General features: G+C 36.0%; 1 protein-coding gene across 9 annotated transcripts; it reads right to left on the reverse strand.

Moving 5' to 3' along the window:
- Positions 1 to 910: 910 nt before the first annotated feature.
- ARHGAP12 (Rho GTPase activating protein 12) lies at positions 911 to 109220 on the reverse strand. Of its 9 annotated transcripts, none has more exons than XM_081057502.1 (19): positions 109031 to 109220; positions 93883 to 93921; positions 91889 to 92637; positions 58495 to 58758; positions 51997 to 52137; positions 50477 to 50557; positions 42358 to 42483; positions 38985 to 39059; positions 32052 to 32113; positions 22042 to 22123; positions 16977 to 17078; positions 14553 to 14651; positions 11166 to 11268; positions 9661 to 9777; positions 7356 to 7454; positions 5998 to 6075; positions 5771 to 5905; positions 5437 to 5539; positions 911 to 4600 (listed from the first exon to the last, which is right to left on the reverse strand). In XM_081057502.1, exons 3-19 carry the CDS (start codon positions 92564 to 92566, stop codon positions 4426 to 4428), a joined length of 2520 nt encoding a protein of 839 aa, XP_080913628.1. In that variant the 5' UTR covers positions 92567 to 92637; positions 93883 to 93921; positions 109031 to 109220; the 3' UTR covers positions 911 to 4425. The 9 variants fall into 9 exon arrangements, with proteins under 9 accessions (XP_080913628.1, XP_080913629.1, XP_080913630.1 ...); XM_081057503.1 differs by having other exon boundaries at positions 108992 to 109171; XM_081057504.1 differs by lacking the exon at positions 109031 to 109220 and adding an exon at positions 108879 to 108899.
- Positions 109221 to 144179: the final 34959 nt, after the last annotated feature.

Genomic DNA, 144179 nt, shown 5'->3' on the forward strand with positions numbered 1-144179 from the left:
AAAGACCAGCAGAAAGCAATACCTACCCACTGTCAACCTCTGTATTCCTAATAGATGCACATAATATATAAAAGAAAATGTTTCAATATGCCAAATAAATAAAAATTAACTTAGCTTGAAAACAGTGGCCCGCAAAAGGTAGACAAATTACTTGTTTCTTCCTTAAATGATATTCTTTGAACACGACAGAATAGTGATCACAAACTTTAAATAGAAATAATGGAACTAATCAAGGTATTTCTTCCCTTCAGCCTTAAGCTTATCATCTGTGCCACTAACTGGACATATGGCCTTAGGAATTCACAATCATTCTGGGCCTCCATAAAACCAAACTGTGAGTGAGGGTCCCTACTGGTCCTGTCTTGCTTTACACATCAATGAGACTAGTTATACTTGAGTGTCTAAGATTCCCATCTCTCTTACCTAAATAGAAACCATCTCTCAAAATGCTCAGGAGGAGAAAGGAGTCCTTGAGTGCTATGCTGAATCTCCAGTGGGTACTCTACCATGACCTCATAGTGGTTCTCATTTCCTCTGCAAAAGCCCCCTCTGAGAAGAGCTGCTACAGCATCAATTTGTCATTCTGATGTCACTATGGATTTCACCAACATTACAAGGTGCCTGACATTATAGGTTTCAATGCTGCTTACAGTGTGAGCCACAACTATAGAACTATGTGAAAGATATCACTACCAGCATTAATAATTAAAAATCTTAACCAAAACCTTTTCTGAAAACATCAAGAGAGGAAGTAAAATAAAAGGAGGGGACGGTTGATTAGAAAAAGTGAGGACCCAGACTTTTCTAAACCCGTATTGTAGTGGTTTGTTAAACGGTTACCTTGTTCTACAAGTGCTCTGTTTATGAGAGTGCCATGAAAGTGCTTTTTTCTTTCCTTTTTTTTCCTGTGGGAGAAGGGAAGCAATGAAGGAAATGAAAGAGTTCATTTAAGTGCCATATTCACATAAGGCTAATTTGTAAAAGCTCAACCCAGCTGAATATATTTACAGCCATCACCAGTCCACAAAACTTCAGTTGAGAAGACTAATTGAGATTCTCCAGGAGAACTGCCTTGTCTTTAGTAGTTACAGAATGTCTCATTAGGCATTCTGTACTTCCCCCTTCTCTAGAATACAAAGTCTGACTCTGCTTGGCCTGGGTTTACAGCTTTTGAATTTCCAATAGAATCTAATACACCATTATTGTAATACTGTTGATTTTGTTTTGCAGCATCCTTTGCATTTTGTTTGTTTGTTTCAAACTAAAGTTGCATTTAACAGGACTATATTAGCTATATTGGAATACTGTTTAAAAAAAACTAAAACTGTGCCCACTCCAGGATTGTAACATACAGACTCAAGTCCTTATTTAACACCTTCTCTAGCCTTGCACCAGAGAAGTGCTTTCTATAAAAGAGGATCACGAGAGCTGATGGCTGGAGTTCAGAGGCTAGTAAACTCCATAAAAATCTTATTTTCTATCCATTTTTAATTCTCTATTTAGATGCAATGTTTGAGCATTTGACTTTTATTAGACCAGTGAGAGCGTGACGGCCATTTGATTATTTTTATTTTTTCTTCACTAAAATGACATGTGGTAGGCTCCTCTGTGTGTGTTTTGAATGCCTAAAGATGTTGGAGAAATTAGTGTCATGGGAAACTACATGTTTACTTTAAATATTTAATTAGAAGTCTCTCCCATGAGCTGGAAAAAATCTCTTGGCCCAATTCTGGAATAATATTTTTTCGCTCTCACTGCTATCTAATATCTAATATTATAGGCTTACAAAAAAAGCTCGGGATGAAACTAAAATAGTACAAAAGTCTCCAGGTCTCTATCCTTACTATTATTGATGAATTTTCATTTGTACATAAGCAATGGAACGTGCACACATGCATGCACACACACACACACACACACACACATTTACATACACATGTATGTGTGTATATAAAACACATCTGCCTAAGCCTGAAGTATGGCTCCATTATTCCATTGCTCTTTTCACATAAGAAAAAAATCTATAGATTTGCCTCTAGCTGAAAGGTAACATCATTTTTTCAGAGACATTTCATATTTAACTTTTTCCAGAGTAAAAGGTTAAATTTCTTACTGCTATAAAATTTAAGATGTGTTTTTCTTCTAATTGAAATGTAATGACACATTTAAATATATTTTTTCTTTCAATTTCCAACTATTTTTTTTGAATGACATGCTGAAGTAAGTTTAGTAAATGAAATGCCACTGACAATTTATTTCAGCCTTTAATATATTTGCTACTAAAAACTCAAGCTGTTGAGACAAGAAAATATTACTGGTTCTGTTACTACAAAAAAAACAAGTGAGAAATTTTAATTCACAAAGGATGAAAAACACAAGACACTGATCTCACTGTACATACAGTATTACAATAAACTGATTAGCTGTAGACTAATAAAACATTTAAGACTTCACACACACATATGTACTTTGAAACAAGAAACACAGGACAATATTAATCTTTGATATGTCCATAACTACCGAGAGCAAACATCACTGATATGAGTTTAATTGTTTTCCTGGCACACAATCACTACAGCATATTGTAATATTAAGGATATCTTTAGGCAAATATAAACATTCTCATTTGGGGGCTTTTTCTCCCTGCCCAAAACAATCTGCTTTCCCAAAGCTATCATGTAGCTTGGTTTGTCATCAATTTAACAAGATCACAACAACAAACAATAGTTTTACCACTAAACTCAAGTGAGAGGTTTTTAGACAGATCATACAAAAAATATTTGTTCCCAAGGAAGGCAATCTGTAAATTATAAATGCAATTCTATGAAAAAAGAGTCTTGGTTACAAATCATTCACTTTCAAATACTGATGAAGAAATAAAAAGGGAAAGGTGAAGGAGGTACTGAAATGGCGGGGAGTAGAAAAGGTGTGAAATGAGAAAAATATATTTGCCACAGAAAATATTAGATTCAGTTTTTTTTAAATGAGGTATAAGAGTATGCCAGTAAATACAAAAACAAAAATATTAAAAACCCAAATGCACATTTCAAATGGAAATTCTCTAAACCTCTTAGTTTTCTTTATTCAGATTAGACATTTCATATACAGCAGTTAATCTAGAAAAATACATTTTAAAAAATCTTCAACCGACCATGCTCTCTATTAACAAAACCTTCCAAATCCTGCATTATACAAATCAATCTACATTAGTAATGTAAAAAGAAATTCTTAAATTTAGCAATGTCATTTTCCATCTGACATCCATCTAATTTACATACGGGTTTCCACTATTCATACTGCAGAGTTAGAATTCTGTTATAAATTTTTCTAATGTATTCTGTACATATTAAATAATCTAAAAGGCTCTTCTTGTAGTGCATTTACCATTTAGCAAGTCTATTCAGTATTTTTCCAGTACCATTTGCATTACAGTGATTTGCCTGTAAATGTAATTAAAATCTAAAAGTGCACACAGTTAACTTTCTCAAATAATGACCTATTTCAGGAGGAAACCTAATATTCACGGAAAAGATGACCAGTATCATGATTAGAAATGTAGGGTTAGAATGTACTCTGAGGCTATACAACACAATTATATACATAAGCTGAAAGACATTAAGTCTTCAGCCTGTATTTACATAAAATAACGTCTGTTTCCACAGGGTCATACCAAGAACTCAGTATGGCACTAGACATAATTAGGATTGTTAGCTAAATCAGTGTAGCACAGACAGCCCAAAAATACCCTGAACTGACCTATGCTAAATTAAACTCCAGTATATCACAGTGTTTTAAGTAATATTAGTGTGCTGCCCAAATAAGCAACTAAGATATCCAATAAGGATGCTGTGCGGCATGGTACAAGACAGCCTGCCTCCATCAGGAAATTGTATCTGAGTTATAATGAAATCTTAGCACTTAGACTGCACTGCATGCAGAAACCCTGACAAAGATATACACAGGTTTCAAAATGGATATACTTCATTTTGTTTAAAATGCCCAAGAGTGTTTTCAAAATAACTGATAGTGAGTATTGTTCTATCAAGTGATGAACCTAACAAATCATGAGAAGAAATTCTACATTATCCAGTTTGAGGAAAAAAAAAAGTAATTTTCTTACCAAATTATCCAGTGTATACGACTGGTTAAATTGCAAGTTTTGATTTTTACTGAAATTCAGAGTATGAAATGCAAACATTCAGGATAAAATTAATTCAAAATTACACACAGGTATATCAACTTGCAACAAAGCAGCAAACGTGAGGGCCCAACACACATCTTGACTCTCCCATTCCCTTCTGACCCCTCAAAAAAGTGCAAAATCAAAGAGTCACTGCTTGGTCCAAAAATAAAATACATCATGTATAAGGATTTGAAATCTGATGGAATTCGGCTTCTACTCCACAGGTGGTCTTCAATAAGAAATCAACGTCCAAAGATGGAATTTATTTCCAGAAGAATTAATTCTACAATCTGGTTTTGGTAGACAGTATGAACTGCGATATTACCAGTTTCTTTCTCTGGCTTTAACAGAGTGGGACCAAAAACAATTGCTACACTCTGATAGGTCATTCGGTTTTTTTCTCCGTTTTCTATAACTCTAAGGGGGAAAAATGCATTATTAAAAGAGAAAATAAAAACTAAAGGGAAAAAATTCTTCACATTGTATTATAACCATAAATAGTTTGCATTTAGGAATGAGAAATAACACTCATTTTCCTAAGGTACATATAAACCATTTAGCCAAGTAGAATTAAATACAAATGCCATGAGAAGCTTTCTTCTGGATAAACACAACACAGCTGGAAGGGATAATTACACATACTCTAATAAACTTATATGTGGGATATTTTAGCCTAGCATTTAAAATAAGACATACACTTAAATACGAGTGACAATTCAGGCAACAATGATTACTACACTAGGTTGACAGGGAAAAAGTATTTCATTAGGGCACAGATATTAAACTTTCAATTTTACTCATTCTTTGTTTTTTGTATTTTTTTAATCTCTCTCATTGAGATCATTTTAGTATTCTAGTGGTCTTTCTTTCAGAAGGGAAAAAAATCAGTTTTTAAGGTGGCTAGTTATTAACAAAACAATTAAGGCTTTATTTTAAGGTGACTTAATAGTCCTCATTTAATAACCAATCTAATGTTCACATTAATTAACTTTAGCAACAACTTTTGAACACCTACTATGTACTTGCTAGACATTATATAATTGCTTCATATATAACACCTACTTTAATGTATTCTTTATACCAAACCATTGTACCCATGAGGAACGTGGGCTCTAAGGAGCTATCGTTTTCAAGTTACAAAGACAGTAAGTAGCAAAGCCAGATCTAAACCTGGGCTGAGTGGCTTCGCCCCATGTGTCCTACACCCCACTTTTTTCTGAATTACTACTTCTCTTTTGTGGTGAGACTCTTACCTTTTGAGATGTCTAAAAAGGATCTGCATTGTATCTTGATTTGGCTTTGGCAACTGTTTGATTAGGTCCTTCACAGCAGCAACTCGCTGTCTTGGTTCTTGTTCTGAAAAAAAGATAATAATTGGAGATTTTACATGAAACTAAAAGCAGTGACTTATTTTGGAACCTGGTATTTGGTAATACACAGTGACATCTGGTGGTCACATTTATAATTTCTGGAGTAAAATAATCCTTTGAAAAGCTTAAAATAAAGATAAAACAGGATGCAGTGACTTAATCTGTAGAGAGGATTTTCAACATTTAGGAAAAAAACAGAGTAAAACTACATACTTACTAATTGCATTCACAAAATCATTAAAATGATTAAATGTAAAAAGAGGTTCTGGCAATTCTCGAAAAAACATTTTGAGTGCTCCAGTGATGACATGAATATCTTCCCATTTACTGTCATTCAAGTCTAATTTCTCATCTGAAAAACAGAAGGAATAGGAATTTTAAAAAATTAATTCTAACAGTTCTGAGTGATTATTTTGGATATACCAATAGGAAATATGATCTTACCATGATTAACTGCAAATCGTAATTTCTGGATCACTGCAAGGTTGCCACTTACTCTGTATATCCCATCGACATCCAAACCTAAGAGACAAAAATATTTTTATGTTTAAAGTACTTGTTTGCCTCTTCTAAAGATGCTCACGGTTCAGAATTCTTATTCATTCATATTAGCCTAAATCAAATGGGAAAATACTCTTTTCCTCTAAATCACTTTTTATAAATGCTTGGCAGAGACAGGGGGGTGGAGATTCAATCTGAATTCTGTTTAATAAATAGCAACAATTCTACTTTGTTTATCGTGTAGAATGTAAAACATCTCATTAAACTTGAAATGATAACAATTTAAGAAAAAAGTCTAAAAACACCAGCAGATAGTTCAAATAGTAAAGAAAGCCAGTAGATAAAATCAGCCCACCCATTTTTGACAAGACATTTTATAATATGTACATTTGTACATTTTAAAGAACTCTTAAAAATGTTTGTCACATTAAGTGCTTGTAATAAACTTAATGCAGCTAGCTACTAAAATAATGGTTATATAAAAACAATTGATAATTTGCTAGTTTATTAATTTTATGTGGACTAGAACCATTTGAAATTCACACAATTAAGCCTAAAAATTCAAATATCTATTAAATAATGCTGTACAATTTAACATAGCACATTATCGAAAGTGTTATTTCATTTCAAATAAATTCAAGTAGCATGGTGTCTGTCATATTGACAAGAGTCAAAGAAACATCTATAACTGGCAGAAATTACAAATTATGCAAATATTTTAATTATGTAAGACGTTTTGATGAAATAGAGATATGTTAATGTGATTAGTCAAGATACTGTTAATTTATATAAAACTAGTACAAATATTATAAACCTGTTAAAATTAACCAAAATAGAAATTAATTTAAGTCACATTTTACAGTAAATGACATAAAAAGTATTAAATACTTTATAGTTGATTTAAGTTTTAAAATGTTCTCATTTTTATTATAAACAGAAGAAATTTTCTCTTAGTAAGTAAACAATCTCTTCATATCTTCTACACTGTCAAATTATTTCTTAATAAACTCAGTTTCACAATCACCACCTCCTACATTTTAAGCAAATGCAAACTCCAAATAACTTCAAACAATACCATATGCTAATCAACCATAAGCACTGAACATTTAAGATGCCTGCAAAGGTCTTAATTTGAAACAGGTACAAACATGCAAGCTTTTTGCAAACAAGATGCTTTTCTTAACATCTACAACTATACAGAATTTTTGGTGGCATCATCAAAATCATAAAAATCCTAGTGATTCTGATGGCAAAACAATGGGTTGGTGTGCTTAACATTTTTGTAAAAATCATTTTCTTACCATATTCTTCAACATGTTCAATGCATAATTTCACAAATTTTGGCACTGTCCCATTCTCTCTCTGACACAGATTAGCAAGATTGGCTCCAAATACCTGATCTGAAAGAGATTTATTTTTAAACATGAGCTACCTTGCTAAACTTTAGTTCACAAAACAGCTAAACCATTCAGAGCACAACAGAAAACATGCAGTGCATCCAGAATTCTTTATCATGACCTTATGCTTTATTATGATCTGCACTCTGCCTACCTTTTCCAATTTTATTTCAAACAATTTTCCTTCTCTTATTCTTGCCTACGAGCCTTTTTACTTTCTACCCCATTTGTAGATATTTCCCCAAATTTAGCTTCTTCTCATCACTCCTGGTCTCAGTTACGTGTCATCTCCATAGAAACACCCTCTGACCATCCTATCTATGGTAACTCAATTCCAGTCACTGTATTAGGTTCTTCATAGTTGTCATCACTCTTTTAAATTATCTTTTCCATCTCTAATTTTTATAGGTAAGTTTTATGAGGGCAGAGACCTCGTAATTCTTGAACACCAATCGGTATTCATAGCACCTAGGCTCAGGCCTAGAGCTAGCACTTAGTAAATACTCCGGTATTTTTTAAACTATTAAAATAAGTATGTGCATGCCCATCAGGTGCCAACACTTGATTTCACAAAGTATATTTCAAAGGCTATTCTATCTAGTAATCTTTCAGCCCAAAAGTTTTGAAATGTCATATTCGTGCTATATATTCAGAAAAACAAACAAATTATCTGTAGTGGTGAATACCATGAAGTGGCAAGTTTGTATTTCTCAATGAAAATGGCCTGGTGAACAAATCAGCAGCAGTGCTTTCCTATTCATTTATTTGACAGTGTTCTTTAAAGACTCTGAATTCAAAAATATAAATTCTTATGCATTATCTGGGAGTACTTGTTTGTCTATAACCTTTAACAGTGCTATTCTGAGGACTGGCCCAGTGGCTCAGGCGGTTAGAGCTCCACGCTCCTAACTCCGAAGGCTGCCGGTTCGATTCCCACATGGGCCAGTGGGCTCTCAACCACAAGGTTGCCAATTCAATTCCTTGAGTTGTGGGACGGTGGGCTCTGCCCCCTGCAACTAAGATTGAACACAGCACCTTGAGCTGAGCTGCCTCCCGATTGCTCAGTTGGTTGGAGCACATCCTCTCAATCACAAGGTTGCCGGTTCTACTCCCGCAAGGGATGGTGGGCAGCGCCCCCTGCAACTGGCAACGGCAACGGCAACTGGACCTGGAGCTGAGCTGCGCCCTCCACAACTAAGACTGAAAGGACAACAACTTGAAGCTGAACGGCACCCTCCACAACTAAGATTGAAAGGACAACAACTTGACTTGGAAAAAGGCCTGGAAGTACACACTGTTCCCCAATAAAGTCCTATTCCTCCTCAAAAAAATCTTTAAAAAATTTTTTTCTTATTATTTAAAAAAATAATAATAATAAAGAGTGCTATTTTGAATCACCTAGCTGAACTCTTCCCAGAAGTTTTAAATATCGTTTTAATGAAACCCATTTAATGAAAACTACTAGATGCTTTGTAAACAGATGCAAAGCATCTGTTCCAGTGATGGTATTTGTCAGAAACTTCACAATCGAGACAGATATATATGTATCCTTTACCTATATCTTTATGTACAAATAACTATCACTGTTTTCAATCATGTATTGGAAAATTTTACCTTGGGAATTAAACATGCTCGTAAGAACTAAAGGTATATACAAGTATATGTGATTTTAAAGAATGTTTTCTTATGAAGATTCTGTTAGTGCATTATGGTGCTTTTAGTGAAATAACAAATGTACACATTAAAAAAACACCACCATACACTAATTTTTAAATTAACATGAGAACTGAAGGCAAACAATCAAGAATAAAATTATTTGTTCAATATTTTTCTTCTTTCTTTCTACTGTGTTAGTAATTGTTTATTCAAAATTTCTTCTGACCTGTGTATCTCAAAACTAAAAATCTTTATTGTCAGGTCTTCTAAAAATCTGCCACCCGTCCCATCACATCGGTGGTTCCTCTGGTACCACCTAAAATCTTAGTTTGGTAGTTATGTCTATTCGATGGCCTAGTTAAAATAAATTCTACATGTGCATTAAAAAAAACAAATTTTTATTATTCCAATGTATTTTAATCACTGAATCTGATAACTTCATGAATAATGAGTAAGAACATTCTTACTCTGGAAATTTTTCAGTCTTTAATTTAAAATGCCTTATTTCTGATTTTGGCCAAAGTTCATTATTATAAACATTACATCTACCTACCTTTAATATAACCTTTTTCACGAACAGCTTGCAAAGTGGGGCGCCGTGTAAGAAACTTCTTCAAGTTTTTCTTGGTTTTTTTCTGTTCTGAAGAATCTATGCTAGACACTTTCATGGCTTAAAACAAACAGACAGTAAACATTATGCAAAATAGAAACTTTTTTCCACCTAGCACTCAAAATATATTAATCTCATATGTAAAAATCATAATATAAACTCAGTTATTCTAACTTTACTATGGTTTAAGAGTAACATGAAGAATCAAACTAGCACAGACCCAATTTCAGTGATAAACAAACAAAACATTTCATTTTTATCACTAAATACTGACCACAAATTACCTTCTTTAGTATATGTGCCAAAACATCCCTAAATTATTCTAATTTATATTCATTATTTCATAAATAATACAACTTATCTTCTTTGATACTCCATCAGTTATAGAACGGGAAATGACCAGCAAAAAAGAAAATCATAAAACATAAACAACAACAAAAAATCCCTATCCTCTCCTATCCTTACTGAACGAGGAATTGAGAGAGACCGAGAACGAAAGAGAGATCCATATTTTACATATATATTATAATTATTTATAGTTAAGTCTTATCATAATTATCTGTACTGAGCTAAGAATACTCTGAAAAATGTTCTACATTGCCTTTAGTCCTGATTTTTCTCAATTACAACAAAAATTCAAAAAGTAAACTTCTCAAAAATAACTATATTTGAGGAAACAATATATTAATAAAGAATTGAAATAAAATTTTCATGTATTTACACTGTTATATGGTGACAATGTCAGTAATAGACCTAAACTTCATTAGAATGAGGGAAAACAAAAGCAGAACTGATTTTCTAATCATTCAGTTACTTTGGAATGAAAAAACATTCTCAGTTACAAGTGAATTTGTTAAAACAGATTTAACAAAGTTCAGAGGCATAGTTAATGGCTTATATAAACCATGTAATTCACAAGAGGCCTGCATTAGACAACGCTATTCTTAAAATTGCTAGGTTTAGCTCTGGTCCTTTCTGTATATATAATCTGGAGACATGAGTGTGTGCAGCTGCACTTGCACAGATATATCCTAGTCCAGAGACGCTACCTAGTGTTCCATACAGAACCATGGTACATATCCCATGACTTTTCACTTCTTAAGGTGTAAGATTCTATCAAGAATCTTAAACAGTAATTACATATTTTTAAATCAATGAAGTTGAGCTTCCTAGAGACCTCAATAGAAATGCAATCTAATACATTTTGTCTCTAGAAGTATCACAATATCTCAAAATTAATCTGATGACATAGGAATGCATAGGATGAGGCTGAAAAATGACAGTGGGTTAACAAGGAGGATAATGAAACACTGAGACTGCAAGATCTTACCACTTTTCTTGTAAGACTGAAGAGTGCACTCAGCTTCCATGTATTTATTTAAAATCTTTGAAAAGCTAAAATAATGAGCTCATTCAAACCACTACCAAATAGAGAAAGAATAACTTACAACGAAGTTTTTTAGTATCCTTATGGTCCTTTTCTTTATCCTGCTTTTCTATTCCTGGTGAATCTGGGATCTCCTCTTCAATTGCTTCATCAGGTTCTATTGTCTATTGGTTAGAGATTTCCCAAACACACATTACTTTAGGTATAACAGTATATTTCTCAGAATGATCAGTTATTGACTCTTCCAAATGATTTTAAGGAACCAATTAATACTATATAGTATGTTTATTTAGATAGTTGCTAACTAAGTCATTTAAAATATTCTTTTCCCTCAGGTGGCGTTAATTCTGAATTTTAAAAAAATTACTGATAATTCACAGGACAATGGGTTTACACTGATAATAAGGCAATCTTGCCTCATTTTGAGCAAGTGCTTAGGCATGACAGTGATAACAGTTAAAAGGTCAGGCTATAGTCTGTCATGATAGAACAGGATGAAGCTAATTCTGTTAAAACAGTACAAGATAAAGCTAACTAACCAATGACGCATTGATTTTTCACACCAACAATCTTTTTAAATTATACTTTGAATCGATAGCTAATTATCACTCACAGACTCATGGATCTTAGGAACTGAAGGAAATCCTAGAGCTCTACAGCCTAACCACAGTCACTTTTACAGATTAAAAAACTAGGATAAGTTCTCAAGTCAAAAACATTGCTTTCCTTTCATATTGAGGTCTTTACTCCACCGAGAATTTATTTTTGTGCATAGTGGAGGGCAACGTTCTATTTTCTTCTCGGATATCTAGTGGACCCTGCACCACTTACTGAAAAGTTTATTCTTCCTCAGTTTTCTACAGTGCTATATCTGGCATAAAGTATCCAAAGATAGAGGGGTCTGTTCCACAGGTCTTTGCATCTATGTATTCCAGTATGGATACTATATTGTATTAATTAATATAGTTTTATGAAGTCTTGATATAGAGCAAGTCCTTCCACTTTCTTCTTCATGAGTTTCTTGGATATTCTTAGCCCTTTGCATTTCTATGTGAATTTTAGAATAAGCTTCTCAAGTTCTTTCAGAAAACCTACTGGGATTTTGAATGAGATTCAAAAATTCCAATCTATGAATTTATAAACTATTTGGAAGAATACTGTATCTTTACATTATTGAATCTTTTATTCCATCAACATGATATACTTTTCATTTAATTAGGTTTAAGTTCTGTAATTTTCCCTGCAAAAGTCTTGCACATCTCTTGCTACATTTATTCCTCAGTACATTTTGCCACTTTGTAAATAGTACACATTTTTAAATTTCATAGTTAATAGTAAATTCCTCTGTTTTTACCTTGTTTATTCCCTGATCCTTTGATTTAAAACAACCACTTAATCCGCAAGGCCTTCCCTGACCCCCACACTAGGTTAGCCCCTACTTAATCAGTACTTTTATAGTATGTTGTACATCCCTTACCACCATAAAACTCATCACATTTCATTCTATGAACTGCTCAGTTGTCTGTCTTCAGTAATCTTGTCTTTGCTGGTAAGCTCCATATAGAAAGATGTAGAATCTGGCTACATGCTGCTACATCCCCAGGGCATAAGGCACTCAAACATTTGTCAAATGAATGTAGCCAAGCTTGCTTTCAAGAAATAGCGAGCAGATTACTGTAACTGGAGCTAGAGGTCCATATTGGATAGACTAGACAGTACATTTGAAAAGACAGACTGGGCTTAGGGTGTTGAATTTTAAGGTGAGTCACAGAAGGTTTCTGAGCAGGAGAGGATTATAAAATTGACATTAGGAAGCTTCATACACCAATGGCATTAAGAACAGACTGGTGAGTGTCTTTTGATAGACAACTGGATAAAGAAGATGTGGTACATACATACAATGGAATATTACTCAACCATAAAACAGATGAAATACTACCATTTGCTACAACATGGATGGATCTTGAGAATATCATGCTAAGCAAAATAAGTTAAATGGAAAAAATCAAGAACCATATGATTTCACTCATATGTAGGTATAAAACTGAAAGCAACACATAGACAAGCAAACAAAAACTCACAGACACAGACAACAGTTTAGTGGTTACCAGAGGGAAAGGGGGCTGGAGGTTAGAAAAGGGTAAAAGGAAAAAAAGAAAAAAGAAAAGGGCAAAAGGGGTCCAATATATGGTGATGGAAAGAGATCTGACTTCGAGTGGTGAACACACTACAATGTACAGATGAGGTGTTATAAAACTGTAGACTTGAAACCTACATGATTTTATTACCCCAATAAATAAAATAAAATAGAAGAACAGATTGATGGGGCATGAGATGAAATAAGGAAAACTGTTCAGGAGGTTACTCTTATCTTAGTATAAACACATAAAGGCCTGTCTGTGGTTTCAGGAATAAATGGAAAGGAAGGAACAAGATTCAGAAATAGCATACAATATTACAAACAGCAAAGGAAGAATATATATAGATTGGTGAGTAATTTGCTAGAAGAGGTAAAAGTTGGAGGCAGAAGAGTTAAAGAATACCTAGATTCCAAATCTGGATGTTTTGAACTGAGTGAATCATAAAATTTTGGAGTTTGAAAGTATACTTGGAGACAATCAATTCCAACCTCTCTATTTTAGAAAGTGAGAAAAGTGAGGCCCAGAGGTGGAATATCTCAATAAGATCACAAATCTTATTAATAATGAGGCTTTACCTGTAAAGTCTCTGAAAGATACCTTTATCTCTACTAAAGCCAGAGATTCCCAACTTTTTTTTCTGTCTCTGTTTAATTTAAAATCATAACACATTCCCTAAGTATTCACTTTCATTTTTGTCACTGACATTCAATCCTTAATCAGGAGCCATGTCCCCATACGATGAGGGGGTAAGAATATAGCCTAAGAAAGTATAGCCCCTAGTTGTTTATCACTGCTCTTACTAACAAAGTTTCAGAGGTTCTTTTTTGGTTGTTATATATATAAGAGGAGATTTACTAGGAACATGAAGGCAATGAACACTTATTTGTAGGGGGATGGGGGAAAGCTAGAACACCTGAAAATACCTCGGGGGAGAGGCTACAGAGATGTCACCAGGAAAGAAAAAGTGCTAATAAAGAGACTACAGCTTCATTCATTTCACAATTTTGCCTCGGACCTGTTTCCAACTCACTGAGTCATTGAATAAATACTATGTACTAGGCACAGTTTTATGATCCCTTCTTCTTGAACTATTTCTTTTTGGACCAATCCCTCATGTGAAAATTACTTAAAATAATTTAAATATTTAAATTATTACTAAATTGACCACTGTCTTTCCTAGCTGTCAAAATATTAAAAAGTGTTTTTTCACATATAAATTGGAAACCAGATATGAATAACCAATTAGCCAAAAAAAAAAAAAAAAACACTCTGAAGTGAAAAATAGTTGACCTAAGTTAAATACATACCTGACTATTGATAGCAGTAGTAAGAACTTTAAACCAATCATTAATAACAGTGTCATTATCAGACTGAATCAGCAGTTCTGTTCCTTGACGGGTTTTCAGCTTTCCAGAAAAGGGGCGGGGGAGAGTATGGTTAGTGCTTTAAACCAAATAAATGAACACAATTAATTCAAAGTCTAAAAAACCACCAGCAAAAGATTAGATGCCATATATTATGTGATGCAAGGTTTAAGTACTACACAATGGGATACCTTTTATTTTAGTATAAAACATTATCAGCTAAATTATTTTCGAAAACATGTTTTCCTCACAATAAATTCAGTGAAAATCTAATAATTTAGGATCCCAAATTCCATCACACAGATGGCATAAAATTTGCTGCAATGTAGTATACTTTATCATTTAAAAATGTATTGAAGTATCAAAGCAGTACATTTTAAATTAGAAACGTAATTTATTTGTAAAGAAATAAAATCTATGATATTTCTACATAAATCTGAGAAATTGTTTCTCTCTCTCTGGTTAAAAAACAAATGTAGAAAGAGTTAGACGTCCATTATTTCTTATTTATTAAGCAAATATAATGGCTTAGTAGAGAAAGAGTACAGACACTATATATTGCATCTCTTTGGGGCAGAAATACTACTAAATTTACTAACGTGTCAAATCATGAACTAACTCAGTTAATATTATGTATTATGCTATATGAAGGCAATAACCAATTTATGTATAATCACTTTGGTTCAAAGTTTCTTACACTTGACTGAGGAAGAATTTTAAGGTAGTTGGAAAAAGCATTCCTCTTATTTTCTGGTTAATAACTGCTTATTTTTTTTCCTAGAAGAACATATGACAATGTATACCAAACAATATTCTCAGACATACGCCCCAAGCAGTTCCTGAAGTAATGTTTAGAAAAGGTATTCCTCAAAATAAATAACCAGTTATGTGATATTAATTTGGGAAATATTGGACTGAAGAAAGTTAAACCAGAATCTCCGCTCAAGACTTCTCAGTGCTGATATTCCAGGGTGTGCTGTGATTTTCTTAGCAAGGAATAAAATATACACTGTTTCCTAGATTTATTTGACTATGGAATCCTTTTCATTTGGAATTAGTTATTCAGACTGCAAGGCTAATTCAGGAAACAGCGACTTCCTTTCTTGCATTTCTTTCTAGAAAGGGATCAAGCCAGTCAACCAATATTGAATATTCAGTGCACAAAAGATCCTGTTAGAGGTTCTTACTTAAAGATAAGGAAAAATACAGTTTCTGTGCTTAAAAAAACAAAAAAGCTTTAATCATCTAGTGGAGGAAATGATTTACAGATGGTGATAACGCAAGGTACACTGAAATAAATGCTACTTTAAAAGCCAGAGAAGAAGCATCAGTGTTGTGGTATCATTTCTCATGGGTCTTGGAAGATTGGTAACGTTTAACAAGCAGAGATTGGCATGGATCAGTACCCAAAAAGTGCAAATCATAGAGGCAGCAAAATAGAAACTAATCGAATCTGCCTGGACAACAGACAGGAAAGGACCGAAACATGAGGCTATAAAGGCTGGGCTCTGCAAGACTTTGCAAAGACAGCCTCAGAAATTCCTCCTCTCTGTACCCACACCTCTCAGCAATGCGACTTTGCTGCCCCTCAATCAACAGGTGGACTATAGTTCCCCAAACCCCAAATACTTGGCTGGCCTTCTGACTTGCTTTTACCAACAGAATACACTCATGTGTGGCTTCTAAATCTAGGCCTCAAGAAGTCTTGCAGCTTCCACTGACACCTTCCTGGAATCCTGATACCGCCATGTAAAGAAGCCTGTGGCGGCTGGCTTCCTTAAGAACGAGAGAGATAGGGGAGAAAGAGGCCTCGCAAACAGCTGGCACAAACATGAGACATGTGAACGAGACTGTCCGGCACCAGTTAAGCCACCAGATGACCCAAGCCTCATGAATGGTCCCAGGTGAGATCAGAAGAATCACTCAGCTTGGTATAGGCCAAACTGAGCAAATAAAATGATTCTTTTCTGAAGCTGCTAAATTTTGGGGTGGTGTGTATGCTGCAATAAATAACTGATACAGAATCATATGCTACTGCGGAGGATTTTTAATGACAAAATGAAAGTTCATTTTTTAACATTAGGTTTCATACCTAAAGTAAACCACATCCTTTTTATTGTTGCTGGGGAAAGGCAAGATTTGTGGAACAAAGGCTCATAATAAACAGTCTGAGATCCAATAACTTATGCAAATAAAGTCCAATCTTTACACCAGCTTTTTTTCTTAAATTATGATACAAACTGACTTAATGATCAACTTTGCCTTATCTAGTCATATTGATAGACCAGTTCCTAAAATAACTCAAAAAAAGAAGATCCAATGACTACAGTTAAGAATCTGAATTATGCTTAGAAAGAAATTTATTACCTCAAATACATTCTTTTTGCTGGATTTATCCTTTGAAGCCATCTCAATCGTCGCCCCCTTAAGGTCCACTGTGAACTCTGGTTTGGACTGATTGCTCCCAAACTTCATTTTGAAAAAAGGAAAAACCTTTATGTGATATTCATGTATACGTGTGCATTCAAAAAGCATTAAGATCACTTTTACATTAACAAAACCAAAGAGATGATTATCTCAAATTCTTATTCTTTCCATATTATAAAATAACAATTCTTGCTTTATAATTGAAAAATGTCTACATGAATATATATATATACATATATATGTGTGTATATATATATATAGTTCATTGAAAAGGAAATAAAATGGCTCAACTCCCATTGTAAGAAAAATACGAAAGTCACACTAAAATCTTTTTTCACCCAACAGTGTAGCAAAAAAAAAAAGAAAGAAAGAAAACCTAAAAGTTGATGAAAAAGTGTGTTGGTGAGGCTATCGACTAATAGGCCCGCATATACAAGTGGGGTATAAACTGGAACAACTCCTAGAGAGGGAAAATTGATAATTCTATATTTGCAAATTTACAAACACATGTAGTCATTGGCTTAGCAATTCCATTTCTTGGCATTTATCCTAGACTAATATGACTATATAAAATGATGTGTTTAAAAAGGAAAGGCCATAGTCTTATATATGTATAAATAATATGTGGCAGATATCAAGTGCTTTTCCACCTAATAAACATTCTCTAAACCTGATTTTGTGATTTCAAGAGTTATTTCCTTATCGACTATTTATGTTGTCAACAACTGCCAATAACTTGTAAAACTAGAAAACTCTAAGCCCCATGTTCTTTTATTCAGCCTTTGGTAGAAATTGTAACTAAAGCCAGATGCTACAAAGCCTTAGCAATGTAATGAGGAACTGTGAACAGAACAGGAAGACAGCTGACATGGGTGGTTTGAGAAGAAAAGGTACTTAACTAGCTATTATATTTTGTTAATCAGATAAAGAAAAAATTAGCAAGTAGCAGAAAATTTATGTCAAATGTAGATTTACACTGTACCTTGCCATCATTAACTTAAATTTTTGTTTAGTCTAGTCACTAAGAACAGAGAATAGCATTCCTGTGGTACTGAAAGATTTAGAGGTTTTAAAATCTTTAAGGGCTGATAAATTGTAATCATAAAGTTATAAATATTTGTGACAGGGAATTTCATTTGCTAAAATATTTTCAAGTCAAATTAAGTTTGTCATTGGAAATGGATCTTACCCACCAACCTTGTGATAACTTACTCACAGTGTCAGTGACTCTACTTAGTAGTTTCACATTTAATAAATGGTTCGACTTCATCTTTTTCCTTTTACTTCATCTTTGCAGCTAGCAATGTGGACTTAAATAATGTACTTGTTATAACAAAACAAAATTTAGGATATATGGAATTTTTATTAGTGAAATCAAAATTAAAATCACAATAAAAATTTTAACTATTCTACAAATGCTTGGCCTTCTTAAGTACCTTTGTCATTCAAAAGACGTTTATTTAATTAACTATAAAACTACCATGAGCAGATAACTTTCTGAGCAAAAATAATACAGTATCTCAAAAGTTAAAGAACTTAAATGTACACATTTAACAGAATGATAAAAATCAATTTAACTTGTCATTTCATGCTCTGTAGGTGGTTCATTATAGGGTATAAATAACTAGCCAAATAAGATACAGCAACTAAATATAAATACAATAACATGATGTGGAATGGTAGAAAAATGCCTTCAATATGGTTGGCAAAATTTTGTGTTTGTCATTCTTTTTCAAAATCTAGTCTCGCTTTTCTCTACTGTAATCATCCTTATAATACATTCATGGCAAAGAAAATAGAATTACTGTGGCAAGGAGCATGCAACAAGAACACATACAGTGACAGCTGAAACAGGATCAGATTTTACATATGCGACAGCAGACCGATGACTGACAGAATTTTTCCAAGAAGAAAGCATCGAATGCAAGAGCTCAGACACTGAGCCCTGTTGGCAGAATGACTTGATGGAAAAAAGGAAGAAAATGACGATGTCATAACGATGCACAATGGCAAAATGACATACGAGAGAAGCATAATGGAACCAGGTAAGATAAAAATGCAATTCGACAAGTAGACACAACACAAGCAAAGCTAAACTTCCAAAGACCCTAAATTTATCTCAGAATATTTTCTGACTTTGTTATTACATAAATTCATGTTTTATTTTTAAGATGAATGCTTGATAGAACATTATACATGGAACAGACTTGTCTTAGTCTATGTTCACAACAGAAGACTTGAGGGGTAATAGAGAGAAGTCACTTCTGGTCCTCTGCCATCTTGCTCAGCCCCCTGCTCAGAAATCCCTTAACTTCCTTCCTTGTGCATGCTGAGCAATATCCTCTGGTACCCCTTTGAAGCCTTCTTACCTGAATGGCCCTACTATCCAGCTTGCCTTCCCCTTCCTCTAGGACAATAGTTCTCAAATAGATATCATTTTTGTCCCCCAAGAGACATTTGGCAATGTCTGGGGACATTTTCAGTCATCACAACTAGAGAAATGGGTGCTACTATCATCTGCTAAACAATGACAGGACAGCCCCTACAACAAAGAATTATCTCACCCAAAAAAGTAACTATTTTTAGCAATTTGAAATTAGGTATAAATTAATTTGAATAGCTAACCAATATTTGTGTGGTAATTTCTTAAATGCTCAAGGAATATGAGGAATGTTATCTGAGAGGGAGCATATGGCATGTTGTATTATAACTGCGCATGTGTTGGGCTTCCACCATCACAATGTAAGCTATGAAGACAGGGACCACGTTATTTACTGCTAAACTCCCAAGCTTAACAAGCTAACAATTCCCAGAACATAACAGACTTTTACGTCTATTGAACAAATGAGGTGAAATGAGGTAAGAAAAAAGCAAGTACACTTTCTATTACTGATATAACAAACCACTGGATAACTAATATTTTCCACAAAACTAGTAGAATGTATCCTTAAGGAGAAGGAAAAACTCACTGGATTTTTGGATAACATCGCAACTACGAACTCACTGGATTTTTGGATAACATCGCAACTACGCAAAATTTATCTTACACAGTGAAGTCGCATGCCACATATGTACATTTCATTTACTCAATTTTAACTAGCCATAGAACAAAAAATAAACACAAAGCATGAATGATTTACAAAAAAACAGAACTTCAAAACAGTATGGGTGATTTTGCTCAGCAATCCGTCAATAAATATATGTTCTGGAGTCAGTATAAAATTTGAACCAACTACTTCTTCAAGTAGATCTCTGTGTAAGTTTTTGCACTAAGTGTGAATTTAATTTTTAAAGAACCATACTTCTGTAACATGACCCCTTAACATAAACCATCCAAACTCAACTGAAGGAAAAACAATCTCTTCCAATATTAAAAGAAAAAAACTAGCTCTGCTAGAGACTGACTTCTCACATAGCACCTTCCAAAGAGATATGTAGGACAATTTTTATTATAGGTGATATTTGTCTTTTTGGCTTATATGATAGCATTAGAATCCCATCGTCAGCTAAGATGTGATTTCACTATGTAAACAGGATACATTTTAACTACAACAGATTTAGTTGGTGACTGAGCAGAAAAACACAGCTAGAATTCTTTTAAATTCTTTTTGAACAATTCTTATTACAGAGTTAATTAAGAAGCATCTTAATTGGCAATGTTGGAATAGAAAAATTAGGAAACAATCTGTATGTCCATCCTTAGAAGACTGGTTGAATGAATAATGGAACATCCATGTAATGAATATTATATAACCATAAAAAAGATTGAAAAAGACTATTATGGACTGAATAAAGTGATTTCCAACATATATTCCTAAGAGAAAAAAAAGAGCAAGGTACAAAAATATATAATGTCATAGCTATTGGCTATAAAATAAAATGTAAGACATATATTGCATTTTTTTGCATAAAATAGAATTAACTAGAAATTAATAAATGGCTACAAAAAAGAATCATCCTGCATATTTCATCAATTTTTAAGATTTCTGAATGTTGTGTATGCCAAAATACATTACGCACATTCTTTTTACTTGAATAATCTTACTCCCTTTTTCTTAGGCCATTTAAATTAGTTTTCTTTCCCTTAATATGTATTACACATGGAAAGAAAAAAGCGAGGCAGTCTGAGATTTTTAAATTTGCTATAAAATAAAAATTAAGAATTAACTGTACAAACAAGCATTTTATTATATCCCACATTTGTTTAGTTTATTGAGACTATAAAACAGTGACTATAGTTTATTCATTACATTATATTATTAATACCATTAATAAAATTTCATTTCAAGGCAAAAAAAAATCAAATAGTGAAACCCTAAAGGTAAGAATTCATTGAGAATTCTACAATTTCAAAATTGAGTAGCTCAGTGAATTTTAAACTATGTTTCTGCTACTGCACTTAGAATGGTATATAATACATATTAAGCATTCGAAAAGTGTTAGCTTTTATATGTCACAAATTATAATTTTAGTATTTGTACTACAAATAACTGAGGAGTAATGATAGCGAACACTCAAATACACAAAAAGCTTCAAAATCCTACAAGTAATGGCAACATTTCTTTTTCTTTAAAAGTTGATTGACATTCATACAGACCCAGACACCTAAATCACTAAGTATCCGGGGTCAGATCACAATTCATGGTGGAGCTTGACACAGTACTGCTTATTTTCTGACTAAATGCCTAAAACAGCAAAGTCAGAAACACAGGAGATCTTTAACATCCTGAAGATGACTTGAGAAATGTATTTGTTCTGTCATGCCCAACTAGTAAGCCTACCTTTCAATTCAATGGATAAAACAGAATTTGTTGATTTTAACCAGACTTTTTAAATTAGCCTTCTTTCTCTGATGAGTCAAAATGTATCTTTTTACTAAGAACTTCATTTACTTTTATTTGTACACCAGCTGTAGCTAGGACTCTGGAATACTTCATGAAATTCAGGTACAATACCATCCGCGTAATTTAAATGTATAAAGCCTTCAGAAAGAAGCAATACTTACCCAACTTGTGCTACTTCCTTGAGTTTTGGTAAAGAGTAAAGACGAACCCTGCAACACGGCCCAAGAAGACAACCAGTTCTTTCTGTAATTACAAGGATGACCAATAAATGTTCTACTATCCAGGTTTCCCAACCAAATTTTAAAAATTAAAAACTACTTAGCTGTTATCAGTGTTGTCCACAATTTACTGTCACTATTGACATTCTAATTGCTTTTATTGGGGATATAATGCTAATGGAAACTACAATAATTTTATGGTCCCAACATGATCATAAAGGCCCCCAAACAAATAAAGTTAGAGATGTAAGTTATCAGAGTAACAATATACTTAATTATGTTTACATGGGACCAATCCAGCACATTTATGATCAAGGGCACTAAAATTTATTTTAAAGCCACATAAATTGCACACCATTAACAGGCAAGAATTCCTATTCACAATTAAAAATTAGAAAAACATGCTTACCTTACCTAATTCTTTATAGTATAGATTGTTTTATATTGGTTATCTCCCTTCTCCTAATAAGGCTACACTAGGTAAGCAGTACACACTAGGTACATAAATGTATAATAAATTACATACTGATTGACAACTGAGGTTACTAAGATGAGAGTTTTATTTTCCTAAATTACAAAATCAACATATATAAAAGCTCTGAATACAGAAATGAAGGAAAGGCCCTATTTCTTCTCCTTCAATTCATATTTCAGAAATAACTAATGTTTTACTTTATAAGGGAATTCAATTGCTGGCAGGCTAAAGTGAATGTCAAGTATGTCTACGATAGGAACTTATTACGGCTTACACCTTATAGCCAAACATGTGGCCAGTTTTATGAAAACTATATAGGCATTCAAAAGAAGGTTTATTCTTTATTTTCAGAATGTAGAATTTAGTATCTATCAATCATACCTACATTATTTTATTATTACTTTTTATGTCTACTTAACCTTCAAGAATTAAAAAAGTGGAATACAGTTTACTACTACACAATCAACTAATATTTGACAAGAATACTCAATAAATAGTGCTGGGATAATTGGATAGTCACATTTAAAAGAATAAAACTGGAAGCAATATACAGATTTAATGCAATCCCCAGTAAAATCCCAATGGCATTTTTTTATTAGTTTCAGGTGAAGAAAGCAATGTAATAGACATCTACACCTCTCAAAAAGTGATAGCCTCCCTCCCCCAATCTACTACCCCTCTGACATCGTATGTAGCTGTTACAGTTCCGCTGACTCTATTCCCTATGCTGTACTCCACATTCTGTAAATATATATATATATATACATATTGTATATGTATATCTATATATATATATATATATAAAATTATAGTTGACATTATTATTCAGCTTCAGCTTCAGTTGTACACTGCAGTGGTCACCAATGGCATTTTTAAAGAAACAGAACAAAAAAAAAAAAACATCAAGTTTGTATCAAACTACAAAAGACCCTGAATAGCCTCAGCAATCCTGAGAAAAAAGAACAAAGCTGGAGGTATCATACTCCCTGACTTCAAATTATACTACAAAGCCACAATAATCAAAACAGCATGATACTGACAGAAAAAAACAGATACACAGGCCAATGAAACAGAATTAAGAGCCCAGAAATAACCCAAATACATATGGGCAAATAATTTTTGACAAAGGAGACCAAAACACACAATGGAGAAAAGAAAGCTTTTTCAATAAATGGTGCTGAGAAAATTGGAAAGCCATGTGCAAAAAAATGAAACTAGAGTGCTACTTGTCACCACACACAAAAATTAACTCAAAATGGATCAAAGACCTAAATATAAGACCTGAAATAATGAAATACACAGAAGAAAACAGAGGCAATAAAATTATGGGCCTTAGTCTTAGAATTTTATGAATTTGACCCCAAAGGCAAGGAAAGTAAAGGCAAAAATAAATGAAACTATATTAAACTAAAAAGCTTCTGTACAGCAAAAGAAGCCATCAACAAAACAAAAAGGCAACCAACTGAATGGAAGAAAATATTTGCAAACAATACCTCTGAGAAGGGACTAATATCCAAAAATATATAAAGAACTCATACAACTTAACAACAAAAAAAAACAAATCAATCAATCCAACTAACAAATGGGCAGAGTACCTGAACAGACACTTCTCAAAAAGACATATAAATGGCCAATAGATATATGGAAAGATGCTCAACCTTACTAGATATAAGGGAAATTCAAAACAAAACCACAGTAAGATACCACCTCACACCTGTTAGAATGGCTATTATCAACAAGACAAGTGTTAAAGAGGTTGTGGAGCAAAAGGAACCCATATGTATTGCTAGTGGGAATGTATATTGGTACAGCCCCAATGGAAAACACTATGAAGATTCCTCAAAAAATTAAGAATAGAGCTACCATATGACCCAGCAATCCCTTTTCTGAGTATCTACCCGAAAAACTTAAAAACATTTATTCATAAAGATGTACATACCCCTGTGTTCATTGCAGCATTATTCACGATGGCTAAGACATGAAAACAACCTAAATGTCCTTCGCTGGATGACTGGATAAAGATGATGTGGTACATATCTATAACAGAATACTACTACTCAACCATAAGAAAAGAAGAAATACTGCCATTAGCAACAACGTGGGTGGATCTAAAGAATATCATGCTAAGCAAAATCAATTTAAAAAAAACAAGAACCATATGATTTTACTCATATGTGGGATATAAAACAGAAAACGACAAATGAACAAACAAAACTCATGTACACAGACAACAGTAGAATGTTGACCAGAGGGGAAAGGAGATGGGGGAGGTAGAAAAGGGTAAAGAGGGTCAAATATATTGTGACGGAAGGAGACTTCACTTTGGGTGGTGAACACACAATGCACTATATGATATAGTATAGAACTATATACTTGAAATTTACATAATTTTATTAACTAGTATCACCCCAATAAATTTAATAAAATTAAGAAAAAAATAAAAAAATAAAAATGAAAGAATGAAACTGGACCCGTATCTTACACCATTCAAAAAAGAAATTAACTCAAAATAGATTAAAAATTCAAAAGTAAGATCTGAAACCATAAAACTCCTAGACAAAAAAACATATGAATAAAGCTCCCTGAAATGGATCGTGGTAATAATTTCTTGGATATGACACATAAAGCATAGCAACAAAATAAAAAATAAACAAGTGGGATTACATCAAACAAAGAACTTTCTGCACAGTGAAACAAACCATCAACAAAGTGAAAAGACAACATACGGAATGGGAAAAAAATTTGCAAATCATATACCTGTTAAGGGGTTAATACCCAAAATGTATAAAGAACCCACACAACTCAACAGCAAAAAAGAACCAATAACCCAATTTTAAAAATGGGCAAAAGACCTGAATAGACATTTCTCCAAAGAAGATATATGAAAGGCCAACAGGTACATGAAAATATGTTCAACTAGTCATTAGGGTAATGCAAATTAGAACCAAAATGAGATATCACCTGACACCTGTTAGAACGACCATCATCAAAAAGATAAAACATAGGGCAGCCAGATGGCTCAGTTGGTTAGAGCGAGCTCTGAACAACAGGGTTGCCGGTTCGATTCCCACATGGGACAGAGCTGCGCCCTCCACAACTGGATTGAAGACAATGAGCTGCCGCTGAGCTTGTGGAGGGGCAGCCGGATGGCTCAGTTGGTTAGAGCCCGAGCTCTCAACAACAAGGTTACCAGTTCAATTCCCACGTGGGAATGGTGGGCTGAGCCCTCTGCAACTAAAGATTGAAAAACAGTGACTGGACTTGGAGCTGAGCTGTACCCTCTGTAACTAGATTGAAAGACGACTTGGAGCTGATGGACCCTGGAGAAACACACTGTCCCCCAATAAAATATTTTTTTAAAAAGATAAGAGATAACAAATAATGTGGAGAAAGAGAAACTTTGTGTACTGCTGGTGGGATTGTAAATGGGTATAGCCACTATGGAAAACAGTATGGAGGTTCTTCAAAAAAATAAAAACAGAACTACCATATGATCCAGCAATTCCACTTCTGGGAATATATCCAAAGAAAACAAAAACACTCACTCAAAAAGATATCTGCACCCCCATGTTCACAGCAGCATTGTTTACAATAGCTCAGATAAGGAAATAACCTAAGCATCCATTGATAGATGAATAAATAAAGAATTAGTAGTATATGTGCATACAATGGAGTATTATTCAGCTATAAAAAATGAAGAAATCTTGCCATTATGGTAAGTGAAATAAGACAGAGAAAGATAAATACTGTATGATCTCACTTATATATGAAATCTTATAAACAAAACAAAACCTCATAGAAAAAGACACCAGACTGGTGGTTACCAGAAGTGTAGGGTGGGGGGAGGAGAAACTGGAGGGAGGTGGTTGAAAGATAAAAACTTCGTTACAAGATAAATAAGTACTAGATATATGATGTACAAAAAGATAACTGTAGCTAACACTTTTACATGCTATATAAGAAAGTTATTAAGAGAGTAAATCCTATCAGTTCTCATCACAAGGAGAAAATATTTTTCCACTCTTCTTTTTATTCTATCTATATGAGAAGATAGATGTTAGCTGAACCTATTACAGAATCACTTCACAATATACGTAAATCAAACCATCATGCTGCACACCTAAACTTAAACAGTGATGTATGTCAAGTATTTCTCAATAAAACGGGAAAATTTTTTAAATTAAAAAATGTTTACTGCTACTGAGTTTCTATTTTTCCTTTTATTGCCTGTTGTTTTTGTTTGTGGTTGTTCATGCTACTTATCTGGTGAAAAGGCTATTCTTAATGACTAATAGTCATAGTGGATCTATTCTCAGTGATTTATCATTTTTAAGTACTCACCTTTGTGATGCGTAATGCTTTTATCCTGAATTGAAAGTGTCTATTAAGAAAAAAGAAATCTTACCATTTGCAGCAACATGGATGGATCTAGAGAACATTATGTTAAGTGAAATAAGTCAGAAAGAGAAAGACAAGTACCATATGATCACACTTATATGCGGAACCTAAAGAAAAGAATAAGTGAATGAACTAATCAGAAACAGTTTTGGGGACAAAGAGGAAAAACTGAGGGTTGTTAGATGGGTGGGGGGTGGGGATAAGGGGAAATGTGAGGGGATTAGAAAACAGTCGGTAACCACAAAATGGCCTCAGGGTTTTTGAAAAATAATTTGGAGAACATAATCAATAATGTTGTAAAGATTTTGTAGGGTATCTGATGGACACTTGTCCCATTTGGGAGGCCACCTCAGGGAAGATGTAGATGCTTGATCAATGTACTATACACCTGAAACTGAACAATGGTGAATGCCAACTATAATTTTATATATATAATGTGATGGCTCAGTGCGATGTCGGAGGGATAGTGGATGGGGGGATGGGAGAGGGGGGTCCACAGTGTGAGGGATATAAATGATGAACATCTAAGTATTACCTTATCTTGTGCACCTGAAACTAATAATATATATATAAAGAAAGTGTCTGTTATTAAGATCCCTATTCCCACTTTTTAAAAATATCTTTGACGTGACTTTTTGTTTTTTTCAACTTTTCTGAATAATATTTTAGATGTCTCTTTTGAATTTAGTGGGGTTTCGTTTTGTGTTTCAGTCTGAGTACCTTTTTCTTTCAACAGATGAGTAAAGTCCACTTAGATTTGTTGATATTGAGATGAAAGATATATCTGGTACTTGTTCTGTCATCATTTTGTTACATTTTAAATTTATTTTGTTTTGTGTGGATGTCTTAAAATATTTTGGATTTATTTTTAATTGTGAATTTATTTATACTCAATGTTCTATTTCTTTAGATAGTATCTAGTGACTCCCCACACTGAAAAATGCTAAAATATATTTCCACTTCAAATAAACATTTTTGGTTTAGTTTTTAAAAATAAAAAAAAACTGGAGATCCAAGATGGCAGAGTAGACACATACTGTGCCTGCTTCCTTCTGTGAACACATTAGAATTACAACTAAATTATAGAACAATCAACCTGAAGTCCAGCTGAACAGAAGTTTTATAACTAAGGATACAGTTATCCTTAGCTTTCTCTCCTGCAGCTTTAGCCTTCAAGGTCACCAGGACCTCACTTAAGCAGCCAACACAGAGCGGGCTTTGATTCAAAGAGCCTGAGTTCATATTGTAAGAAGAAGAACAACCACTAAAAATGTTTGATTTAACAAGGCAGTTTGTACCTTGTAAAATGTATGAGTTATTAATAAATTGCATTTCTTCTTTTTATAGAGAACAAAAAAATGTTCTAAACTATAGAATAAATATGTAGGAACAAATACTGAATATTTGAAGAGTGAATTAATAATTTCCTCAAGGACTGAAGCACTTGGAATGAACTGCAAGCAGAATTAAGTCACATTTTTTTCCTGAAGAAAAAAAAAGACTGATGGACATACTTTTGTTATTTAGACTTGATTATCTGGCAAGTAGACATTGTATCAAAAAATAAATAAAGATCTAAAAAATAAATCAGTCATTTCAAAGAAAATATATGATAGTACTTGTTGACTTGTGGGATGCTCAAGCTGGATTCAGGAAAGAAAGAGGCACTCGAGATCTAATTAAAAGCATTTGCTGGATACTGGAGTGCTGCAGAGAATTTCAGAAGGGTAGTCAGTCTGTTTTATAGACCACATTAAAGCCTCTGTGTAGACTATGAAAAGCTATGGGTTGTTCTGAAAGCAACGGGCGTGCCGCCTCAGCACTCGACTGCCCTGATGTGTAACCTGTGTCGTGGACAGGAAGCCACTGTCAGGACAGAATATGGAAAATGGTTTCCTATAGGCAAAGGTGCCAGATAAGGGTGCATTTGATCTCCCTCTTTGTTTAATCTGTAAGCAGAACACATTATACAAAAAACTGGGCTAGACTCAGAGAAGGGAGGAGTGAGAACTGTTGGAAGAAATATCAGTAACTTAAGATACACAGATGATACCATCTTATTGGTGGAAAGTAGCCATGATTTGAAACGACTTCTGATGTAAGTGAAAGAAGAAAAGTGCCAAAGCAGGGCTGCATTTGAACATCTAGAAGACAAAAATCATGACTACAGAAAACTCACAACTTTAACATAGACAATGAAGACACTGAAATTGTTAAAGATTTTGCTAACCTTGGTTCAGGCATCAATTAAAATGGAGACTTCAGTTAAGAAATCAAGAAAAGGCTGAGACTTGGAAGGGCAGCAATAGAAGAATTAAAACCAAAGATGTGTCATTAGACACCATTTGATCATCCACACTCTCATACTCCCAATTACTATGTACGGATATGAAAGTTACACAGTCAAGAAAGCTGACAGGAAAAAAAATGATTCATTTGAAATGTTGGAAAGAGCTCTACCGATACGCTGAACTGCCAAAAAGACCAACAAGTGGGTCTCAGAGCAAATTAAGCCTGAAATATCGCTGGAGGCAAAAAGGACAAAACTGACATGGTCCTACTTTGGACACCGCATGAGAAGGCAGGGTTCTTCGGAAAAGACAGTGATGCTGATTTAAATAGAAGACAGCAGGAAAAGAGGAAGACCAAATATAAGACGAACTGATTCCATAAATGAAGCCACAGGCATGAGTCTCCAGGAGCTGAGCAGGGCTTCTGAGAAGAGGACATTGTGGACATCACTCATTCATTGGGTGGCCAGGAATGACTGAAGGGCACATAATACACATTTGTTGACAATAACAAATTAAGGTTTTCAGATAGAGTTTTTAGAAAACTTGGCATGTCTGCCACTACGAAATTGAAATTTTCCAATACGTAATGACTTTTCCTGATATTACTGATTTGTGATTCTGTGATATTATAAAATAAAATGTGTCAACATCTGACAATCAGTTAACTTAGTAAACCAATATTTTCCAAATGACCTACAAGATACTACAAAATTACGCATGGGTAAAGATTCATTTAAAGTGCAACACACACCCATGAATTTTAATGTAACTGAGTAATGAAAGTTTACTGATGGTTTTTCAGTTTTCATTGCAACTAACAGTTGTGGAGTTTTGGTGCAGCAGAAATATATTCACAGTTATTTGAGAAGGCTATTAAAATATTCCTCCCTTTTCCAAATTTATCTATGTAAGGGAGTATTTTATTCACATACTTCAACCAAAATAATATGTTACAACAGATTGACTGCAAGCAGAGATGAGAATCCAGCTTATCTTTCATTAAGCTACATATCAAAGATTTGTGAAAATGTCAGTGCCATGCTTTTCACAGAAAAAATTTTTGTATTAGAAAATACAACGGCTTTTCTTCATAAAAATATTATCCATGTTAAAATGTACAGGGTTATTAGTTTTAAGAATTAATGAATATTCTTAAAATTTCTGTTTTAACTTCTCAGAGTAAATACCTATAAACTATATGAACAAAAGTTGTTAGCAGTAATCAATGATTTTTAAGAGTTTAAAGGGGTCCTCAGAATAAAATATTTGAGAACCACTAATATACAGGAAATTAAGACTATTTTGTTCAAATCTGTATAAATATATTTGAAAATGATGAAATGGATATTCTTAGGAAAACATAAATCACCAAGAGTATTCCAAAAGAAGCAGAAAAATCTAAAAGACTAATTATTAGTTAAAACAACAACAATGAAAACACACAAAACATCCAAAGAATTATCTGCACTTGGTCAAAAGAGAGAAAGAGAAAAACAAAGACCCAATTTACAAGTGACTTCTACCAAAGAACAGTTTAAGGAACAGATAATTGCAGTATTTGTAAAGCTATTTTAGAGCACTTAAAACTTCTAAGTACTAAAACCTGGCAGAGACAGTTCAATTAAAGCAAATCTAAAAAGCTAAACTACATGTAAATTTTAAACTCTTTCTTAAACAACAGACTGATCTCATTTTGACTACAAAATTATAGCATTTTAGAAGTTTTTAAAAACTTGGGAAATCGCAACTTAGCTTATAAAGAGTTGATTTCTTTAATTCATTAGGAGGTACTACACTTTAATCAAAAAAAGCCAACAACCCAATAGAAAAACAAAGGGTATGAACTGACAATTCAAAAACAACAAAAAAAGACAAATGGCTTATGATACTATACCCCTCACACACACACAAAAGCAAATGAAATTACCATTTTCTCGCTAATATCTATTAGCAAAAATCAACGAATTTGACAGCATATTGAACGGGCAGAAATCCACTGCTATGGGAGGTGTGGACTGATTCGGTGCCTCAGAGAACAATTTGGAACACTCAAGATGACCACTGCATATGGCCTAGAAATTCCACTTTTGTAAAATGTATTCTATAGGCATATTTGCATACTTGCAAAATGAATTATGCAAGATACTAGGTATAATATTGTTTGTAATTGCATAAAGAAACGTAAACATCCTAAATGTCTCCCAAAAGACAGGTACATTCACATACTTGCAAAAAAAATCATAGTTAAATAAACTGATAAAACCACACAATATATAACTGCAGCAGTCAGAAATGCAGCAGTCAGAAATGCATGCAATGAAATGGAACCATCTCCAAGTTAAACTATCAAAAGGTTATATTTAAAAAATTAATCTATGCACATATAAACATTCTATCTCTAGATTACAACACTATATATCTCATTAAACTGTTTGCCTAAGGGGAAGGAAATGTTGGCTGGGTGACTAACTTTTGACTAAATATTTTGTGTACTTTTGTCTCTTGCCATGTGCATTTACTTCTTATTGAAAAATATTTTTTAACAAAGCTAATGCTTGCTGAGAATCCTCTGCCTTATCATCTCTGAATTTAATATTACCTTAAGTAATACCAAAATGAAAATTTTCATGATTTCATGATAATCCTACATACATTATATTAGAAAATATATTATTTCAAATTCTTATGAACTTTATGAACATTTCTTCTAGAATATAATTATATTCAGTTTTTATTTATTTCAATCAGATGAAACAAGTCAGAATATTTGTGATTTGTGTACTTACCGAACCTTTTTTCCATTTTCAGTAATTTTTGTTACATTTAATAATCCAAATTTCTCTTGACCCTATGGAACAGAGTAATACACTATGTATATCATTCATATAGATAATGAGTCCAAATGCTTACATGACAGAAATAAAATGATCTGATACTCTAAAAATTAGCTTGAAAAAAGATTAGTTAGTATGTAACGTGTTTCATCCTAGAGCACATTAAGAATACAACTTCCTAATACTTCTGTAAAGATATTTTCAGTAATTTTATAATTAAACACTTCCTCTTCTCAAGTCATAGCAGCCATAAAGTATTTTGCTGTCAAACTGGATTTCCATATAAATGCTGCAAGTCAGAACTGGAAAAATGATTTATGACTTCCTGTTCAAAGAAACTGATACAATGCTATAATGATAAATACCACCAAAAAATGAATTAGTTGATATCAAACATAGTGACATAACTTTATCATCAAATCCTATGAAGGCAAAATCCACTGTGCTCAAGTTAAATGTTATCTTAAAGTGCTTCCAGGTAGAATTTTAAAAACACTGTCCCCGTTGCATTAGTTTCCTATATTCAAGTAAATTTAATCAAAATGAGTTAGTGCCTATAGTAATCATAAACATTAGTAAGCACTGTATGTCCATGACAGACCAATTTTCCTTCAACTGAAACACACAGACACACACACAGAAAAAATTATTACCAATTCAGAATTTATTTCTATTTAACTCACATCTCAGCTATTTTTCTCCATGTACTTTAATTACAAAAATAAACTTTCTTGTATGGAAGATAAACATAATATTACATATTCTCTCAGTAATGTCTAAAAGATAATGTTTGAAAATTTTGCCTGGTCTGATAAAAACTAACGTCTATAGACAAAACTGACAAACTGTTGTTGATTCACATTTTTGGTATATAAAGAACTAAGGAAATACATAAAGTTTTACTATAATTTTTTCATAAAGCATAGGTTAGATCACCTTAGAGATGCAAGTCTTATACATCTTATGCTCCTTGTTGCCTCTCAACAAAAACATCAATTACATAGTTATAACTATGCATAGGACGTTCGGTAAGAACATTCCCCATTTACTACCCCAATTTACTATCAAAAGCAGAGAGGAAAAAAATTGTCAATGATACAGGAATTAACTAACAACACTAATCTGAGAGGATGGACACTGGTTATGTGAGCACTGAACTGAAAGAGCCGAGAGGTGGAAATCAAGCCTATTAAAAATGCCGAAGCTGGAACTGTGTGGGGCAAGAAAGCAGAGGCAAGAAAGAAATACAGGTGTCACAACACGGAGGGATAGCAGTAGTGACAAAGAGCCTAAGGATGACAGAAACTCTCTAAATCAGGGATTCTTAACTCAATTAATGGATGGACTGAAACTGGTACAAAATTCTGCATGTACAGAGAGCGTCAAAAAAATGTATACCCATTTTAAGAAAGGAAAACTGAATACTCAATATATACCGATGACTAAAGATGACTACAAGTCACGTTTGACTTCTGCAATTACAAGAGGTGCTCAAAGTAGTTACCATCGGCGTAATTTTAAAAGTTTTTTTCCTTTCTTAAAATGTGTATACATATTTTTGTTGGCACCCTCTTCAAGAAGAGGGTCCAGAACTTTCACAAAATTCTCACAGGGATCAAGACCCAAATACTAATGCTCTAAGTATTAAGCACTCTAACTTGAACATAAAATAAGAACAAAATTTGTCATATCCAAAATGTTCAAATACAAAAACAATTACCATACAATGCGGTAAGTGCTATAAGCAAGGTGTATCTAACTCAACCTGAGAAAGAAAGGATGAGTAAGAGAAGGCTTTGGAGACTGACACTTGAGCTAAAGAACAAGAGTTAGCTAGACGGAAAGAGGAGATGAAAATAACATACAGTACAAAGGCAAAGAAGCTACAGAGGGCGTATCATACGTGAGGGCCTTTTAGTTCCACGAGTACTGGGTGAGGTGAAGTAGCAAGTAATGAACCAGTAGAAGGAGTGAACTAAGAAAGGGTGGCAGACTGGAAACTAACTAGAACACTATTCTAATAATCACTCTAAGAGCTGTTGAAAACCTGAACTAGGACAGTGACAGTGAGAGTGCAGAGCGCCTGAATTTGAGAGAGATTAAGACAGAATGGACAGGGACTGGATGAGAGGGTGAGGGGGAAGATCGGAAGGAAACTCCCAAGCTTGAGCAACTGGGCAGATGGTGGTATCTCAGCTTCAATGACACTTTTTTAGTGCTTTCCCTGACTACTCCTATGTAGAAGCTCCTCCACCCATCTCATTATTTCCTACTGCCCCTATGTTAGTTTCGTTTGTTGAACTTAATGCAAAGTACAACTACAATCTATTATTTACTCACTGTCTACTCCATCAGGCTGTATGCTGGGACCACATCTGTCTCCACATCTGGTCATCAACGTATGACCAGTGCTAGTACAGCATACTAGCATGACCAGTGTAGTTCAACACATATTTGTTGGAGAAATTAACCAACAAATGGGCAGTGCTATCACAAGAAGAAAATATAAGAAAGCTTTAACTTTCAAACACTTAAGTTTCTGAATCTGACGTAAAAAAATGCCAAGTAGGCAGGTGAATTACATAGGTTTGGCTATACAAGAGATTTGGGGGCGGGGGGGCAAATTTAGATTTTTATTTCAAACTATCTGGTGTACTTTCTCTACTTTAATATGACTCAAAAGCAACCAATGCTTTTGTGTTGCTTACTAAAATAATATCTTATGTAAAAATGCATATATCACACATGAATATATCAGTCTAAATACAGTTGATACTCAAAGAAAACTTCATATTGAAAACAAGCAGAAATGTTTTAATAAGGATTAGCAAAATATGGTTAAATTTTAACCAAAAAGACTGTAGTAAGACTATCCTATCCTAACGAGGCAAGAAGATAATAAAATGTCAGTTCTATTAAGTAATTTTGGAAAACTTTCACAGGTTCATAAACACTTTGCAGGCTCTAGAACTTCTAACCAATGTAGCATTCATTTAGTAAAACAGGTATTTCCCAGTACTAACAAGTATTATGTATCAAAATCAATAGAGTCCATCAAAATTCTTATCCTCAGTTAATCATATCATAATCGTTTCATACTAAGATTCTTTTAATACAGAAAAAGTAAACTTGCACAATGACATAGTGTTGAAAAAGAACCAGAAACTTCCAGAACAGGTAAATCCACAGAGACAGAAGGCAAACTAGTGGCTGACAGCAGGGAGAGGGAGAAGAAAAGGGAAAGGGAGGGAAGATGGGGAAATGTGGACTGGCTGGTTAATGGGTATGAGTTTCCCTTTGAGGTGATGAGAATGTCCTGAAACAAGGTAGAAGGAATAGCTGCACACACTGTAAATATATTAAATGCTACTGAACTGTGTAGTTTAAGACGGTTAATGGTTGATCTTATGTGAATTTCACCTCAATAAAAAGACTTTTTTAAACCAGCTGTTATTTAAAAATTAGATATTCAAATTACGTTTTTTTCCAAAAAAGGCTTTAGAATAATATTATTCAACGAAAATAACTACCAAGTTAGTCCACTAATACTTTTGTTAAAGAAAGTGGTAAAACATCCTTTTCTCTGAAATGTTTAATGCATTTATTTATACAATAATTGAAAATACAGGTTAAACAGCTCAAGTTTCCAAACTGTATATTTAAAATTTTATTCAGCTTTTAGTAATCTGGAACTTTAAAATGCATATTCTCATAGGCATATTGGGACAAATTTAAAAAATTAGATTCATAAATCAGCCCACAAAAATCCTATTTAATCTGTAGTGTAGTCATACTGTATAGAAATATATTATTACATTTTTAAAATATATGCACTGCCTATTTCAAAAAATGCTTTGAGGGGACTGTGAAAAATAACAATAATGCATTTGAAAACTGGAAATGAAACAAAAAAAGAACATGTTTAAAATTTATATTAAATCTGGTTTGAATAGAAGAGATTGAAGGAAAATATCATGCTAAGTGAACAGGCCTTTCAAAAAAGACCACATACTGTATATGATTCTAATCATATGAAATGTTCAAAATAGGCAAATCTAATGAGACAGAAAGATTACTGGTTGCTTAGGGTTCGGTGGGATCTAGAAGTAGAGGCATGATAGCAAATGAGCAAAGGGCTTCTTTCTGAAGTGATGAAAATATTCTAAAATTGACTGTGATGATGGCTGTACATACCTGAATACACTACAAACAACTGAACTGTATACTTTAAGTGGGTGAATTGTATGCTACATGAGTTACACTTCAATAAAGCTTTTAAAAAAAACAAAATAAAACAGAAGAGTTTGAAGAGGTAGACGGGAAATTTGCTGAAATTGTAAGATGACATCAGTAGCTAACACTGATTACGACATCATTTTCATTTCTAAATTTGTAGCTTCCTTTTTTCTTACCACTAGACTTTATACCAACCAGATTTTAACTCACGAGAGGGAAAATAGTATTTCTTTGCATTGACTGGATAAGAATGGGAAAGACTCGGTGGAAACAAGGCGAAGGAGAAGAGGGAGCAAAGGGCCAGGGAAGAAATCAAGGGGGGCAAAAGCCTCAGTGAGGAACGGCAAGACATCATGGAAGAGGTGTTTCCCAGCATTCCCCACTGTGAGGGAAACGAGCAGAGGTGTGAAATCAGAGTGGCCGCTGGTGGAATTAACACAGCTGTTCATTGTTTTGTTTTGCTTTCACCTGAAGTTACACAGGGAATGAAACAGAACACTGGTGAGGCAGTTCCCTGTTATGGCCGTCAGAGGGTACCATGAGTCCAGGATGATCTAGTTACTTTCAAACTCTGCAGAAAATGGCTAATGCATGGGGAAATAATTTGCAAACAGTCCTTTGTAACTCCACGTGGATCATTTACAAATTCCTGTTTCTAAAATTACCTAGAAATTCCCTTTTATCAAAATATAAATAACTTATAAAAGGTCTTCTTAAGAATTATATATGACCTATATTTAAAATAACTTATAGAGTTTCCGCTTTTTTCTAGATGGACTAATACAGAGTATTGTAGTAACAGCACTTTAGATATAAAACTATTTGTGTTTATGTGTTAAATAATGTAAAGGATAAAAAGTAAGAACATAGTCCCTATCTACCCCTTAGGAGTGTAAAACCTTAGTAGAGAAACAAGGGGTACATGAGGTAAATTTCACACCATTCAATGCAGTAAGTGACTTTGGAGCTCAGACACAAAGATCATTATCATGCTGAGGTTAGTCTGGCAAGGCCTCCTAAAGAGTAAGCACAGAATTGAACTGTAAAGTGTAACTAAGAAAAGCAAAGGACCACTGTCAACAGGGGAACTACCTGAGCAAGGTCAGAAGAAAATGTGTACATGTGATATGAACCATGAAAGAAAGACCTGACTAGGTAAGGGAACAGAATGAGTTAGAAAAGTGAATTTCCCCATCTGTGGAAATTCTTCCTTCTGACTAAGAAATTAGAAATATCCTAATAAGTAACAGCCTATTATAGTCTCATAAAATAAGGAAGTAACAATAAAAGTTTGTTTTAAAAAGCTTTCAAAGTTTCATGTACCGTGTTTCCCCGAAAATAAAACCTAGCTGGACAATCAGCTCTAATGCGTCTTTTGGAACAAAAATTAATATAAGACCCGGTATTATATTATACTCGGGCTTATAGTAAAATAAGACCGGGTCTTATATTAATTTTTGCTCCAAAACACACATTAGAACTGACTGTCTGACTAGATCTTATTTTAGGGGAAATACGGTATTCATTCAACAAACATTTACTAAACAGCTACTATCTGCCACTGCAATAGGTATTGAAGTGACTCCCTTCCTGCTCTAATGAAGCTTTTCTTTGTCCAGTGGGGAAGACAGACATTAATAGAGGGTTCAAGGTTCCTAGAAGATACAAGAAATGAAAAGAGTTACTCTATTTTATGTAATCAGATAACGCCTAATTAAATGCTATGAAGAGTAAGTATTACAGGGAAACCTGACCAAATCTATAAGATTTGAGTAAAATTCTCTGGCGAAGCAAAGTTTGAACTGAGTGCTAATGAACAAACAGAAGATAATCAAGCAAAGGGATGGGAGAGAAATGTAGCAGTAGGCAGAGAACAAGGGTGCAAGGACCTCGAGCTGAAAAGCAGAGTAGCTGCTGGAAAACAAGCCAGGAGGAACGATTAGGACCAAGAAGTACGAGATGAGGCTGGAGACGCTGTCAAGAGCCAGAGCATGCCCAATCTCACAGTCCTCACTAAAAATTTCAGTCTTCACTCTAAAACAAACAGGAAACCATTGAAGGGGAAGAGCCAGATCAGCAAATGACAGGAAAGACTGGGAGGGACATCAGAGACAGAGATCAAGTAAAATTTCACCCCAGTTAACACGGTGTCTGAAGAGAAGTCATTTGAAGGTTTTTCAGTTCAGGGGAAATTTAAAGGTGAGTTACGTCTGTTCAACATTCACCCGGGATAGACCGGGCAATGTATTTTACAGCTTAGAAAGAAACAGCAGCATCTATGCTCATTAAGGAGGGAATTGCTTCTTACCTTTGGACTATTTGCCTGAGGAAAAAAGGGTAAAATATAATCTGGCAAAATTCTACAGGGACTTTTACATTTATTTTTAAAAGCAAACAAATTCATCATTTACAAATATGGTATAGAAATTAACCATGAAGATACCATATTTTGCACAAAAAGGGGCTTTAAAATCAGTAAAATCTGATTTTTAATTTAAACCTATTTTAACTGTGACTATTTTTTTAAAAACCGATGAAATTTAATAGAAGCCCAAGAAATATTTAAACAGTATATTTAGAGAAAATTAACCTATTAAACTGATTGAAATAGGTGGACTCTATTATACTACAAGCTGCTGTCATACTAACTGTATCTTGGTGCTTTGATGCAGAGGGAGGAGATTCATTTTCAGGAGAGCAGGGTTTTGAGGCAGGTGGAGAGTCCTATAAAAAATAAGTAATGAAAAACGTTACTCTATTTTATGTAACTATATTTCTCCCTCCACTCACAGCGGGAGAGCTTAAAAGGGGAGGCTAAGAAATGTTTTTTTCTAGTTATTTTCCTTCTATATTCAGCTCTAAAATCAATATGATACTGATTTGAAAACTGCAGATGTCTTAAAGTTTATGAAATATGGCCTATTTTATACCAATTACAGTTAAATTTAAATACCGCATACAGAATTACTCAAAAGAAATGATGTATGTTGACTTAAAATCACGATGAAATATATTTAAAATAGGTAAAAGCTAAACACTTGTGCATAAAAATGTAAGTCACCTTACTAACTTGCTCTATAAATACCCAGGATTAGACAAGGAATAGTCACAGGAATTACTTGGCAACTGCCAGAATGAGAACTTTATTTTAGTCAACAGCTATGAAAGAAATTATATTAAATTACTATTAACATTTAAAGTAATTTAAAGCTAACATTCCAATTATCAGAAACAAGAAGATTTTTTAAAATGCAAAGAAGAAACCTCAGATTTAAAGATTAATAACTCACCAGAAAAAAAAAATGTTTTAATGTCTAAGCCTACAAGAATAGGAGCAAACCAATGAGGTTCATTTTTAAAGCAAATCTGCTTTGTCAATATTAAAATATGGTGTGTGATTTCTACCATAGATGTTTATAAGACTATTCATGGAAGACTGAAAAACCTTTCTTTGGTACCAATAGCCAAGCTTCATTTAAATGTTCTCCCTTCCCCTAAATGCTTTGAATAATTTCATGGAAAAATTTTTTTAAAAAATTACATGCTAATACCTATTATTAATTTTCCTATAAAACCAAATAATTTCTTTGAACATTCATCTTCACATGAGTATCAGTCTACTTTTCTATGGCTATGAAACTGGATAAGGTACTATCAAAAAACCTGGAAGTTTGTATGAAATTACAATTTAAAAACATTAACATCCGTTCACTTAGAATACAGTCTTCAGGTTTATACCCTATACAGTTTGTGAACACAGAAACTGAGCAACAGTGAACGTTCCCCGGGAAAACCCTTCAAGGGACAACCTTCCAAATTAAACATCCTAGGTGTACACTATTAATAGAGAAAATATTAAAATCATATCAAACATAGCTTTATGAAAAGAAATTACACTTAATGTGCAAATCTCAGTTTAGTCTCATTTAAGTACTTTTTGTGACAGCCTCAGATTTTTAACTTTTCAACTTCTTGACTTCTAAAAGAGTATGTAATATTCAAACAGTCTGAGAAAAAGAAGAAAGATTTGATGACCCAAACTAGAAAATAAGTAAATGAATAAAATGAATGGTAATTATGATTTATTTTTCATAGCATTATCAGTCCTACATAAATAAAATCCACACTAGAGTAACTACGAGTAACAATTATAATTATTGTAAAAAACAATTTTATATTTACATTTATTTATGTATATGTATATATATCTTAAATGCCTTCAAATAGCAGGTTTTAATAAAAACCATACATAGGCAGAAACAAAGAGATGCATCACATATACCGTACACACAGCAACATACACACACCTCCTTCCTCCAAGGTTGTCTGGCAATTCAATTAGGACCTATGTCATCATAACATTTGCTACATACCAGTAGTAGTAGTAGGTTTCTATGATTACATTTCAAGTTGTATACACTTTCCCCCTTTATATCAGTCAACTAGTCTGTTCTGGTATAGTCCATCTTTTACCGCCTCAGATCTTTAAAAGGTATATGCTAAGTGACGATAATAGAAAAGTTTATATGGTAAAGCAATTATCTATGACTCCATTTATAAAGGGTAAGGGGAGGGGAGAGACATTTCTACCAAATTTCTGGTCTCAAGAATATCATGTCCTTACAACTCTGAAACAATTAGATGAAAAAGGAAATGTAGTAAGAACTTCATACAAGTTATTCTAATAATAGACTAAAAATGAATCTCAAAAAAGATTTAAAAGGAGTAAGAAATTTTAAGTCTACGTCACCAAAATAACAATCCTTTTCGCTCCAGTAAGAAGAGGCAATGGAGTCGGTTTAACAATGGCTTTTGCATTAGAGCATCACACGTGGTATTTAGGAACTTTCTTTATACTCTGAATTGTACTCTGGTTCTTAGAGTAAAACGAATTTTTCTATTAAAATTTCTAGGAATCTTTAATTCAGGTTAACCTCACTGCTAATATATTTTCAAGCATTCTTCAATAGCACAGACTCCAAATTTCAATCCTTTAATATGCCTTCTACATTCAACCACATAGCATCCTTACAAAATAGAAATTAGAAACTGGTTACTACTTTCTTTCATTGTTGTTCTGTTGGTCCATCTGATATTGTATGTAGACTGTTTCTACAGCTCTACAAAGGTCCCCTTATAATTCAACAAAGACCAACTTTATAGTCACCTATAATTTCCCATTATACAAAAAAAACAAAAAAACTTGTTTTGACTTACAGATTGAAGCAATTTATAAAGGAATTTAAGACTGAAAGTATCCAAATATAGAGAAATATACCTTAAGAAAGTTCATTCTGTTTTCACTCACATACCTAAAAATGGAGGAAACCTGTTAATTATGCCAAAAGGATACTAGGATTAAAAAAAAAGTCCCCAATGACAAATATCTTTTTAAAATTATTTATTTTGGGGGTGTTACCACCACCTTCAAATTTTAACATTAGCATGCCTGATGTTCTGCAAATTTGTACTAATTTCCTATTCCAGCCCCAGAATAAAGCCACAATGGAAAGATGTAACTCACAAGGAAGTTAAAAACTTTACGGCTTTTCCATTCTAACATTTGCATCAAAATCCATCCCCTATTTGAAACAGAGAACACTACTTCTCTGATTGATAAACGAAGCACTTGGTGCAGAGAACATTTAGGGGAACAGAGGGAGTAGGATTCCAATCTTCCTTGGGATAGGGAAATTAATTAAATGTCTTTACTATAAAACCTCCTGGAGACTGAAGTAAAACCATAACAGATATGTGACTTTAAAATAGGTTTATAAAAAAACCATCTGTCAACTACTAGGCTCAAACCTATCAAGGTATATATAAGTCACTAAGCTATAGGTGGATAGAAAGGTCCAGGGTGTAAAAATCAAAACACTTCAAAACCAAAACCCATTCCAGAATAAATTGATGCCACATACAATAAAACAGTAGTCACCAAGGTATGAGATTCAGCTAAGGAGAAAACAAAATAACAAAGCACTTGCCAAAATTCTTAGCAGATTTTCTCAAAAACTCCTACCTTGTCATTGGTGTCCAGAACAATGGTGCTATGTCTCCACTTCGTTAATACTATTGGTTCTTGCAGCCGCCTGTCCAGACTCCTACTTTTAATTATTTCTCTTTGTTGCTGGGATGAAGCATTATACTAAAGAAAACAAAATATATTTCATAAACAATAGAAACGAAACTAGAACCTAAACATGCTGGCTCCCAATGACACATAACATTAAGCAAAGTTCATCATATGTCATTAACGTGAATTTTCTGGCCTCAGTTTTCTCATCTTTGACCAGCATTGTGGCACAATAGAGAAGATCACAGATTCTGGTGTTAGAGGGACCAAGTCACTGCTATCTTTGGCCAAATATTAAGTCTCCCTAAATCTAAGTCACATGAACTGTAAAGCAGATATAGCAAATATCTCATTCACAGAGTTGACATAAGGAATAAACAAAGTATAAGAACTACCAAGTATTTTCCTGATAGTTTCTCAATAAATATTACTTATCATTATTTATAAAATGAGGTCATTGGACAAATTAATTTTTTAAGGTTCCGACACTTCTAAATCTACATGAATTCAATTATTGGTTTAGGTTTTTAAAATAATGCTTACATACACTGCAACGGTTTTCTTACATTTAAAGGATTTTTTGTTTGTTTGGTTGGTTGTTTTCAGTGTTGTTTTCAACAACATACTATTGTTTCTCTGAAGTGGCAAAACATAACCAGGTCAAAAGGTATACACAGTCCTAGTTCTAAAGACCAATCCTGAATATATCAGTTGTGTACAAAGAATAGGTAATAACTGCCAAGAAAATTGCATATAAAATTAAGAACACACTATTAATGAAGCATTAAATCATTTAAATTTTTGAAAGGTCAAGCAGATCACCAAGCATAAACATCTGAGAAATGTGAGGTTTAAGAGTTATGCTGCTTTATACAGGCAATTTTAGTAAACTATGTTAAAATAAAATAACAAAATAAATCTGATTTTTAAGGGATACATTCCTCTCCTGAAACCAAAAGACATCTAATATATCTATTTCCACTTCTGAAAAGCTCAGTAAATCTTAAAATGTAATGATTCTTATTATAATTTCAATAAAAGTATCTTTGGAGATATTTTAATATTAAAAGATCTTCCAACATCTTTCTCCACAATATGCCATTTCTTTTCTCTCCAAAATGAGTCCATACAGTCACCCCAAAAAAAACTGTCTCCCAAAGCTGTCACTTCATTCTTCACATCAAAATTTGCACCACCAGGTAATCTCTTGTGGGTGTTGGTTTTTAATTAACTGTTGCTCAATCTTAAAACTTATCACAGAAGTTCACAAAAGGATCATTTCTAGAATAAACAAAGGTGAATGAAGCTCAAAGGCTACCAAAACATTCTGTGGCAGAAATCTCTAACTGAAAAGAGACCCAACTATAAACAGGGCTATATTTTCCCTTTAATATATAATATATAATCCCTATATAATCAGTGTTACAATAATGAAAATGGGGAGCTGTGTGAAAACTTATATGTGAACTTAGTGGATACCTACCCTAGCTTCTGAGTTTTATAATTACCACAACTGTTTAAAAATCCTTTCTATGTGGCAACAAAAGTAATGTAAAATTAGACCGGGTAATAATCACAATTTTAAATGTGCTGATGGTTCTACTAGGCAACAGTATGTTCATAAAAGCCAATAAAGCATAAGTGAAACAGATATAAAATCTAGTGTAGACAGAAGAGAAAATAAAGCGTCATACTTAGAGAAAAGAAAAATGAGAGACTCTACAGTTAAAACATACACGTGGACATTTAAACAATATGGCTAAAACTTAATTTCTAATCCCTTTTAAAACACTCTGTTTTAAAATTTTTAACTGAATTTTTATTTGAATTATTTCAAAATACAAAAACATAGAGACTATAATGAAAACCCATCATCAGTCTTTGGCATATCAAACATAAGACATTTGCTTCAGTTACCTCGTTTTTCTAAATAAGATATAGACATTATTAGAGGCCCTCTGAATACAGTTTCCAGATTCCATTCCTCTCTCTCGCCCCTCAGCAGTACCACACAATTCAGTGTTCATCATTCTCATCCATTTTATAATTTGATAAATACGTATATATCCATAAATATACCTATGTATTACCGTATTTCCCTGAAAGACCTAACAGGAAAGTAAGCCATAGCATGATTTTTCAGGATGCTCGTAATATAAAATAAGCCCTAATGCATCTTTTGGAGCAAAAACTAATATAAGACCCGGTATGTAAGACCCGGTCTTATTTTCAGGGAAATACAGTAGTGCTTATTTTATATTACAAGCATCCTGAAAAATCATGTTAGGGCTTATTTTCCAGTTAGGTCTTATTTTTGGGGAAACACGGTACTTGTTTTAAATGTTATGTAATGGAATCATATCACACATCATTTTTCAACTTGTTTTTTTCATTTGATATGTTTGTATTTAAAAAATGTATCCATGTTGGTGAGTATACAGCTCTAACTCATTTACATTTGCTTCTATGCACAGTATCGCTATTTAACTCTTTGGCTAGACCATTTGAACATGTTCGAGGTGGTAGTACGAATATATACTCTTACCAGCAGAACACAGTGCCTTGCACGGCCCTACCAGTATTGCTGAAATCATATGCATTTATGTATATAAATGTATGTACCTATGCACACATTTTAAAAAATCTATCTGATGGGTAAAATGCTACTTCATTGTTTTAATTCACATTTTCCTGGTTACTTGTAAAACCGCGTATCTTTTCATGCATTTATTTCATGTATTTCCTCTTCTGTGTATTGTTTAATCATATATTTTGCCTATATGCATCTGAGTTATCTTTCTCTTACTGGTACGTATAGAAAGAACCAGGACATTCTTATTATATTTTGGATTCTAAACCTTTGTAAACTATGTGAGTTGAATGTATCTTTTCCTAGTCTGTAGCTCATCTTTTCCCCTTTATGTTAGTATTTTTTACATGAGAAGACATTTAGATGTAGTCAATCATTCCTTTCATAGTTTTTCTTTATATAACCTTGTTTAAGAAATACTTCCTATTCTGAAGTCAAACATATTCTTTGATATATTCTTCTATAGCCTTTACAGTTTGCTTATTATATTTACATCTCTAATCTTCCTGGAATTAATCATTAAGTGTAAAGTGAGGTCAAGATCTACATTTAGTTCTTTTCTTCAATGTGAATACTAATAATCTTAGCAACATTTATTGCATAGTCCATGCTTAACCCATTGATGTATAATGCCACATCTGAGCTTCCAATTCTGTTCTGGTCTATTTCTCTATATATGTGCCCTTACTACCCCATCTTAATCACCATTAACAGGAACCCCATCCCTCATGTGCCCCCACACACGTGTACACATTCTCCCTGCTAGGGAATATTTTGCTTCTTCAGACCTTTGTTTGCAAATCAAATTTAGCATGAGTTCCAAAAAGGTAGGGAGGGGTATAATAAACAGAAAAGCAGTGAATTTACAAACTAATGTGAACTCTGTTATCAAATTAAGCCTCCCAATCCAAGATGGTATACTGCACCATTTACTCAGGTATTCTTTTATGTCCTTCAGTTCTGCTCTGAGATTTTATTTACTTACAATCTTACGAACTTTAATAGGTATCTTCCTATTACGAGTGTTTTTGTAGCTGTTGCTGCTAGTATAAAGAGGAATTTATTTCAATCACATTTTCAAACTGACTATTTACTACAGAAATGAGTAGTTTTTATGTTGATTTTATACCTAGCAACTTTACTGAATTCTCATCAGTGTTTAGTTTGTAGATTCTCGATTTTTTATAATCAAAAAACCAATTGTATCTTCTTTTCAATTTTATTACAGGTATGCCCCACTTACCTAAAGTTTGTATTACACCACTTCTCTTTCACAAAAGACCTACATTAGTCCCTGTTTTCACTAATAGAAAGAAATCCAGAGAAGATTTTTGCTTTTACGAAAAAAGCTGTCAGATATTTCACTTTATGCCATTTCGGCTTACAAAAGGTTTCATAGGAATGCTCTACTTTCTGATAGAGGGGAAAACCATTATTTCTTTTCTTGTCTTATTTTATTGTTGAATAGAAACAGTGATAGAAAAGTTCTAACCTAGGGTGGTGAACACACAAAGAGATTTATTTATAGATGATGTAACACAGAATTGTACACCTAAATCTATGTAATTTTAGATTATGAAATCTATGTAATTTTACTAACAATTATCACCCCAATAAATTTTTTTTTAAAAAGTTCTAATCTCGTTCCTAGCACTAACGGGAAAGCTTCTGTAACCTTACCATGAAATATGAGATTTACTGTAGATTATTTGATAAGTAACCTTTAGTACAATGTAATGTATCATTATATTTAAAGTGATTTTCTTGTAGAAGCATATATACCCTGTTTCCCTGAAAATAAGACCTAGCCAGACAATCAGCTCTAATGCGTCTTTTGGAGCAAAAATTAATATAAGACCTGATTTATATTATATTATGTTATATTATATTATATCGTATTATATGATATTATATCCGGTCTTATATTATAGTAAAATAAGACCAGGTCTTATATTCATCTTTGCTCCAAAGGATGCATTAGAGCTGATTCTCCAGCTAGGTCTTATTTTCAGGGAAACATGGTAGTTAGGGCACAGGATTTTTAATGCATTTTGAAAATCTTTTAACAGGTGGGTTTAGAACATTTACATTTAATGTAATTGTTTATATTAGGTTAGTGCAAAAGTAATTGTGGTTTAAAAGGTTAAAAATAATTGCAAAAACCGCAATTACTTTTGCACCAACCTAATACGTTAAAGTTTGCCATTTTATTATTGTTTTCTGTTCTGTTTACATTCTTGTTTCTCCTCTTCTGTCTTCCTGTAGGTTACTTGAGCAGTTTTTACTACCATACTTTAATTTATCTATACAGATGTGCCCTAACTTAGAATGGGGCTCAGTCCCCCCAAAAAAACATCATAAGTCCAAAATGCATTTCATACACCTAACGTACCAAACATCCTAGCTTAGCCTAGCCTACCTATGTGTTCTCAGAACACAATATCCAAAAAACACTGTAGAGTATTGGTTGTTTACCCTCGTGATCATGTGCCTGAGGGGGAGCTGCAGCTCACAGCCGCTGCCCAGCGTTATGAGAGAGTACTGTACGGATATTGTTAGCCTGGGGAAAGATCAAAATCCAAAATCTGAAGTATGGTTTTTACTGAATGCCAATCACTTTTGCACCACTGTAAAGTCAAAAAATTGTTAAGTCGAACCATCGTAAGTAAATCAGTAGTTTCTTGTCTGTAGTCTCCTGGGACTATCTTTTGCTACAGTCTTTTAGCACTTACTCTAGGGATTACAATTTACATACTTAATATATCAGTCTACTAGTATCAGCATTTTACTACTTCAAATGAAATATGGAAACCTTACCAACAATTACATCACGTTACTCTCCCGCTTTATAATATAGTTGTATTAAATATGTCTGCACACAATGAGTACTACACTTTAGAAATGTTATAATTTTTGTTTTTAATGTCAAACATAATTTTCAAAATTCAGGACAAAAGTCTCAGATATTCGACCTTCTCATCCCATTATTTCCTCATTCCTGATGTTGCAAGTTTTTTTCAGTTATCATTTCCCTTCTGTTTGAAGTACTTCCTACAGCAATTCTCTGAAAAAAAGACTACTGGTACCAGTTTCGAAAAGTAATACCTGATTGATATATTCTTCAACTTCTTGGTACATTTAAAAAACAAAAATCATGTTAATCTTAGTATGTTAAACTCGCTTTTCTCCTAAAAGTTTGCAACAGCCATATTAAGCTTGGAATATTAATTTCTCACTTAGAAGTTTTATTGAGAGACAATTAAATTTGAAAAATAAAGTTAGGTGACTTCATATTCAATTTCTGAAAAACAGCATACAAACAAACAAAAAAAACAAACTGTTGCTAGAGTATCACTCAACTGGTATGCTGTGGTTCGTAAAATAAAAATCCTATAACGTTCTGAATGCTCTGCACAACTCCAATGTTTAAAGGGTAAATATGGTTTTATCTTCAGAATCAGATTCAAAAATACAAATTAATAATGATGAAAACAGAAAAACCCACAAATGTTTTACTGTATCATATTGCTTAATTTTAAAGAGTAATAACGTAAAACTCTCAATCCTGAAATGTGTGAGGGGCAATTTATGGCACTTTTTAAATGTATTTTTATTTGGATCTTTCTTCATTCTTGGTACAATTTTATGGTTACCTTTAAGTAAAAACACAATGTAACAAAACTTTGGAAACAATAAACAGAGCAGTGGTTGCTAGCTAAGGGGGAGGGAGGGGGGGGTGAACAGACAGAAAACAAAGGATTTTTAGAGCAATGAAAATACTCTGTATAATATTATAAAGACATAATGATTTCATTACACTTTTGTCCAAACTCACAGTATGTACAAAACCAAGAGGGAACCCCTAAGGTAAACTGGACTAGAGTGATTATGATGTATCAATGTAGGTTCATTCTTGGTAAAAATGTACCACTCTGGTGAGAGATGTTGAAAATGAGGAAGGCTAATACATGTGTGGGGCAGGGGCTTGTGAGAAATCGCTGAACCTTCCTCTCAATTTTGTTGTAAACCTGTAACTACTCTAAAAAAAATTAAGTCTTTAAAAAAATTATTTAAAAACCCACAATGTAATAATATCATCACAACTCTCTGCATGTGGTAGCTTTTATAATTAAAATATTAAAATTATCTTCATTTATACCAATATGTTAAGCTGCAAATAGTATTTTAAAAACACAATATTGTCTAAATGTACATTTTAATATGACTTCTAATTTAGAAAGAAGTTAAACAACAAAGAGGTTAAAAATATTAAATTTTGTTTCTGGTGAGCTATGCAAAAAACAAAGTACCTCTGTAAAATGCGTGATAAACTGTCAAAAATGTTCATTTGAAGATCTGACAAGGCTTTTCTAACTACAAGAAAAATCTAGGGCTGTACTATTTGATAGCCAAATTAACCAAAAGATCCGGTATTTGCTTTATCCCCTCTCCTTCCAACCCCCACCAAGTTTCCATCGCAGCAACCTACACTGTTCCTTGAGATCATAACATTTTAAAAGCTGTCAGCTATAATGGAGCTGTTTTGCTACTGGCTCAAAAGATTCATAAGGGGTGTTCTTAGAAATCAACTATAGGCAGTATATTTTATTCTGCTATTATCGAGCCTTATAATTTCATAAAATAATTAAAGGCCAAATAACACTCACATAGCAAGAAACCACCATTTAACTAGTTTACTAGATTCGTGTGTTCCAACCCTCAGTCAATTTGGTAACAATACCTAGTGATGTTTTTTCTATATCCATATGTATTTATACTACACAATTTTCTTTAAACTACATATTTTTCTTTAAATTGACTTATTTAGGGGGAAAGTAATTTCTTCCAAAGCTAAAGTCTATCTGATAACTGATACCACAGATATTTCTGCTAATTATAGTTGTTTTCTAAAATATTAAAATAGTGGACCAATTAAAAATTAAATGATTGCTCAGGTATCATTTAAACTCAACCCTGGTGTACTCTGAAAAGATATCTAGTGACACCCTAGAAGATCTGATCACCACATGCTGCCTATCTCAGCCAATAATTGACCAAATTATAACACACATTTACGTAAGAGAATAAACTTGAATACTGAGCTGCTTTCCTTTTAAAAATACAGATTAAATATAAGACCAATTTCATCTCGAAAACTCAATCTATTCACGATAACTAGATTTAAGATAGCATTATTGGCACTAAAGGGGATGTTTATTTCCAAGAATAAAGAAAAACCAATTTCAAGTTATATCAAAAGTATTTTTGAATAGGAATAATCAATCCTACGTAGCAAAGATAATGCACATTTTAGAAAAATTTAGCCAGTCACAGGATTCTCAATGGATTCTAAAAAAATTAGTCTTGTTGCTTTTCACAAGTTGAATAAAATTATAAAAATAAATCTGTTGAAACCATTTTCATATTATTTCATCTACTATTTTTAAATAGAGATTCACTGTTACAGTTCATTACCTTTGGCAATTCCCATTCCGACCTAGATCCATCGGCACTGTAGTAATATTGTCTACCTTGATCATCAACATGCTTGAGCCACTATAAAAAATAGAAGAGGTTTTATGTTTCAACTTAAATAAAAGTAAGTTTAGACTTACAACCAGAGATATTATATATTATTCTTACAAATTTTATTCTACATGCTCAAGAAAACTGCAAAAAAATAAAATAATAACAACCTTGCATTTTAAGTTTGGTAAGAGTAAATAAACTCCGTATTAAACATAAGTTTATTTTCCCCCCCTTTCCTCCAAAGTCAAGGTATGGTTCAAGGACAACTTAACAACATAAGAAATATAAAATGTAAAGTATACATGGATAACATACGCAGTGATAACACCCCCCCTGAAAACAGGGTTGAAAAATTAACAAAAGAGGGTTTGCTTCAATCTTTAAGTATAAAACTACTGAAAAATTTAAGTCAAACTTCATGTAGCCAACACATCTCACTCAATATAATTTAAATAACAGTAAAAACAAAACTACTTTATAAAATATAATACAGGGCCTATGAGAAGGAAAAGACCAAGTATTGCTAATACAAACGTATGATCTTGATTGTAAAATATATGAATACTGCTGTTTCTTATGTTCTAGTGCCAAATAATTAAAGGAGAAATGAGAGGTAAAGGCCAGCTTCCATTCATTCCCAAGTGTCTATTCTCTAAACCAACACAACCAACCAGGTACCTTCTCTGATGATGAGATGTAATACACAAATAAATATTTCAATATGCATTCCCAAACTAGTTAATTAATCGTAAAATACTAGATTCATGGTTTTTGTTTTACATACTTTGGTTATAAAAGAAAAAGGAGTATAGAAAGTAAGGTGGTATATCATAACGGCATGTTGAGAAAACCATCCCCAAAAATACATTCCCCAAGAAATATACAGTCAGCCCTACCCATCTGTGGGTTTCACCCTCAGATGTAACCAACTGTGGATCGAAAATATTTTTAAAAAATTCCCAGAAAGTTCCAAAAAGCAAACTTGGATTCGTCCTGCGCCGAGCACTACACACTGGATCCACAATAAAGTGATGTGCAGGCACTTCCCGCTGTAGCCTATGTGCAAACACTACCCCACATAAGGGACTCGAGCGTCCGTAGATAATTATACCTGCAGAGGAGAGGAGAAGGGAGGCCTTGACCAAATCCCCTTGAGATACAGAGGGATGACTGTATAAAGAAATACGTTTATTGAAGAAGTCTAAAAAGAATGATACTCAACAGCTCTGCTCTTTAATAAGTCTGTCTTACGTGGGTTCTGACACCATAAAAATCACAAATTATAAGCAGTTTAAAACCATGAATCAGTAGTTATACTGTGTTTTCATGTTATCAAGTGACATGATTACAGCATTACAAAGAATAATATTTTCATGAGTTTTTAAAATACTACTAAAGTTTCAGTACACAACGGTTTTATGAGAGGTTTCAGCCAAGAAAACTAGATGAGAAAAAAAAGAATGTACCTTTTCATTAGTATAGTCACTGGTATATAAGGTATGCCCACGTTCATCCAACTCTTCTGACCAACCCCTTGGAGGAGAACCACACTGACTATCTGACTGGCTGTAACAAATGCTGTGGTAGTTTTCTTCTGATGAAAGAAGCTATAAATAGTCAGAAACATAAGGATTTTTCTTCTTTGAATAATGTAAATATGCAGCAGTTGAAAATCTAAGAGATCAACTTTATTTGGCTATAAGTACTAAGAAATCTTGAATATATTTGAATATTTTCAAAACAAATTATTTAGTCTTTTAAATGGTACACTGTAAGTGCTGAGGTGAAATTAATAATAGCTGTTTAACCACATTAATGCAACCCTAGAAAAGTTCACCATGATAAAATGGAAAACAATGCTTTCAGGCTGAGATAAAATGCTACCTCGGATTTAATGCTGCTTTTGAACTGAAATCAGGTTAAAAAAGACAGAGGTACGTGTGTCTATACACACCTATGTGTAAGCAAAGTAAGTGACGAGGACACGTCAATAAACTGAGCGTCTTGGAAGTTCTCACTCACCTATGTATCACCAGCTCCTACTTAAACGCCTGGCAAATAACAGGGCTCAATAAACATATCTTGAACTATTTTATAAAGTATGTGGGGTGGGGAGAGAAAAGATACTAGCTTTGTAACACTATTTTATGTTCTAATTTACTGTTAAGTTTTCCTAACTCACCCAATCAAATGCTTACTAAAGACAGCTGAAAACTACACTTCAAAACAAGAAAACATAATATTGAGAAAATTCAAGCACAATACAGAGAGATTAAGAAATTCAGTATAAAAATAATTTAGGCATACTTTAAGAAAGCATAATATACTCCAAATATAAAAGAGAAGCAAATAAGAAGCTTAAGAAAATTGAACAATTTCTGCTTTTTCAAATGAGAGGCACCGTAATATGACTAAGCAGCAATTTGCTGGCAGCACTTAAGACTTCATTCATTCAATAAATAAATACTAAGTTAACTCGCATGTGCAAAAGACCCTTCCAGGGTCACTTTTAGGTAAAACAGTTTCTGCAACTAAATCTTAAGCAGACTGTATTTTCTACCTCTATAATTTGGTCTGAAACACTAAAATGGGCAGATTCTAACTGTTGTAACTTAAAGACGTAAGCAGCCGAATGTTAGTCTGTTCACAGACTAGCATAGACAATACTGCAGAAGCCTTGCACAAAGTGAATCATACATGTTTTGTAACAGGACTGTTTTTAAAACATGGGAAGCCTAATTTAAAAATCAGGAGTTTGTTTTTATTTCATTGAGACCACTTTAAAAGGTAAGCTCAGGAAGGAGAAGTGCAATCAAATCTTTTAGGAACACAATAAAAGAAGGCAATCTAACTAGTAAAATTAATTTAAGAAACACTAAATCATTTTTTCATAAATATGACTCTCTAGTTGACAATATGCTCACTGTAATTTCCTATTTTCTGAGCAGTAAAGATGTTCCCTTCTGCCATGAAAAGTAACCTCCAATATCTCGACATGTTTTATTATACTATAGAACCAGGAGTAGCTTTAAGATCTTGATATTTACTGCTAGAAAAGAGCCATTTAATGGCAATTGAATAAAAACTAAGATTGTTTTTGTCAAGTATTCTCCAATTGTTAACTGCTCTATCCTAAATAACTACAGTCAGCAGGGTACCTGGCTCAGTAACTTTGGGGTACATATCCTGCAGCAAATGTAGCCTAGTAAATATATGAGGGGGCTATACAGAAGTTCCAGTTGTAGAAGAAAGACAGGTAGGTACCCAACTGATCATCTGGATGAAATACTTAATATATATGAGTATTACATAAAAAAAAATTTTTTTAAACCATTAATGAGCAAGAGGTTAATCAAAAAATACTCAGAGGTCAAAAACTAATAACTAAGAGCAAGAATCCAGAAAAAAACACACTATGAAAAGACCAGTTTTCTCCTTGGCATTTGCCAAACTGCAAACCAGAATGTTAGTTTTCAAGGTCGTGCAGAAGCATTAGGGAAAAGGACTCAGGACCACCAAAGGCAGGGATTCTAAAGGAATACCCCACAGTGCAGAACTAGAACGCCAAAGAATTATACCTGCAGATTATGGGTGAACCAGAAAAAAATTTGTCCCTTTATTCCACACTAGGGAAATCATAGGAATCTTCCCCAATAATCAGGGGAAATTGGGGAATTCCCCAATCATAAGCCCATCTTCACGCAATACAAATTACTACTATGTAAGTAGCCTGTAAAAACTAAAGTTGAAAATTTAGTTTCAAATGTTCGTAGGATACTAATTTGCCTAGGCACCTGGCAGAAACAAAAGCAAACCTTCTCTGAAGAAACAAGCTTCCAAACCCAGCATTCAAGACTTCCTACATATGAATTTCCAAGAACTTTAATCTCACATTAACACACACACACGCATGCACGAAGTGACACACACCATGAGTGACAGCAGAAAAACAGACAGCATAATCAGACTCTCAAAGACATTATGTACTAGAATTATCAAAAAATAAAATACAAAATAAGACTAAAGAAAGGTATGACAAATAAAAGCAATATACGATCCTTCACTGGATCCTTCACTGCAGGGAAAAAACTATAAAGGATATTACTTGACAAGTGAAAAGCACAGAATATTAACCATGTATTAAATAATACACCGGCTTTAAATTTTTGTGTGCGTGATAAATATATTTTTCACCAAAAAATAAATGGTTTTGCTGAAAAATGTCTGTATACTCAAGAGAATAAAACAATTATGCTGTCTGCTTCAAATTGTTCAGAAAAAAATTACTAGACGGTGGGGAGAAATAAAGGAAATGTGGCAAAATATTAACAACTAAGTAGATCTAGATGAAGGCTGTCTGGAAGCTCACTATACTGGTTCTTTCTAGTTTTTTATAGGTTTAAAACTTTTCAAAGTAATAAGATGGGAAAGCTCCCCCAAACAAATAAAAAAATAGCATCTATTTTAAAATTCAAATATTGGTTTAACATCAAATCAAAATGTAGATGAAAAGAAAAATCGTGAACAGAAGCCAAACCTGGAAATTACTGAGAATGAAGCAGAGAGACACAGATAAAATTTTTAAATGTAAGGGAAATCAAGAGACATGACAAACAGAATAAGCAGATTAAACATTTATCTACTCAATGTTCCAGAATGAGAGGAAAGAAAAAAATGGGACAGAAACTATATGCATAATGACCAAGAATTTTCCAGAACTGATCAAAGATAAGACTCCTCAAATTTAAAGGTCCCAACAAAGCAGGAAATACAAAAGACAGCTTCACCTGATCACATCATAGTGAAATTATAGATAGATCTTAAAAACTACCAGTAAGAGACAAACCACCCTTAAAGGAAAGACAATCAGACTGACAGTTGAATTTTCATCATCAATAATGGAAGCCTGAAAACACGAGAATAAAATCTTCAATAAAGTAGGAAAAAAACAAACAAGTAAACATTCAATTTAAAGAAATAAATTTCCAGATAAGTAAATAAATTTCCAGATAAACAAAATCTAAGATTCTATCACTAATAGAGCCTCACTAAGGAAATTTTTTAAGTATATATTTAAAAGTTATCCAAGATAATCTAATTTGCATAAAGAAATGTGATAAAACAAAGTGGTAAATATGAGGATTATAAAAGTCACCATGTACAACAATAAGGGGACTAAAAATAGAAATAAGATATAAGATAGCAACAGCACAACGGCATGTATAGTTCTTGTGTTGCTTTAAAGGAGCAAGAAGATATTAACTTTAGACTCTGAGTGTATGCCTGTTAAAATTTCTAAGGCAGGGTTTCTCAACAGCTGCACCATGGACATTTAGGGTCAAGAATTCTCTGCTGTGGGAGTTGTCTGTGTCTCACAGGGCGCTCAACAGCATCTATGGCCTCCATCCACTAGATGCCAGTAGCACACCCCAAGTTCTAACAATCAAAACTGTCTACACATTGTCTAATGCCCCCACTTTCCCTGGAGGCAAAACTGTCCCCAGTTGAGAACCTTTGATCTAGGGTAACAATAATAAGCTTCTAGGTTAAGATGAAAAAGTGAAAACTTGCTCCCTCTCAAACCCCACTAAAATAAAAAGTGAGATATGCTTTAAAAGACCCAAACCAAGAAGAGGGAGAACAAAAGAAGAGACAATAGTCACAAACTCTGGAAGCCGAGAAGCAGATAAACAGGAAAACAGAATATAAACTGATGGAGGTGGGGAGTGGAGTTGTGGGGGACAGATGAAACCCAACAAATTTATAGAGAAGAATCTTCAAGTGGCTCAGGAACTGACAGTATTAGGTATTCCAAGAACTGGCGGTAAAGGTGGGGTACTATTCGGTTGGTGCAAAAGTAATTGCAGTTTAAAAGGTTAAAAATAATTGCAAAAATCGCAATCACTTTTCCACCGACCTAATAAAATGAGGATTAAAATCGCCAGAATCCCCTTCTCCACACCTGGCTGTTAGCTGCATCTTCCTTATCTCAGAAGAATGACAGGTATTTATTCCCTCTCAAGAGGGACAAACAGTAAGATTCTGAGTTGGAAGACAACAGGCACAGTTGGTAAAAACAGAAAGAGGGAAAACTAAGGGATTATATGAAAACTGAATGCCAACCACCAAGACCCTGGCAGCCCTTACTCTCCAGACAGAAGATTTTTAAACTTCTTTCAAAACTCTATTAGTCTAAAAGGAAAGACCTAATGGTTCTAACATTGGGGACTCCCCAACAAGCAGCTGACCCTAGACTGCCAGAAAGTGAAGAAGTTCAAACGCTTTTTGGTATTATGAGAAAAAATGATTTCCAACCTAGAATTCTATAGTCAGGCAAAACTAGCAATTAAATATGAGAGAAGAATATAGACATTTTCACATGTAGTCTCAATTTTACCTCCCATGTGCAACCTTTCTCAAGAAGTTACTGGAAGATGTGCTCCAGCCACTTTGGAAATATCTATTTTTATACAATTTGTGCAGAGATTACCGTGTTTCCCCAAAAATAAAACCTATCCAGACCATCAGATCTAATGAATCTTTTGGAGCAAAAAATAATATAAGACAGGGTCATATATTGTATTACATTATAGAAGACCCAGTTATATTAATTTTTGCACCAAAAGATGCATTAGAGCTGATGGTCCGGCTAGGCCTTACTTTCGGGGAAATACAGTAGTAGTATAAGTTGAGACTCTGATATACAAATCACTCTCATTTAGTTATTGAAATAGAAAGCTAAGAAACCTGTTAAAAGTTCCTGTGTATACTTTAAATTCTTTTATTCCATTAATTTAGCCCTTTCCCCAATTCTCCCAAATTGTGAGATTTTACTTCATTGTTGCTACATGGGGTAATTATTTTCAAATCTTTCTAGATCTATAATTCAAATAACTTTCCTAACACTTTTCTTATAATAACCAGAAACAATTTCTCTCACTATTCGCAATCTCATTCTTGAACACCAAAAGTACAAGTTACCACCAAACCAACGATATAAATAGACAACTTGAAAATAAGGGATTATTAACTACAAAAAGCTTTGACATTCTGCTAAATACAGGAAGTGTCACCTGATTATTCCAGCTCCTACCTAACTGGAGTACTGTATTTACTGTAGAAGCCAGCTGCTTTTTGTAAGAGCTGAGTGTCCTATGCAGGTGAGGGTCCCAGTGCATTAAACAGCAGGACTTACCACCACTCTATCAGTCCTACCCAAGCTTCTCCTGCACATTCTAATCTGTCCCAAGGAATCTCCACAGAACTCTGAGATGAGTGGTTCTCAAAATATAGCTGTGGCCAATTCACGGCACCACCACCCCTGCCAGAAGTGTGGAGAAAGGTGAAACCAAGGGAGCAGGGGAGTGATAGCATAAACACTTGTTAGAGAAAAGAATGATTTTAAAGTGAACTGTCAGTTACAGGATGGTCCATTTACCGCAAAGAAATTATACTTATTTTCCTTACATATAGATAAAAGGTGATCTCGTACCTCTGAATGACAAAAAAAGAGAAGTATCTTGGTGGCCATACCAAATCAATAAAGTGTCGTTTTAACCAGTTAATCGGTTAAATAACTTTGTTTTTATGTATCTGGCTAAGTCACATCATACATTTTCTTTCCTTTTTCTAAAAAAATGCCATGCTTGGGCAATAACAATGATTGAATTAATATCTTCTAGCACATTAGCACATGAGGGAAACCACTGGTATCAGGCAACTTTAATCCAGTTAATTCTGGAACTAGTAAATACACTACAGGGTTAGCTACTGCCTACTAGTTAGAGATTAGGAAGTAACATAGCAATAATACAATAAAACCTGGAAAGAAGATTTAATATCTTAGAGAATTCAAGTGTTCTACCATTTCAATACCAAGATACAAACTTATTAATCTTTCTGTCTCTGAATAAGGAAGAGAGAAAGTCTGGTAACTCACTGTGAAGTTCCCTGATTGCTCATACCTCTTGGTCTCCTGGACTTTGGCAATCTCCTTTGCTGGTGTTCGTATCTCGAGTCCATCGAGGGGGTTTCCATGTTCTTTCCTGTGTTCCTCTGTTATAGTAATAATAACGCCCTGAACTATCTTTATGAGTTTCCCATTCTCCATTAATCTGAACTGCGGGGCTCCCAGGAAGCGGAGGGAGAGCAGACTGGGATATTTTCAGTTCTTGTAGATTAGCGTAGACGGGAGAATCTGGACGTCCTTGATTTGGAGGTGTCGTTGCCTGTGAAAAATTTGAAATATTTATGTTCCAACTGGCATAACATTTATAAATTAAAATTAAATAAAACATGAGATAGCTTTCCTTTTACGACAGGGTTTCTCAGCCTCGGCACCATAGGCATTTTGGGACAGGCGAAGTGACAGAGGCATCCCCCGCACTGTGACTACTGAAACGTCTCCAGACATTGCCAAACATTCCCTGGGGACAAAACTGCCTCTGAGCTATAACCACTGTTTTGCCATATAAATCCAAGCTTTATATTCAGGTGTTCAATTACTTCTATAACACACCCAGAGTTTCATGAATGCTTTAAAAATATTGAATTAAAAAGGAACATGTGGTTGGATACACTGAATCAGTTTTATTGAAACTAAAGTATTTTAACTTCTAAAATATCATTGGCCTATAAAATAATTATAATGAATCTAAATCACAGAACAAGCTTTAAAAGAGAAAACAGTAACAATCACCCTCAATATGATTACATTTGCAAAATGATTACCTTTGGTCTTTTTACTTATGATAATTATGCCAATACTGTGTAATCAAGTATACAAATTAAACTAAAACTAATTAGAATGATACAAATTAAATTTTTTAAATCAGGGAATCTTCAAACTTTGTTGGTATTCTTCAAAATTGATAAACCAAAAAATACAGGCGACAGTTATATCAAATCAAGAGATTAACAGTAACTCTAAATAGAACGTATAGTCAGAAGAGGTTTGACAATGAATGAATGGTAAAACTTTAATTTTTCACTTTCCACTAGTTAAATTTTTTGATGGATGGTCACTTGAAATTTGTTCATTTGCTATTAGAAACAGTTTTTAGTAGAAATAAGAACTTTGTTTACTTAATAAATTTACCTCCATACTTAAAACCAGCCTAAACTTCCAATTTCCAAAGTATCTGGAAAGAAATGGAAGACGACTCTTCTTGTTAATACTCTCATCTCTGGCAAAAAAAAATTGTCCATGTTTATTATCAATGGCTCAAACCGTTGAGAAAAATTGAAAGGAACTGCTCACTAACAATTTTCCGCAAGAACTACTGGCAACATAAATTCTGGGTAGAAAAAAATACTTAGTATAAAATATCAAACTAATTTTTACATATGCACAAAACATATCAATTACAACAGAGGATGGTTAAGTAATTATACATCATTTTGTCTAGTCAACCAAAACTATGGTGTTTTTTAACAAACACACTCAATGCTGGTAAAGGTGCCACATAACAACTTTAGTTTACTGCTGGTTAGTTTAATTAGCTGAACTTTTTAGAAAACAGTTTGGCAGTATGTTTGAAAAGTTTTTTAAAATATTTTTAGGACCCTTAGCAAAGGTTGGGGTGGGGGTGAAGTCCTTAGATATAGGAAAAAATGTTTCCCACAAAGATGTTTATTACAATGTTATTTATTTGAAATAAATTAGGAACAATCTAAACATCCAAAGGGAATGTTTAGGTAAATAATGATCTAATATGTGAGCACTGAAAGTGATAGTGATTTTTTAATAACATGATAAAAAACTGAGATTAGTGAGAAAAGCAGAATAGAAAACTGCTTCCCATTAAATTCCAACTAAAAATTTTAAAGTATGAAGAAAACAAAACTAAAATATTATCAGTGTTCCCTGGATAGTGGGACTGTATGATTTTTTTCTATGTGCGTTATTCCCCAATTTTATTACAGTGAGAATTATTATCTTTAGAGTTTGATGAGGATAAGAATCTGGGGCACGTGCCAAGTGCACTGACTCATACAAGTGACATCAAGAGTATTAACACTATTTAAAAACTAGTGTTTCTTACAGAGTGCTCAATGGATCACCTATGTAAGACTCATCTAGGGGTGCTTATTAAAATTTTTGGTTCATATCCCAGAGTTACTGGGAGTGGACAGTAAGGGGGGGAAGGTAGTAGTCAGTAATCTGTATTTTTTAAGTAACTTATGGGATTTTTATGTATACTATTGGTCGGAAGACACTAATAGGACTCAATCTTCCTGAATGGACTTAGGGAAACTGGTCCCCCTGATTCAATATATTTGCATTATAAGAAATGTAAATGTTTAAAGACAATTCTGAAGTCCATACCACCATTTGCTTCTTATTCTGCAGGTAAGCCAAAGGAAGAAGAGTTAAAAGAATAAGCCACAAAAAGAAGTATTTCTAACATAAATCAAGTGGAAATTAGTTTTCTAATATTTATAAAACTTAAGTATTATGCACTTAAACTGAACAACCTTGTTCATGGATTAACACCAACAAAAATAAGTGGATCTTTCACACCAAAAAAATCTTTAAAAGGAGAACAAAGAAAAAAACTTGATTTTATAGGCCATATCTGTCATTAATTAACAACTAAATTGGGACTCGTACCTCTGCACATGACCCAATTTTATATTTAAAAAAAGACTTGGCCTGTTCTACTTTATCTATAGATAGACTAAAACAGTCCTCCCAATATCCACAGAAAAGAAAAACTGGGGAATCCTATATAAAGAAGGTAACTTTAAACTTAGATTGCACCTTTTTTAATACCAAAAAATACTGAGATTTCTCCTCTTTTTACCTTTGACATTATGCAGTTCAAGAACTGCTTCTAAAATAAACTTCAGAGGATGAAAGAATACATATACCAAAAAATATATTTTTAGAACAAAAAATATTGATTTCTCCTCTTTACCTTTGACATTACATAGTTCAAGAACTGCTTCTAAAACTTCAGAGAATGAAAGAATACATATTAACTAAGGAGCTACACCTTTTGTTTCTTAATTAGCATATGCTACTCAGTATTAATACTCAGATATCCACCTTACTATAAACGAGGAATCACACTTTTATTACTGAATAATTAATATAAGTCCCTACAGCCCATAATCATACCTTTGATTTCAATTTATGGGGAAAAAAATTTACCAAAGTATCAGACTCCAACTCAAAACTTAAATTATTTTTTAAATTCTATTTCAATTCATATGGAAAAAAGACAGTTATGTGCCATTGGGAATTTACCAGCTTAAACGTAATTGCCAATTATTATAACATTGAGCCAGTTAACAGAATAGAGGACAAAAAGAAAAGAATTGTCAACAAGCCAATATTCAGTTAAAAGAGGACTAAAATGTTTTAGTTTCACTACCAAAAATTACATATCAATTTCAAATGGAAAAATGTAAGCTTCCAAAAAGCAGTCTTTTCATTTGAAGCCAAATTTTAGGGGGGAAAAAAAACATATTAACCTTTGTTTATTAATTTTAAAATACAAAAACTCACAAATTCTAATGGTCATATCTTAAAGCATGACTGTACTCAGATTATAAACTGTATGCCCCAAAGTATATTGATATTCTCCTATGATTTGCTTATTTAGCTAACATTTAAGAACTAATTATGAGCCAGGTGGGAGGTGAAAAGAACACAGTTCCTGTCCTCAAGATGCTAGCAGCCTAGTATAAAAAGGAAGAGCTAGGTTAAAAAAAAAAAAAAAGATTCCAATGGCATGAGCCAAGTGCTAAGGAGAGGTGTGTGTGCAGGAGACTGTGGGAGTGCAGGAGACTGTGGGAGTGCGCGCACACATACATACATGTGCATACACATACACACGCACACATACATGTGCACATATACACACATGCATGCGCACACACACATACATGTGCACATGCGCACACGTGCACACACGACATACAAACACGTGCACACACACGCACACAGTGGCACTACACTGGGAGAAGAGGGTGAGCCGTGTTCAGAAGAGGTTCACAGCCCAGGTTTAACTGGATCTGTAAAGGACAGCAGGAGGAGGCCCAGTGAGCCAAGAGAAGTGGTGAAGGGCACACCAAGCACACTCAAAACCTCGTTTTAGCCAACATAACACAAAGAAATGAAAAGCAGCCTGTCAACAATGAAACATAACTGGTAGCTAAGGGGGGGCGGGGGGTCCATATTGTGAGAAGCTCTGATATTATTTTCATGGTATATAAATGCTTTTCCTCACTGATTTTCTTCCAGGTGGTTTTCTAGTTATTGTAACTCAGGGTTACTCAACTCCTATAGGATTTGATACCTTTCTTTTATTTACACACTAAAACTTTTTTGGCCCATCGTCTTTCCCCGTTTCTGTCGTCTTCCCCTCCTTTGATCACCTTAGCCAACCACCTGAACATCTGCTTCACACCAGCACAGTCACCATTTCTGCCTCCTCCCCTGACACAGACAACTGTAAAGCGGGTCCCAAGGAGGAAAGCTGTGAGGCCTGCCAAACCCTGATCTGTGGGAAGCCATAACACAGTCTGATGAAGTCATTTCTGTGCTACCAACCTGCAGTCGTGCCATGCTATCAACTAACATCACTGGTAGCTTAAGACTATCTATACCTAGAAGGTGGACAGAAAAGAACTGACAGACACCACAGTGAGAAGCTCTGCGTAAAAGTGACCAACGCATATGTAGTGTACACAATTAGGAAGTTTATCAAAAATAAAAAGAGTTGCCAAAAAATAACAAACAACAAATTTCCCCTGCAAAATCAAGCCCACTTCTCCAGTGCCATTTTCTGTTCCGCCCTCCCAGGAACCTCCTCCCACAGCCTTAGGACTTCGTAGCTCATTGTGGTCCTTATTCCACTGTAGTACAATCCCAGATTTACTTGTCTGCCTTTCCCTCTAGAACTGATTATCTTTAAGGCAGAAGTGTTTGCCTTGTATACCCCTTCATATTCAGTGCCTAGTATAGCACTTGCACATACTAAGCACTCAATATGTTCCTGAATGAGAATTACTTTTAAAAGCTACCATGAAATCCATATACTAAAATTAATTCCCTACTCCTGTTTGGACAGTCTCCTTGGGAAATTTTAGCTAATCCCACTGCTTCAGTAAAATCAATCCCCCTTCCCCCTCCATCTCTCTCGAACATCCAACTCACCCCTCTGAATGACAGACATGTATTTTGAAAGACCTACCAGCATGGATCCTCTATCAGTTGTCAAACTCAGTATGTTCTCGGGCTCAACTCTTACTTGTAACACAACGCCCTTGTACGTTCACCAGTTCAAATAATAGCATCATAAACTATTCAATCGGAAATCTCAGTCATCTTGTGTCTCTTCTCTTTACTCCAACAAAGTTCTACTAATCTTCCTTCTAACATATCTTCAATTTCTTCCACTCTTATCCCAAGATAACCACCTTGGTTCAGGTTTTCTTGCTGAAAGACGGCTGCCTCCCTATCTTCACCTTGTCCAACTGATCCTTCCAAGTACCAATAGTTATTCTCTAAAAGTACAAATCTGATCTTGTTATTCACCTGTTTGCAAACATCAATAAATATTTCACTGACTATAAATAGTTGTTCAAATATCGTAGCAGATAAATTAAGGCTCTTGATCACTCCAGCCCCAAATAATCTTTTCTGCCTCATTTATTGACCTTCTCTTAATTACATTCTTTGCTCCAAACCCCCATATTACTCACACTTCTATCAATGTCATGCTATTCCTTTCTCCCAATTACCTTCAAATCTTTTCTTCCATCTCTCTATCTAGGATATCCTGTCCCCAACCACTGACCAGTAAACCACATATAAAACCATAAGGAGCTGGTTCAAAAATCACTTTCTCTTTAAGATGCTCCTCTTGCAGTTTCCTGTGCATCTAGAGCAGCACTAACACAAATATAATGTGAGCCAGGTAACTGCTTTCCCAGTCCATAGAATATTTTAAGAAAAAAAAGTAAAGGAGACAGCTGCTAAAAACGAATATTTATTGATGAAACTTCATTATTTATTTGTTTTAAAAGTATTCAACCAGATATGTACTTCTCCTTGGTCTGTTAAGCTAACAAAATTCCTCAGTAGGACATTATGCTGAGATAGCAAGACTTAGTTACTATTTTATGCTGAGGAAGCAACATTCAAAGGCCTGGTACACTGCCATTCATTATTACAAATCTCCCTCCCTCAGGAAGTGAATGGTAACTGTATGATCAGCATTCAGAGAATGACTAAAGATTACTCTGTTGTTGAAATTTCTAGAGAATAAAAAGTTTATGTTACAATTACAAATGAAAAAAATGCATCTGTGTTTACCTGTTGAAAACATACATACACAAGTCTAAGGTTGGAAGCTGAGGTTTCTGGCAACAGCAAAAAAAATAATAAATTTCAAAAAGGTACAAAATTAATCCATAGTAATACGGTACACATTTAAATGGTTGACATACCACCCTTCCTCTCATTTTCTGATTACTATTCTTTTGTTTGTTTGTTTTTCCAAAAATAAGATTCTGAAGTAAAACATTTTGAAAAACTCAAAGGAAAAGAATTTATAAACTGTCACTTCAAATGAACACAACCCAATTAATGAGTTTCTAACAGCACATGTACCAATTTATTAACAAGTTTGCATGAGAACACTGTTGTAAATACAGTTGCCTGGATAGCGTATTACTGTGTTAATTCCAAACTGGGTTCAGTTACAAGGTTTAAAGCATTATTTCCTTAAAATTGTATTGAAAACCTTATACAAACTACATAAACAAAAAGTAGGTGGTTTTCCATCATTTTATGGCCATTTTATACCAAAGCAACAAACATTAGGTTGGTGTAAAAGTAATTACGGTTTTTGCAATTATTTCTTTTAAACCGCAATTACTTTTGCACCAACCTAATACTTAAGCCCTGAAATCCTTAAAAGATATTCAAAATACATAGTTAGACACACATAGTATGAAGCAATAAATATAAAAATACATTCAAACATATACACACAAATGAAACAGAAAAATCACTAAGTTTTTGTAATTAATTTCATGAAATTACAGCTCTTTTGTTTTGTTTATGTCTGTATTTTCAAATCTATTCAACGTGTACATTTATTTGGAAGTAACATTGAAAATAAAAAATTAAGGAAGAGAAAAGACCACTAATTTTTGTTTGGTTTGTTTTTTTGTACAGGAGGGTACAGCTCACAGTGGCCCTGGCCCATGCGGGGATCAAACCCGCAACCTTGGTGTTACCAACATCGCGCTCTTACCAACTGAGGCTAACCGGCCGCCCCTGAGACCACTCGTTTTAAACCCAAGTAATAATTGTGGAACACTCTTTAGGAAGTTCTACAGCAGAGGTGTCCAAACTTTTTTCAACGTTTTCACCAAGGGCCATATGCGGTAAAATACACGAACAGCCAGGCCACTCACTCGAGGTGAAGTACGTATTGCCTCACCTGGCTTATTTAAGTAAACTAAATATATTTTTGGAATTTGCTGCGGGCCAATAAAAAATGGATTGCGGGCCACAGTTGGCCCACGGGCCGCAGTTTGGATACCCCTGTTCTACAGCCTATGCTACAGAGGCAAGAACACAGGACACTCATGAGGTCAAACCCCCGTTTCCCCAGAAAATCTAAGTAGGCAAGGGGGAGGGGGGGGGCTGGCTCACCATCACATATATTTCGGGTTCACTGTAAGTCAGAAATGTAGTCACTGTACTGAGAATTATAATCCTCATAATAAGCCACAATGAGAATACAGTTCCCATCAGCAAGTTCTCCAAGCTGCTAATGGATAAACCAGAGTAGGGGAAGGAAAGGTAACATGAGTGAGGCATTGTGGGACTGTTCTGTTCTGACGGTGGTCAAAAGCCGGGCACCTCTTTGAGTGAGCAGCTCATCCTAAAGTTTCCTAAACTGAGCCCTGTCTAGACATTAGGTACCGTGTTTCCCCAAAAATAAGACCTAGCAGGACAATCAGCTCTAATGTGTCTTTTGGAGCAAAAATTAGTATAAGACCCGGACTTATTTTACTATAAGACTTATACTAATTTTGCTCCAAAAGATGCATTAGAGCTGATTGTCTGGCTAGGTCTTATTTTTGGGGAAACACGGTACCTAATGTCTAGACAGGGTTCATCGTACAAAACTGAAACTCTATACACTTCCCTGTAACTCTCCATCTTCCTCTCCCTCCAGCTCCTGGGGCAACCTCCATTCTACTTTCTGTCTCTATGAATTTGACTACTCCTGGAGCCTCATACAAGTGAATCATACAACATTTGTCCTTTTGTGACTGGCTTATTTTACGTAGCATAATGTCGTCAAGATTCATCCATGGCGAAGCATGTGTCAGAATTTCCTTCCTTAAGGCTGAAGAATATCCCATTGTATGTACATACCACAATTTGCTTACTCATCCATTGATGGGAATTTGGGATACTTCCAACTTTTGACTATTAGGAATACTGCTGCTATAAACATGGACATATAAATATCTGTTCAAGTCCCGACTTTCAACTTTTCTAGATACTGTGATTAATTTTATGTATCAATTTGACTGGGCTAAGGGGGTGATGCCCAGATAACTGGTAAAACATTATTTCTGGGTGTATTTTAAGGGTGTCTCCAGAAGAGATTAGCACTTGAATCAGCAGACTGAGTAAAGAAGATTGTCTCTTTACCAACGGGGATGGGCATTCCCTAATCCGTTAAAGGACTACACAGAACAAATAGGTAGAGGAAGGGTGAGTTCACTCACTCGACTAGAGCTCAGCCATCCATGGAGTCCTGCCCTAGGACACTGGCTCTCCTGGTTCTCAGGCCTTAGGACTCAGATAGGAACTCACACCATAAGCCACCACCCTTCCCCACCCACCCCAATTCTTAGACCTTTGGACTTGAACTGAATTACGCCACTGGCTTTCCAGGTTCTCCAGCTTGCAGGTGGCAGATTGTGGGACTTCTGGGCCTCCATAACTACATGAGCCAATTCGTGTAATAAAACTCCTATATACACATCTACATATATCCCATTGGTTCTGTTTCTCTGGAGAACCCTAACACAAATCTATACACAGAGCCCTCTTCTTTTGAAACTCCTCAAATCAATCTTACCATTAGCTCTAAAGGTCATCATTTAAAAAAAAAAAAAAGCCCACTGACACTTTACATGTTTTCCACTTGCCAACATTACACATGTGCACTGAAGACCATTAATCCAAAACAGGGGGCAAAACCAGCAGCCAAGCTAAGTTTAAAAGCAATTTAATTTTGTTCCTCTCACCTCTTCATATATCCCTAATTTTCAGAGAGAAAAACATAAAAGATCTATATTTCAAAGTGCAGGAAACAAAATCATCTAATAAACATGCTCCAGTCCTACGAACAGATAAATGCTAGTCAAACTGCAGTTTGTTTTCAAAGATCCTTAGTCTCCTTTTAGGGTCCTTCCAAATTCTCATCACAACTAGCTCTCAGCTCAGCATTCTGAGGAAAGATTCTTAAATACAAAAGATATCATTTCTCATAAATCAGATTAACTCTTGATCCCGTCTAAAGACTCAGAATTTACTCTACCCTGTTCCAAAGCTCACTTGAGACATGTCTCCCTTTGGCTCCAAATCAGTTATTCATATGCTTGCTTCTTTTCTCCTGAACATTCACAGGAGAAATAAAATGGTTTTCCATTCAGGCTCCAGAAGTCTCTACATATAAAACAGACAAATAAGAATATCTGTGACAGAGATCTAAATTCAGTTCAGATTTACTTCTTGCCGAGGGTGTCCTTTTGGGATACTGCTGCTCTTCAGAATGAGACATACTGAAAGTGGTTTAAAGATGCCTGGTTCCTTTTAATAGAAGAAAGTGCTAGCCATAGGAAGAAACAAGTCTGGTTATCAGTTTTCAGTCTTCAGGTTCTATTTTAGTGAATGCACTAACAGAAAAGCTATTCCTTATCAATAATGATCTATCAGAGTTGGAGCATGTAACTATAACAAGAGTATCCATACCACTTTTCTAGTTACATTTAGCTACTAAATCTTTAAATTTGTAGCTGAAACTTTTAAAAGACCACATTCTTCTCCACATTATTATGCCTAAAGAACAGCTGGCTATAAAGTTATTACAAACGATAAACAGATTTTTTTCCCATAACATTTAAATTATAGTAACTGAACTGTCGATGAAGAAAAACTTAATTTAACTGAAATATAAAATAGATGGTTTTTCTATAAAAACAAAATGTTCTAATCCCCAAATATATGTTAGCCATACCATCCACACAACATGGGTGTTTAACAATGCTTTTCAATAAACATGATAAATCAAATGAAGGAAAATCTGACATACCTAAGGGAGATATTTAGCAGATAATAAAACTTGAAAACTTCACTTTATTGGCTAGAAAAGTGATGTATGAAGCTGTACAAAATGTTAGTACACTCTTCTTTAAATTATGAAATATAGATACAAAAGACAAAATAGTAGTCTAACTTTTTTTAAAAAAATTGAAGAACAGAGAATAGGATTAAAAAGAAAAAAAATCTCCAGAAATCTACTGCTTGAGTATATCCTGTTGATATCTTGAATAAAGTTGTAATAATAGGTACAGGCTGTGAACCTGTACTTAGAATCTTTGAACTTTCAAACATCTTGTACTGCCCTAATTTCATAATGAAACTCCTTAGCTTCCTTTAATACAAAATATGAACTGTCTTAAACCAGCTAATGAACTTTTTCAGCAAATCAAATAATAGCAACAGTTCTGTTTCAGAAGCCTGATATTACCTGTATGGCAATGCTTCCGCAGTTTTGTATTTGAGCATTCTTTTGTACTTTACACTTAACCAAAATGAGGCGAAAAAATTAAAATTGAAAAAAAAAGTGCAGCATGCCCCTATATTTCCTTATAGTTCTATAGGGACAGGCAAACTCTGGTCCAAATCTAGCCTGTGGCCTGTTTTTGTAAAGTTTTTTTGAAACACAGCTATACTCCTTTGTTTGCATATTGTCTGTGACTGCTTTTATGCTACAATGGCAGACTTGAAAACTTGTGACAAAGACCACGTAGCTCACAAAACCTGAAATATTTGCTATCCGGTACTTTACAGAAAAAGTTTGCCAACTCCAGTGAAAATGCCCTCCCCATTTTAAGCTACTGTTTATTAAAACTAAATACACAAGAATTAGATGAATATATATTATACTGCATTATTCCAAAGTAATTACTTTAATTATAAAATTTAGATCCCTTCAACACTGGCATTCTCCTTCTATAAACCTCAGAAAGAATGAACAGAAAATGCAATTTTCACTATGTAAAAATGTCACTTTCATGTTAACGGAGACTTGCAACTGAATTTCTTAATTCGCATGTATAAGTTTTAATACCTATTTAAAAGACAAGAATATTTCCCTTGCTTACCTATGAAAACAGTTATCAGAAAGAACTTCAGTGGTTTCCTATAAAAAAGGATACTTTTATTTTAAAAATATAATTTTATTAGTACTTAACCCAAATAAAAATTAAATGTAGGGCCGGCCCAGTGGCTCAGGCAGTTAGAGCTCCATGCTCCTAACTCCAAAGGCTGCCTGTTCGATTCCCACATGGGCCAGTGGGCTCTCAACCACAAGGTTGCCGGTTCAATTCCTCGAGTCCCGCAAGGGATGGTGGGCAGCACCTCCTGCAACTAAGATTGAACACGGCACCTTAAGCTGAGCTTCCGCTGAGCTCCCGATGGCTCAATGGGTTGGAGTGCGTCCTCTCAACCACAACGTTGCCGGTTCGATTCCTTGACTCCCACAAGGGATGGTGGGCTGCGCCCCCTGCAACTAGCAACGGCAACTGGACCTGGAGCTGAGCTGCGCCCTCCACAACTAAGACTGAAAGGACAACAACTTGAAGCTGAACGGCACCCTCCACAGCTAGAATTGAAAGGACAACAACTTGACTTGGAAAAAAGTCCTGGAAGTACACACTGTTCCCCAATAAATTCCTATTCCCCTTCCCCAGTAAAATCTTTACCAAAAAAAAAAAAACAACAAACAAAAAATAACATTTAATTAAGTTCAAAGTACATTAAAAAAAATTAAATGCAGAATCTCTAGCTTTAATAATTGTTTCTAAATTTATTTAACTTATTCTTCCCAACATATTTTTCCTGTTCTCATATCTTATATTATCCTATTTACTTCCTTATCGTACTAATTACCTACATTCCAACAAATCACCTAAAATGTTCATACTTGGCTCTAGTGTTGTCCGTTTGTTTGTTTGTTAAGTCAATATAGACTAACAGACTGACACTAGGCTGGCAGTTTTTATATTAAATAAATCCCATAACTAAATCCCACCTACTCTACCAGAATCATGTAAGGCTACCCTATACAATTCCTTGATGGTTATAATCATGGCTCCTATACGCTTCCACAAAGTTTCTGGCCTTTCTCTGCAGGTACTTTTAACAACCCCCAGAGGTCAGGGAATGTCCACTTAAATTAAATTTTTTTCTTACGGAAAATAACAGAGAAGCAATGGAAATAACCTACTATTCTCCATAGGTACCTAGTATTCATTCATAAAGTATGGTTTTATTATTACAAGGCATGCACATCATCATATCCCCAGAACCCTTCACAAACACAAGGCACAGAGCTGGTGCTCAATAAATATTTATTTAATAAAGGCATGAACGAATTATTCCAGTAAATCTAAAGTCATGATTTGTGCGTTATTTTATTCTTCTCCATCAATGTTTTCTCTTCCCCTTTCCAAATAAAAAAAGATTAAAATGTTTAACAAATATATACGAGAAAATCTAACAGTTCTCTAAAAGCCCCTAGTTCCTAATAGATCTCAAAAAACTATTGTTTAATTTGATGGATTCAAATTTCTCTGAAATACAGGAAGACACTGCAGATTCTATTTTCAAATACCTTGCTATGGTCTTAGAAAAATGCTTATCAAAAAACACAACCCAACATTACTTCACATAAGCATCCAAATCAAATTATCCCTAGTCATTACCTAAGTTCCACCTTTAATACTTCCATCAGGTAGATCATTGTATTTCTATGACTTTTACAGAAATTTATTAAGTAAATTTTATTTTCTTAGTAAATATTTTTTTTAAAGATTTTATTGGGAAAGGGGAACAGGACTTTATTGGGGAACAGTGTGTACTTCCAGACCTTTTTTTTTTCCAAGTCAAGCTGTTGTCCTTTCAGTCTTAGTTGTGGAGGGCACAGCTCCACTCCAGGTCCAGTTGCCGTTGCTAGTTGCAGGGGGCGCAGCCCACCATCCCTTGAAGGAGTCGAACCGGCAACCTTGTGGTTGAGAGGACGCGCTCCAACCAACTGAGCCATTCGGGAGCTCAGTGGCAGCTCAGCTCAAGGTGCCGTGTTCAATCTTAGTTGCAGGGGGCGGAGCCCACCATCCCTTGCAGGAGTCGAGGAATTGAACCGGCAACCTTGTGGTTGAGAGCCCACTGGCCCATGTGGGAATCGAACCGGCAGCCTTCGGAGTTAGGAGCATGGAGCTCTAACCGCCTGCGCCACGGGCCGGCCCCATCTTAGTAAATATTAAAATAGGCTTAACCTACTTTTCCTTTGTTCTATTTTAATTAAAATGTTAAATAGGACTTGTATAGTTCTATCTGTATGTCTGAGATCAAAGTAACAAGAGTACATCTATAAATAATAGAAACAACTTAAATAGTGTATTTTGTGAACCAGGCACTATTCTAAGTACTTATATTAACTCATTTAATCTTTGTAAAAACCCTGTGACATAGGTACTACTATCATCCCCATTTTACAGATGGGAAAATAGTTCCAGGGAAACTTGAATACTTGGCCAGGGTCAGACAAGCAGAATGTGACTGATCTGGACTTTGAACCCAGGCTACCTGGCTCCAGAATCTGGGTTCTTCGGCTGGCATACACTACGCTGCCTTTACGTGTATTAATGAGCAAAAAACATTTATTAAAGGTGTTAAGTATAAAATAATATTAAATTTTTAGAAAGGGTTAACAGTTATAAGCCAAAGAAAGTAAACCAGACCAAAATTCAAGTCCTCTTTGAGAGTATATTACAGATTAAATTGGAAAAACAAGAAAAGGACTTGTGTCAGTGGAAAAAAATAATAGTATTTGACAATGTATGCTACATTAATTAGGAAATAGAACTGTAAATTCATACTCTTCAATATCCAGGTCTTTTGATTTCACTAATAGCTTTTATGCTCTCCTTCATTCAATTTTACATGCAAGAAACGTTCAATACAGGATAGAAAAAGTAACAGACAAATCCCTGTCCTTGAGAAGCTTTGCCACTCAGGTACGGGAAGCAAGACTCAAAGCAGTAAAGTGTACTTCCCAGATTTTACATCACAAGTCCCCCCAAAACTGTGATATCAGTTTTCCATAATAATATTAAAATTGACAAAGGATTATCAAATATAATATAAATGTAGTGAGCAACAGCATGTTAAAAAGTTTAAAACTTGCCTAAACTATTATCAAGAAGACAAAAAATGACAAGTGTTGGAGAGAATGTGGAGAAAAGGGAACCCTCGGACACTGTTGGCAGGAATGTATACTGGTACAGCTACAATGGAAAACAGTATAGAGGCTCCTCAAAAAATTAAGAATAGAGCTACCATATGACCCAGCAATCCCTCTTCTGGGTATCTACCTGAAATTTTTGAAAACACTTATTCATAAAGATATATGTACCCCTAGGTTCACTGCAGCATAATTCACGGTAGCCAAGACATGGAAACAAGCTAAGTGCCCTTCGACCAATCATTGGACAAAGAAGACGCAGTACATATCTCTAATGGAATACTACTCAGCCCTTAAAAAAAGATGAAATATTGCCATTTACAACCACATGCATGGATCGTGAAAGTATCACGCTAACTGAAATATGTCACACAGAAAAGAACAAGAACCACATGATTTCACTCACACGTGGGATATAAAACAATAATCAACATAAAAACAAAACATACAAACAACAGTATGGTGGTTACAGAGGGAAAGGGGAGGAGCACAGGAAGAGTTAAAAGGGGTTAAATATATGGTGACTGAGAGACCAGACTTTGGGTGGTGAGCACACAATGGGACGCACATGTCGTATTATAAAGGTGTACACCTGAAACTTACATAATATTATTAACCAATGTTATCCCAGTAAATTTAATTTTTAAAAAAATTTGCCTAAAGCAGTAACATTATCCATACAGGCTGAAAAACAAGAATAAATGTCCTGGGTCCACAAATAGATTACAAGAGGCCCTATATAGCACACAAAATACATAAAGCATACACTCAAAAACATCGATTCTAAACCAATATGCCAACTGTATATTTAAAATTTTTTGCTCGCCTCCTGAGAAATTAGAAAAGCTCTTCTGAGGCTCTCAAATACAAATACATGAAGTTTCAAACTGTCTTTTCTTTAATAAAATTTTCCTTTATCAATAACAAAAATAATACATAGCAATTAATGTTTATTAGGCATATACTACGGTACTTGACTTACTCATCTCGTTAATCTTCTCAGCACCCAGGAGTTAATTATTTCTCCTCATGAGGAAGTTGCTGAACCAACATTCACAACTAGGCCTATTTAATTTCAAAGTCCAGGGTATTACTCACTACCTATGTTGTCCCCACCAAGTAGAAGTCATAGGAATCATTTCTTAAAGGTGTGTTTAATAAATACTTTTTGTTAACACAGTGTAAAATATTTTCAAATTTAAGAACTGGCACGTTCTCTCTCCTTGAAGCTACAAAAAGAAAAACACTAACGGGAAACATTAAGCATTAAATTATGTAACTTTAGTTTGCCTATCTCTCAGTAAAAGATTTGAAAATAATTTTCTGCTTCCTAAAGCATGCCTGACACAGCATAAGTAATCAATAAATATTTTAAATAATTAAATACTGCTATCCTCTCTATGAGCATGGCAACTATCCAGCCGAGTTCAGATTTCAAATCCTGTCTTCCACTGTCCCCAGAAGTCCATTTGCATTTCTCATACTCCTCAGAACAAATGCTCTGATTTTTGGTTTGGAAACTGTAGTCATCATATCCATGACACTACCCAAAATCCAAGCTCAAAATGTTTCTAACTCTCCAACCAGTTTTGCTCTGCAAAATAAAAGCAAGATGTAACAGTGTAAACGTGTGTTCCCCAGGAACCAGATTACTTGACCCAATGGAGTCATCCAACCTACTGAGTGTCTGTAAGTATTCTAAACCAATATGCCAACTGTATATTTAAAATTTTTTGATCGCCTCCTGAGAAATTAGAAAAGCTCTTCTGGGGCTCTCAAATACAAATCCATGAAGTTTCAAACTGTCTTTTCTTTAATAAAATTTTCCTTTATCAATAACAAAAATAATACATAGCAATTAATGTTTATTGCTAGGTAGTTTTCAGCAGAAAAGGACATGAGTCTCAAGATTAATTTTTATGTTTCTTCACTATTTTGAAGTAAGAAAAAAAATTAACGTGGATATTATAAAATAACTGCCAAGACACACTCACCAATTTCTTTTTTAAATGAGCTTCAAATACATCTCTGCCAGGAGCACTACACCTGTGTCTGCTCTCCCAAAGTGAGGAATTAGACACCTTCCCCCTCAAGTAGTCTCTCAGAGAGGGGGAGGCTGAACAACCCACCCACTTTGAACCACTCCGCTAGACTGTGCTTAGGTACTTGTGGATTTTAACCTTTCTTATCATCTTCATCTATAGACAAGCTACTAAACAGAAAGGTATGCTCTGGGCTCTAAGAGGCTAAGAGTTGTAAGAAAAATTCAGAGGGTACTCACTCAAATAAGAGGAAGTCTACATTTACAGGATTTTTAAATGTCAGAAATAATAAGCATTTTAAGAGTTCACAAAGTAGGAGAAACAAGTGTGCCCAAGTTTTAGAAAGTGGGGGAAACAAGTTTTTTTTGTTTAGACGTATTTTCTTTTATCAGATTTTTAAAAAAACTGAATATCTACATTCAAAAAATTATAGAAGTCAAAGCCTACCTAAACAAAACTGTTACCTGGAATGTTTCAACATCTTCCTTTTAGCCAAATTAGGCAGTGATGATCATGTAACTTTGTTTTTCTCCGAAGGTACCTGGAGACACTATAAGCTAATAAATACAATACTATAAAGACAACTAATAATATTAATAATAATGATAACTACAAAAGTCTGATTCTTTTTTAAAAGGTTCAATAATTTTTCATATGTTACTTTTACTAATGCTGGAGAGTAGACTAAAATACACTCAATCACAAGCTGTTTAAAGGCAAAAACTAGGTAAGTCTTTGCATTTTATCCAACTAGCCTTTAATAAGCGGTGAACAAAAAATAGATACTGAATATCCTTGTCTTACTAAGGGAATAGACAAAAATTTCTACACCCCCCACCCAAGGAAAACTGAGTGAGGTTTTGTTGCATTAAGAAATATTTATTCCATGAGACTTAACTATTAATTATTCCCTTGCCCAAACTTGCTTCAAATTTTATCTCAACAAGCTAAATAGACGAAAGGAGAGAATTGGGTTAATCCATCTTATATCAAAACAGATGAAAAACAGTTCTATCACTCATCAAGGAATCTCTCACACTGCAAACTGTGCTTAGGAAGAACCATTATAGTAGGCAGATTTTCTTTTTCTTACTAACCTTTCCATTTTCTAACTTCAGCACACAAAGTATTTTAAAGTCTAACTACAGGAAATCTTTCCTTCCTCTTTTCCATCACTTACTAGACTCGTAAGTCTTTCACTTCTTGTCATTTCTATTTTTGCAAATTCAAGATTTTTAGACCTTGAAACTGAGCCTTTTCACATTGTGCCTTCCTTGTGGGGATGTGACTTTATGTATAATAATTTTTTACATAAGTATAAACTTTTTCCAAGGCAAGAAATTTCCAACATTTTAATATTACTATAATTCCTAATACCACATATCCCATGTTTCCCCGAAAATAAGACCGGGTCTTGTATTAATTTTTGCTCCAAAAGACGTAGTAGGGCTTATGTTCATGGGATATCATCCTAAAAAATTATGCTAGGGTTTATTTTCCACTTGGGTCTTATTTTCGGGGAAACACAGTATGTTTACAAGAAAAAAAAATTTAATTCTGTGTATTTTTAAAAGACCACTGACTACATGCTTTCCAAATTGACCGATTAACAAAGATTTTAACAAAGATAAAATTTTAACAAAGAACTCACCTACCAGTTGTCTCTCCTTAACTCAAGAGTTTAGACAAAAAGTGTTTAGCCAAATTTTAAAACATTTTATCACAAATTTTTATTATCATCAACCACTAAACCACTAACGCATTACCCTATATATACATAAAGGGATTCTAAGGAGAAGAATCTTGCAAGGCCTCAAAATGCCACTTTCACTTAGGCCCTTTCGCCAAAACAGAAATTCTCAAACTTCTTGGTCCCAGAGTCCCTTTCACACTATTAAAAATTACTTGGGACACCAAATAACTTTTTCGTTTATGTCAGTTATCTACTATATTTAGTATTTGATATTTAGTACTCAAAATTAAAACTGAGAAATTTTAAATTTGTGAAATTCATTTTAAAATAATAAACACATTAACATAAGTATATGTTTATGAAAAATGATAGTCTCTCCCCAAAATATATTCGTGAGAAAAAAGGCATCGTTTTACATTTACATTCTAATCTCTTCATTGTCTGGATTCTCATATCTGCTTATTAAATCTGTTGAAATATGTTATTTTGGGTGAAGTATATAAAGAAAAAATGGCCTTATACAGATATGCAGATGGAAAAGGGAGAAGGCTTTTTCGATAATTATGGACATTCTTCTCTGACATTCCACCCAAACTTGAGTGGTAGTTTCTTAAAGATCAGCTGCAATGTGGAACCTAAAATCATCAATTAACTATTTGTACTTTGTCACATTAAATTCATTGGTCTACCTTGTCTTCAAATGACTTTTGTACCCATCATGCATTGGTCATTTGAAAAATATTAATTCACTGAGTTATGCTTATCTTCCAAATGTTGAAACATTTCATTATACAATATCAAAAATAAAAGAAACCCAAATATCACCACTGCTTTCATCAGAAAAGTCTTGAGATTGAGCAGCTATAAGCTGATGGTAGCAAATACAAGTTTTCAAAATTCGAATTTTCACTTGAAAGCTTTAATTTTATCGTTTGCAACAACAAAAAATCAATTGTTTTCCTGAAAGTGATGGGCTTCCTTTGTTCGTTTTAGACAAAATATCTAACAAATACCCTAATATGAATAAGCACTTTGTCAGTCATTCTTTCAAATAATTGGTATTCCATGAGAAAAAATGACTAGCTCAACTGAACTTAAACAAAAATGTCTAAATTTTTATAGAATTATTTTAAACATTTTTTAAAATGTAAAGTACTCCTGATTTTGTAAATATGAAGTTGTTTCTGCAATGCAAAAAGAAACTTATGTCTACCTACCTACAAAGCAGTTGTGAGGCTACCATATACCGTGATTCCCCAAAAATAAGACCTAGCCGCCAATCAGCTCTAATGCATCTTTTGGAGCAAATTTTAATATAAGACCCGGTATTACATACATATCATATCATATCATAAGATCGGATCTTATATTATAGTAAAATAAGACTGGGTATTGTATTCATTTTTGCTCCAAAAGACGCATGAGAGCTGATTATCCGGCTAGGTCTTATTTTCGGGGAAACATGGTATGTAAGCATCTTCTCTAGTGCTTGACATACTAAAGACGCTCAGCAACAGTTAGTTCCTTTCACCCTCTTCTCTCTCGCTATAATGTTGCTTATTTTAATGAATCCGCTCTGGTTTTTTGTTTTTCTATCTCTCATTAAAAACCAAGTTGTCACCTACTTTCCAGTCACCTTTAGGTTACTCTGTTTTTCTGCTGAGACAGAAAAACAGATAAATAAGTAGTATTCAACCACCGGTTACCAAAGAGGACTTCAGAAACCAAGTATTTTGTAGAAAGGTCGAGACACAAATTTCTCTGGTTTAGAAGCCTATTTCTGCACTTCTTCTTTTAATGTACCAAGTTACATTCATGATTTTCCAGAAATCTGAGATCAAGTTACTATACTACACTTCAACATAATTGTAGCGATGATATTATTTGAGCAGTCATTCTGAGCTTAAACCATCTGTCTGGCATTTAGTGAAACAACTGCTAAAGATATTCTACGCATACAAATGAGATTTTTCTCAACAAAAATGTAAAAATGTTTCTACATCTGTTGTTTCTGTTGATATGTCACCTAGATTTGCAAATTCTTTCCTAGGACAAAAACAGGGTGAAAACATAGAACATTTTTAATGTACACATTTTTTTAATGACTCTATTAAGATTCTGTCATCTTTTCAACCATCTTCTCTATTGCTACTCTACTATAATCATACAATTATATGTGTGTATATATGCATATACATATGTACGTCGAGAGAGAAATTTCCAATACCTCCAGTCAACTGACACTGTGACTTTAATCTTTAAATATGTCTAAGACTTTTTGAAATCATAGGCTGAAATATTCGTGCATTTAAGTCTATCAGAATCCAGCCACAAATGTTAAGAAATTTATATGCAAACTACCTTACACAGTATCCAAGAATTCTGAAACATAAAGAATACATTCATTCCATATTCCAAAATACAGATATATCCCAATGTATTCCAAATAATGTGTATGAACATTTATTGTTTTTGACTGCCTAGTATTCCCTTTTTTTCAGGTATTAGTACCACCACCATTCCTTCTGTTGGTTAGCTGCCCTCCCCCAAATGATGTGATTCTGAGGGGACTGCCAATCATACTACCCTGCACAATTCACACCTTGTGAAGGCATGGGCACAAAATACAGTTCTGACAAATTAGAGTAGTGGCCCAGAGATGAGCACAAGACTTAATTAAGCCAGGTTGGGATGTCCCTGAAAAGGATTTTAAATGTTTATATTATATATATACATATGTGTGTATATAATATGTGTGTGTGTGTATACACACAAATATAAATACAAACATACATAGAGAGAGAGAGAGAGAGGAGGGGAGAGAATTTTAATGAATTGGCTCATGCAATGTGCAGGCTTGGCAAGTACAAAACCTGCAGGGTAGGCTGGCAGGCTGGAGACCAAGCGAAGATTTGCAGTTCGAGTTCAAAAGCAGGCTGCTGGCAGAATTCCTTCCTACTAACACGAGGTTCTACTCTGTTCCAGTCTCAGTATATATAAAACTTCTCTGTCCCGGTCTCGTATATATAAAAATCAGTCTTCACTATACAGATTATTTATTACATTACTTGTTGTCCCAAGTTTCCTAGCAAAAACAGGACACAATCTCTGGCTTTAAAGACTACAATCTGAACAGAACAAGGCATGCACAAAGGGCCTATTACTATGCTATTCCGATTTTATAGCACATCAAACTCCTCTCTACGTGAAGTCTGGGCCTTCACGGCTTCCTCTGCTGACCTGGAATCAGCGCAGGACGCATCCTGGCAGCTCTCTCCCTGGCCACACAGCACCCGGTGCCCAGGACCGACCTGGTAGAGAAGAGGTGTAACGTGGGCAGACCAAGAGGCTCCAGGTCAGAAAAACAGGACATGGTGGACAACTGTTCCTCTGTCTGCCTGACACATCTCCCTACCCAGCCAACATCACAACTACTACTCCTGGGGGCGGGGAGGGACTGTTTGTTGTCAAATACCAACTATGCCGTCTGGGGAGGGTCCCATCCTGCCCCTGGCCATAGTGTAAGCATATCCCCAAGCGAAGCCAGATTCTTTCGCCAAGATTTTCTGAATTACAACTAAGGAAAGAAAAATAAATCTCTACCAGAAAAACTAAGAATGTGATCATAGCGGTTGCCAGCCCCTTGTGTACAGCCATATGGAAGAAGTCTGGAATCCTCGAGAGAGAATTAGAGATGAGAGATAGAAGAGATAAAAGCAATCTTGACAGCACGCCAGACCCTAGCTCCCATCAACCCTAACGCCTAGACGAATAAACCCTTCCCATAGTTTGGTTACATGAGCCAACAAATTCCCTTTTGCTTAAACTAGTCGCAGTTGGGTTGCTACCACTTACAACTAAGTTCTGACTAATACACAGGGATTGAAGCAGAAAATGGTAAAGAAATGTAAAATAAAATAAAGCCACATGTATCTAGGAATGAGGTAGACGACAGGTAGAGTTTAGAATAAAGGTGAAAAGAGACCAACTTTTTACCTTTTTGGCTCAGAAAAGGAAAAGGTGACAAAAGGGTCTGGAAAGAGGTGAAAGGGAGGTGGACATAAGGAGTTTTATCTGAACAGTGAGCCCAATGAAACAGTTTTCTATGAATATACATGTAGTCATTTCTTGGAAAGATGGTCTCTGGCTTTCACTAGATCCTCAAAAAGGTCACAACCATACAATTAAGGAGCTGGGGCCTGGTAATGAGATCTATGCTAAAATAAAGCACGTTCTTTGTTACAGAAGCAAGCTAGAGATAGATAATAAAGTATCTGCTTTCTAATATCAACAGTTTCTGAGAAAACACCCCCAGCAATTATAACCAGGTGTGTTTTTCCTAGAGAATGTAAGGTGTGTCAATAAGATCAGTCATCCTAAAAGATTTCACTCAATTTTGCCTTCAGGTTTGACCCAAGTGTAATTTCAAGTTGATCTAGCTCCTCTCCCAAATTTTCATCTACCTAGACATTTATGCCTAAATTTCCTTAAAGGAGATTTATTAATTTTTACTGCACAATTACTTTGCCCAAAACTTTAAGAATCTGGGTTTCTGGATATCTTGAAATTATAGCGAAACGGGTGCACATGTGCGTCTCCTGAGAAAGGAGTTTGCATTTTTCATCAAATTCGAATAGTTCTGTGACCTTCTGAATATGTAAGGAATTATCATCCGAATAAAACAAATTTTAAAAAACATACATTATTCTTTCCTGTTTTGATTTAGTAGAAAGATTTGACAACAAGATAATCTTTAAAAGCAGAAACAGAAAATGGAATTTCCCAGATGTTATTCGAGTAAAATATAAAGAAAGGAAAGTGTAAGGACACTAAAACAGTTTAAAAATTTCACAATTTTGCCTAAATGTGATTCTCTTTATTTACAGTGGTGTTTGGATTGATTTTAAAATACAAAGTCAAACTTGTTACACCATACACACACACACACACACACACACACACACACACAGAGCACTGTTTATTTTGTCACCCCTGGGGGTTTCACTAATTAAAATATTACCAAAGTAAGATTCAATTTCAATACAACCAACTCTCCATTATGTGGAGTTGATCATTTTTGTAGATTGTTAGAATCCTTTTTCTTTCCTTCTTACTACTCTTTAGTACTTTATAGTCTCAAACCAAAGGATCGTCAAGAGAATGGAATGGAACTAAAATGCCAATCAATTAATAATACTACTTTCAATTAAGTAGTTCTCTCTGCCAACCATGAGATCATCTTTCTGAAATTAGGCAGTAATACTGCTCCAGTTTCTGTGCAAAAGAGTATACACACACCAATTCTACCAGTAATAATTATCAAGAGTAATACAAAGCTCACCTCTACACTCAAATAAGTATTTTTAAATAATTTTGAAAATTGTTTAAAAATCCAGAAACCACTTACAATTTTTATCTCTTATGATTAAAGGTCTAAGAAAGGTTTTAGTTTATATATATATATATATATATATATATATATATATATATATGTGTGTGTGTGCGTGTATGTATGTATATATTATATACACCATATATACAGAAGATGCCAAAAAATGTATACACATTTCAAGATAACATCTCTCTTAAAATGTGTACACTTTTTGGCACCCCCAGTATATACTAAAAACATCAGATTTTTAAAAATATGTGAGATCTTAAAGAGCAGTGAGATCCTTACACACACTTTAAGGTCACTCTAATCTCTAAGACTGCCTGTATCTATATTACCAAGCATGAGGAAAACTAATATGGTGCTAGGGGCCTCCTTTTGTGCCAGGTACGCAGGTAATTTCATGTACAGGATTTCACTGAAATCCAACAATTCTCAGTTCCATAGAGGTGAGAAAATTGAGGCACAAAGATTAAGTGACTTGCTCGTGGTCATACAACTAAGTAGCAGATTTCAAATCTCAAAACCACATCTGCCCTAACTCAAGTTCAAACACCACATTGTCCAAAATTTAAAAAAATAAATAAACAATACCAGTAACCAAGAGACAATTCCAACTGTTTTTTAAGTAAGGCAATGGAACATCACCCACATTTTACCAAAAGAGAAAAAAAGTATGTTATAAATATTAAGGATTAGGTTTTCAGACAAGTTCACCAAAACTTATTCAAGCCTCTAAATAGCAGAACTCATTAGTACTAAAGGAAGAGGGAGTCGCCAAATCTCCCAAAATTCCTAATTTCAGAACTGGTCTAGGCAATGAAGGAATTAAATAGGAAATTTCAAGTGGGTCCGTGCAGGTGACAAAGCAGCATTTCACAAAACGTTGAGAGCTAGGCAACGATTTCACTGGTTCCAACAGTACAGCAAGAGGACAACTTAACAAAGACCTATCAACGGTGAGCAAGGATTTGGATGAAAGGGGACATTATTAGTTGCTGCTATACAAAGTTAATTTATATCTGTTTTTAGATTCAGCAAATTAAAGCACTACAGCAGAAACAGAAAATGCCTTTGATGTGATACCAGTAGACTGGATATGACTGGGGGGGCGGGGGGGGGAGGAATCAATGACGTTGAAAATATGTCAACAGAAACTTCCCAAACTGAGAGCAAAATAGCAAAAAAAAACCAAAAACCACCTTTACAAAGGCATACCATATGCCAACTGCAGAAAACCAAAGATGAAGAGAAAAATCTTGAAAGGAACCAGAGGGAAAAAACACCTTAACGACTGAAGAACAAAAATAACAGTATGTGTCTCATCAGCAACCATGCAAACCATGGAAACAAAACCACACAAGCAGAAAATATTTTACCCACTTTGGATAAAACATTTTAAGTGTTGAGAGGGGAAAAAAAATCACTAACAAGAACTCTATATGCAAAGAAGCTATGAATCAAAATGAAGCAGAAATAAACACTTTCTTGAACAAAACAGGAATTCAGCACTACCAGACCTTCCCTGAAAGAAATAATAGTTAAGATGGCATTACTTTCCAAATTGATCTACAGACTTTTAATACAATCCCTATTAGAATCCCAGCTGGTTTCTTTGTAGAAAGCTGATTCTAAAATTCATATGGAATTACAAAGAAGCCAGAATAGACAAAACACTCTTGAAAAAGAATAAGTAGAAGAAATAACACTTTTCAATATTTAAACTTACTTCAAAGCAACAGTGATCTAGATAGTCTCGTATAAGCATAAGCATAGACATATAGATTAATGGAATAAATTGAGAGTCCAGAAATAATCCCCTATATCTATGGTCAACTAATTTCCAACAAAGGTGCCAAAACCATTCAATGAAATACAAAATAGTCACAGGGATGTAAAGTACAGTTTGGGAAACACAGACAATAATACTGTAATAGTTGTATATGGTGTCAGGTGGGTGCATGACTTATGGGGGGATCCCTTTGTAAGTTATATAAATGTCTAACCACTATGCTGTACACTTGAAGCTAATACTCAATGTCAACTGTAAAAAAAAAAATGAAGTTGGACCCCTCCTTCACACCATACATAAAAACTTAACTCAAAAAGGATCAAAATTAAATGTAAGAGCTAAAACAATAAAATTGTTAGGAAAAAATACAAGACTAAATCTTCATGACGTCAGGTTTGGCAGTGGAATCTTAGAAATGACACCAAAAGCATGAGCAACAAAACAAAAAATTAGATCAATTGGACTTCATCAAAATGAAACGCTTGTACTTAAAAACACATTGTCCAAAAAATGAGAAGACAACCCACAGAATGGGAGAAAATATTTACAAACCATGTATTTGATAAGGGACCTCTATCTAAACTATATAAAGAATTCTTCCAACTCAATAATAGCCCAACTTAAAATGGGCAAAAGATACGAACAGACATTTCTCCATGAAGACAGTCAAAGAACACATGAAAAGACACTCAACATCATTAGTCACGAGGGAAATGCAGATCAAAGCCATAATGTGATACCACTCCACACTAGCGCAGCTATAATCTAAAAGTTGGATACTAACAAGTACGGGCAAGGATGTGGAGAAATTGGAACCCTTGTACATTGCTAGTGGGAAAATGGTGTAGCCAGTTTGGAAAACAGTCTGGCAGTTTCACAGTTAAACACAGAGTTACCCTATGACCCAGCAATTCTACTCTTAGGTAACCACCCAAGAGGAAAAAAAGCACATATCCACATAAAAACTTGTACACAGTTGTTAATAACAGTATTATTCATTCATACTAGCACAAAGGTAGAAACCACCAAAATGTCGAAATGATAGGTGGATGGATAAACAAATAGATTATTATTCTGCTATATGAAGGAATGAAGTGATACCTGCTACAACATGGATGAATCCTGAAAAGTGACAGAAGTCAGTCACAAAAGACCATATATTATATGATTCCACTAAAAAGAAATGTCCAGAATGGGAAATTTTGTTGAAACAGAAATTAGATTAAGGGTTTCTTGGAGCTAAGGAGGATATAGGAATAGTGGGGTGATAGCTAAAGGATACAGAAAATGACAAAGTTCTGACAGAAGAAATCAAAAGCAAGTCTAAATAAATAAAGACATTTCCTTGGCTGTGGTTTAGGAGACTCAACAGTGTTAAGATGTCAGTTCTTCCCAGTTTGACCTATAGTTTCAATACAATTCCAATCAAAATCCCAAGAACTATTTTATAGGTATCAACACTGAATCTAAACTTTATGTGGAAAGGCAAAAGACCTAGAATAGTCAACACAATACTGAAGAACAACAAACTTGGAAGATGCACACACTACCTAGATTCAACACTTACTATAAAAATTACATTAATCCACACAATACGGTTTTTGCAGAAGTATGCCACACAGATCAGTGGAATAGAATGGAGCCCAGAAATAAACCCACACAAATAGTCAACATTGTTGACAAAAGAACAAAGGCAATTCAAGAGAGAAAGTCTTTCAACAAATGGTGAGAAACAATTGAACATATATATGCAAAAATAAATAAACCCAGAAAAAGACCTTTCACAAAAATTAACTCAAAATGGATCATAGACCTAAATGTAAAATGCAAAACTATAAAAACTCTAGAACTCAAAGAAAATCTAGGTGATCTTGGATTTGGCAATGAGTGTTGAGATACAATAGTGAAAACATGATCCATAACAAAAATAAGATTTGTACTTTCTTAAAATTAAAAATTCAGCTCTGTGAAAGTTACTGTTAAGAGAATGAAAAGGCGAGCTATAGACCAGGAGAAAATATTCATAAAAATGTACATCTAATAAAGGATCTGTATCTAAAACATACAAGGAACTCTTAAACTTCCACACTAAGAAAATAAACCCGCAATGGAAGTTGGCACCAAGGTTTTATAAGTAACACTATAATATAAATACGTAGTCATAAAAATGTTCACACTATTTGACTCAGGAATTCCAGTCCTCTGAAATTTAAGGAAATAGACTAAATGAAAAATAAAATCCACATACTTGAAAATTCAAAAATAAAGAAACCCAATCTAAAAATGAGCAAAAGATTTAGACACCTCATCAAAGATACAAAGACACAAAATAAGTACTTCAAAGATGCTCAATTATCATTTGTCATTGGGGAACACAAATTACAAGGTACTACATATGTGCATCTATTAGAATGGCTAAAAATAAAATAAAATAAAACTGACAATACCAAATGATGGTGAAGATGCAGGGATACATTAACTGCTGTTGGGAATGCAAAATGGTACGGCCACTTGGAAAGACAAGTTTAGCAGTTTCTCACAAAGGTAACCACAGTCTTACCATGCCATTCAGCAATCTTTGGTATTTACCCAAGGTCTTACCCAACAGATTCAAAATTTATGTCTACACAAAACCTGCATGCAAATATTTATAGCAGTTTTATTCATCACTGCCAAAAAACCAGACGGACCAAGATGTCCTTCAATAGATATGGATAAACAAACTGTGGTCCATCCCTGTAATCGGTTATTCAGCAATGAAAGAAATGAGTTATGAAGCCATGAAAAGGTATGGATGAAGCTTAAGTACATACTGCTAAGTGAAAGAAGACAATCTGAAAAGGCTACCTACAGTACGATTCCAATGTCTTTTAGAAAAGACAAAACTTACAGAGAGAGTAAAAGGATGAGTGGTTGCCACGAGAAAGAGAGCAGAGGTGAGAGGGCGAACAGCTGAAGCACAGGGTTTAGGGCAGTGAAACTATTCTGTATGATACTGTACTTGTGCATAAACAATACTACTCATTTGTCAAGACCCACTGAACGCTACAGCACAAAGAGCAAACCTTGATGTACACAGTATTTTTTTTTAATGTAGGAATTCGAGGTAGGTTGGGAATCTCAGAATAGAATGCATAGTATGACCCAAAAACAAACAAACAAACAAAAAAACTTTATCACAAACGTATAAAACAACTTCACTAAACCAGGTGGTGAGAAAAAAGTGATGATCAAAGAAATTGAAAATGAGTGGAGTCTGTAAAACTGAAAACAAAAAACTGAACATGAAGCACTATATTCTAACTGATCAAGGTGCATCCCATGAGGGTACAAGCTAACAATTCTAAGACTCCTATGCATATATACTGGAACTGAACAATTATGCAAATGATGGTGGATGGTACGAGCTACATTTCTCAATGTTAGAGTGAAAGTTTATAGATAAGCAATGATCCACGCAGTAACAGATTAGCTGAAAACATCAAAATGAACTCATGTTTATCTTAACACATCTCTTTCACACACACACACACACACACACACACACACACACACACACACACACAGTTTCTGCTTCCCTGGAGCAACCTGACTAATGCAGCTTATACAGTGAGTTCTCAGACTTGACACAAAAGCATGATCCATAAAAGGAAAAATTAATAAATTGGATTTCATCAAAATTAGAAGCTTTTGCTCTACAAAAGAACCTGCTAAGAGGACAAAAAGACAACCTACACATTAGGAGAAAGTATCTGTAAACCATGTTCTGACAAATGACTGGTAGGTATCTAGACTAAAGAACACTCCAAACTCAACCATACAAAAACAAACAACTAGAAAATGGGCAAAAGACATGAAGAGATATTTCAATGAAAAGGATCTATTGATGGCAAGAACATAAAAGCATGTTCAATTCAACATCATTAGTCATTGGGGAAATGCAAATTAAAATCACACCCATCAAAATGTCTCAAATAAAAAATAGTGACACCACCAAATGCTGGTAAGTATGCAGAGAAACCAGATCACAAACAGTTGGCAAGAATGTAAACTGGTACAGTCACTCTAGAAAACAGTTTGGCTGCTTCTTGAAAATTAAACGTGCAACTACCATACCATCAGCAATTACACTCATAGGCATTTATGCCAGAGAAATAAAAAGTTATGTTCACACAAAAATCTGTGCAGAAATGTTTATATATAACAGCTTTGTTTGCAACCCCCAAACACTGAAAATCAGATGATCTTCAATAAATGGGTGAATGGTAAAACGAAGGATGGTACATGGACACCACAGAATAGTCAGCAACGAAAAGAACGCGATACAACAACCTGGATCAATCTCCAGAGAATTCTGTTGAGTGAAAAAGCCACTCCCAAAAGGTTACAAAGCACATGATTGCATTTAGATGACATTCTTGAAATGATAAAATTTTTTAAATGGATAAAATTTTTTACATTTTTTAAATGTGTTAGTGGTGACCAGGGATTAAAGAGGGTTGGGGTGGGAGGGGAGTGAGTGTGGCTGCAAAAGGGATCATACAGGATCCCCGTGGTGATGGAAATGCTCAGTATCTTGACTGTACCACTGTCAAGATGCTGACTCTGATATGACAGCTTTGCAAGATGCTGCCACTCGAGGTCACTGGATAAAGGCTGCAGGGAATCTCTTCATATTACAGTGGTACCTCGGTTTTCTAACGTAATCCCTTCCGGAAGTCCGTTCGAGCTCTGAAACGTTCGAAAACCAAGGCGCGGTTTCCCCATAGAAAGTAATGCAAAATGGATTAACCCATTCCAGACCTTAAAATCAACCCCTAAAACTGCAAAGTAGCATGAATTTTACTATCTAATGATACCATAGATCCATAAAATTTACGGTGTTCGTAAACCAAAATGTCAATGGAGACATTCGAAAACCGAGGTACCACTGTATTTCTTACAACTGCTTATGAATCTACAATTATTTCAAAATGAAAAGTTTAATTAAAGAAGACTGATCAATGGTAATATGTCAGAAAAATGAAAATCTCCTAGCAGAGACACAGGAGGGTATGGATACTGAGTAGGAAGGAGCTCACCGTTGTTGACAGAGGTGTACGCATAAGTACAAGCTGGACATTTAAGATTAGTGCAATTTACACGATTATATGCTATGCCTCAATCAAAGAATTATTTTAAATTGCCTTTTGATTAATATTGTTCTATGATAATGGTATTGACTGTGTATAAAATTGTTTTTAATTTGTCTGTGAATTTATCAACAATGAAACTGTGAGCACCTTTTAGCAGAAGCCGTTTAGGTAGCACGCTGGAGCCAGAAGACATACTAGAACAGGTTAAGGAATGAGTGGGAAATGAGGAAATGCAGAGAAGCAAATATATGCAACTCTTTCCAGAAGTTGCCAGTCAAGTGAAAGGGTGATATGTGATACTCGGAGGGGAAGGTATTGTTGAAAAGCTTTACTGAAATGGGGAAAATGAGCAAATCTGAATGCTGACGAAAAAAATTTGTTAAATAATGAGTCTAAAGCCATATGAGCACAATGCTACATAATCTTCAACAAAAGGCTTGTGGAAGAAAGGAGAAAGCAAATATAAAGAGACTGCCCTTTGACGGGAGAGACAACGCTCTCATTGCACTGGGGGAAAGATGACTGCTGATTCAGGTGTACTTACAGATTTGATGGTGGAAATAATAACAGCAACAATAATAATGACATATGAGACACACGGAAGTAATAATGACAGCTATGATTTACTGAATACTTACTGTGATAGCCAAACCCCAAGATGGCCCCCAATGATCTTGTATCCTGATATTTACACCCAGTACGGTCTCCCCCACACAGAATAGGGCTGTACTGTATAATCGGTAAGACATGACAGCATGCATCTTCCAAGATTTGGGCAAAAAAAAGACAATGAAGCTTCTACCTTGTTCTCTCTTGGATTGCTCTTTCTGGGGGAAAGCTTGGCACAACGTGCAAGCATCTGTGAAGAGGCCCAACTAGCACCATGTGAGTGAGCCGTCTGCAAAGCAGCCCCTCCAGCGCCAGTAAGCCTGACGGCTGTAACCTCATGAGAGACCCAGTCTTTAAACTTACCCGACTAAGCTGCTTTTGAATTACTGACCCACAGAAACAGTGAGAGAATCAATGTGCACTGTTTTGAGCCACTAGACATTGGGGTAATTCATTAAGCAGCAATAGATACCGAAAAGACTTATGTGCCAGGCACAGTTCTAAGCATATTAGGGATAGTAACCCACTTAATCCTCAACAGCTCTGTGATCCCCATTTTAGGATGAGAAAACTGAGACACAGAGAAGTAATTTGTCCCAATTATCACACAGCTGGTATGTGACGAAATGATGGAAACCATCAAGTGAACCTTCATGGATTCCAGATTCAAATCGAAAGCCAACACTAATACCGGCCATGCGTGCAGTACAGCCTCCTCAGAGCTGAAACCGGTTCCATCCCATAGCTTTTATTTTTGCTGATCAGAGAGCAGGAAAAAGCAGATGAATCAGAGAACTGAAGAAAATGGAAAAACTTTGAACAGTTGCCATGAAGAGTGAAGAAGAGGACAGGCCAGAGCAATCTAACGGGATTTCCAAACAGTGATAGTTAAGGGCCCAGCAGAGGTTAGGGGCCATGCACGACCTTGCACGCCATGGATTGACCGTAATGAAGCGAACACAGGCTGGCTAGTGTACCTAAATAAAAACCATAAATTTGATGTGTGAAACAGTAGTGATGGCTAGATGGAAGAGAAAGCACGTCTTTCCCAAATCCCACTAGCTCAGTAAGAAGCCACGTCTAAAAAAATTCCAAGAAACACTATATATTCCATGTCAAAGTAGCACATAAAGACTGAAAAAAAGAAAGTCTACTAAGACGAATGATGACAAACTGACAATGCTACCTCATGTTACTATCTTGATCTCAAAGATCTGAAGTTTTTCTAGAGAATTTTCCCTTTTTCCAATTTCCATTCAAAATGTCACAAAAAATTTCAAAACCTATCAAAGAACACACTAGTTCCATTACAATCAGACCATACCTAAGAGCAGCCTCACAATTATTTACTGATTTAACTTGATGAATAAATATTACAATAGAGCTTTAAGTCAAAAATTTATCAAATTCACTTAAAGTTGGACTTTTCCAAATACATTTAAGTTCCAATTTCATGCACATGCTTTTAAAATTACTTCACTTTACCAGTAAACTAATCTCGAAATAACATTAGGTGAGGAAAAGTCAAAAACCAAACCATACACACATAAAATTTTTTCCAGGCAATGAAATTAAGTGTGGATACTTAGACACTTAACATACAGAAATGCATAAATGGAGGAAAAGGGTTGTGAGCTCTGTATTTTTCTCAATATTCAAAGTTCACAAATAAGTTTCAAAAAACAAGAATTAGTTAATATTCCAGTGACATCTTTCCTCATATATCCATTATTACCTCGAGACTTATTGGAAACAAGTCAAAATGGGTACTGCTAGAAAAACTTTTTCTAGTAAAAGAAATATCACTGGGTAAATTAAGTAAGTCCTTTCTACCCTATGCATAATCCATAAAGAGGAAAAAAAATTTTTCCACACCGAAAGTATTGCTTAGTCCTATAAAGGTAAAGAAGATTTATGGAAACCATAAAGTGAACCTTTATGAACTCCACACGTTATTTCACATATTCTCTAAGTCTTTAAATCAAGATAGAACCCGTGTATTCTGAAAACATAAAGTAAAATAAACAATTCTTAACTTTACAAAGATCTTTTTTAGTATAAATAAAATCTATAGGATCTTTATTAAGGTCCAAATGTCTCATTGTCTACTTTCAATCTTACCCTTATCTGTTCGGTGGAGCTGCTGCTAAGTTCATCACCAGACTCAGAATCTTGATGTATCCTTTCTGAGCCTTCTCCTGCTGAATCACAGGACTGTTCCTGGGAGAAGCTAGTTTTCTCTATGTCCAAGAACTCAGGACCGGGAAAGTGACCAAATAAGCGCGTCCTGTTTTGGCCGGAAACTTTAGGAGAATGTGAGTCACTGTTAAACTTGCCATTATTATGGGTCAGGTCCAGGCTTAGGTTGAGAGTCTGACTTGGATTATAATTGGGTCCAAAATTCTGATTGGCATCACGAATAAGACCTGTTCCTTGAACAGACGACGATGGCTTTCCGAAACTTGAAAGCTCAGGCAATTTGTTCACATTTTCTGCTGATCTCTGGAGATGCAGACTCTGCATCATTTTCACAGAATTATTTGGCGGTCCAGCCGCCTGTTTAACAGGCGGCATCAGAGCTTTGCGGGTGACTTCCTTAACATACTGGGCTGGCACATAAAACGCTTTGGAGCTCTCATCTGGTTTGACTTGCCACCAGTCATCATTGGTCTTTTTCACCAAGATGTATCGTTCTCCTTGTTTGATCACAATCTTTCTGTCCTTTGCTTCATATTCGTAATCATATTCCACTTCAATATACACTTGTCCTGGAAGAATCTTGCCACTTCTGTCAGCCATTTTTATTCAATAATATTCACCTCTCAAGAAGGATAGTAAGCCACATTATGGCTTTATGGCTTGTTGGATAGCTATTTTTATTTAAATGGAGGAATAGAATGAAGAAAAAGGTTAACATAGTCTGAATTTTTGATATTTTCACAAGCATCACATAATACAAGCCATCTAAATCTCAAACTCAGAAAGTAAACATGTGTCTAATGTTTTATACTGTCCTACATTAAAAACACTCTCATGACACTGTAATCTACATTTGTCACACATATGACCAATATCAAAACAGTGACTGGAACAGAAAATACACTAACCAGCCAGACACAAGACTATCAAAAATAAGAGGTGAGAAGAATGTTCCTTCTTTTCATGACCTCAAACCTCCACTTTCTTTGAAGGGCTCACTAATAATAACTAATGTGTATCAGGCACCTTCCAAGCTCCAGCACTGGTCTACGTTCACTGTGTGCCTTATCTAAGATCCCCGCTGCAGTTGGAGATGACTTTCAAAGACCCTGTACTCAAGTCAAGCCCTAACCACTGTGGGATGAACTGTGTTCCCCAAAACGGTACGTGTAAGTCCTAACCCAGGACCTGTGAATGTGACCTTCTTTGGAAATAGGGTCCTTGCAGATGTAATCCATTTAAGACAAAGTTATACTTGATTAGGGACAGCTCCAAAATCCAATGACTGGTGTCTTTATAAGGAGCGAGATATTTGAAAAGAAGGCGAGGAGGCACAGAGGGAAGAAGCCCAAATGAAGACAGGCAGATACTGGAGTGAGGCAGCTACAAGCCAGGAAATGCCAAGGATGTTGGCACCACCGGAAGCTAGAAAGAGGCAAGGCAGCACTGTCTCCTAGAGCCCTCAGAGGGAGCACAGCCCTGCTGACACCTTTGCTTTGGACATCTAGCTTCCGAACCTGTGAGACAATAAGTTTTGTTGTTTTAAGGCACCCAGCTTGTGACACCTTGTTATAGCAGCCCTGGGAGACTAATACACTCAACCCAGCGCTCAAGGGTCCTAAGGCAAACCTGAGTAACTCTGAACACTGGGCACGGAAAACATTTACCCATGGTCCCATGACAACCTGCCAGTTTTCCACAGCATCCAACCACTGGGTGTGATATGACTGTACGCTAACTATGACTAACAATCACTCTCCTAAGGACAATACTCTTTGCTGTAATAGATAAACCCAGAGTCTGGCTAACAAATAAGTTAGTGATATAATTTAAGTAACTAAAATTTACTTTCTAGACAAATTTCTTGAATAACAAATTTAATATAGTAATGTTTCAAAAATAAAAATAAAACTTACCTTCGAAGGGGAAATAAATATCCAGTATTACATTTAAACCTATAAAAAAAAATAAAGTTATGAATTAACTTTAGCCAGGATTGCTTAAATAAAGCTAAGACTACAATGCCGATCCCATTTTAGAAGCCTAACTCTGGAGCTATAAGGAACACAGCACCATTTATCACCGTTCTGTTCAGCACCGCCTCCCACATGTGGACAAGCACAGGTATATTCTACCACCACCCTCTCCTACTTCACTTCCGCATTGTTTCAACTTCATTGTTGTCCCTTATTTTTATTCTGACAGAAATAGCTTTTTAAACTTCTAATATTAGAAAACTTTTGTAAAATTGTTAAAATGACCAAACTGTCTCTCAGGTGTATGATGCTGAGTGGATAAAGAGAATGAAAACAGTGTTAAAAGTTGTTGGAAGCCCTGCCCATGTTTCCCCGCAGGGTACTTACTAATTATAAACAGGGAAGTAAACCTTTACGATAGACATCTGTCAGTCATGAGCTTAAACTACTGGTCACACGTAGGAACACCAACGTGGGACAGGCATCCTGCTGATCTATGCCCCCCAACGTGATGCCGTAAGACATCACAATGGCACCTATGTTGTACTCTTGTCCCAAAAAAATGTTTAAACTTTAGCTAATTATGAGGAAACAAACAAATCCAGAATGTTAGACACTCTATTAGACAACAGACCTGAACTCTTCAAAAAAAAAAAAATGATTTCATGAAAAATGAAAAAGGGATGGGCCGGCCCGGTGGCTCAGGCGGTTAGAGCTCCGTGCTCCTAACTCCGAAGGCTGCCGGTTCGATTCCCACATGGGCCAGTGGGCTCTCAACCATAACGCTGCCGGTTCAACTCCTCGAGTCCCGCAAGGAATGGTGGGCAGCGCCCCTGCAACTAAGATTGAACACGGCACCTTGAGCTGAGCTGCCTCCCGGATGGCTCAGTTGGTTGGAGCGCGTCCTCTCAACCACAAGGTTGCCGGTTTGACTCCCACAAGGGATGGTGGGCTGCGCCTCCTGCAACTAGCAACAGCAACTGGACCTGGAGCTGAGCTGCGCCCTCCACAACTAAGACTGAAAGGATAACAACTTGACTTGGAAAAAAGGCCTGGAAGTACACAATGTTCCCCAATAAAGTCCTGTTCCCCTTCCCCAATTAAATCTTTAAAAAATATATTCCAATAATTTTTTAAAAAGAAAGAAAAATGAAAAAGGGATTCTTCTAGATGAAATGAGACTATACAGACACACAACCAACAAATCCACATGATGTTCCAATAGATACCTACACCTGACCATATCAAAACTCCACTGCCTACCTCTACCCCCCAGCCCTGGCAAATCTGGATGGTCTTTTCCCCTCACAGGAACTGAGAAATTCTGACCTTCCAAATGTTCAGCTTCTACTTTTCCAGCCATATCAGGATCTTAGTCACTATGTGCTTTAATCCTTTTTCCTTATGGAAGTTTTTCGCTACAATGTTTCAAAATTCCACACAAATATTTATCCTTGGGTGGTTTGTTTTTTCTCCCCCAGAAGTAATAAAACAAAAAATATCTGAAGACAGAGAAACAAGTAAGGGAATCTGCAGCAGGTTACAGTAGTTAAACATATTAAAATTGGTCAGGTATTTATCCATAGGAATGGAGAAAAGGGAAGTGAAGAATCACAAGTAAACTCTATGATGTCAGGCCAGTCAGAGGGGGGCTGCAGGGTGGGGAGCAGCAACGGGTAAAGGCCAGTCCCCGATCAGCCTCTGTCACGGCCAAGTTTTATGGCTACACCTTCCCCATGACCAGACTACCAAAATAAGCACAGAGAAAGTAGTTTCACCGCTTTCAACATGAGACATCCAACCTAAAGATTTAGTTAACAGGCAATGAGAATCGGGAAGACAAGAAAGAGAAGTAGTCAAAAGACATCTATATAGAAAAGGTAGGTAGATACCAAGGTAGGTGACATAAGCAAGAGTGACACAGTGGGATAAGAGAACAGGAGCTGTGACAGATTTCTAGGTAATATCAGGGTGGAGGATGGGAGGCCCCAACAGAGACTAATGAAATTATACACTTCTAGAAAGTTACATAGCAGGAATTATGTATTACAATCCAATGTCCACAAAAAGTTAGATAAAATAAAAATGAAAATAAAAGCCTTATACACGATGGAGTCAAAAAAATTAAAATAATGATGGGGTAGCTCTAAAAGCTTAGATCTAAGTGAAAATTTTCTGCACGGGCTGAATAACTTATGTTGCTTATTTTTATTCAAAAACATAAGCTGTATTAAAACAAATGTTTATAATTTTAATTTTGGCTTGTTTGTTTCTTCCTCTATTCCCCAAACTCATGGATTCTTCTCTGCAGATTAGCTTGTGCACTGTTCATCCTGGTAATCTATCCTCTCAAGTATTTTGGTTAGAATCTTACTCATTCAACTACAACACTCACTGAGTACACACTCCACTAACGGAAATATATTCTATACTCATCACCACACTCCTGCATTCATCACATACACACCCTTAGAACTGCTAAGTACCCAACCACGAGTATAACGTTTTTGCCCAGTACCAACTAACTACTTTTCTTTAGTTTCAAAAATATCCATGTAGGCTTTTCATGACGCTTGCCAGTCTTCTTCATGTTTCAGCAAAAACAAACGGAACACATGGACACTCTCACAGACACACAACTGCTTACAGCTTTTACTTCTCTTCCCGTGAGTCAGAGTCAGAACTTTCTATCGCGCTATTTTAAAATCTAATACCCTCCTCCTTTCTGTCTGCCAATTTATCTCATTTTCTATCCTACCACAAACTACACAGCTCAGCAAATGTTATCATCCTCCCCCAGGACATCTGCTTCAATCATCTACATCTCTCAGAATGATATCCTTACTAGGTATGTCAAAAAAGTATACTAGTAAACAAAATCTTAAGAGAAATATAGTAAATGTATCCATAATTAATGAATTTACAATTTAAGTCTAACACACATTATGCGCAACCTATTTGGCATTCTAGTACCACAAACAACAAATAAATGTTAATATAGCCTGGCGATGTGCTCGCTTCGGCAGCACATATACTAAAATATAGCCTGGCGCACGTAAATGATAACCAATTTTAAAATACCACAATTTAAGCACCGATTCTTAATAACGAAGTCCTCTAAGTAGTTTCAAAAGTACTTGTTTAAAGCTAACAATCCTTGAACAGGCCTGTACTAAAGAAATCAATTAAACTTAATGAGCACAACAAAAACATTAAGAACAATTCCAGCATAAGAAATTACTTCACCAAGTTATTCTGTAAATTGCACACTTAACAAAAAATCATAGGGCCCTTAAAAGTTTTTTCTTAAGGCATGATCCCTGTTTTCTAAGAATAAAAATATATATAAGACATTTCCTTAGGTCTAAAGAAGCAGAGGAAAGTGTAATGATTAAATTATAAATTATTCTGGCCATGAAGAAATAGCAAAAATAGGAACAATAGAAAAGATACAGAAAATAATCGGATAACTGGAAAGCAGCAGAGAACACAGCCAAGTGTAAACTGCTAAAGGAAACTCAAAACCAAGATTTAAATCTGAAACAAAAATGAGGAACCAAACAAAGAAGTGTTCGGGGAAGCAAGCCTATTTTAATAAAAATGACATCTGCATGAGGTATTTTAGGAAGATTTGTGCCACAGTCTTTTTCAGTCAGAAATGGGTGAACATGACTTTTTCTTGGATTGTTACAAGAATGGAGAAAATATTCCAATTTGTAAAGGAAAAAATGTGACCTTGGAATTGGCAACGAATTTTTAGATTCACCTACCAAATGCATGATTCACAAAAGGAAATAAAGTAGAACTTTATTAAAATGTAAAACTTCTGCTCTGTGAAAGCCACTGCTAAAAGTATGAAAACACAAAGGAGAAAATATTTGCAAAACACATCTGATGAAGTACTTGTATCCAAAATATACAAAGAACTCTTAAAACTCAACAAAATGAAACAATTTTTTCACGTGGAAAAAGGATCTGAGAAGACACATCATGAAAGAAAATATGGCAAGTAAGCACATGAAAAAATTTTCAATATCATGTCATTAGGGAATTGCAAATTAAAACGAGATACCACTGCCCATCTATTAAAACGGCTAAAATACAAAAGCTGACAACACCAAATGCTGGTGAGAAGGTAGAGCAACAGGAATACATTGCTAGTAGGAACGTGAAATGGAGCAGCCACTTTGAAAGACAGTTTACCTAGCAGTTTCTTACAAAGTAACATGGTCTTACCACACGATCTAGCAATCACACTTCTAGGTGTTTACCCAAATGAGTTGAAAACCAATTTCCACAAAAAGTCCTGCAGCAAATGTTTACAGGAGCTTTATTTGTAACTGCCAAAAACTGAAAGCAACCAAAATATCCTATAATAGGAGCAAGAATAAACCGTTAGGCATAATACAATGGAATATTCAGTGATAAAAAAGAAATGGGCTATCAAGCAAAGAAAAGATACAAATAAAGCTTAGATATATTTTGCTAAGTGAAAGAAGTCAGTCTGAAAAAGCTACACACTGACTGATATCAATTATACGGCATTCTGGAAGTCAAAACCACACAGAGAGTGATTGCTAGGGAAGGAAGGGAGGGTTCCATAGAAGCAGCACAGGGGATTCTTTCAGGCCAATAAAACAATTGTGTATGATACTGTAACGGTAGATGTATGACATCATGTACTTATCACAACCCAGTAATCTTTATAACACAAAATATGAACTTGAATGTCTGCAAATTTTAAAAGATCGGTTAGGAGTTCCGGGGAATCCCATCATGGAAATCAGATGTGACAGGACAGTCTAACAGGTTTACGAATATATGGAACGACCTCACTGAGGGGTGGAGAGTAGATGCTGATCTATCAACTAATTTTGGAAATAAGTGGGTCTATAAGAATATAGACAAAGTAACTGCATATAAGTACTGTGTTCTAGTAAATAAAAACGTTCCCCATAGGAGTGTGAGTTAAAATTTTTGATACACACACACACACACACACACACACACGAATTGAAGAATTCAGTAAATGGAATGTGGTGGTGGGAGACAGGTTTCTCAATGTCGGAGTGGAAATTTATAGATAAGCAAGGGGAAAGGTTCTACTGATCCATGTGATAACAGATCAGACTTGGAGACATCAGTATGAACTCAATGAACTCATTTTTAGCTTACGAAAGATACAGGTGATTACATTTAAAAACTTACAGATACGTGTCTACACTCTGCTTAGTACACACACATTTCCTTGTAGTCAGTAAAAATGACGCCCTAGCAGCAACAAGCACACTGCCACCCAGATTTGGTTTCTAATACCATCCTCCAAATAAAGAACCATGGCTCTTTGGAAAAATGGCTGATTCTAGAACAGGAGTGAAAACTACATAAGATGAGCCTAGAGCATCTTGCAGTGGCACACTGACAGTCCTACCTCCTCCACCTGGATTTTAAGTACTTAACTTAAATGCTTCTTATTATTGGACAATTGTCTTCGTAAACTTTAACTCAAAAGTGATAACATACGTTTGATATTCAGATTGACATATTTTACATTATGCTGTCCCACATTTAAATAATTTAAATAAACTCATTTTTTTCTTTACGTTTCAACATTGCATTTATGGAGAATCACAGTACCTGTTTTTCTTATGAAAACACAAATTACAATTATTTAAGAGGTACCTGGGTTCTCCATTATCAGTGGTTGTTATATCTTTGAAAGCATTCTAAAATGATCTCTTTTACACGGAGATGCAAATCCTGACCCAGTTAATATGTAACAGAACAAAAAGAAGCCCATTATATTCAAAAGAATTTTGCAAACTCAGTACTTCAGAGCCCTGATCAAGCCGTTTCAGACCCAAAAACACTAAACATTAAACTGGGTTTTAATCCCTCGAGATCCAGTTGCACACACTAAGAGTTTTAATGTGATGATGTAGAACAGCAAGAAGAAAGTCTGTGAGGTTAAAAACTCAACATCAGTAAAAAGTCTGAGGAACAAAAAAATGTTTTCTTAAGCAAAAATGTTAACTTCCTTTTCCTTTAATCGAAAGCTACCTATATGGACAATAGCTTCACATGGACCTTTAAAACTACCTTTCTATGATGATCATTCTGCTCCTACACCTTTCAGCTTTTTACTCCCCCTCTAAATGCATTCCACTAAATGGATTCTTTCTTCTATACCCTCAACACCTCAACCCCATAATTTCTTAATAGGAACTTTCTTAAAAAAGGAAATTAACTTTTTTTTTTTACAGTTCATACAATTTTGATCTTGCTTCTGTGGCATCTCATTGACCCCACCCCGCTTGTAACAACTTGGTTTTCCTTTGGGGGAGCACCCATGTCCACTCTCAGTCCATGTTGTTATACAAGTTGTTACATGTTAATAAGAAAATCATAACCTTGGTCTTTATAGTTTAATAGGATTTCTAATCCTCTAATAATTTAGAATAAAAACTTTATTTGCTTCACAATGGCACAACTCTATGGGTTATTCAGGCATAACCCCCCAAAACCCATTCAGATGTTCCTCCAAAACTATACATATTACTCTCTTAAAATCTTTGACATGGGCCGGTGGCTCAGGCGGTTGGAGCTCCGTGCTCCTAACTCCGAAGGCTGCCGGTTCGATTCCCACATGGGCCAGTGGGCTCTCAACCACAAGGTTGCCAGTTCGATTCCTAGAGTCCCACAAGGGATGGTGGGCGCAGCCCCTGCAACTAAGATTGAACACGGCACCCTGAGCTGAGCTGCCTCCCGGATGGCTCAGTTGGTTGGAGCACGTCCTCTCAACCACAAGGTTGCCGGTTTGACTCCCGCAAGGGATGGTGAGCTGCGCCCCCTGCAACTAGCAACGGCAACTGGACCTGGAGCTGAGAGGCGCCCTCCACAACTAAGACTGAAAGGACAACAACTTGAATTGGCAAAAAAAATCTTTGACGTGACTACTTACATTCAACCACTTTCAAATGTTTACAAAGTCCCGTGCTTTAAAAAAAGATATAAACCACAAAACAAAGGCAAATAAATCTACAAGTGTAGTGACTATTAAAGTCTGGCTGTTGCAAAGTAATAGTAACACATCAATAACTCACTTAATAAAAGAAATATTTTTATAATGCTTAAATTATGCCAGTCTACTTAAATTAACATTGTGATAAGAAGTGTCATTATAGGCAAAGGATTTGAATACACATTCTTCCAAAGATGTACAAATGGTCAACAAGCACGTGAACCGATGTTCACAATCACTATTAGGGAAACGCAAATCAAAGCCACAATGAGAAACCAGTTCATACCATTAAGATGCCTATTGTAGAACCACAACAAAAAAACAGAAATAACAAGTGTTGGTGAGAATGTGGAAAAACTGGAATTCTTGTGCATTGCTGGTGGGAATGTAAAACAGTGTAGCCACTGGGGAAAACAGTATGAAATGTTTTCAAAACATTAAAAATAAAACTGCCATATGATCCAGAAATTCCATCTCTGGATATACATCCAAAAGAACTGAAAGCAGAGACTGGAACAGATATATGTACAGCCATGCTCATATAGCAGCCTTATTCACAATAGTCAGAAAGGTGGAAGCAAATCGAATGTCCCTAGGTGGATAAATGGCTAAGAAGAACGTGGTATATACATATGATAAAATATTATATGGTATATATTACCACAATAAAGAATCACTGGAGAATAATAGCATTTAAATCATCTTATACCTATCTATCCTAAAGTCACTAAAATCCTCACCTAGCTTTTACAGATCTTCCTTCAAAGTAAACATTAAAAGGCAAACATTCAAACTTTTGGAAAACTGAAAAGTAGCACTTATGTTGCATACAAATGATGAATTACCAATCTCTCAGAGCTTTCTGTCCTCTACTGGAAAAGAAAACACTCCATGAGTCTTAACTTTTATTCAAGTTTAAATTATTTTACCAAACACTAAAAACCCAATAATGCAAATTAAAACCAAAACAAGATATCACTACAAGCCAACGACAATAAAGTCATTTTTTTAAAAAAATTTTTTTAAAGACAATATAAAGTGCTGACAAGGGTACCCACAGCTGGAACACTCAAACAGTGCCAGTGAGAATGCGAAATGGTACGGCCAGCTGAGTAGCTTCTCATAAAGACATTGCCATAAACTATATTCTGGGCCATGAAAAAAATCTCAATAAATTTAAAAGGACTGAAATTATACAAAGTGTTTTCTCTGACAATTAAATTATAAATCAGTAAAAAGATATCTTAAAACCCCCAAATTTGTTGTTGGAAATCTAAACTACACATTTCTAAAATCAGAGGTCAAAGCAGAAATCAAACAGGAAATTTGAACTGAATGAAAATGAAAACACGACATTTCCAAATGTGTGGGATGCAGTTAACGTAGTGCTTAGAGCAAATGCATAGCACTAAATTCCCATGTTAAAAGAAAAAAGGTCTCAAACGACATAAGCCTCCACCCTAAGAAACTAAATAAAAAAGAGCAAATCTAACCCAAAGCAAGCAGAAAAAGGGACATGATAAAGATCAGAGAAGAAATCAATAAAACAGTAAGATGTTAGAGGAAATCAAAAAAAAACCAGAAGCTGATTCTTTGAGATCACTAATACTGGTAATTCTCTAGCCAAACTGATCAAAAACAAAGAGAAAAAGCACAAATGACCAATATCAGGAATAAGACAAGGGATACAACTATAGATCCTTAAAGACACGAAAAGGAAGATAATATGAACTTTATGCCAATAAATTCAACAACTTACATGAACTGGACCAATTTCTTTTTATTATTTATCTCAAACTCATTTATTGTTTTAGCAAGTGATGAGAAGTCTGAGAGGTACATTACTCCATCATCTGAGATTTGGCAGTGTGGGTGGTGAGGGTGAGGTTTGCTTCACTAAGGAAGTTTTTTGATGTTTATGAGAGCTCTGTTTAGTTGAAGAACATGGTTGAAAAATCCTTTAAGCCGAATGCAAGTTCAGGTAGCAAGTGCTTCTGGCCAAATGGAGTCAAGATGAACTGAATTTAGTCTTTCACCTGTGCTAGGGTGGAGGGGCGGCAACTCGAGAGGCGCCAGAGACACAGGGGAAAGACTGAGCCCAGTGGCCCCAGGGTGAGGGCTGCAGGGACAGCTGCCACCATCCCTTGGGGAGCCTGCCCCAAGCGCAGCCTCGAACTGGACAAATTTCTTGAAAGACAAATTACCAAAGCTTACGAAGAAACTGTCTTTAAAATAAATTGAATCTGTCTTTTAAAATCTTCCCACAAAGAAAACTCCTGACCCAGATGGCTTCACTGGTGATTTTACCAAAAATATAAGGAAGGTAATATTTACAAATTCTATACAAACCTCTTTAAAAAAACTGAAACAGAGGAAAAACAGTCCAACTCATTCTATAAGATCAGCATTATCATACCAAAACCAAAGACATTATAAGAAAAACTACAGATCAATATTCCTCATGAACACAGACACAAACATACCTCCAACAAAGAACTCATTTCTAGAATATATAAAGAACTGCACAAGACAATAAGAAGACAAATAACCCAATAAAAATGGGCAAAATATATAAACAGATACTTATCCAGAGAAGATGGACAGACCGTAAATAAGCCCACGAAAAGATGCTCAACATCTTTAGGAAAATGCAAATGAAAACCATAACGAAATAACACTACACATCCATTAGAAGGCTTAAAATTTAAGACTGACCCTGCCAGTGATTTTGAGACTGTGAAACCACTAGAACTCTCCCACACTGCTAGTGGAGGCATAAAACAGCAAGACCACTTTAGAAAAAGTTTGGCAGGTTCTTAAAACTTTTAATATATACCTACGAGCTGACCCAGGGATTCTACTCCTAGGTGTTTACCCAAAAGAAATGAAAGCACATGACACCACAAAGACCTGTATGTGAACGCTCACAGCAGCTTTTTTTTTTTTTTGTATTTTTTTTGTAATAGCCCCAAACTGGAAACAGGTGAGTGGATAAACTAACTGTGGTGTATCTACACAAAGGGACATATCACTCACCAATAAAACGAAGCAAACTACTGATACACACAAAAAACTGGATGAATCTCAAAATAATTTTGCTGAGTGAAAAAAATCCAGACAAGAAAGAGTGCTTACTATAATGATTCCATCTGCATAAAATTCTAGAAAATACAAAATAACCTATCGTGGCAGAAAGATCAAAAGTCACCGAGAACAAGGGCAATGATATACAAAGGGGCTCAAGAAAAATTTTCTTTTGGGGGGTAGGTGATAAATATAGCTCATTATCTTCATAATGGTGATAAGTGGTACATGCTTCCCAGGTATATACATGTGAAAACTCATCAAATTGCACACTTAAGTATGTGCAGTTTATTATACACCTCAATCAAGCTGTTGAACAAAATCCTAACAATGCAAATAAAACTTTCCAGATACCACTATCCCCCTACTAGAATGGCTTTAAACATGTGTATTTGTATTTGGTAAGGCTACCGCCAACTGGAATTCTCACCCATTGCTGGTGGGAATGTAGAATGTTACACCCACTTTGGTAGCTACTTATAAAGGTAAATATACATTTATCATCTGATCTAGCAATTCCTCTTCTACCCAAGAGAAATTAAAAACATAAGTCTACGGAAAGGCCTTACATGAACATTCATAACAGCTTTATTCGTAAGAAACAGAAATTGGAAACATCCCGAAGTCCTATAACCTGGTGAATGCCTAAACAAATTGTGATACAACCATCTGTAAAACAGGAAACAATATAAATCCCAAAAGATCCTTATGTGAATGGAAAAAGAAAATGTGAAAAAGCACTTAGTAAACTATAAAGCACGATAGCGAGCATCACACTAAACACTGCCTATTCAAGGAAGCAAAGCTATGATAGAAAAGTCCTCACAAATCATACAGTATGCAGTCTTCTGTCTGACTTGTTTCACTTAGAATAATGCTTCTGAGGCTCATCCATGTTGATGTATGTATCTGTACTTCATTTCTCTTTACTGCAGAGTGTCAGTGTATTTTAATGTATATTATACCTCAATAAATCTGATTTTTTTAAACAATCCACTAATATATAGCAAAATACAGGTGATTTTCAGCAAATTTTTAAAGATCTTCCTCTAACTTCAAAATATATTCTAAATTTTCCTATAGTAAAGGGAAGGAGCACAGATGTCGGGCCTGAAATTTAAATCTAGGATTTGCCTTTTATCAGCTCTCAGACCCTGAGCACCTTAACTTATCTGAAAAACAAAGGAAACAATACAAACCTCAAAAGATCCTTGTGAGAATGAAAAGAGAAAAAGTACTTTAGAAACAGCAAGGAATGATATTGAGTATCCACAGCAACCACTGTTTACTCAAAGAATCAAAAGTTGTGAGTAGAAAAATATTCCCAAGTGAACTGATAGCTTATAAAAGGAGTCCCTCCTCAAACATCCTCGTGTCCGCCTCTCGCCAGCTATGAGACCTAAGACAAGTCGCTGAACCTCTCTCTGAGCCTCAGTGTTTTCCATTTGTGAAACAGGGCTTATTAATAGGACATATGACACACTAGGAGAATTAAGAATAAACATGTGTGGAGCACTTGGTATAATGCCTGGCACATGGTAAGGGCTTTATAAGTTTTAGCTTATTACAAAAATACTATTATTAATCTATCAGACCTACTACCAGCCTCCATCCTGCCCAGCCTGGCTAGCTGCAGTAGTATAGGTCATATTAGTGATCTAAATCACTGCTTCTCAAATGTTGAGGTAACAATGGAATCACCTGGAGAACTGCTTTAAAACAAAAACAAAAGACTTTATTTTAGGCGAGTTTTAAATTTACAGAATTACTGTGAAATAGTGTAGAGAGTACTATCCCACATACCCTGCCCACAACTTCCCCTACTATTAAAATCTTACATTGGGATTGTATATTTGTCATATTCAATGAACCAATACTGATAATAATATCAATACTTTATTCAGATTTCCTTAGTTTTTCCCTAATGCCCTTTTTCTGTTCTAGGATCCCATTCAGAACACCACATATATTTTTTGGAGTCATATCCTGTAGCTTTTAAAACAAAATTTACTGAAACCCCAGACATTCTAATTAGAGGAAGTATGAGGGAGGGCCCAAAAACTTACATTTCTAACAAATTCCCAAAGGTCACTGATGGGGCTAATCTAAAAATGTACTTCAAATAGCACTGCTCTAGATTCTAGACTCCAGACATGTGCTGTTCAATACAGTAGCCACTAGCCAAACGGGGCTATTGAGTATCTGAAGTGTGGCTAATCCAAGTCGAGATGTGCTGAAAAGTACACATGGGATTTCAAAGACTTAGTCTGAAAAAAGAATGTAAAATATCTCATTAACAATTTCATATTGATTGCATGATAAAACGATAAAATTTATTTACCTCACTTGGATGTTTCTTTTTTCACTTTTTTACTTTTATCACGTAGGTACTTACAACTCGGAAATTACACAGGTGACTGGCATTTATTTCTATTGGAGAGCAGTGCTCAGTGTTGTGGGCTGAAGAGCAGAACCGGTATCACCTGGGGGCTTGTTAGTGTTTAGGTGATTCCCATGCAGTGGAGGGGCCCTTAGAGACGTCAGCATTTAGCAGTTCAGTTCAAATAAAAAACTAATCAACGGCAAACTGAAACTGCAGGATACTTACTAAGCCAATAAAGTCGATAAAGCATAAAAATGGCTGAATCACAGCAAAGCCATCCACAAATGAGGATGTGGCAAAATTAGACCAGTTAATGATCAAAGAAAAGAAAAACCAATAGATTGCTCAAAAGAGCATGATTTGAAAAGCATGATTTAAAGTATAATGACGCTATGTGATACCATCATACCTTTTCACATCTGATTCACTCTACAAAATAATGCATATCTGCAATTTTTGCAACGTATAACTAAACTGTTTAAAAAGTTTAATTCACTTTTCTCTCCCACTATTTATTATAAAATTATAATGCCTCTTTTAGGCAGATTTACCTTAAGCTGCTTTTTCCTAGTACCAATTTTCTCAGCAAAATATTAATGCTACCTATCATTTAACAATTTTACACATCACTGTATTCATTATTTTATTTTAGTCAACGTAAGATTTTTAGTACCCTTTTATTCTTGGAAATATCAACTGCATAACTTAAAGTACTTAAATTTGTAAAGCCCACTTTCCATCCATCTATTTTTTAAAGTAAAGCACTAAACAGATACTATCTAATTAACGAAAGAAAAGCCAAATGATTAACTACAAATCATACGCTATTTTTCTACAGCATTCTCGTACATATGTTCACTTGTGCCTCACAACTGGTGTAGTAAGTAAAAAAATCTATGTTACATAAAATATTGACTATAGATGGACAACTAATATATACAGATGGCATTAAGAATCAGTGACTCAGCAGTCTTCTCCAACTCCTATGGTTGATAAAGTACAAGCAGAAATCTATCAACAAAGACTGGGGCGAGCATGCATTCTCCTATTCTCTCTCTCTCTCTCTCTCTCTCTCTCTCAAACACACACACAATCTATTATATTACACTTTGTTTATTTTTCCACAGAGAAACACCTCCAGAGCAGTGGAGTTACATGCAACCATGGGTCACACATGTACTATGTGCCCTGCCTGGCTGGCTCCTGAGGTTGCATGCACGGCTCAGGGTCAGGCCTTCACTGCCTACTCTTAGGCACAGCTCTGGATTCCCTGATTCCTGCTCTGAACGTTTCCAGGAGCATTTTTAAAACAAGGAGAAACATGACAACAGCTTGACCAAAAAAGGTACAGAAAGATGACCCATTGTTATACACCCTCCTGTAGATTAGGTAAGGAGCACTGGATGTGAACAAATATATCTCCAGGCCACGTTTCCCAACTTTCAAGTATGAAAGAGCAGTGGCCAGGGGCTAGATACTTTTTAACATCCTTTCACTGAAACATTCAGAGTCTTCTGAGGTCTCACCTCTAGAAATGGGTGGCAGAATCTGAACCAGAACCCCAATGACTCCTCATGCAATGCTCCTTTCTCCACATTACCTGCCCTTAGCAATATGTGCACAAGTGGTCAATAAAACCTACTTCCATATGTCATAATTACCCAAAAACCAATACGCGTGTTAATAGCCTTTACCCATTAACAAACACTTCACGTGGAATGACATTAGAACGTTCATAATGGTATGCTTTAGACATGTTGCTTTTCTAGCCTTTGCGAATACATTTAAACCCGCTGCTGCGTCCAGAAGGAAAACATCACACGCCTCTAAAACTGAAGGCCAGTTCTCTAATGACCCCTATGGACATTTCTTCTCAGAGGGTTTGCAGGATCTTAAGATACAACACGGAAAGGACAACCGATTGTCTTGGAAAACGCAGCACGCTGGTGAAGACGATCTTTTTTTTTTTTTTTTTTTTTTAAATTCAAGGACTTCGAGGAGATTCGTCTCCGAAGAGTTGTAGAGCAGCAAATACCCACTTTGCAGGGGCGGGGCACCTCTAAATACTGCAGAGACGAAAGTACCCCGTTTAAGGTCAACAGTCCCGGAGGCGAGGCCCCAGGTGGGCTCCCTGGGTGGGCGGAGGTGTAAACACCCTGAAGCACTCAGGGAGAGGGCACACCACGCAGGGGCAGAAGGCGAGCAAGGAGGGCAGCACCAGCCAGTCTGAGACACACACACACACACACACACACACACCCTCCTTCCTGGGGGCGGGGCGGGCGCTGCCCTCACACAGGAAGTCAGGAAACCCGGGGGGCAGAGGAGGCACAACTTCACACCCTTTAAAACCCTCCCGCCCACGTCAGCCCCTGCGCTAGCCACAGCCCGCCCTGCCCCGCGCGCACTCCCGCGCCCCGACCCCTGCGGCGGCGCCCCCAGCCTCACCTCGCGCGCACCTCGGCGCCGACGCGCCTCCCGCACACGTCTCCCCCAAACTCCGCCGCCCTCAGGGGGCAGAGTCCCGGCCCCGGAACGCCTTTGTGCAGCGCCCCACTAACCTGCCCTCCGTCCGCGGGGACCCGCGCCAGCCACCTTACCGAAGGCTCGGAGGCCTCGCGGGAGGCAGCACCCTCTTCACCAGCACGGGGGCTGCGGGAAGCCGCGACGAGCCTGAACGGCGCTCACACGGCGGCGGCCGCGGCCGGCGGGTTCCCGCAGGCTGGTCTCCGCGGGAGGGTAAGTTCCAGGGCACGTCGGAGCGCGCCGGCGCGGGGGCGGGGGCGGGTCACGTGACGGTGTGGGGGCGTGGCTCGGATCACTGATGGAGAGGCGGGGCGCGGCTCACGTGATGACCCGATGGCCGAGAAGTGGATCGGCATCTGGGGATCCAGGAGCGAGAGGGGAAAGCCGAGGCGGGGTGATGGAGGGGCCGAGGGTCGGACGGGTGCGGGAGCTGCGGACCAATTGGGCGTCAGCACTTTGTAAACAAAAAGTGGGGAGCATTGGGAAAACGCTCGTGGGGATAACGAGGGAAGGGCGAGCCGGAAACGGACCGAGCGCTGGGGTGGCTGGAACGGAGCCCAGGGAACGAGCGAGGCGGTGGGCCCTGCGCGCTCGCGTCCTCGGCCCACTGGCCTACTGGGAGTTGCTGCTGGGCGGAGGTCAGTCGTTCACGGGCCTCCGAAGTCCCGGGGAGACTCGGAAACTGTATCACACGCTACCTGGGGGATGAAATGGAACTCTGGAGACATTGTGCCCATTACCCGGCCCATGCGGAGCTATCCTTTGCGGGGGCCACCAGAACACAGGACTGAAGGGGACCCTGGGGACCCAGGAGCGGCTGCCCCAAAGTCAGGCGACTTCAGAGCAGCAGGACTACTCATTCCGCATCCAGCCATCCCCGGGGCTGCTGTGTACAGGCCCCATGGGGGCCACAGTGTCATTGCCCAAAGTCATCCCATTTTGCAGCGTTTGCAGTCCGGCAGCACAGAATACAGAAGTCAGTGGCGTTCAAGGTTTCTCATAGATTGTCCTATGACAGAAGGAGTTCTGAACTGGGAATCTGGAAAGAGACCTGGCTTCTGCCATGGTCACTTCCCCCTTCTCGGCCTCAGCTATCAAAGGAGCCTGTTGACTGGATTCAAAGGCTTCTTTTTCTAGCTGTAAAATTCAATGACAAGAACGTAACTAAGAAGTATTAAGACTTCAGAAATCACTCATTCAGTAACCAATTTTTGATTGTCGCTATTATGGTGCAGGGATGGAATTTTAATAATGGCGGGGGGGGGGGGGGGGGGTTAGGGGGGGAGCCAAGATACGATTCAAGAGCCACTCTCTGGAACCTAGCTCTTTTCTGTCCTCACCTCATACTTAAAGATGCCTTTGTATCTGGCCTCCATATCACAAGCCGAATTCTCAATTATTCTTTAAAGACTGCAAAGAACCCCGTGGGAAATTGGCAGGACTTTAAGAGCTGTAGTTTACCACCTTCTTATAAAATTAAATCTAATGGTGGCGGCGGCTAAAATGTTAAGATATTCTTCTTTTAGTAAGGAAAATAAGCCTGAGACCGTACTATCTCCGTCATTGCACTTGCTACCAGCCTTTCCTTGACACCAATGGTCTTTTCTACCTCCCTAAAATGTTGCCTTTTCCATGCCCTTGCTCAGTATACTGACTATTGCTGCTATGTGCTTCTGAAACTATTTTTTATAGATCTCCTACTAGAACCAAAACAAGGACAGAGTGCAAAAAGGAAACTGTGCCCTGATGGGATGTGCTGATAACCTTATCCCTACCCCCCAAACCTGAATTGGGCACCCTTGGTTTTAGCAAGAGAGAACTAAACAGTTTGCATATACTTGCTGATCTGCCTGTAACTCTACTTCCTATTTCACAACCTAATCTCAGATGATACCACAATGCCCACAGTATGCTGATCACTACCAACAGCAGATGGAGTCAGATAAAAAGAGCTCTCACCCAAGTGCATTGTTTTAAGAGGACCTGATGGAGAGCTGTGAAATCATATGCAACACTGATTCTAGTTAGTTTTTAGATAACAGGGGTAACATATGCCTGCAGCCTGTGCTCAGGATCTCAACAGTTCATTTTCAGGATGTTGACATTTAACAGGCTTCTTATGAAGTAGCACAGACTTCCAGAATGTAGAATTCAAATGTAAGCTCCACAGAGGCAGAGATTTGAGTTTGATGTGTGAGAGTGTGTGTGTGTGTGTGTGTGTGTGTGTGTGTGTGTGTGTGTGTGTAGCGGGGGTGCCAAAAAAATGTATACAAATGTTGCTCAAGCATTTGTATTGTATGTTGGTCAACGTCGCTCAAGCAGTAGTTCACCGTAATTAGAAGTTCTGGACACTGATGATACTTTGAGCACCTCTTGTAATTGCAGAAGTCAAACGACTTGTATTAATCTTTTGTTATCGGTATATATTGAGCATTACAATTTTATTAGGTTGGTGCAAAAGTAATTGCGGTTTTTGCAATTATTTTTAACCTTTTAAACCGCAATTATTTTTGCACCAACCTAATAATACAGTTGTCCTTTCTTAAAATGTATATACATTTTTTGGCACCCTCTGTATATATTTGATTATATGTCTCCCAAGTGCCTAAAAGCACTTGGCCTGCAGTAGGTGCACAATAAATTTCTGTCAAATATATTTCTGATTGAAAATGTACTCTGTAAATTGCTGAATAAACTTGTCCTGCTTTTCTTCCTACTTCTTTAATAGGTAATCCACTTTTCATTGTGTATTTCTAAATGAAAAAGTATAAAATTTATCTGGCACTGCTGCTTTGACTAGGCTATAGAGAAACAGGAATTTGGCAGTATCTATCAAAATTACAGATGCGTATGTACTCTGAACGTCCAGTTTCACTTCTAGGGATTTATCCCACAGATATATTTCCATACATGAGAAATGATAAGGTATTTCTTGTGTTGCTGAAAATAGCAAATGATTGGGAACAACCTAAATATCAACAGGAACTAGTTGAATATATGTGCTATGTAGCTGTTAACAAAAAAAGACAAAGTTCTTTATGTTCTAATAATATCTCCAATATTGTATTTGTTAAATGAAAAAAAGCAGAAAATAGTGCAGAATAATGTATTGGCTTATATATGCATTAAACTAGGGCAAACTAACAGTTGAAGTATAAGAAATAGATGGATGAAAGACATAGGAAAGACTTTTCACTGTATTCATGTTTAAATTGTTGATATTCAAACCATGAGAATGATTTACCTCTTCAAAAAGTTAAACAAAAATGTTTCATTTAAAATTTTTCTGGTATCTTTATTGTTAAAACATTCAAGCTTCATCTATTTTATCAGATAATTCACCTGACTAGAATATCAGGTTAGCCAGTACATGTATCAGGAAAACTTTTTAAAATTTTAGTTATTTTCATTAAGTTCAAGTCTAACAATCTCTATTCCTTACTATGATAATTTAAGATCCAGGTTCTACATTTGAGACTTAGTATACATCATGTCAAATGTATGTACATTTTCAAAAGTACTTTATTTTTCTTGAAATAGAGCCTTACTTAAACAAGTTTTAACAGCTTGGATCCTCTGTTTTAAATAATAACAGTAGAATTTCATGGACCATTTGTTCATCTCTTAAATAAGGTCAAGAAGAATATATTTGGGGAAAAACTCTGAAGGCATGTGTTTCTGTGTATATCCATTCACTCGCCTACTTTGTAAGGTCAACTGCCTCCTGTTTCCATGGGTTACACAGATGCCATGGAAATTATTTTGCCTAACATGTTTTATTATTTGATTATATTTATTTCTGGGCTTAATTTCCAGAAATCTCAAAGGGAATTATAATCATAGACTAAAATCCCATTCAAATTTACACAACGCCATCTCTCTAAGGATTTTTAACAGGTTTATTAATGTTTTCTTATGATATCTCACCATTTTCACTATATAAATTTACATGATCAGTTTTTTCACACTGTTTTTAAAGACAGGTACAGGCATTGGGAGTAAAGGACAAATTGCCACCTGGAGCTTTTTTTCAAAATTATATAGCCAGGGGCCAGCCCGGTGGCTCAGGTGGTTGCAGCTCCATGCTCCTAACTCCAAAGGCTGCCGGTTCGATTCTCACATGGGCCAGTGGGCTCTCAACCGCAAGGTTGCCAGTTCAATTCCTCGAGTCCCGCAAGAGATGGTGGTCTCCGCACCCTGCAACTAAGATTGAACACAGCGCCTTGAGCTGAGCTGCCGCTGAGCTCCCAGATGGCTCAGTTGGTTGGAGCATGTCTTCTCAACCACAAGGTTGCCGGATCAATTCCTCAACTCTCGCAAGGGATGGTGGACTGCGCCCCCTGCAACTAGCAATGACAACTGGACCTGGAGCTGAGCTGCGCCCTCCACAACTAAGATGGAAAGGACAACAACTTGGAAAAAAGTCCTGGAAGTACACACTGTTCCCCAGTAAAGTCCTGTTCCCCTTCCCCAATAAAATCTTTTAAAAAAATTATATAGCCAGGGCTGCCTAACACAAGAAAATTAATAATTGGCTTTAAAATTTAGGCTATATAATCAAGCAATCAATAATTCATATATATTTAATTGATAATTTGTTCTGCTCATACTCTTTAAATTAAATATGCTTTCATTTCAGTTTTATACATAACTCAGACATAGATATAGGCACTAAGGAAATGACCCTAAAACTAATAAAATCAGTAATCAATAATTCATTAAGCCTATTTACACTGCCTGAAAAACCTTTAGAATTTGTCACAATTAGGCAGTAGTGCAATATTTCAATGTGAAACATAGGTAAGAGAAATAATATATCTTGATGTAAAAATAAAGATACTTGCCTAACTTTGGGAATAAGGCAAGGTTATCTGCTTGGACCACTTCTAATCAACCTTGTCCTGGTGGTTCTAGCACTTATCTGGCAGTAAGTAAATTTGTAGATAAAACTTTATGTAAATTTATGTAATTTTGTACCGTAGATAAAACATCCAAACAAATCACATTACTAAAATCCGTGATTGGTATATCCCTGTGGGTGGGAAGATTAAATGGAGAAAAGCTCCTTAGCCCAAAACCTGGCATTTGATCCGTGGTCAGTAAATGATAAAGCTGAAGTTCTGCGGAGTTTTTTCAACTCTTAATAAAAGAGTAATTTGTTATAAAGTAGTGGAAGATAGATCTTTACAGATTTATGCAGGTAGAATATGCAAACATACCTCTTCCTTAGTTTGGATTCCTCCAGAAGCTGACCTTGAGGCTAGGATTAAAGAGCAAGAAGTTTGTTTGGGAGGTGATGGAAGCACCAGAAATGGGAGTGAGGAAGTGAAATAGGGAAGAAGGCAATTGATAAAGGGTACTTGCTCAATCAAGCCACTGTGGGCAGTTGGGGATTAATCCCACTAGGGAAATTCTGGGAACAGAGAATAACATCTCTTCTATTTTGAAATAAAATTGAGTAGCCCTAAGCTCAAATACAAACTTGACTTTGTGGGATTTTCAAAATATATGTGTGGAGGATGGAGCTGGCCATCACAATCATATTTTCCTAAAGATGCTGGATGGGTTCTCCAGCCCCACAGTAGCAGGGACCTTGCCACTTTTTTAGGTGATCATGTGAAAAATACATTGTTTGCAGTGCGTGTACTGCCAATTCACCCATGTAATTGTGTATAATATTGGCTGGAGGAATCAATCCTGGAATTTTTCTCTGTTCCATACTTAGGAAGAAACTTGTTTTTGTGTTGTCACAATTATGTTAAAAGTATTAAAATATTAAAGCACACTGTCATCTTTATTGCTGCATAAAGTATAACCTTATCATTTCCCAGGAGCAATCCAAATGTGATGATATGACTACAAAACTATAAGTCAGATCAATTATAAATCAGATACCTAGCAAGAGAGACTATTCAAATAACTGCAAACCGAAAAGAAAAAAAAAAAACTGCAGAGGGAGTTGGTGCTCAAATGGAACAGAGTTCATGCACAAAACTTTTACTCAATCCGAAGTTGTAATGGGTTCTCCATTTGCCCAACAACCATCCCCAGATCCAATTCTCCACCCTTCTCTGTCCCGCTCCCTGCCTTGGAGGCCAACCCCTTGGAACTGCATCAAAACCAGACTCTTGCCTAAGGCTTTTGGTGGGGAGGCTCTGACAGAATACTGGGTAGAAAGAGAGAAAGGTCTGGGTATTTATTCCTCTCCACTCCCTGCCTTGCCGAGCTTCTGGGGGAAAGGTAACTGCTCACCTCCACAAATGCATTTCCCTTTAACAGCTGTTCTTTCATGGTCCCTGCTCTCTCCAGGCTGAGGAACACTGGTCTCATCATCCGCCTACAGGTCTAGGATGAGAATGGTTCCTGGCTATACTCATTTCTGAGTGACCGCCATCCCCTCATTGGTTCCCTTACCCCTGCAAATCGTCCCATCGTTAAATTTGCTTCCATTAAATTCATTGAAGTGGACCTTTTCCTGATAGGACCCCGACTGATACATATAGTTGGCTGTTTTCCTAACCAGGGACAGTTTAGAAATATAACAGGCCTTTGATAATTTTTTCGGCCACTGCAACTAGAAGGATTCCAAGGAACAACTCAGCAAAAGGATAATAACCACATCCTGAGGGCAAGTAAAATGAAAGAAGAAAAATACTACATAAAAAGCAACAACAAATAGCTCAAGCCCAGTTTTGAAATCATTTAGTAAAGGCATTTCAACAACCCACCAGGATTTTCAACTTTTTATGATGTTCATTTTGATGACCCTAAGTGCTCCTCAGTAGTTGAAGCTTCATGTAATCCTCCTGGTCCTGGACAATATTGTAAACCTCCTTAATGTGAGATTTTTAAATAAAAATAGAGGTTCACTGGGAACCTCTGCTGCTGCCTCTGAGCTCTCATTGATGTTTCTAATCATTGGGATGGAGGGAGAAGATGGACAAAACATCTTCTGACCAGATATGAGCCCTCCATAGGCAGATTCTTACATGTCATACATAGTTTGCATCAACACTGGCACACGTGAAACTAGCCGTTCCCACAAGGTGCTGACTAATGCTTAAGGTATTCAGATTTGTTTTCTCAAATTTGAATTTCGATAACTTTAAGAAAATTGATGAAACTTTTCATTGTTATTTCCACTTTCACATTGTCATTTTAATCCCTAAAAATTCAATAAGCCACATCACACGTCCATCACCAGTAGAATGGATACATTTTAAGTAAAGGGATGTGTTGTATCTTAATATGGCAATGTACCTAATTAAGAAAAGATGGACAGTACCAATTCTTTAGATCTTTAGATCAACTTTGCATAGTTATTGAAGAACTTCAAGGATTATAAAATTATTGGGTTGTGGAGGGGGAAAAAATTCAACTTTCAGGAAACACTGTACTACAGTTGTTAATATTATCGTGATAGCATTTAGGTGGTTATCATGGCAACCATAATGTAATTCTTCCTTAATGTCTTGGAACAGCCAGCTACTCCAGGAAGCAGAGGATGATTCAGCAGGCAGCATGCTCCTGTCTTGCGAGTCAGGAAAATACCAGCGCTGTCACTCATCATTGTAGAGGCATCGTTCCAGGAGATATAAAATGCAGCCACTATGTTATCTGTGGCAATCTCCACAGGAGCAAAGTGTTGGCTTCATTAAATATTCCCGTAAAGTCTATTTTTATTGGTTTTGTGACACATTTTCATTTTGTGCTATTGTGTCACCTGTATTTCTCTTCTTTTTGTCTTTGAGTCTTCATGTTCTTCACTTTCACGTTTCGGGTGCAAGGTCAATGAGAAAGTACAACAGTTCTTGTTGCAGCCTTACCAGTTTTTTTTGAAAGCGAGAGAAGAGATTGAAATGAATGGCTGAAACTAGGTAGTTTTTATCTTCATTTCCTGGTATATAACATTACACAGAATCTAAAATTGTCAGGACTACCAAAATTCAAATCCAGATTTGTGGTTAAGCTCCTCTACTTTGCATATTCTGTAAAATCTGTGAAAAGAGTGAACTATCTAATGAATCTGAAACATGGAGTACCCACAGTGTGCTAAGTTCAAAGATTTATTTCAATAAGAGGAATAAAAATAGGCAAATGATACAGCTACTTTTAAAACGCACCAGGAAAGTTCTTGCCATGTAGAACTTTCTTACCATTTGTTTTTCTGTTTGATTAACTTTTTTACTATTTCTTGTGTGTGTGTATGTGTGTGTGTGTAGTTAAAAAATAATTGGGGGAAAGAAGAAAAACCCTCTCCCCTTGATTTGACAGTTAGTCTCATTTCTCCACTGAGTGTGCAGCTTCCTGAGCACCACTTATTATTACGTGTCTGAACTCTTGATCATTTGAAAGTATTTCATAGCTTCACCAATAAAGCAACTGGCTGTTGGTTTTCCCAGTCTTTGATTCTCTGATGTATTGATATTCAATTTCCTTATTGCAATCCACAGTATTTCTGTAGAGAGTTCACACACTTTCTTTGCTTAGCTGGAAAAAAAGGTTATATTCTCTAAAATCACAAGGATTCCAGGACCCCTCTTCCTTAGTGACTAACAAATTTATTTCTTCTCATATTAATCAATCTGTTGTAACGAGATTGCACACTCTCTGTCAAACTGGTTCCACTTCATTTCAGTGACCTTCGTTCTCCTGTGTTTGCAGTACTCCACTACCTGATAGAGAATAATAGTATTGTGTTGCAAGTGGTATAAGTCTAAAAAGAGGTTTCAGTTTGAGTAAAACCTGCTCTGTGATGCTTACTTCTTAAACATTTAGATATATGTTTTACACATAAATTCGGTTGTCACAAAAGTTTCATATTTTAGTTTACTTAACATAATTATTTTTACTATGAACAAAATTTTAATTCATAAAATAAAAGGGGCATTGGAAACAGAATTGGAAATAGAATTGGATTTCTATTAAAGATGCTGGGAAATAAAATTGAATTCTTTACTTGGTTGTAACTTTTTACCCAAGTTACATCCAAGTGGGGGGATGAAGGCAGTAGTAGGATTTCTTTTTCTTTTTTCTTTGGCTTATGCATTTGAAACATTTTTTTAATTAGAATTTATTGGGGTGACAAGCAGTAAGATTTTTTTGAGGGAATTTAGGACTCCCAGGTTAGCATTTTCGTTTTATCATTAATTAGCAGTATCATCTTGCATAAGTGTCATCTTGGATGATACCCCTCGTAGCCTCAATTTCTTTCTCTGTCAAATGTGAGGGTTGGCTTGGATGACTCTAAGATCCATTTCATTCCTAGTATTCCTTGATTCTCTTTATGACCTCAAGATATTTGACAAAGGAAGTCAATGTTGGATTTTGATTATATCTTCCTTTCAACATCAAAATATTTTTTCTTATAATGTCATCTTTAAAATATCCTTTGGATAAGAAGAGGAACTATTATTATTAATCCCATTTTTCAAGTAGGGAAATATGGTTCCTTATTTGACTAAATGGAACAAAGGCAGAGAGTCATTATTAGCCATTGAATTCCATTTACTGGGCTTAACCCATTTCCATTGCCAGTAGAAGGCACCTTGTTTGAGCCTGAGTCTGGATAATCACCAGTGCAGACCAAGGATAGTTCAGCTCATCCACCTTTACTTCAAAGCCAGGGACTCTGTATTTAAGCCTCCTTCTGATACCTGCTCTAGTTACATCCATAAGAAAAATTATACACAGAAGTGCCAGCCTTTCAGGAAGTCGCTACAGAATAAAGGATGACTCTCCAAGTTAAATTAAATTAAATCACATCTAATTAAATCATTTTTAAATGACCCTAGAATGGCAGCCTTTTGTGGAACCACCAGGGCTTCACAGTGACTCATGCTGAGACATATTCCTGGTATTATATCATATATAACGTGTTGTTTGGAAAGTGGTCAGAAAGTACTGAATGCAGTATTAAAATGAGTACCGGATTAAGGAAAGGGACACCGTGCCATTTTACCACGGTAGCATGAACTCTTATTTCACTCGTACAGCAGAGAGAAATACATCACTTATCTTTCCTACTCTTCCTGGCTGCCCCTTCAAGTTGCTGTTCAAGTGCTATCTGGAATGACTTACAGGGGAGGAATCGCACAGCACTGCATACAGAAGGCCTTTCTCTGGGCTCTGCTTGTTAGTCCTTTTGGTAAATGGGGATAACAAAGACCCGAAGAGAGGAACAGACAAAGAACAAAAGTAAACAATTGACAAAAGAGGAAATTCAACTGTTTAACAAACAATGGGAAAAGGTTTCATTTCACTAGTATTCAAGGATATTGCAAATTAAAACACTAATGAGAGACCATTTAGCAAAGTGTTTGGTTGTTTGTTTTTATAATACTCGGTAATGGCCTCATTGTGAAAGTTGGTTTCTTACGTGTTGCTTGCAGCACTGTGAACCGATTCAGTTCTGTTAGAAAGACAATTAGCAGTGATACAAATCAAAATTAAAGCGTCAAAATATTTTATGCTTTTTGAACTAGTAATTTCACTCCTGGGAGAATCCATTCTAAGAGAGTATAAATATGGAAAATACTTTGTATACACTAACGTGTTCATCATAGGACTATTTTAATGCCAAAAGGGAAAAAGTATACAAATGTCCAACAAAGATTAAAGTATGGCTCATCCTTACAAAAACATGAGGCAATTAAAGTTATTTTTTAACTGTTTCTAATCACATAGGAAAATACATATGTTATCATGTAATGTGAGAAATCAGGTCATAAAAACCATGAAACAATCATGAAAACAGATTTTTTTTTAAGATGAAAAAAATTATCTAGACAAAAAATGGAAGAAAGTACACTAAAATATTAATAATAGTCAGATTGGTAACTCTTCTTTTTACTTTTCTACATTTTCAATATTTTTAGATTGATCACTTAAGACTTTTATAATGAAGACAAAAATGTAAACAAAAGATAAAAGCTTAACATTTTTCATCATGGCTTCCTTTAAAAATATTATCTAAAGGAAAAACTGAATTTCCTGAATCCCATCTCTCATCACTGTTATTTCTGTTTTACACATCTTCACCAATATTAAATAGATAATTAATCATTTACCAACAGGAAATGTTCCTAACAGCTTCCTTAGAATTTTTGTATGAATTTGCCCTAATAAGCAACTTTGTTTAGATTCTTTCCAGTTTAACTGTTTAAAATTCAAATCTCTATCTCACAAGCTAGAACTTCTTTTTAAAGTTTGAGTGACCATATTATTATTTTTCCAGAAGAAAGAAAGAAAAATGGTAAAAATAATGATAAAGTTGGTACTATTGAGTCTTCAAAAAGAACAGCATGGCTTTTCTCAGAGGAATATGCGGTATTTAGGAAAAAGAAAGCAGAGGAGGAGAAAAATGACAGATATTCAGTGGGGAGGAAAGTTCTTTCACATAAAACCTGTTAAGGAATAGAATTGTACAGTAATCTTGGACGATAGCACAATAAGTTATTTGCATGAGAAGGCATAGTATTGGATTGGATTTGTCTGATACCATCTAAAATCAAAACCAAGTAGGTACACTCAAAGATTTTGAAAGACCAGTAAAGAAGTGTCAGCAGGATTCTTCATCAACCCACGGTGCAGGGGAAGAGAAATGGCCTCCAGGCTTCATCGGCAGTTCCTGCTGATTCCTTTCCCTCTAAGAAAGGGTACTTTTCTTAAAATACTCTGAATTTGTGACTTCTGTTAGGAGCACACAATGTCTCTTTGGTGCTGAATTTGATTAATTCTACTTGAATATCAACAACTTCTCCACTCTATGAGCTATTCTTTAACATATGATTCTGAAAACAAAAAATGTCACAAATGGTACAACTTATTTTATTTTTAAATTTTACACTAATAAAGATGAATGGTATGATCCCTTTTAAGATGGTTGTTATTATCTCCCAGTGTGCCAAATTTAGCAACTCATTATTTATCCTCTTCTCCTGGGACTCATCATTTTTTGTACATTACCACATTGAGAGCTCACAGCCCTCTAAACGCTCACGTCCTGTGTACATTCCATTCACCCTGCTCACCCATTATGGATTATTGCCATCTGGTGGAAAAGCAGGGTTGACTACCAGATGGTAGCTTTTAAATTTGCGGAAGTAAAGGAAATAGTTTTCATCGGGGAAAAAATGCATTTTTTTCTCTCATGCATATTCTGGAGTTCTAAAACAACAAGCATTTTTCTATTCCATTTCACTTGGAGGAATGTACAAATTCAGTTGCTGAATAGATAAAAGAGTTGACTTTGTATAATGATTACACAAGAATAGTGCCTGTGAAAAAGTTGGATCACATTCTTTTTTTTTAAATGAACTTTTTTTGGGGGGGGGATATTTGGGAACAATGTGTTTCTCCGGGACCCATCATTGTCCTTCAATCTAGTTGTGGGGGGCACAACTCAGCTCCAAGTCCAGTCGCCGTTTTCAATCTTTAGTTGCAGGGGGCACAGCCCATCATCCCATGTGGGAATTGAACCGGCAACTTTGTTGTTGAGAGCTTGTGCTCTAACCAACTGAGCCATCGGGCCACCCTGGGCCACATTCTTAAGTAACCCTATGACTATAAAACAAAAATGACAAAACATAACAGAGCTAAAATATCTCAATTGCCTTTCACCAGGGAGAAATGCAGCATTAGATATTTTCCATTTTTAAGTTCTATGATAGCACACTTGAGTCACTGAGCAATTTGGGGGTATATTCTTTCTTAAAATGAGATTTATTCATGCTCAAAATTTAGCAGTCTTCAAAGTGACAGGATGAATATAATTCCAAAATAATGACACGTTTCTCTTTCCCAAATTGTCATAAAATTTACTAACATAATCAGAATTTTTAAAAATCTAAGCAACATAGTAGGCCTGAGTGCCTCAAAACTGCCAACATTATAAAAGACAAAAGAAGCAGGATGGGGGGTGGGTAGCATTTGAGATCTTGGTCCTCAGCATATGTCATCATTTTGGCTCAAAAAACTCTTAATCAAAATTCTCTACAGGTTTAATAAATTGCATTGAAGAAAGCATAGATACCAAACTTACGGATCTTGGGTTCAAAGAGGATTTTATGAATTTGATCTCAAAGGCAAGAGAAGTAAAAGCAAAAATAAATGAATGGGACTGTATCAAACTAAAAAGCCTTTTTTGCAAAAGAAACTATCAACAAAACAAACACGCAACTAACTGAATGGGAGAAGGTATTTGCAAAGAATACCTCCAATAAGGGGCAATATCCAAAATCTATAAAGAACTCCTACACTCAACAACAATAACAATCCAGCTAAAAAATGGGCAGAGGATCTGAACAGACTTCTCCCAAGAAGACAAACCAATGGCCAACAGATACATGAAAAAATGCTCAACTTCACTACCTATTAGGGAAATGCATATCAAAACCACAATGAGATACCACCTCAAACCTGTTAGAAAGGCTACTATCAACAAGACAAATAATAAGAAATATTAGAAAGGTTGTGGAGAAAAAGGAACTCTCATACATTGTTGGTGGGAATGTAAGTTGGTACAGTCACTATGGAAAACAGTATGGAGGTTCCTCAAAAAATTAAGAATAGAATTACCATATGACCCAGCAATGCCTCTCCTGGGTATCTACCAAAAGAATCTGAAGACATTTATCCATAAAGATATATGTACCCCTATGTTCATTGCAGCATTTTTCATGGTGGCCAAGACATGGAAACAACCAGTATCAGTCTATAGATGACTGGGTAAAGAAGATGTGGTGCATACATACAATGGAATACTACTCAGTCATAAGACGAAATTCTGCCATTCACAACAACATGGATGGATCTTGAGAATATCATGCTAAGCAAAATAAGTCAGACAGAAAAAGTCAAGACTCATATGACTTCACTCATATGTTGGATATAAAACTGAAAGCAACAAATAAGACAAGCAAACAAAAAAAATCATAGACACAGACAACAGTTTAATGGTTACCAGAGGGTAAGAGGGTAGAGGGGGTGGTAGAAGAGGGTAAAGGTGGTTCCCTGAAAATAAGACCTACCCCCAAAATAAGCCACAGTTAAGATCTTAGCCAGACAGACGCATTTAGTACGGCATGATGATGTTCCAGAAGATGACATGACTGTAAATGAATAAATGTAGATTGCTGTACATGAGAAAATAAGACATCCTCTGAAAATAAGCCCGAATGGAGCAAAAATAAATATAAGACCCAGTCTTATTCTAAGGGAAACACAGTATATGGTGATGGAAGGAGAACTGACTCTGGGTGATGAACACACAATACAATACATAGATGGTGTATTACAGAATTGTACACTTGATCCTATATAATTTTACTAACCATTGTCACCCCAATAAATTTAATAAAAACAAATTAAATAAATCTCAAAAAATTCTCTCCAGGTTCTGACATTTCTTACATCAACATTTAGGTGTACTTGGTGTAGTCATCAGGATTCCAGGACCATCCTGCAGATCCAGACTGGGTGCTACAAGCAAGGGTCCATTGTGCCCCACTGGCTCCCCACTTCACATCGGTTAACATGGATGAGTTTCTCTTGGAATTCTGGGCCTCCATGCTTTAAGTTGCAGGCCATGACTTTATCTGAGCTGTTCTTAGAAAATCCTCAAGGTGGCTAAGGGTTGACCTAACCTATGGGAAAGAGGGAAAAAAGGGTTGCTGTTTTTAATGTTGGCTTTTTAATTGGATTGTTTACTGAGACTCTGAACACAATCTTTGATGGTTAAATGAGAGACTGAACTCTAGCTTCAAAAAAGAAAGGACATTTGCTTCGCCAACCTAATAGTCAATGGGGTGATGATAATTGCTCAGATCCCCAAACCAGAGTGGCAGAGATGGTGCTGTGAGGCCTCCAGGAGAGTAGCACCGCAGATCCAGGAAAAGCCGATGAGGGCCCCAGGGAGAAGGGTTGGGCACCTCGGAATGGGTTCACCCTGAGAGAGGGGCCTGAAAGAGGTGCCTGTGCCTTGGAAAGCATCATAGATTGGGCAGCGTTCAGTAAACTCTCAGCGACCCTCGCTTGGGTATTCTTAGGTGACTAAGAATTTTTGTGGGATTGGCTGAGGATAAATTTTCTCTATGGCATAAGGCAGTCCTATAGGAGTATCCACCGCATGGAGCGCATTTGGAGACTTGCCTGTAAGGGCTGATTTCCCCTAGAAGTTTGTTCAGACTCTACAGATCTCAAAATTAACATGGGGAATTGTGCCTCCCAGTCCAAGGCCGACCATAGTCAGCTTCCTACTTATAACTAAGGTGGCCAAAATGAGAATCCTGATACTCCTCAATCTTATTGTATGCACAATTTAAAAAGGCCAGTTATAAAATTGAGCAGAATGAATGGAAAACATATTTAATTGGTCTCTTGAAGCTTCAAAACGAGGATTTAAATAAATGGATCAACCTATTATGTTGGTTAGGTGTCAGCCTAATTCTCTGAGGTATTAAAAATTGCTGTCCTGTTTTAAAAGAGGGAAGGTCATTTTGAAGTTGTCAAAGACAGACATAAATTGAAAATGTCTCCAAAACAAAAATTGGATTCAATTGTGCTGTTTGTCTATACATATATGTTGTAAATGTAAGATAATTTTCTACCTCCAGATGGTATTGTTAAAATTAAAGGCAAACACTTGTAAGAATTGGACAAACACTTGTAAGAATTCTAAAATTCTCAGAAATATGGAAACTAACTCAAATGCTTTTCAAGTTCACATGAGCTAAGATTAATCTTTAGTAAATAAAAGATAGCTTCAGTTTGTTGCTTTAGGTAGAACAGACATGTCTTTGTTTTGCCTGGGTTTTACAAAAATAAATCTATGTTAACAATTTATTTTTATGTATGAAAAATGTTTCTAGAGGTTATAAAATATCCAACCTAAAGAATGCTAATTGATTACTTCTTAGTTTTCCTTAGACATTGAGATTTTAAGGGTTAAAATCTCAATATATGAAGAAAAACTTCTAGGGCATATTGTATAGGTAAACAGTGGTGGCAAATAAAACAAATAGTCGGGACTATGGAAAACCCAAAATGGCTGCTTGGTTCTTCCCATCTCTTTGGCTCCCCGTTTTTCATTTTTTGCCTTCTTTCATAAATGACAGTGCATTTAAGCTGGACTTAGATAAAGAAATGTATGAGCTGACATTATTAAAGAGACATCTTACACTATTGCCAAGGTTTGACAGAGTTACTTCCAAGTTGTTAACCACTTCCTTTCACAGCGAGCTCCCAGGAGACAAAGACTTTAGATACTGTTTTTCTGGAAAGGACATCAAACAAAAGACACTCTCTAACCTCATTGGAAGGGACCTTATCGGGCACCAGACTGCAAATGCACATCTAGCCCTATGTAGAGGCATCAAAGACTCCTTGAGGATTAAAAGCCACTGACTCCTGAGGTAGATAGCAATCGCAAGACATCAACAAGTCTTGTATACCTATGGATTGATACTGACCTCAGAATCCATTTTGCCTAATTGTTTTTTATCTGTCTGTTATTAGTCATTATAACAGTTATACTTGTTCTTTGGGCTTTTTTACATAGTCCAGCTGTTTATGATTACTGAACATGTATAAGATAACTGTTAATACTCTTTTCATGGCAAAACGGGTCGTGATAGTTCACAGGATAGAAATGATCCAGAGTGTTTTTTTCACAATGAAGGCCCTAAGACCTGACTGCCTTCCATTTACCTGCCCTTCCCATTTAGGGAAAATGTACCTTCAACTCAGATCTCAAGGTTATGGTATTTCTCCATTCCCAATAGCAAGATGTCATTGATACCGAGACATCTTAGAAATGAGCCTTCCTAGCACTGTGAGACCACACTATCTGACCAAAAGTTTGGCTCATCAATGCATCCTTCGGACTGATTTATGACCAAAAGGGGGAATTGTGGATGGAAAAAAGGGTGTTCTATGGAAAGTAACCTCACAAGGTGATCTGATCATAAATTCCTAACTCTACAGTCATGGTGGGTAGTCACTCCCCAAGCATATGACTTTTTAGTAAAAGATTTATCTTTGCTTTTAGCAAGCCCTGTCCATTGTTTCTGTGCATCTAGATTAACATATCTTTGGAATAAGCTGTAACCACCCTCCAGAAAGCATACTCTTGTTAACTGTCCTGTAATCTAATCCCCACCTTGCTCTTTCAGACTTCCACATAATCTTCCTTACTCCCCTCCTTAATTTAAAATGCATAAAAGAAGATGGAAAACTGTTATTCTCCAAAGCATGAGATCATGCTCCCTAGCATATATCATCAGTTTGGCCTGAATAAACTCTTATAAAAATTCTCAAAAAAAAAAAAAAAAAAAAGGCAGGGAAATTGTTTCAGATAAAAAGAAATTAATGAGACAAAATCACCAAATGCAGTGAGTGATTCTTGAATAGATTGTGATTCTGGGGAAAAAAAGATAATTCGAGAAATTTGCAGATGAGCTATATATTAGCTAATATTATTTATTGTATCAGTATTACATTTCTTAAGTAGAATAATACTAGTGGTGTTATGTAATACAATGTCCTTTTCTTAGAAGACGCAAGATAAATATTTAGGTATTTAACTTACTTTCAATTGGTTGAAAAGCGTATATAGAGATAAAACATATGTAGTAAAATGTTAGTAATTTGTGAATATAGATAAAGGGCTTATGAATTTTCATTGTTCAATTTTTTTCAAATTTTCCATATACTTCACATTTTTCAAAATAAAAAGTTGGAAGGAAAAAACACCAAACTAAAGAGAATAGTCTTTTTAAAAATCTTAAAGGGAGGAGTGTTTCTGTGTTAGCACATAATACAAAATGCCACTGATAAACAGTGGCTAAACTGACTGACTGTATTATTCTAATTGTAGGCCTGTTTGTCTTATTACTAGATGTCAGATTATGTGTAAATTCATTTAGTAGAATCAAAAAATTATCAAGTAGTTTCTGCTTCCAGCCATGATGGAACAGGAATTGGATTTACCATCATACCTTAACTAAGAAATTGGATAAAATATATGAGACACTGGTTCACAGGCATTGAAAAACAGGAAGCTCAGGGCATTATTCCTTAAGAAAAGGAAAACGAATGAGCCTTACTGTTGTCCCAGCTTGCTGTCCAAGCTTAAGGAGAGGGAAACCAAAACAAAACCCAATGGATCCATTGAGTTGAGGAAACAGAACTGAAAATGACAGAATTGAAGTGAAAGGGGGTAGAAATTGCAGGGTGGAGTACTATACAGAAGGAGAGCTTCAGAGAACTGCAGAGGGTTACCCTCAGGTCTTTAGCTAAATATTGATCAGTGCACACCTGTGAGTAAACTACCCGTGGCTAGAGGAAGTACCACCAAAAGAGAGGAGGCAGAACAATCCTCAGAGATCAAACAGTGCTGGGAGCATTCCTGTTTCCACCAGCCTGAATGAAAACCTTATAACTATTAGACATTAAATAGAGTGCTCAGAAGGGTATTGCCTCAGAAGAAGGGCCAAATTAGCTGTAGACTAAAGGCTGCTTTGGTTCTACCTCTCAAAAGAATAAAAGTAAGTCATGAAAGAATCAAATGTCTTCCAAATTACTTAATTGTATACCAGGACAAAGTTCAAAAGATATTTATGGGGGGGGGGGGAAACAGCACACAACAATGGAAAATTTACAAAATCTGGCATCTAAAAATTACAGCATAAAAAGAAACAAGATAATACAACCCATAGTGAGAAGAAAAATCAATCAAAAGAAAAAGACCCACATATGCAACATATGATAGAATTGGTAGACAAAGACATTAAAATAGTTATTATAAATATACTACATATGTTAAAGAAGCATGACAAAGAGATGCATAAAAAGTATAATCTATATTGAACTTATGGAAAATACAAAAAAATTACACTGGATGTGTTTAACAGCAGATCAGACACCACAGAACAGAAGCTTAGTAAATTTGAAGACAAACCAATAAAACCTATGCAAAATGAAACAGAAGGAAGATAGAAGATAAAAATGAGTACAGTTCAGATTTCCACTCAAGATGGTGAAGTAGGTAACTCTCTGCCTCCTCATAACCACATCAAAATTACAACTAAACTATAGAATAATCATTGAGAATCACCTGAAGTCTAGCCAAACAGAAGTTCTACAACTAAGGATATACAGAAGAAGCCACCTTGAGACTGGTAGGAGGGGTAGAGACACTGAACGGTATGGTGGTTAAAACTAATGAGGGATATCTTAGCTGTGGAGGTCCCCCTGAAGAGTGAGGGGTCCCAGCCCCACCCCACACTCCCCAACCCAAACCAATTAATTGAAACAAATCCAGAAATAACAAATTGGACAAATATCACACTGGACAAATATAGAATTAGCAGACAATTACAACAGTTATTATACTTACATTCCTTATGTTTAAGAATCTAAAGGAAAAACTGAACATGTTAAGTAGTGAAATGGAATATAGTAAAAAAAAACCCATGAAAAATAAAATATCTATGGTGAAAAATACACTGGATGGGTTTAACAGCAGATTAGACACAACAGAAGTAAGGAAGAGTAAAGTTAAATACATAGCAATAGAAACTATCCAAAATTAAACACACAAAGAGAAAAGGTTAAAAGCGAAATGAACAGAGCATCAGTAAGTTATGAGATAACTACATAACTGTATGTGAGGCCAAAGTTGATTGATTTATGGGTAGACATGGCTGGACTGGTGACTTTCTTCCTTGGGATTTTGAATTTAGGACCCAGAGAGAATCAAGCCATTCTCACTCTGACAGAAGCAGGAACATAGAAATCTTCATTGTTACCCACCAGATAGACTGAGAAGCAGAAGTTAATCTACAACAAGGGGGAAAAAGAAGCAGACATACAGATGAATAGAAGTATAATTTGGAGGGAGAAGTAACTGAGTTTTACACATCCTAGTTCGAGTTGTTCCTGAGCCTAGTTGTACCCCTGTCCTGTTCAGCTGCAACTTGGATTCCATGAAATTTGGTTTTCATCACATATAATGAAAAAGGCCTTAAATTATATGGAGATGATGCACTTGATTTTCGACATGTTAAGATGTTATATAATTTTGGACACATTTGGAGAGTCTACGGGCTATCAACATGTAAATGTCCATGAGGCAGGTGAACAGGCTTACATGAAGCTCAGAGAACAAGTATGCTTGCCAAATTTACATTTTTATTCTCTCAGTCTATAGAATAAATAAACTACCTAAATCCATGGGAGTTTATGAAATTGACCATGGAGAACATATAGAAAGAGACAAAAATAAGGCCAAGGATGGGAGCTGGAAAACAACCACATTAAGAGGCAACAAGAGCATCCAGGGTAAGACTCTGAGAAGAAACATATACCAAGGTTGGATAAGAGCACGATGTTGAAGAAATCAAAGGAAGAGAGAATCTAAAGAAAATGAAAATTGATAGCATTGTTAAGTTCCTAAAGGACCTACGACATTCTGGATCATTGATTGGCAGCCACTGACTTTCTATATTTCTAATCTTACTTCCTTTGTTCTGCCCATATGTACCACAACTGAGTCCATTTCACTCTGTTTCTGACTTCAATACTCGTATGCTAACATAACCAGAGTTATTCATCTGTTTTAGGATAGTTTGATTTTGTCATTCCTAACCCTACATTATTCTACAATACCTGACAAGAATTAAAGACCCAACCAAAGCAGATAAACAGAGAAGAACTGAGCCCTGCTCCCCCGCCCAAATAATTGTATGCCAACATAACCGGTGGAGGTCAGAAAGGAGCTGGAGGAGCATGTATGGTTTCCATAAGAGGAAATCAGGCCTCTTTGACAGCTCTCTTAGGAGGCTGTAAAATATGGACAAAACTCATGAATGGTGTCTATTTAGTTTTCAAAAAGCCTTTCACAAAGTTTCACACAAAAGGCTATTTTAAAAATTGAGTCATCGTGGTATGATGGAGACTGCTGTAATGCACAGGAAAGTTGCTTAGAGACAAGAAACAATGGTTTAGGATAAAAGAGCACTCTTGGAAGAAGTGTCAACATTGCAATTTCCCTATGACTAGCCTTAATGTTTAATGTTTTTATGAATTATTTGGAAGAGTGAAGGTACAATGGCATTAAGTTTTTCTGATTTTGAAAAGCCCAAGTAAATGGGAATAACCTGAAGTTAGTATGAAGCTATGCAAATAGGCAGAAAATATTGAATTGGTCTTATCTGGGCAAAAATAAAGTATTGAACTTAGAAAAATAATCGAAAGTATTTTTGGAAGATTCATTTAGTCATTCATTCATTAAGCAGTAATTGAGAATTTACTATATAGCCATTTATTATGCTACAAATTGGGGAGGAAATAATAATTGAGAAGGCATTTCTCCCTGCTCTTAGAGAACTTAAATGGAACAAGAAGATATTTCCTGAATCTTGAGAAAAGCAAATTTAAGGTGAATAAAAGGAAGTAGTTCACATAACAGGAAACACATGGAATTTAAGAGTTAAGCTGATATGTTTGAAAAATATAAATATACTCAAAATATTTAGATATTTTCATAATAGGGACTGCTATGATAGCTTTGCTAAGGGAAGCTAGGATATGTGGGGCGACAGTCATAACATCTGAATATATTGTGACCATTTTATTGCAAGTACAAAAACTCAATTCAAAGTTAACTTTATAAAAAGGTAAGCCTGGCTTCAGGTACAGCTACGTATCGAAATGTATATTGAGGAGATACCATGTTTCCCTGAAAATAAGACCTAACCAGAAAATAAGCCCTAGCATGATTTTTCAGAATGACATCCCCTGAACATAAGCCCTAATGCGTCTTTTGGAGCAAAAATTAATATAAGACCCAGTCTTATTTTGAGGGAAACACAATATAATGAGAACTTGGTGTAGCTCACTCACTTTCCACCTCTCAACTCTATTTTATTCTCTTTGTTTTATCTTAAGAATTTTTCACGTGAAACAAGGGTGGTCTATATATAGGTATGGAAGATGGAAGAAATTCCAGTTTTCTGTGTTCCACAACATCTTAAGGGGCCCTTTTTCTCCCAGCACCTATGTCAATTCCTGCAAAAAGGACACTAGATAGCCCATTCCTGAACCACTCACTGTGGCCAGAAAGTTGAAGTGTTATTACTGGCAGGCTATGGACACCACAGTTGCCTACCACAAGAGAGAGGATTGGGGTGGGGCAGTCAGCCTGCTGGGACAAGACAGGCTGAAGATGAGGAAACAGTGATTTCCCAAATAAATGGTAGGCAGACAAAAATAAGAGAGAACAACTATCTACTTCCTATCTAAGATCATCATAGACTGATTACGGTTGTGGTAGGAGCCTCTAAAACAATCCCCCTCTGATCCCTGCCTCCTGGTATTCACATTCTGTGTAATCCCCTCCTTTCAATATGAGCTAGATTTAGTGACTCACTTCTAAAGAAAAGAATATGACAGAAGCAGAGGTATGTCATTTTCTGGGGTGAGGTTATAAATGACTGCATGTGCCATTTTGGATGCTCGGACTTTCTAGCTCTGTTGGATTGTTCAGTCTGGGGGAAGCCAGCTACCGTGTTGTGAGTCAGTCCTAAGGAGTAGCCAGTGTAAGTGAGCTTGGAAGTGGATTTTCTAAGACTGATAATAACCTGGGTGTCGTGCGGGGCAGCAGGCGGGGTCTCCCGCTGCTCACATAAGAACGCAGGATATGGTGAGGCCAAAAAGGAACACCCACGGAGCCATAAGTAGGGGAGTCATATCACTATATTCTCACCGCGGGACCCGCCTATCTGCAGTCCACTCTTGCTAGCCCCCATTTTTTCCTGCTAGCGTAGCCACAGCAATTATATTAGTGGCCAATGGCCTACGGGTTACAGCTGACAGCCAACTAGCCATAGCTGATGGCCATCTGATCACAGTTGATGGTCATTTACTACCCTAGCCAGCACCTTTCTATGTGAGGCCAAGAGCCTGGAAACTGCTTTCTGGGGCTCTGTCCCCACACTCCGCCCCTACAGGGTCTTGCCTCACAATCTACGCAACAAGTGTCTTCCGCAAGAAGACCTGTGTGAGGAGCCTGGAGGTGAATGCAATATCACCTGGACACAGCCAGGTGATACTGAGCACAGCCAGGGTTTCTCAGGGCACCACGAGTACTTCTGGGCACAGCCAGACTTCCTGGGCTTCTTAGGGTACCACTAGTCTCCCTGGGCACAGCCAGGGCCTCTCAGGGCACTGCCACTCTCTCTGGACCCAGCCAGACTTCCTGGAGTCAGCCAGGGCTTCTCAGGGCACTGCCACTCTCTCTGGGCTCAGACAGACTTCCTGGACACAACCAGGGCCTCTCAGGGCACTGCCACTCTCTCTGGGCACAGCCAGACTTCCTGGGCTCAGCCAGGGCTCTCAGAGCACTGCCACTCTCTCTCTGGGCCTCTCGGGCTATCGTGCTGGAACAACAGCGGCTCACAGTCAAGGTGCTTACATATTCTCAATCAAGACACAAAAGCAAACATCCGCCAGTCAAGACACAAAAGCAAACATCCGCCAGTTCCAATACATGGTGGTACGTTCCCAAACAAACAGTCAAGTTGTCCATTAAATCAGGGATAGAAGGCAATTCCCCATAGTCTATAGTCATTCACCAGGGCTGTCCTGGGAGTGAGAGACGACCTTGACCTCACCCTCATCTCCCACGGAGGACTCAGCAGTGTTTCCTCCTGGGACTACAAGTCCTGCATCCAGGCTGCCTCAGCAAGCACTTCCCAGCCCACAGGACGGCAACAACCTTAGTTTTCTCCGGCCTCTGCTGGTTGGGGAACCATCCACATCTTTCCACCCCTCCACGGGGATCGAGCTCTCCAGCAGCTGCTCCTCCTGGTCTTCCTCAGATTGAGCTTTCATACGCACAAATTGCTCCACTGCCCTTTGGAGAGCTTTGGGCAGCACCGTATCCTGCCGACTACGCCATGTGTCGTGCAAGGCGGCAGGCGGGGTCTCAGCTCCCGCTCCCCACATAAGAACGCAGGACATGGTGAGGCCAAAAGGGAACACCCACGGAGCCATAAGTAGGGGAGTCATATCACTATATTCTCACCGTGGGATCCGCCTCTCTGCAATCCGCTCTTGCCAGCCCCCATTTTTTCCTGCTAGTGTAGCCACAGCAGTTATATTAGTGGCCAATGGCTTACAGGTTACAGCTGACGGCCAACTAGCCACAGCTGATGGCCATCTGATCACAGTTGATGGCCATTTACTACCCGAGCCAGCACCTTTCTATGTGAGGCCGAGAGCCTGGAAACTGCTTTTGGAGGCTCTGTCCCCACACTGGGTATAAGCTTGGATGTGGACCCCCCCATTCTAGCCTTTAGACCTGGCTGACAGCTCAAATGCAACCTCATGAGAGACCCAGAGCCATAGGCGCCCAGATTCCTGACCCACAAAAACTGGGATATCATACATTTTTGTTGTTATAAACCACTAAGTTTGGGGGGCAATTTGTTAAACAGCAATAGACAACTAATACACTGCGATTGGTACAATAAGGTAATATTTATGTTCTTATGGATAAATATATAGGGGCAAATCTGTTAAAATGACATGTTATTTTTGTCATGTTTGAGTGTTTTCTGCATTGATTGTGAAGAAAACAAACTTTCCCCTCCTAGATGAAACTATTGGGTATTATTTTTATCTGTAAATAGATTGCATTTATAGTAACTGCATTATGTCTTACTTATTAAATACAACTCTTAGATCAAGATACAGAAATTATAGCATTCTATAGCTAGGTAAAGTCTAGATTACATTATTTGGCTACATTCTGGACTGTTTCTTTAATTTTTTGTGGTTCAAATGAGGTTTTTAATTGAAATTTGAGGTAAAAAGCATCATTTTGCCAAGTTTCCTTTGGCTCATTTAAAAGATCTGAAATGGATCACCATGAAGTACAGGTCGATATAAGGTCTATGTGACTTTGTCTTTGAGTTGAGATGTTTATGTCTTTGTGTGTATAGGTTACCTAAGTACCTCTGACTATTGAAATGTCTGAAAAAAAGTCTCAAAGTGAAAAGAGGACTGAGTCTAATATAAAAAGAATATTTATTGAGGCCGATTCTTCTTAGCATCAGCTTTACAATAAAAAAGAAGATATTTTAAAATCCATAAATCTGGGTATAAACACCAGACTGATGTAGCTCCATAAAAAATATTACGTTGTAACCTCTGAAAATTAAGTAGGTAATAGAAATGTTGATTAACCTCAATTTAAGTGCTTATACCTGTTACTATTTTCAGAAGTTAATAACTATCCTGGGGCATTTTCTTAACTTACATGCAATGTTCAGTGGGATTTTCCGACAATGAATGCCCTAATATGTCAGAAAATTCTAATTAGCAACTAATTACCATTCATACAACCCTCACACTGCTGCTGTAACTTTGTTTCTTCAAATGTGACAAGGAGGCTCTCAGGAGTTCTGAAGGTGGGTTTGATAATTATATAGCACAGGGAACAGCACTATATTTGCTATTATTTCTATAAGATATAACTGTATCCAGATTATTGGTGTGCTCAACGTAGAACCAAAACAAATTCAATTTGCTTTTGTATTTTGGGAGACCAGTGTCTCAAAGTGAACCTATAATATGCCTTCCACATTCTTATAGGCTCCAGGTTTTCTTGCCAGGGACTAGAAGCAGGGCCCTTTACTTGGAATTCAACAAATACTCGGAATTCATTTACTCATGTTAAAAAAAAGAAAATTCAACTGAGTAAATTTAAAGATATTATTGGCTTTATTCAATGATTCATGACTTGGGCAGCATCCCATGTAGTAAATAAAAAGGAGCTCTAAAGAGCTATACAGAAAAAAAAAAGCTATACAAAAGGCAGAAGGGGGACAAGAAAAGAAGTGGATTGTTTCAGGCAAGATCCCCTTCCTATGGCGGATAGAAAGGGTTTATCGGCTCAAGATCAAAAAAAAATGGCGGCGTGAGGTGAGCCTCTGTAACGCTCCCCTGGAATTTACAACGAATCGGACAACAATAACTCCACAAAGGACTCCTTGCACAGCAGACAGGCAAGACGAAGAGGCCGACTACTGAATTCACCTCCAGGTGGGTGAATCGCGCGAGCGGGGGAGGAGGGAGAGGAGAAGTGCGGAGACGGAGCCGCGCGGGCGCAGGACACAGACCTAGCTCAGTGCTTGGAGCCCACTGCTCCCGGATCTTCCGCAGCTGCGGGAGAGGGAAGGACTCGGACTGCTAGGGCTCCGCTTACGGCCCACAGGGCTGAGGGGGCAGCATACAAAACCGCTGAACACAACGCTCGCTCACGGCAGACCTCGGAGCAAAGACTGAGGGAAGAGGGCTGAAATCGGTGGTTTAAGCCCTCACTGCTGAGCGGAGAACGGAAGCCCTAGGCACGGAGACTAGCCGCCCCCTCCCTACCCTCCCAGAGCTCGCCCCGCCCCCACCTGCCCGGTGCTAGAAGCGATAAAGTAGCAGTGTCGGATCAAAGGACAGAATATTTGCTGCTCTGAGAACTGTGGACCGCAGACACAGATTCGCAGCTCAACGAGTTCCGGCAAAGGGGAGGGAGCTGTGGAAGCAGGACTGGCTGTGGTGGTGGTCGCCGCCATTGCTCTGGGCCACCTCTCACAACTCACCCCGCCCCTGGCTCCACCTATCTTGGCGGATCCCTGCAGGAGTAAACAGAACTGCTGAAACAAACGGGCTCTGAATCTGGTGCAGAAAGAGCTTTGGAACTCCAAAAGCTCTTCGCATACCTATCAACCTGTTGCAGAAGACACTCCTGTAGATGTCTAGGAAGAGAAATAGTAAATCAGTGATTGCCATGAATAACCAAGGCAACAAGATAGCTCAGAAAGAAAGTGAAAAGTCTCCAGAAAAGGAACTTAGAGATATGGACCTTTGTGATTTAACTGACAGAGAATTCAAGATCGCAATTCTGAAAAAACTGAACGAGATGCAAGAAAACACAGAAAGGCAGTTTAATGAACTCAGAAACACAATCAAAGAACACCATGAGCATTTTACAAAAGAGATTGAAATCTTGAAAAAGAACCAAATAGAATTTCTGGAGATTAAGAATTCAATAGAAGAAATTAACAATAAAATATCCAGCTTAGGTAGTAGAGTTGACCAGATGGAGGAAAGAATCAGTGACATCGAAGATAGGAACCTGGAATTTACACAGAGGGAAGAAGAAAGAGACTTGAGACTTAAAAGAAATGAAAGAACTCTACAAGAACTTTCTGACTCCATCAGAAAGAGCAATATAAGAATAATGGGCATACCAGAAGGAGAAGAAAGAGGGAAGGGAACAGAGAATATATTCAAACAAATCGTCGATGAGAACTTCCCAAACTTGTGGACAGAACTGGATCCTCGAATCCAAGAAGCAAATAGAACACCTAATTACCTCAATCCCAACAGGCCTTCACCAAGGCACATTGTATTGAAGCTGTCTAAAATCAATGATAAAGAAAGAATCCTCAAGGCAGCCAGGGAAAAGAAGACGGTAACTTACAAAGGAAAGCCCATTAGATTATCATCAGATTTTTCAGCAGAAACTCTACAAGCTAGGAGGGAATGGAACCAAATATTCAAACTATTGAAAGAGAGAAATCATGAGCCAAGAATAATATATCCAGCAAAGATCTCCTTTAGATATGAAGGAGGAATAAAGACCTTTCCAGACATCCAGAAGCTGAGGGAATTTTCTAATACACGACCTGCACTACAAGAAATACTAAAGGAGGCTATTAGACCACCATCAACAGGGACAACTTGTGGCAACCGAAACATAAAAAGGGGGAGCGTAAAGGCCTGAACTGGAATATGGGAATAGAGAAAGTAAGCGTACTGAAGAAACTGGAATACTCTAAATATCAAACTTTCTTTTACATAAACTCAAGGGTAACCACTCAAAAAACATCCAAATCTGAAATATATACTGTAATAAAAGAAGAAACAGAGGGAAACATCATAGAATACTACCACACAGAAATAACAGACAACAACAAAAAGGCAAAGAAACAATGGAGACACAGCCTTACCAGAAAACTAAAGACAGAATGACAGGAAATCCTCACATATCAATAATCACCCTAAATGTAAATGGACTGAACTCACCAATAAAGAGACACAGAGTAGCAGATTGGATCAAAAAACTAAACCCAACCATATGCTGCCTACAAGAGACACATCTCAGCTACAAGGACAAGCATAGACTCAAAGTGAAAGGGTGGAAATTGACACTTCAAGCAAATGGTACCCAGAAAAAATCAGGTGTAGCCATAATGATTTCCGATGAAACAGACTTCAGGGTGAAAAAGATAACAAGAGACAAAGATGGACATTTCATAATGGTAAAGGGGACTATACAACAAGAAGACATAACAGTCATCAATATTTATGCCCCCAATCAGGGAGCACCGAAATATACCAAGCAACTACTAACAGAACTAAAGGGAGAAATTGACCAAAACACAATTATACTAGGGGACTTAAATACATCATTGACAGCTATGGATAGATCATCCAAACAGAAGATAAATAACGAAATTGCAGCCCTAAATGACACATTAGATGAATTGGACATAATTGACATATATAGAGCACTTCATCCTAAAACATCAGACTATACATTCTTTTCTAGTGTACATGGAACATTCTCAAGGATAGACCATATATTGGGACACAAAATCAGCCTCAGCAAATTTAAGAAGATTGAAATCATACCAAGCATATTCTCTGATCACAAAGCTTTGAAATTGGATATCAACTGCAAAAAGAAAGCAGGAAAAAACACAAATACATGGAGATTAAACAACATACTTTTAAAGAACGACTGGGTCAAAGAAGAAATTAGAGGAGAGCTCAAAAGATACATAGAAACAAATGACAATGAAAATACATCCTACCAAAATTTTTGGGATGCCGCGAAAGCAGTTTTAAGAGGGAAATTTATATCATTACAGGCCTATCTCAAGAAACAAGAAAAATCCCAAATAAATAACCTCATGTTACACCTTAAAAAACTAGAAAAAGAAGAACAAGCGAAATCCAAGGTCAGCAGAAGAAAGGAAATAACAAAAATCAGAGCAGAACTAAATGAAATAGAGAACAAAAAGACAATAGAAAAAATTAATGTGACAAAAAGCTGGTTCTTTGAAAAGATTAACAAAATCGACAAACCCTTGGCTAGACTCACTAAGATAAAAAGAGAGAAGACACTAATTAACAAAATCAGAAATGAAAAAGGGGAAGTTATCACGGACACCACAGAAATACAAAGGATTATCCAAGAATACTATGAAGGACTATATGCCACCAAATTTAATAACTTAGAAGAAATGGACAAGTTCTTAGAAACATATAGCCTTCCAAGGCTGAATCATGAAGAACTGGAAAATCTTAACAGGCCGATCACCAGTAAGGAAATTGAATCAGTCATCAAAAACCTTCCCAAAATCAAAAGTCCTGGACCAGATGGCTTCACCAGTGAATTCTACCAAACCTTCAAAGAGGATCTAATACCAATCTTGCTAAAACTCTTCCAAAAAATTGAAGAAGAGTCAGTACTCCCTAACTCATTTTATGAGGCCAACATTACCCTGATACCAAAACCTGGTAAGGACAGCACAAAAAAAGAAAACTACAGACCTATATCTCTGATGAATACAGATGCTAAAATCCTAAACAAAATTCTAGCAAATCGAATACAACAATGCATTAAAAAGATTATTCATCACGACCAAGTGGGGTTCATCCCCGGGGCACAAGGATGGTTCAACATTCGCAAATCCATCAATGTGATACATCACATAAACAAAATAAAGGACAAAAATCATATGATTCTATCAATTGATGCAGAAAAAGCATTTGATAAGATACAACATCCATTTATGATTAAAACACTTACTAAAATTGGTATAGAAGGAAAATACCTCAACATAATAAAGGCCATATACGACAAGCCCTCAGCTAATCTCATAAATAATGGTGAAAAGCTGAAGCCCTTTGCTCTACGTTCAGGAACACGACAAGGTTGTCCCCTATCACCTCTGCTTTTCAACCTAGTGTTGGAAGTCCTCGCCAGAGCTATCAGGCAAGAGAAAGAAATAAAAGGCATCCAAATTGGGAATGAAGAAGTTAAATTGTCACTCTTTGCAGATGACATGATGCTATACATAGAAAACCCTAAAGACTCCACCAAAAAGCTATTAGAAACAATCAATGAATATAGTAAAGTTGCTGGCTACAAAATCAACGTACAAAAGTCCATTGCTTTCCTATATACCAACAATGAAATCTCAGAAAAAGAGATAGAAAAAACAATTCCTTTTGCAATTGCAGCAAAAAGAATAAAATACCTAGGAATAAACTTAACCAAGGATGTGAAGGATTTATATGCTGAAAACTATAAGACATTTTTGAAAGAAATTGAAGAAGACACAAAGAAATGGAAAGACATTCCGTGCTCATGGATTGGAAGAATCAACATAGTTAAAATGGCCATATTACCCAAAGCCATATACAGATTTAATGCAATCCCCATTAAAATCCCAATGGCATTTTTTAAAGAAATAGAACAAAAAATCATCAGATTTGTTTGGAACCACAAAAGACCCCGAATAGCCAAAGCAATATTAAAAAAAAAGAACAATACTGGAGGTATCACACTCCCTGATTTTTCCTTGTACTACAGGGCTACAATAATCAAAACAGCTTGGTATTGGCGGAAAAACAGACACATAGACCAATGGAATAGAATTGAGAACCCAGAAATAAAACCACATAAATATGGACAGATAATTTTTGACAAAGAAGCTAAAAACATACAATGGACGAAAGACAGCCTCTTCAATAAATGGTGCTGGCAGAATTGGATAGCTACGTGCAAAAGAATGAAACTGGACTGCTATCTGTCACCATGTACCAAAATCAATTCAAAATGGATCAAAGACTTAAGCATAAGACCTGACACAATAAACTGCATTGAAGAAAACATAGGTACTAAACTTATGGACCTTGGGTTCAAAGAGCATTTTATGAATTTGACTCCAAAGGCAATGGAAGTAAAAACTAAAATAAACAAATGGGATTATATGAAACTGAAAAGCTCTGCACAGCAAAAGAAACTATTGACAAAATAATGAGGCAACCAACTGAATGGGAGAAGATTTTCGCAAACAGTTCCTCTGATAAGGGGCTAATATCCAAAATATACAAGGAACTCATGAAACTCAACAACAAAAAAACAAACAACCCAATTGAAAAATGGACAGAGGACCTGAAGAGACATTTCTCCAAAGAGGATATACAAATGGCAAATAGACATATGAAAAAATGCTCAACATCGCTAATCATCAGAGAAATGCAAATGAAAACCACAATGAGATATCACCTCACCCCAGTCAGAATGGCTTTCATCAACAAAACAAATAGTAACAAGTGTTGGAGAGGCTGTGGAGAAAAAGGAACTCTCATACACTGTTGGTGGGAATGCAGACTGGTGCAGCCGCTATGGAAGGCAGTGTGGAGGTTCCTCAAGAAATTACGAATAGAATTACCATATGACCCAGTAATCGCTCTCCTGGGTATCTACCCCAAAAATATAAAAGCATTTCTCTATAGAGACACGTGTACTCCAATGTTCATTGCAGCTTTGTTTACGGTGGCCAAGACATGGAAACAACCAAAATGTCCTTCGATAGATGAATGGATAAAGAAGTTGTGGTACATATACACAATGGAATACTATTCGGCATTAAGGAAAGATGATATAGGAACATTTGTGACAACATGGATGGATCTCGAGAGAATAATGCTAAGTGAAACAAGTCAGACAGAAAAAGCAGAGAACCCTATGATTTCACTGATATGTGGTATATAGACCAAAAAGAACAAGACAAACAAATGAGAAACAAAAACTCATAGACACAGACAATAATTTAGTGGTTACCAGAGGGTAAGGGGGTGGGGGGTGGGTGATGAGGTAAAGGGGATCAAATATATGGTGATGGAAGGAGAACTGACTCTGGGTGGTGAACACACAATGGGATTTATAGACAATGTAATACAGAATTGTACACCTGAAATCTATGTAAATTTACTAACAATTGTCACCCCAATAAAATTAATTAAAAAAAAAAAAAAAAGAAAGAAAGGGTTTATCAAGTAGATTAACTCACTAGTGCTGACCAGGTAATTCCAGATTGACTGGTTAAAGGTTACATTCCTGGGAGAGGCTGAAAATGCAATTAGATTAGGTATAAAGTCTCAGTTTGGTGACATGGGCTTAGCACAAGTGACTCCATTTTGGACCTGTTGTTTCCTTTTTTCTTTCTTCTTCTTCTTTTTTTCCCCTCCAACACTCATTATCAGTTAACTCATTGTATGGTGCAAATTCCTTAATCCTAAACAATTCTCATTCATGTGCATAGAAAATTCCATGTTTTAACATGTATTACATTTGTTTGAGATTTTTGTTTTCCTTTCTGATATAACCACTTTAAGGACTATTTACCTTCAATTTTGTTGTTGTGGTTCAGTCCTTTGATGCTTTATGAGGAAAACTGTATGAATATACACATGTTCATGTAAACATACCATATCCTTATTAACTACAGTGCTAGGTAAAAACCAAAGTCATTAATCCTAAGGAAGGGAACTGAAGTAGTATTTGTGATGATGGATGGATGCTTTGCAGAGAGTATACCGGGTTTCCCCGAAAGTAAGACCTAGCCGGATAATTAGCTCTAATGCATCTTTTGGAGCAAAAATTAATGTAAGACCCGGTCTTATGTTACTATAATGTAAGACTGGGTCTTTGTATTGTATTGTATTGTATTGTATTGTATTGTAATGTAATATTTCATATCATATCATATCATATCATATCATATCATATCATATCATATCATATCATCATACAGTACCGGGTCTTATATTTTTTGCTCCAAAAGACACATTAGAGCTGATTGTCTGGCTAGATCTTATTTTCGAGGAAACACGGTACTACCAGCTATAAGACCAGGAGAAGAAACAATACTAATGCTCCCAGAGTCCAGAACTTTGACACCATGGGCCCCTCAGAGGTTTAGATTGCTCTGGAGCAGTTGCAAAACTAATTTGGTGGCATTATGTGGAAATGCAGTAATTCTATGCATCACCACCTTGATTTTACAATGGAAAGCCAAAATTTCTATTCCAAGTCCAGATAATTCCACAGAAAAAAGGTTATTGTGTATAATTATTAGCTTACTTAAAGTAGAAAAGACTTCTTATATATAATAACAAAGAAAAAACCATAAAGGGGAGACTGATAGATTTTGCTACAAGAAAAGGAAAATATTTGTAAGCTAAAAAAAAAAAATACTGTAAATAAAACTAAAAGGCAACTGAAAGTAATGGAAGATATTTGTAAAATGTCTGACAAAGGATTAGAGCTACAGATTTTAATACATAGAGAGTTCTTTCCAACCTCTATAAATAAAATTAAGTTTCCGTTTCTTTCCCTCTTCTGGGGATAGTGTCTGTTGGCATTTGAAAGGGTCCAGCATTTGACATACTGTTAGAGGCTCTCTTACAATACAGAATCCCACAAAACGAGGCTGTCCTGGGACCCCGTATTAGAATTGTTTATATGGAAAAGAGTATATAACTTTACTAATAATTGTCACCCCAATAAACTTGAATTAAAAAAAAAAAGAGTAGGTACAGCACTGACATCTACACGTGGTATGTGCCCCAGTCAACTTCAAGGGGTTTGTGCCATGAGATCTAAAGTACTTATGAGATTGTCTAAAACAAAAAACCATTTCATCTGGGCTTATGTGAGTCTATGGTTGCTAAACATGTCCATGACAATATCAAGTGTGCTTTTCTTATTGAGAAACAGAAAATCATTAGGAAAGTGTTGAAGGCACAAGCACAGAGCCAGCAAGCTAGATTTTAAATGGAGCTTTTTTGAATAATTTTTTAAAAAGTCTTCTAAAAAAACTTAAATTTATTCTGTTACTACATCATGGGAAAATGGATGGGCGTATTGTCACCAAATATGGAAATACATGAGAGGTGATCTGGCTTAAAAGACAGCCGGTGTGTTGTGCAAGGAATTCATTGTGGGGGAGCTGGGGAAAAGCAAGGGACATGGGCAGTCCTACCTTCAGCAGCTACAGCAGAGGTTCAGAGTAAGGCCTTTGGGAGTGCCTGTTGGGTCAGACATACTAGCTAAAGTATTAATAGTATTAACACAAGCTAGAGCATAGACTACATGACGTAAGTCATGTAAAGTACTGAACTCAATCCCTGGCACATTTACTTGTTCATTTATTTATTCAGCACATTTTTATTGAGTAACTGCTGTGTACCAGGTACTCTGCTAGGTACTGGGGACACAGCAGTGAACAAAACAGCAACCTGTACCATCTTGGGCCTTACATTCTAATGACACATAGTAGTAAACTATAATAAAAGGTAGCTAGCTTTATAACACAAACCATGCAACATTTAAAAACCAAAACACCATTTTTCACCAGCTAGATTGGCAAAGATTTCTGATAAAGATAAATAATTAGCAGGGATGGTGCAAGGGTGTTGGAAAACAAATACTTTAATCTATTTCTGGGAACAGTATAAATTGTGAAAATTTTGGGAGTAGTCGGCAGTATGTATCAAAAGTCTTTACTCCCTCAATTCCACTTCTCCTGTTTTCCTAAGGAAATATTTATGGATTAACCAATGATTGCTACATAAGAAGGAAGTCAAGATGTTCAGAGCCGGAGCTGTCGAGTTGGATAAGCCTGGGTTTGTAGGCTGGTCTGCCATCTGCTAGCTGTGTGACCCACAGGTTAATTAGTGCCTGTCAGCAGCTGTGTGATCTTAGGCAAGTTATTCATAGTTTCCATGAAGCAGGTTCCTCATCTGTAAAATGGTGATAATAATAGGATTTACCATACAGGTCATGTGAGGAGTAAATGAGAAAATGCACCTGAAGCACTTCGCAGGGTGCCTGATACATGGTAAGGCTTCAATATACTCAAGCCAAAGAGAAAAAAAGAAGTATATGTTCAGCCCAGTGTTATTTATAAAGGTTAAAAGTAAAATAGAAATGACCTAAGTAATTTAAAATCAATAAAGAGAATAATACCATACCATCATTGAAAATCATGTTGCAGATGAATAGTTAATGGCATGAAAAAT

The sequence above is a fragment of the Rhinolophus hipposideros genome (assembly GCF_964194185.1).
Source record: "Rhinolophus hipposideros genome assembly, chromosome: 1".
In the NCBI taxonomy this organism is placed as follows: Eukaryota; Metazoa; Chordata; class Mammalia; order Chiroptera; family Rhinolophidae; genus Rhinolophus; species Rhinolophus hipposideros.

What these genes read in the sequence shown, in the direction of transcription:
- ARHGAP12 (XM_081057502.1), bottom strand. Translation starts at nt 92,566, where the DNA reads ATGGCTGACAGAAGTGGCAAGATTCTTCCAGGACAAGTGTATATTGAA. An exon ending in CATCAAAGCACCAAGATACA is followed by an intron (nt 32,114 to 38,984) that starts GTTAGTATGACA and finishes TCTGTTCCATAG; the next exon opens with GGTCAAGAGAAATTTGGATT. An exon ending in TGAACATGTTGAAGAATATG is followed by an intron (nt 6,076 to 7,355) that starts GTAAGAAAATGA and finishes TTTGTCTCTTAG; the next exon opens with GTTTGGATGTCGATGGGATA.